General features: G+C 36.8%; 2 protein-coding genes across 2 annotated transcripts; one reads left to right on the top strand and one right to left on the bottom strand.

Annotated features, from left to right (window-relative positions):
- The first annotated feature begins 13062 nt into the window (after nt 1-13062).
- Nucleotides 13063-86504, top strand: SPATA1 (spermatogenesis associated 1). The gene is made up of 14 exons (XM_044673693.1): nt 13063-13104; nt 14669-14775; nt 26793-26910; nt 32780-32833; nt 32920-33157; nt 38493-38702; nt 46878-46980; nt 48054-48114; nt 63700-63808; nt 64162-64227; nt 64309-64434; nt 69999-70177; nt 82646-82744; nt 86421-86504. The coding sequence occupies exons 1-14, from the start codon at nt 13063-13065 to the stop codon at nt 86502-86504; spliced, it is 1596 nt and encodes a 531-aa protein (XP_044529628.1).
- Nucleotides 86505-88513: 2009 nt separating this feature from the next.
- Nucleotides 88514-102256, bottom strand: CTBS (chitobiase). The gene is made up of 7 exons (XM_044672351.1): nt 102050-102256; nt 97756-97894; nt 96986-97194; nt 92875-93046; nt 91197-91294; nt 90127-90288; nt 88514-88803 (listed from the first exon to the last, which is right to left on the bottom strand). Exons 1-7 carry the CDS (start codon nt 102254-102256, stop codon nt 88612-88614), a joined length of 1179 nt encoding a protein of 392 aa, XP_044528286.1. The 3' UTR covers nt 88514-88611.
- Between the last annotated feature and the right edge of the window lie 4410 nt (nt 102257-106666).

Below are 106666 nucleotides of genomic sequence, written 5' to 3'. Positions count from 1 at the left end.
GGGCGGGGGGGGCGTTGGGGGAGGGGGCGGCGCTGCTCGGAACTTTGTTTCTAAGTTTCCGGTGCTCCGCCAAGTACCGCCACCCTCTCAGTACGCATGCGCCGAATCCTCCACCCGCTCCCGTCCCTCCCAGAGTCTCTTTCATCGAGCCCCTCCCTCCTCTGCGGCAGGCCCCCCCCTTCCAACCTTGTCCCACCTCCTTCGCACTCCCCCGCCCACCGCCTCCGGGAGCTGCGGCGTGCGCGCGTGCGAAGGGCTGCGGACGGACGGTGGAGGACGGGCGCGCCTGGGGAGCGCGCTCATGTGCGCGCGCGGCTGGCTCGACGCCCCAACCCCCTCCTCTTCCTCCTCTACGCCTTCCTTGAGAGAGCGAGCGAGCGAGCGACCGGGAGGGAGGGGAGCGGTAAGAGCCTGGGCAGACCCTGACCCGACCCTGACCCCACGAACTAGTGCTCCTGTCGGCCCCCCGCAAGGGCCCGACCTGGGATGGGGGAGTGGCGTAGGGCGCTCGTCCTATGGACTTGGGGGGGATCCAGATCTGGACCGGCGGAGTTGGTGGGCACCTGGCGGGCCCCGAGGCCAGGGGGGGGAAACCAAGTGGGCCTTCCTCCAGGACCCCCTGACACCGAAGGAAACTAAGGCACGGGACAGAGGGGTCATTACTTCAGAACTCTATAACACCAGGGGAAATTGAGGCACGTGGACCAAGTCATCATTACTCAAATACTCCTTTTGAAACCAGTGGAAACTGAGGCACGGGGACTAAATGGTCATTACTCCAGGACCCTCTGACACCAGGGGAAACTGAGGCACGTGGACCAAGTGGTCATTACTCCTGTACTCTTGAGATGAGCAATTATAGCTTAGTAAATGGCATTGCTCCCATTCCTTATTTGACCCAAGAGGAATCTGAGGCTCAGAGACTTAATGGTCATTACTCTAATACTCCTTTTGACATAAATGGAAACTGAGGCTCAGGAAGCAGTCATCTAGTCCAATGTCTCCCTCCCTCCCCAAAAACAAAACAAAACAAAACAAAACAAAACTTACCTTCAGTCTTAGAATCAATACTAAGTATTGGTTTCGAAGCTGAAGGGTTGTAAGGGCTAGGCAATGGGTATTAAATGACTTGCCCAGTGTCACACAGCTAGGAAGTGTCTAATACCCTCTTTTACCACACAAAGAACCTGAGGCTGAGAAAGTATCTGGTTATTACTACAAAATCCTATTTTTCACAAAAGGAGACTGAGGCCCAGAATAAATAGCAGAGGACAGATTCAGACTCGGATCTGTTGCTTCCCCTTAACCTTCCCATCCCCAAATCTCAATAGAAAGAAGTGATTTAAGAAGTCATCTGGGTGAATGGCATCAATCATCAAAATAGAAATGGAATCCCTAAATCTTTAGTAAGGATCCCTGTAATTGCATAGTGATTTACAAAACCACATATTCACTTTATCTATGTTTATTGAATTTTATTTTGCTAAATATTTCCAATTTACATTTTAATATGGGAGTATTGTGGGCTGTAATTTTGAAACTTGTTTTAGACCTACCCCCTCTTTTCCATATGGAGAAGATAGGCCAGAAATTAAATGGTAGAGGCTAGATTCAAGTTGCTAACAACATTTATTAAGCTCTTACTATGTGCCAACTATGCTAAATGTTAGGGATACAGAGAATTGTGAAAACACAGTCTCCTCTCCAGCTCACATTTGAAACCACCAAACAGATACAAGATAATGTCCAGAATATATGAAAGACACTTTGAGGGTAAGACATTGGCAATTGGGGAGGCTTAATAAAGTCCTATTGGAGTAAGGTGGAATTTGAGTTTAGTCTTAAAGAAAGAAAAACTAAGAGTTGGAAGTGAAAGAGCAGAGCATTGTAGAAGTGGAAGACATTAAGTACAAAGGCCCAGAAACTTGAATCTCCTGAGACCCAGAAAATAAGTATTAGAGGTCACATTCAAATTCAGGCCCACTACTTTAGCCATGGTTCAGTGCTACCAAATGGACAGTCCAGACCTCCAGGGCTTTCAGAGAATGTAAGGGACCATATAGGTCATCCTTACTTTACACATTGGGAAAAAGATCCACAGAGGCCAAGTTCATTTGCCCAAGATCTTAGAGGTTGGTTGGTTGGTTAGTTGGTTTTTGAATTCAAAGATAATTTATTTTCTCAATTATATGAAATAATAATTTTCAACATATAATTCCAAAATTATAAGATCCAAACTGTTTCCTTTTCTCCCTTCTCTCCCTCAGCTTGGAGATGGTAAACAATTTGATCTGGGCCATACATGTATTATCATATAAAACACATTTCCATATGGGTCATTGTAAGAGAATACTCATACAAAACCAAAATCCCAAAATAAAACCATAAATACGCTGATGTGAAAGATAGTAAGTATGCTTTGATTCACATCAATTCAACTCAACAGTTCTTTCTCTGAAAGTGGATAGTATTAAGTCTTTCAGAAGTGTCCCTTGCTGAAGAGTACCGGAGTATTTTACAGTTGATCATCAGGCAATATTGCTGTTACTGTGTACAATGTTTTCCCAGTTCCGCTTATTTTGCTCTCCATTAGTTCATGCAGATCCTTCCAGGTTTTTTCTTATAACACAATAGTATTCCCTCACCAACTTATACCATAGTGTGTTCAGCCATTCCCCAGTTGATGGATGATTTCTAATTCTTTGCCACCACAAAAGATGCTGCTATAAATATTTTTGTACAAGTATGTCCTTTCCCCTTTTTATTATCTCTTTGAGGTACAGACCCAGTAGTGGTATTACAGGATCGAAGGGAAGGCACAGTTGTATAACCCTTTGGGCATAATTCCAAATTGCCCCAAAATGGTTGGATCAGTTCATAACTTAGCTAATGATGCATTAGTGTCCCAATTTTGCCACATCCCCTCTGTAAATTTTAAAATTAATAATATTTATCACTTTCCTTTATATTGGCCAGTCTGATAGAGGTACATAATACCTCAGAATTGATTTAATTTGCATTTCTCTATTCAAGAGTGATTTAGAACATTTTTTCATATGATTATTGATAGCTTTGATTTCTTCATATGAAAATTGCTTATTCATATCCTTTGAACATTTAATTGGGGAATATATACTTGTATTGATTTATTTTGCTATAAATTTGAGAAATTAGACCTTTAATGGAGAAATTTGTTAAAAAAATTTTCCCAGTTTGTTATTTCCCTTCCAATCTTGGTTTATTAGTTTTGTTTGTACAAAAGCCTTCAAATTTAATTTAATCAAAATTATCCATTTTATATTTTATAATGCTTTCTATCTCGTTTGGTCATAAATTCTTTCCTTCTCCATTGATCTGCCAGATAAACTATCCTATGTTCTCTTAATTTACTTATATCATTCTTTATATCTAAATCACATACCCATCTTGGCCTTATCTTGATATAGGGTATGAAATATTGGTCTATACCTACTTTCTGCCATCCTGTTTTCCACTTTTTCTAGCAGCTTTTGTTAAGTAGTAAATGCTTATTCCCAAAATTGGGGTCTTTGGGTTTATCAAATACTAGCGAAGATCATTTACATCCCTGTATATTGTGTATCTAATCTATTCCATTGTTCTACCATTCTATTTCTTAGCCAGTACCAGATTGTTTTAATGATTACTGCTTTGTAGTACCGTTTGAGATATGGTACTAGTAGACCCTCTTTCTTGACTTTTTTTTCATTAATTCCCTTGATATTCTTGACCTTCTGTTCTTCTAGATGAATTTTGTTATTATTTTTTTTAGTTCTATGAAATAATTATTTGGTAGTTTGATTGGTATGTCACTGAATGAGTAAATTAATTTAAGTAGAATTGTCATTTTTATTATATTAGCTTGCCCTACCCATGAGCAATTAATATTTTCCCAATTGTTTAGATCTGACTTTATGTGAAAAGTGTTTTGTAATTGTGTTCTTATAATTTCTGGGTTTGTCTTTTCAAGTAGATTCCCAATTATTTTATATTGTCTAGAGTTATTTTAAATGGCATTTCTCTTTCTATGTCTTGATGTTGAACTTTATTGGTAATATGTAGTAATGATGATCGATATGGATTTATTTTGTATACTGCAACTTTACAAGAGTTATTAATAATTTTAACTAGGTTTTTTTAGTTAAATCCAGGTTTTCTAAAGCATGTCTTAGTTGAGCCTTTCTACCCAACTGTCCAGTCTATTTTGTTCTCACCTCCCCACCCCAACCATTCCTACCACCTCTCAGATTGGTAGAGTTGGAGGAGACCCTGAGCCTAAGTCAAGCTGACCAAGAATTTTGTTAACAACATAATGGACAAGTGGATATTCAGCCCAAGCTTGGAGATTTGCAAGTATGAGAATCTCACTTTCTCCCCAAGGGCTGTCTTTCCACTTCTGGAAAACATTGAGTATTAGGATGTTCTGGATTTCCCAGTTCTTTTCTATTTGGTCAAACATAACACATCTAATGTCTTTCCCTCTTAACAACACTTCAAAAATTTGAAAACAGCTCTCATACTCAGCCAAAGTCTTCTCCTCCCCAAACTGAACACTCCCAGTTTCTTCAACTAACCCTCTGGATGGCATGACTTCTAGGATTCACCATCTGTGTTGCTATCCAACTTGTCAATGTCTTTTCTACAGTGTTATGCCCCGAGTCCCCTCTTCTTTCCCACTGTTAAAATTCTTACAGTGGCTGGAATAGTTAAGGACATTCATTTGTAACTCTTAAAATAATGAGGGAATAATTAACTGGATATTCTTCTCCCAGGTGTAGTGTCTGTCTCTTAGCTCTTTGAATTCTTTTTTATAAGGATTTCCAGAAAAGGAGATGTCTAACAATTGTTTTTGCATTCATTGTTCTATGGCTCTTTTGCAGTGATTTGTAGTGTATTTTTCACTAATTATATTTTTCATTGACTTTTTTCCTCCCTTTGAATATTTTTGATTATTTGTATTTAAGCTGCTACTCAAATGCCAATAGTAATGGAGACCATGTGGTAGTAGAGAAAGAACTCTGGACTTGGAAGGCTGGAAACCTGGGTTCTAATACTAACTATGCCATAAACGTATGATGTGTCTTAGAATAGATTATTTCACCTGTGTGGTCCTCAGTTTATTCATTTGTAAAATGAAAATAGTTGGTTTAACATGTGATCTGAAATATTTATGCTGGAAATTAGCTATCAAATTTGCCCTTCATCAGTAAAATTGTTTTTTAAATGGTCAGACTGTGGGCAATATTTAGACCCACTTGACCTTGTGAAAATACATTCTTTCATAAAACTCCTGAAATCTTAAGTTCAAAAAGTTCATACATGTGTAGTTCTGGTTTTGTGGCCCATTACTATAAAATGTGTATCCTCTTGGCTTATATTCAGTTTGCCATATTACAACTCAATATCTAAATCTAGCTTTTAACCTGTTTTTGTACCCCTTTGAGCTAAGAATATTTTTTACATTTTAAAACACAATTTTGTTTAAAAGTGTAAAAACTATTCTTATTTGGAAATATGCAAAAACTGACAGCTAGCTAGGTTTGGCCTGCAGATCATTGCTTTTCTAATCCATGGTCTCTATCTCATAAGTTCTTAACTAGAGGTTCATAATTTAAAATAGATAGATTTCAAGGAGTCTACAAGCTTAAATGGAGAAAAAAAGTACATCTTTTTGAAATTTTATTTTTATTTTATTTTTCCCCAATTACATATAAAAAGAGTTTTCAACATTTTTCAAAAATATTGAATCAAATTCTCTTTCTTCCCCCCTGCCCCCGAACCTTCCACCTCCCCCCACCTTGAGGTGGAAAGCAATCTCATATAGATTTTACATGTGCAATCAAGTAAAAACATTTTTCCATATTAATCCTTTTGTGGAAGGAAACTCAAATAGAAAATATTTTAAGTGAAAAAAGTTTGCTTTGGTCTGGATTCAGACTCAGTTCTTTTTTTCCGGAAATAGATGGCATTTTTTTTATCATGAGTCCTTTGGGATAGTAAAAAAATTACATCTTTAATTCAATATAATTTTTTTAATAATCTCATATATTTTATTTTATGCTAACATTATTCTGTGGAGTCCACAGGCTTCAAAAGATTGCCAGAAGATCAGAGGGATCCTTGACAAAAAAGGTCACAACCTCTGGATTAAGTTTTCCATAAGATAGACCTGGTTAACTCCACAAGCTGGGCTGTACCAAAGCTTCCATTTTTCTCCAAGGAAAAGTATAGATCACTATATAGAATATACCTGAATATCCTTTAGGATAATATAACCCTAAGTTTACTCTAGAAATTATAAATATGAGTAGTTAAATATTTTAAGTATAGTTAGTTGAAGAATTGATGTATGATTTGGTTCTTGGTGTATTTAACATGAATTTTAAAGTCCCTGAAATTTATTTCCTAATCACAATTTTACCAAAATGTAAATTTATTGTCTTATTTTAATCCATGTTTTGTATAAACTCATAGGAATAGTATTTTATATTTTATAGCCCTCTCTGATCATGATAACATACTTCTTATTAGACCTATATAGATTAAAGGGATAAAAGCACAATGAAGTAAAACATATTTGTGCAACACACGTTCCTTTTCATAATGAAAATATTTTCCTAGAAATTACTCACAAATCTAATATAAATAGCAACAGGGTTCACCACCTATAGATTGCCATACTGACATAATTTTACTTATAGTCACATATGTAAGGGATAAAAAGGGATTTTGATTAGGTGAATATTAAAAGGTTTGGTCACCAGGGAATTGAATAATTATCAATCCCCAATTAAGGAATAACCTCAAGTTAAATTGACTTGTATGGAAGTTTATTTGTAAATGAGAAGATGAAGAAGGAATAGGAGAGAGGATAAGATAGGATAAGTAATCTAATACACTAAGTTTGCTCGGATCCCCTAGTTTAACCCAGGAAGATCTAATTAGCCCTCAGTCAAGAGAGGTTTGGTCTTGAAGGCCGAGGGCCGAAAGGCCCTAGAATTCCAGGAAGATTTAGTATTTACACTCACCATGTATAATTCTAAGAGAAAAGATTTAAGAAAGGCCTCACCAAGATCTTAAGGTCCCAGGTCCAGTCCTCCTCCAGGTCCAAGACACGAACAAGAAGAGCCACACTGAGCTCACTAAACTCTCTTTTAAAGGGGCTTCTTATGCATCACTTCCTGTGCCTTCCTCTTAGTTTACATGTCCATTCACAACAGATGCTTTTCTTAGGACTGCCCAGGAGGTAGTCAGTAAATTCTGATTTGTCACTCTCTCTAGGTAGGTTACAGACTTCCCAACTTGTGAGTTAAGTGGAGATGTTTTCACCTTTGGTGATTAAATCTAAAGATGGGCAGGGTAGACTTAATCTATCACACATAGTGATAATGACATTGGGACCATATTAACTCAGTAGCATAGAAATTGGCGCAAAATTGGCCCACCTTGGACTGTGCTCAAGGAGATTGGTTATAGGACTTCATTATAATATATTTAATTTAACATAATATACCATGAAACTCCAGCATAACATCACAACATAACTTCATTGGCATTTTGAGTTTAATACATGAATATGAATGAATAAAAACTAATAAAACGTTTATTAAGTGCTTATTGATACTAAGCTCTGTGCTGCATTGAGCATACAATTATAAAGGTAAACCTCTTTTCAAAGAACTCACATTCTAATGAGGAATTCCCTTGTTTTTGGAGTGGCAATGAGGATGAAGTGGCAATGCAGATAGTAAGCTTCCTCCTTTATGTCATCTCCACTGTTAAGATCATATTTATTTCTGATACTGAACCATTCATCAGGGCCAAGGACTTTGGTGGGAAGAATATTCTTTGCTATGGCTTTAGTAGCTGTGACTATAAACTTTGTAGGAGTAGTTGCCGGGCTATATTTCCTTCACAGGAGTTGTTTCCCAGGATGATGACGATGAGGGCTGAGTTATAAGTAGAATCGTTAAGTGGTTAGAGCAGGGGTCGGCAACCTTTTTGGCCATGAGAGCCATAAACACCACATTTTTTAAAATGCAATTTTGTGAGAGCCGTACAGTGTTCACAGTGCCGCTCCTGTAACAGCGCCTGGAAAAAAATTGACTTTATGACGCCTGCAGAAAGAGCCATATCTGACCCTCAAAAGAGCCAGATATGGCTCCAGAGCCATACGTTGCTGACCCCTGGGTTAGAGGCTGCTATTACAAAGGGCCCCTGTACCTATATGTAGATTTGGCATTTCACTTTCAGTGAATGAAATATCACTTAGCAGCAGACAACTTTAGGCGAGACTATCCCTTTAATTAATATTGTCACTGATTTTTTAAACCCTCTATATCTTAGTGTTTATAGTATCTTCTGAAAATTATAGTGTGTCTTTTATCTCTTTCACAATGGGATCTTAGATATTATTCTATGCGTATCCACAGAGCAGTGAATCAGAAGAACTGTGGTTCTATCTCCGTGGATGGAGTTATCTCTTCATCCCCATCCCATTCCTGCTTATAAACTCATGTAGTGAAAATAGTTGATTATGCTATCATTGTTAGTTGCAAGTTCCAGAATGGGAATTAAAAAAGACAGAATGAGGTTTGTTGGTTATTCTGTCTGATATGGTTTATTCCAAAAACTGAATCAACTTTATTTCATAATCTCTTTGGTTCTTAACTTATTTTGTTTTTGTTGATGCCTAATACATTTTGCATTTGACATGAACTGTTTCTGAGTTCTTCTACCCCTATTAACAAATACCAAGTGCCATGCATGTAACTATTAGGCACTCAAACACTTGTTGATAGTTGATAAACTGATTAAAATAATGATAATATATAATTTTTATATAGATTTTTTTATATAGATTTATATGTAGATTTTTGTTAATGTGTTTTGTAGCTTCCCTGTGTTTTAGGGTTTTAAATTTGTCATAGTTTTGAATGCAAACATTCCTAGGAGTGTTATAGTCTTTTTTAGTTAAATTTTTAAAATTAATTCTTCCAGATATGTTGATATAATTTTTAATAATTGTTTTCTGACATTTTGTAATCCATGTTCTCTTCCATTCCTGTCCCTCTACTTCCACAAGATGACACATGATATGATATACATTGAACATGTATTAATACATAATACATATTTCCATGTTCATCATGTTGTGAAAGAAGACATTTCACTTACACTAGAGAAAAATTCATGGAGCAAATAAGGTGAAGAATGGCACACTTCAATCTGTATTTAGACTCTTATCAATCCCTTCTGTTGCCTTTTTGTCTTGAGTCTCTTGGAGTTGTCCTGGATCCTTGCATTGCTGATAATACTTAAATCATTCAAAATTGATCATCATACTTTATTGCTATTACTGTGAACAACATTCTCCTGGCTCTACTCATTTCACTTTGTATCACTTCATATGTCTTTCCAGGTTTTTTTTTTTAGTGATCATCATGCTTGTCATTTCTTATAGTGAAGTAGTATTCCATTATGATCAGATACTACAACTTGTTCACCCATTCCTCAGTTGACATCCCTTCACTTTCCAATTCTTTGCCACCACAAAAAGAGCAGCTGTATATGTTTTTGTACAAGTAGATCCTTTCCCCCAATCTTTGATCTCTTTGGGATATAAGGCTACTTAGTATTGTTGCTAGGTCAAAGGATATGCACAGTCTTATAGCCCTTTGGGCATGGTTCCAAACTGTTCTCCAAAATAACTGAATCAATTCATAGTTCCACCAGAAATGTATTAGTGTCCCTATTTTTCCACATTTCCAAAATTCATTATTTTCCCTTTTCATATTAGCCAGTGGGATAGATGCTAGGTGGTACCTTTGAGTTGTTTTAATTTGCCTTTATCTCTAATAGTGATTTGGAACATTTTTTCAAATGATTAATTTTAATTTCTTCATCTGAGAATTGCCTGTTCATATTCTTTGACCATTTGTCAATTGGAGAATGCTTTGCATTCTTATGAATTGATTCAGTTCTCTATATATTTGAATAATGAGGCCTTTGTCAGAGACACTTGCACTCAAGATTTTTTTCCCCAGTTTATTGTTTCCCTTCTAATCTTGGTTGTATTGGTTTAGTTTGTGCAAAACTTTTTAAATTTAATGCAGTCAGAGTTATCTATTCTTCATCTCATAATGTTCTGTGTTATTTGGACATAAATTCTTCCCTTATTCACAGGTCCGACAGGTAAACTACTCTATGCTCCTTTAATTTGTTTATGGTTTCACTCTTTATTTCTAAGTCATGTATCCATTTTGACTTTAATTTGGTATAGGGTGTGTAGTGTTAGTCTGTATCTAGTTTCTGCCATACTGTTTTCCAGTTTTTTTAGAATAGTGAGGGAATGTTATATTCATTTAAGGATTATGGTGGAAGGACAATATAGACAGTATAACTGTCCTCACATATTTGAAGAGTACAAAAAGCTGTGGACTTGGGCTTTAGGAGAGAACTCTGAATCCTGCTTCTGCCACTTGTTAACTGAATAGCCCTGGACAAACCATTTATAGTTTCTGTAGCTAAACTTACCTCAAAGGCTTGTTTTAAAAAATCAGTGACAGAATGTATGAAAAGTGTAATGCATACATTAAAGTGCCATCATAAATGTCAACTATTAGTAGAAGTAACTAGTAAAACAGTTGCATTAAAATATTTTTTGATTAACAAGTATTTCTTTTCCTCCTACTTCTCTCACCCTCAGGAGAAAAACAAAAACAAAAAGTCTTTCAAAATTTGTTAACTTTTACATTATTATAAATTGCTATTTTGGCTCACTGTATCAGTTCATACAATGTCCCTTTCTTGCCCCTGACCTACCTGAAAGCTAAGAAATCTATTTTCAGACTCTGGACAGTTCCCAAAGTTATTTTTCATGTGTTTATTTACCTCTCTTGTGTTTATTTGCATAATGTCTCCCCCATTAGATTGTGATCTCCTTATGAACATGGATTATTTTTTGCCTTTCTTTATCCTCAGAGCTTATCATAGTGTTTAGCATTTAATAAAGTGCTTATTATTGTTTGTCACTTGACAGAAGTCTTCCCAGGTTTCTCTGAAACTGTATATTTTATTTTTCCATTACATTTATATACCATACTTTGTTCATTCCCTAATTGATAGCTATTCATTTAATTTTCACCAAAAGTGCTGATACATATTAAAATATATAGTACACATTCTGTATTTACATTATCATCTACATTTACATATTGGTTCTTTTCCTCCTTTTCCCACTTTTTGAAATATAGGCTTAGTAGTGGTATTGCCTTTCAAAAGATCTACATAGCTGTAATACCGTACCTTTTTTCCTGAATTTTCTCCAACATTCGTTATTTTCAAATAATTGCATTTTGAGCTTTAACAAAGAAAGTTGATTTTATTCACACAATGATTTGTCATATCAAATTATTTTATTCACACAATAATTTGTTATATCAAACAAATCAAATCAAATTTGATTTGTATAATACCCCAAGAAGTTAATCATTACCATCCTTAGAATGGAATTTCTTTCTTTTTTTTTTTAAATTTAAACATTTATTAATAATCATTTTTAACATGGTTACATGATTCATGCTCCTACTTTCCCCTTCACCCCCCGCACTCCCCCCACCCATGGCCGACGCACATTTCCACTGGTTTTGTCATGTGTCCTTGTGATCAAGACCAATTTCCAAATTGTTGGTGGTTGCATTGGTGTGGTAGTTTCGAGTCCACATCCCCAATCATGTCCACCCCGACCCATGCGTTCAAGCAGTTGCTTTTCTTATATGTTTCCTCTCCTGCAGGTCTTCCTCTGAATGTAGTGTTCTTTACCATAAATCCCTCAGAGCTGTCCTGGGTCATTGCATTGTTGCTGGTACAGAAGCCCATAGAATGGAATTTCTTAAAGTCATGCCCTCCTCCAAAGTTGTAGCAATATTAAGTAGAACTTAAATAACTTTTCTAATGTAATATGAGCATTTCAAAGTATGTAATGTCACTTCTTAGAATTATCCATTAGGATATCTTTATCATCAGCAAGAAACTACCTGAGTAGAGTACTACTTTAACTCTTCCTGGATGATTTGAGTGTAAATTAATGAGGTTCTTATACCCTGATAAAAATCAGGATTGCTAGTTTCATCTAAAATATTTACTCTTCTATGGTGATGTAAATGAATCTGTGCCTGGAAAGAAATGCATGTGCTGAGATTCTGATAATATCGCTGCAGATAGTTCTCTGTACAAACTTAATTCTTCCACCAACAAAATCTGTTTAAGTAAAACATCACACATTTTCATTTGTTTGAAGAAAACCAGGGTAGATGAATTGCTCTGAATGTTAAATCAATTCTTTATCATGCCCTGATAAAGAAAGTTTGTATTTCTGCATTCTGTATTTCTAATTTTAAATGAACTATCAAATCTTTTTCTTAAGGTTTTGTTTTATATTAAGTTTACTAATACTTTTTGTTTTAAATTTCCCTCTATATCTTTCCCTTTTACCCATTCCACAGAGCCATCCTATTTAACCCATATAACAAATTTTTTAAGGAAAAAAAGAGGAAGAAAAGAAAAATTAGTAAAACTACTCAATATACTGAAAAAATATAATAATATATGCAATGTTCCCCAATTTGTAGGCCTCTCCTCCAACCTCTACAAAGAAATGGACAATAAGTGTCTTCTCATGTGTCTTCTTTAGGATCAAACTTATTCCTTCTAATTTAGCAACACTAATTTTTAGATGTTTTGTCATTGTCTTTCCATTTACATTGTTTAGTCACTGTGTATATAATTTTCTTGGCTCTGTTTACTTTGTATCAGTTCATTTAAGTTTTTTACATGCTTCTATGTATTTGACATATCTATCATTTCTTAAAGGTCTTTTTTTCTTTTTAGCTGGCGTTTACATGACTTGAAGACAAAAGATGAATGGAATGCTATCATTAAGTCATCTAGAGGATTTAGTGACTCTTATTATTAAGTAATGCTTAAATGAAAAAGAAGACCACCAAGAGCAATTAAAAGCAATTGTTACTTACTCAGGCATCAATGACTACGTCATTCAAAGGAAGTCGACCTTCTTCATCAGAGGTAAAAAAATTATTTTTATATGAAAAATCTTTTAAACTTGGTTTTCAGCACTTTTCTAAATTAGAATTTATGAAAGACAGGTGCAAATTATGTAAAAAGGTTTTGTAATAACTTATCACTAAAAATTTGGTATTATTCATTTCCATTATAAAATTGCTTCTGAGCCATAAAAATGTATGGATTAACTATAGTTTCTTTGAAGTAGTTACCCATTCATTTATAGAACATACTATAAATAATAAGACCCAAACACTTATTTTTAATTGGCCACCATATGTCATCAAAAATGTTAAGCAATTTACTTAATTTTGAAATAGTAATGGTGTCATATATCTATTTCACTTAGCATGATTTTATCTTATCAGTATATTAACATGACATTAGGAAAATGTTAAACCATGTACAAATAAAAATTTTAAGAGTTTTGAAAGTTTTAGTACTTAAGTAATGATTTTTTAATTTTCTGATTTTCATTGTGTGGCATATGGCAATCTTACTATTAGAGTTGTCTTTTTTAAAAGAATGATTATTTTGTTTTTATTGTAGTAATTTTAGTATTCTCTCTGTTCACAGGAAAAGCATACATATAATGTTGTAACAAAAAATCAATAGAAATCCAAATATAAGTAGCAGTATGAATAGGCACTGCCTAACTTATAAATGCCCTTTTTGATGTTTTAGGGATGAAAATGGGCCCTTCAAGTGAGGAGAGCAAAAATTATCCCTTAAGCTATTTTCGATACCCTTTTTCTATACAACCTTTTTCCTCTGTACCTTTTCCCACATATTCAAAACCAAGGGTGACAAAGGTTTATGAAACTATTCAATTAATTTGTTTCTTAGGTGACTGAAGGTAAAGAAGGAATATTTATCAGTAGTTTCAGGTCAGGAAACCCTTTGACCGTAGAAACAAAGTCATAAAGGTGGCTTATATTCCCAGCCCAACCTAGTCCTCTAGGACAAACTTTTTTTATGTCCTAGACCATGATGGGCAAACTATTCCCCTCAGGCCAGATCCAGGCCGTAGTTTGCCCATCACTGCCTTAAGCAATTCCCTAATCACTACATCTGGATGTGGGGAGACAGGCCTGGATCTGGCCTGTGGGGAATAGTTTGCCCATCACTGCTTTAGAGCTTTTTCAGCCCATTACAGAGACAAACTATTATTTAAGCTATTGTTTAGGTTAAATTAACTTTCGTGAATAGATGTGTAAGGCCAACTACTGTCTGTAACATTGTTTATTTGAATAAATGTATTTCAACTTGCATCAAGAAACATAATGAATCTTCCTAGCATAAACCATTTGAGAGTTGGAGATTGTTTTTACTGTTTGTAGTTAAAAATACCTTTACAATGTGAAGGACAGTTTTTAGAAGCTTTTCATTTTAAATTTCCGTTTAGCTCAAGAGACATACATATTTGGCAAATTACATATTTATGTCAAATTTTTTGATTAACCTCATTTTTTTAACATTGATACTTGTTTTATTTCAATGTAATTTCAAGTGTTATTTCAAGTACTCAAAATACCTTTATCTGACAAACTGTTCTCAATTTATTCAGTTGGTGGAACTTCATGTTTTTTATGTCCCTGAAGGATCATGGAACTATAAGCTAAATACTATTTCGGTAGAAGTTGTCAGTAAATTTATTTCAGCTGGATTTATAAGGCAAGTATTTTTAAAGTCACATAGAAATAAGTTCAATGAAGAATCCTTTTTTGTCCCTTTTGTTCCCTTCCCTTTCCTTCCCTTCCCTAAAATTTCCTTCAGGTAAGAATAGTAGGGGGCCACATCCTGCCATGAAGTGGATCTAGGCCCTGGCTTAACTACATATTAACTTACCATAGGGAAGTGGTGTTCCTCTTGACATAATGCTACAACCCAGAGAATAAGTTTCTCTTGGTGGACTGCTATGGTTAAACTCTTAGAAGATTAATTATCTAAGAATAAGAGCTATAAACAGTGATTAACCAATTTAATTTTTTTCAATTCTTTAAATATTAATTCATTATATTAGGTACAGGGTATTATGCTAGGTACTAAGAACACAAACAATATTCCTTTGCTTTCAGAAGCTTGCATTTACCAGTCAGTGTATCTCACTCACAGAAAGGTAGAAAACTAGTTAATTTGAGGAGGCGTAGAGCCAAGAAGTGGGAGAGTAAAATAAAGACTGCTGGTGCTGAGGCCAGAGTTCCTGGACTAGTCTCTGAAAAAAGATACAGATTCTAAAAGATGGAGATGAAGGAGTAAGACTTCCTGCCCAGGCCTGTTGGAATCAATCTGTGAAAAGTCACCAAGACGAGGAAAGATCATCCTTGGATCTGTAACATCCTTTTATTTTTCACTGGCTGATTTTCTGGTGCTGTTCTTATTATACATATTTAGTTTATTTTTTAAATTACCTGCAGGACCAGAAAATGAAGCAGTTATGCAATTTCCCAATATTGTAAAGGACCATTCTATTATTACATCATCAGTTTTTATTTTTAAAAGTTGTGATATTCTTTATTTCTTTTTATTTTAAAATATTTTCCCATGTTTACATGATTCATTTTCTTTCTCTTCCCTCTTCCAGAGCCAACAAGCAATTCTAGTGGGTTGTACAAATGTTATGTGATATTCTTTAGGCTGCAACTAACAAAGTAGTGACAAGTGAAGTTTACCTTTAGCACTTACATTAGGACCTATTGAGCCTTCTCTTGTCTCTTTATCCCAACTAGAGCTGAGTTCCTAACCTTTTAGTAAACTAAGGATGAGTCAACTATACCTGGTGTTAGACCTGGAATAGTGATAGGAATAATGCACTTTGGATCATGCTTCCTAAAGATAACAGAAATCAAGGAAAGGATAGGTTTATCCATGCTTCAAAATCCAGGCTAGTCCAGTAATCATTTATTAAGTGCCTACTACTATTAAGTGCCATATGTCAGGCACTATGCTAAGCTTTGGGGATACAATTAATAAAAGGAAAGACAGAATCCTCTCAAAGAACTTAAAACCTAGTTTAAAGACAACATACAAAAGGAGACAGGAAAGATGTGGATAGATACCAGAGAGTATCATATTCCATGAAGTTGAAACCAGGTAGAGCAGCAGATACGAAGCATATTGGGAAATCATAAGTGCATCTAAATGAATAAGGGTAGATGAATTATAGTGAGCTAGATGTGCTTTTTGTGTCCATATCCTCAGATGAGGTAAAAAAAAGAACTAATTAACAAAACTGGTATGCTATTCCTTCCTCTAGAGGGGCTACCTGGGCTATGAGGAAACGGATTATTAGCTGAATTCTTCAGTCACCGTTGGGTCTTGGAGATTGTAGATGTTCCCTAAACATACTATTCTAGTATATAGCTTTTTTCATTGACCAAGTGTTATTTCTGACATCACCTGGTGCTATACTAAAACCAGAGAAAGTTGGGGTTATTGTGAGTGAAACTCGAGTTCTTGGCAAACTTTTTTTATAGCAACCAATAGAATAAAGAATGAATTTTCAATGAATTGGGAAGCTATAGCTGAAAGAGCTTGGGGTTTAATTTCTGTGATGGTAACAGGATGGGGGCTGGGAGCCTTCATCTTTCAAGAAAGATGAAGCAGAGACTTGCAGTGGACAGCCCACTACATAAGGATGCCTATGATGTCTGGCAGGAGTTCTATATTTGTTGTCTGCTTTTGTTGCCTCCAGTATGGTCTATAAATCAATCTAGGCAGCTTCCAATTTCCCCAGGTAGTTTTTTGCCATATGGACATTGTGTATATACTGCTAACTTGGTAAAAAAATCGAGCTGGAAATGATAGTTTTTGAAAAAGGGCTCTTTGGGGAAAGGGATAGAATGTAACTACCAAGGATTTCTGATTCCTCATCCTGGCATGGATGTGACTTTGGGCCCTTGAAGCCTTATTTGTAAAGTGCAAGACTTGACAGATTCTACCTCACTGGAAAGACATTGACTGGGCAGGATGGGGGTGGGGAGCAGTGGGGAGAGGGGGTGTAGCAGTAACAACTAGAAAGATCAAAAAGGCCTTATGTAACTAGTTACACCTGGAAGGAGCTAGGTATTTCAACAGTCAGATGTGGGGAGGGAGAAGCAAGGGGGAGCCACTGGCGTGGAAGTGGGTGATTTAATACCCTTTACAAGGAATAACAAAATAGGCTAGTTTAGCTGAATACATGATGCTGCAATAATGTGAGACAAATCTGAAAAGATAAATTTTAAATGTCAAAAAGAGGAGTTTTGTACTTTATTCTAGAAGTAATAGGGAGCAATTGAAGCTTCTTAACCAGGAAAGTGATGAGGTTGTGCCTGTGCTTTAGGGAGATTATTTTAGCAATATGTTAGTATCTCTTTGGGAGAGGAGAAATGACAGGCTATTAGTAGACTATTGTAATGATCCATCTGAGAGGTTATGTGGCCCTTAAATAGGGTGATGGTCACATGAATGGAGAGAAGGGCATTAGTGGTCACAAGCAATTTTGTGAAGAGTCAACAAGACTTGGTAGCTAGTTACTTTGGGAAATTGAATGAGTAGTAAGAGAGTGAAAAGTCAAGGATGACTTAGAGTTTGTGAATGTGAATAACTTAATATTGCAGTGCCCCTGCACTGGAATAGAGAATTTAGGAGGAGAGTTATATTTAGTAGAAAGATAAGGAGTTCCATTTTCTGTGTTGAGTTTGAAATAGCCTAAGGGACAAGTATAGGGAAATAGTCCATAGGCAGTTGGTAATGCAAGTCTAGAGCTTAGGAGAGAGATAAGAGCTGCATTTGTATAAGATATGGGCATCACATACAAAGGGATAATAATTGAACTCCCAGGATCTGATGAAATGGATCATTGAGATAATGTAAAGAGAGAAGATGATAGAGCCCAAGACATTAATCCTAGGGTATACCTATATATAGGGAGCAGAACATAGATGATGATCTAGCAAAAGACATTGAGCAGGAACACTTAGCCAGGTAAGAGAACCCAGACTATAGTTTTGTGAAAACTCAGGGAGGAAAGAGTGTCTAGAAGCAGAGAGTGAGCATAATTAAAAAGCTACAGAAAGGTATGAAGATAGACTTACCTCAAAGTTGTGATAGATTTGGTTCAGTCCACCACAATCCACAATAAAGCAAGTCACATGAATTTTTGGCTTCCCAGTGCATATGAAAGTCATGTTTATACTATATTGTAGTCTATTAAGTACAGTTGTATTATGTTTTTTTAAAAATGTATGTACCTTAATTAAAAAAAATAACTTTATTCCCCCAAAAAGTTAACATCACTTGAACTTCCAATGAATCTTACTGGCAGAGGGTCTTGTCTCAATGTTGATGACTACTGACTAATCAGGGTGGTGGTCGCAAAAGGTTGAAGTAGCTGTGGCAGTTTTAAAAAAATAAGTCAATAATGAAGTTTGCCACATTGATTGACCCTTCCTTTCACTTGAACACTTATAGGCCATTGTAGGGGTATTAGTTGGCCTAATTTCAATATTTTTGTATCTCAGGGAATAGGGAAGCCTGAGGAGAGGGAAAGAGATGGGGAACTGCTGGTAGGTGGTGTTGTCAGAAACGCACACAACATTTATCAATTAAATTTGACATTTACTATAGGTGTGATTCATGGTACCCCAAAACAATTACAATAGTAACATCAAAGATCACTAATCACAGATCCCCATAAGAGATATAATAATAATGAAAAAAAGGTTGAAATGTTTCAAGAATTACCAGAAATTGACACAGACATGATGTGAGCACATGCTATTGGAAAAATGGCACTGATAGCTTTGCTTGATGCAGGGCTGCCACAAACCTTCAATTTGTAAAACAAACCAGCCAACCACATGAAGTGTAATAAAACAAAGTGCAATAAAATGAAGTATGCCTGTATTGAGAAAACTTACTATATTTAGTGATTAGTTGTGATGACTCAGAAAATTCTTGTTTCCAAAGTTCTTGGCATAGTCAAATGATTCAACATCAGAAATGGATATGGTTTTTATCACTGGAAATGGCACTAAGAAGATCACAACTCTCTTCCTTGCTCCTGGACCCTAGGTATCACTGGACCTTTCCATCTGACATTTAGCTGAAACCTGTATGTACTGTCTTCCCCTATTAGGATAAGAACTCCTTGAGAGAAGGAACTTCTCTGGTTTTATCACTAGTGCTTAGCATAATACTTTGCATATGCTCTTCATTCATTCATAATAAGGGACAATGGAACTCCCAGTGGAAGAGGTGGATGGGTGGATGAAACTCTTCTACACATCTTTGTCCAGGAACAACGTTGGAGGAAAAGTGAGAAGTTGAGCATGGTTTTCTGAGAACTCTAGGCAACATGGGGATTATACAAAGCCAATTCCTGGATCCTGAGGATTATTGTGAATAAGGGAAGCAGTTGATCATGGAATGTCATAGTTGGAACAGAACTCAGAGGCCATCTATCTCACGCCAACAATTCTCTTTGATATACTTTATTCTTGTTTATTTCTTTATTTGTTTGTTTGTTTATTTCTTTATTTTAAAACCCTTACCTTCCATCTTGGAGTCAATACTGTGTATTGCTCCAAGGCAAAAGAGTGGTAAGGGTAGGCAATGGGAGTTAAGTGACTTGCCCAGGGTCACACAGCTGGGAAGTATCTGAGGCCAGATTTGGACCCAGGAACTCCTATCTCTAGGTCTGGCTCTCAATCCACTGAGCCACCCAGCTGCCCCCCATAATATACTTTAAAAGTGGTCATCTAACTTTTCTTTGAAAAACAGATCCATTACTTCCTTTGTTCCATAGGTTTAATTATTGGGAAATTTTTCCTTCAATTGAGCTGATCTGCCACTCTGCAATAATCACTCCTAGTTTTTTCCTATGGAGCTAAACAGTACCAGTCTAATCCCAACTCCTTTGACAGCCCTTTAGTTAGAAGTCAGCAATCATATCATCCCCAAGTCTTCTATTCACTAAGCTTAATATTCCTAGTAACTTCAATCCATTTTCATATGACATGCTTTCCCTTGTCTCTCATAACTTCATAACTCATAACTTCATAACTCATAACTCTCATAACTCATAACACAATATTGTAGATGTAGTCTTACCTTCCATCTTGGAATCAATACTGTGTATTGGTTCCTAGGCAGAAGAATGGTAAGGGCTAGGCAATGGGGGTTAAGTGACTTGCCCAGGGTCACACAGCTAGGAAGTGTCTGAGGCTGTATTTGAACCCAGGACCTCCCATCTCTAGGCCTGGCTCTCAATCTACTGAGCCACCTAGTTGCCCCCTGAATATTCCTTCTTAATACATAATGCTATCAATCTCCACATGTTATTTTATTTCTTTTTAATAAGGTATTCCCATCCAGAGCGTACATCATGGCCATGGATCTCATTTTATTAATTAGATTTACCTAGTTCTTTATAGGCATATCCTGCTTCTCATATGGCCAGTGTCATTTTTTAAAAAATCCTTACCTTCTGTCTTGGAATCAATATAGTGCATTGGTTCCAAGGCAGAAGAGCAGTAAGAGCTAGGCAATGAGAGAGTTAAGTGACATGCCCAGGGTCACACAACTAGGAAGTGTCTGAGGCTGGATCTGAACCTAGGACCTCCCATCTCTAGGCCTGGCTCTCAATCCACCCAGCTGCCCCTAAGTCAATGTCATTTTGTAACATCATTAATACATAGTAAGGCCCATCCCAAAGTTGGGTTCTCCATTATAATGTCCTTAGGAACTTATCTCAACCTTAGTGCCATTTGAGTCTGTTCCTCTATTGATATTACTATAATAAAATACTAAGCACTGCGTGGAATGAACGAACTGATCAATGGTTTTCTGTTAGTAGCAGTAGCTCTAATCAGTGTAGAACTAGAGCTCCAAATAAACAGTTCATATTATATATTTTTTCATATATATATATATATATATATGCCCCCAAGGTCACCAAGTCTGACCTCAAGGCCACAAAATTTGGCTCCAAGGCCACTAAATCTGATGCCAAGGTCACTAAGGCTACCAAGACCGACACCAAGCTCACCAAGTCTGATCCCAAAGCAGCCACAGCCACCAAGTCTGATTCTAAGAGCCCAGTGATGCCAAGGCTGCTAAGCCTGCAGAATCCACTGACTAAGAGCGCCAAACTCAAAGATGCTGGGCCTAAAGCTTCTAGTCCCAAGCCTTCAAAATAGATGCTTCAGGACAGAAGGACTTATTTAAAACCCTAAACCACCACTTTTTCTCAGCCAGAGTATAATTATTTACTATTTTGTACAAATAAAGGAAATGGTGAGTCATATATATACACACACACACACACACACACACACACATACATTTTATATATAAATCAAAGATATAGATATCACTTTGCAAGTATTATCCACATTGAATAGAAACAGGCAAGAGATTGTCTCAGGTCTCACATTTGAACCCAAGTCTCCAGTCTCTAAATTTTGTGCTCTTTCCCATTATGCTGTACTCTTTCTGGGGCACATGAAAAACAAGAGACAAGAAACAGTTTCCTTCTTCTTCTACATATTGCCATTTGGCAGAGGCAGTGCCCTGGGGAGAAAGAGCACACCTCCTCTCCCAACCATCTCTACCCTCACAACATATGTACAGTTTTTATGAAATTTTTCTCCTCATGAAGACCTATATATCTGTAGTTAGATAATCCCACCTTCTGGAAAACTAAAGTCTTTGAACTAGTGAAAGGTGGGGATGAAGGAAGAGTGTGGGTATAAGACTTAAGGACACTGTAAGACTGGAACCTATGGCTTAATTTGATCCAGACCAAGCAGTCCCACCCACTTCACCTGGCATAAACACAGAAAGAATTACTAGGTTGATTGCTCCAAATTAGATATTGGGAGACTCCTTGGAGATAGAAAGTTATCTCTTCCCATACTCTCCATTCCCCTCTTCCAATTTTAATACTCTCAGAGATCCAGTTGATGATGGTGCATCAAGTCTCCATATGTCTTAAACTACAAGAAGCTCCTCTCATCCCTATGCTATTCTAGTCTTAGGCTCCCTACCTTGTTTAGCCTTATAAAAGTCTCAAATCTCTTTTTAAGAGACGCATTTCTTGACCTTTTACATTCTGAATTTTGGCTCAGGGAGATTTCTTTCATTTACAATATTGCTGTGGAACTGTCTCCTGAAACATTTCACCTAAAACCATATATTTTCCCAGAACCAATTATTGATGTCAAGTGGAATATGCATTTTCAGTTATCAATGTTTTCTCACACATAATTTCATTTGATCTTCACAACCAGGTCAGGCAGAGGCAGCAGATACCATTTTGATGTGGAAACCTTAGACTAATAAATGACAAAGACGAGGCTAAATCTTAGGCATTCTGATTCCTGACTAAGTGCTTTTTACCTCTACATGCTGCTTCAATATAATCAGAGAATTATAAAAATTCAAAATTAGAAGATATCATCAGCAGAAGTTTAGTTTAATCCATACTCCAAAACAATATCTACTACATTTTTGACAATTGGCCCTAGAGAATTTTGCCAAAAGTTCAATGATGAAGAACCTATTGGGGGCAGCTGGGTAGCTCAGTGGATTGAGAGCCAGGCCTAGAGACAGGAAGTCCTGGGTTCAAAATCTGGCCTCAGACACTTCCTAGTGGAGTGACCCTGGGCAAGTCACTTGGCCCCCATTGCCTAGCCCTTACCACTCTTCTGCCTTGGAGCCAAAACAAAGTATTGATTCCAAAACAGAAGGGAAGGGTTTAAAAAAAAGAACCCTACTATCATAAGAGATAACCTCTTGTACTTTTTGATAGCTATAATTTGGAGGAAGTTCTCTCTTATATCCATATTAAATTTATCTCTTTGCAACTTGTATCCATTGTACCAAGTTTGACTGGTTAAGGCCAAATGAGATCTAAGCTTCTTTCATGTGAAATTCTTTCAAGATCTTAAGGATGATGATTTATATTCTGAATTTTTTCTTCCCCAGGTTAAATGGTCCCAGTTTTTGTTTTTGTTTTTTTATAGAGATCTTTATTTTGCATTAACCCTAGGCCCTTTACTATTCTGGCTACCTTCTTCTACATGTCCTCCAGTTTATCAGAATCTTGCCTCAACTATAGTATCTTCAACTGAACTCACTTTTGCAAATGTGTTCTGACTAAGCCAGTCGAGAGAAACTATTGCTTCCTCTCTAAAGGTAGCCCAATAGTGCATTACCTTTTCTGGCTACCTTATCACACCATTCATTCATATTGTTAAAATGCCTCTTTTTTTTTCAGACAAGTTGCTCTATAACCACATCTTCTTGAGTTTTGAAACAAATTGTAAAATTTTATATTCATTCATATTAAATTTCCTCTCATTAGATTCAGCCTGAGAGTCGTCTCTCTAAGCAAGGTGTTTACATATCCTGACTCTGTCATGAAGCATGTTAAGTAGCCCTCCTCACCTACAAATTTGCTAAGCATGCCATCTATGTGATAAAAATGTTAAACAGTGAAAGGCTGATCCCTGGGTCACCTAATTCATACTGATATGAAACCATTAATAACATGAACTAGCCAGCCGACTAATTCCTTCTAATTGTGCTCTCTCTAGCTCACATCTGACTGTCTTTTCCATAAAACTAGTATGAGTATCACTCTGGTACAATCTGGGTACATTACATTTACAGCATTACTCTATTCTACCAACTTAACTGAAAAGAAAAAAATAATCTGAAATCATGTATTTTTGAGAAAACCATGCTATATTTGAAATCACTGTTTCTTTATGTTAACAATAGAACTTGAAGGTAGAGTTAGAGAAGGTTTTGAGCTACCTACTTAACCAGATAGGGAAATAAAAGGTCCAACCAGGAGAGAGATAGACAAAATCCAAGAGAAACATTTAAATAAAATCAAGGAACTTGGGATAAGACATGAATAATCAGATGAAGATAAGGAATATGAGATTACACTTGCACAAAGTAGTAAAAGGAAAGCACCAATTACAGAGGAAAGACATGTACTTTAAAAAAGTAGAAAATTCATACAAAAAATACAACTTAAAAAAAAAGAAATGATTGCTTCCTTTTTCAAATGTTTACTGTATCTTTAATAATATATGCTGGAATTTTTCCAGCAATTAAAGTCAAATTCTGGCTCATAGTTTAGAGATTCCGTACTCTCCTATTCTAAACATTGGAAGTGTTTGCCCCTTTCTGGTCCAATGGTACCTTCCCTGTTCTCCAAGAACTTTCAAATGTCTCTGACTGTGGCTCAGCAGTTATATCAATGGGAACCTGCAATAACCACAGATGGCATTCCCCCTGGCCAGCTGATTACTGTTCAGTAAAGGAAGTGAGGAGCTCTTCCGCCTTATTTTCACTATTTCCTTATTTTGATTATCAACACTCTGCTGGTCATTTTGGATTTGTCCTTCCCAGATCAAAGCTGTTCTTCCTGGCAGAGAAACAAAAGTAAAATAAAAAATGAATAGTTCCCTTTGTCTCTTATTATTGCTTTGTCCACCTCAAAGCCTTGTACCTTTCTTCGAGCTTCCATTTTTTTTCTGAAATAAAACTTATTTTTAAAGCTTTTTTTGGCCATAACTAAGCAAATTTAAAACATCAGTACTTCTGACACTGTTCTGTAACAGTACTACCTCATGTTTCTGTATTGACCTTCTATTATCGATCCTTGATTTATTCTGGACATACATTTTAAAAATCTGAGTTGATTTGGTGAGTTCCCACTGAATCAATGTACTCTTCAGAAAACTCTCCCTTTTCTTCAGAATTTAGTTTATCCTATCTAATTTTGTCCTTGGGATTTATTCTTTCTCTGAAATGTTTGAAATAGGATCTTTCAAGACCTAGAATCTTATTTTTTTCCTCTCCTTTTTTCTGTCACAAAATTTTGGAGAGAATGGTCACCTCCCTCAATGTTCCCTTCATTTCTACTCTTTGTTAAAGAGAATCATATTTAAAATAGAATTTCCTTTCATTGGTCCTCCTATTTTTAAGGTCAAGAAATTCTGAACTATTTTTTTTCCTTTTGGCAGAAAGGGCAACTCAGCTGATAAAAAAAGTAAATGTAGTTTCTCATCACTACTCTATCATTCCTCTTTTCCATATTTGTAATCCATTTCCCAAACTCTTTATAACTTTTTTTCTGTCCAGGGGATCTGCAATAGATGCCAATGAAAAAAATTTTCGTTTTTCCCTGTATTGACATTCACCCAAATGTTTTCAACCAGTGCTTTCTCCTGATTCCTGGACTAATGACTACCCTATGATGATTATTTTTGCACAGCTATCCCCAGGGCAGATTAAAAACATAATATTCTAGCTCATTTAGTCTAAGTTGCTTTGGCATAGATGAATATTGTGTTTTTTATTTTTTCTTTCCATAAGTGAATTTCCATTGGGTTCTAAGTAGGTATGGAATTTCATTAAGCTTGGGGAGCTTCTAAGACCAGGTCACCCTTTCTCAGACTGTTTCTTCATATGAAAAATGAAGAGATTGAACTCTGTGCTCTCAAAGACCTTTACGGATTTAAATTTATGTTCCTAATTATAATAATTATAAATTCACATTTATAAAGAATTTTAAAGTTTTCCAAGTGCTTTACATTGATTTTCTGATCTAACTTTTACATAATCCTTTAAAGTATAGGATATTAATATCCTTGTTTTATAAATGAGCAAAATGAAACGAGAAATTAAATGATTTATTCACAGCCTCATGGATAATAAGTGTCTGAGGCAAGACTTGAACCCAGATTTTCCCAACTTCCAGATCCAATGGGAGCATCCATTAGGCTCCATTGCCTCATTCAGTTACCTAAGTCTAGAGATACACTTACTTGAAGTTACTGGATTCTCTTTGCAGCCTGGGTTTAGATTGTTGTTGTGTTTTTATTTTTGATAAATACCATAAATTGGATAAAGGAAATTCTTTTCTGTTTCTAAAAGGCATTTCCTGAAGATCTATTCAGTAGAACACAGATAGAGTAAAATAGAAGTTTAAAAAAATTATCACAATAATCACATGAAGTTTTTGGCTGAATTTTGTGGATATACACCTCAGCCCTCTGTTTTCATGTTAGCTGGAAATAATTGTATTAAAGGTGATGAGTAAATTCTAATTATTATTAGAAAACTACTGTAAGTTTGAATATTATTCCAGAAGGCAAATTATCTTCATAGATAAATCCAAAGCATATTCTAAATTTGGGCCAGAGAAGAAAATTAAACTTCAAGGAAAAAAAGTTATGATGAGACAAGATTGTTATAATCCATAAATATGAACTTGAGAATGAGAACTTCACCTTAATGACAGATGGCACAAGCTGATGACATTTGCTTAATGACATTTTGAAGGTAATATCAAGATGCCAGGTCCCAAGAGCTTTCATTTTAGTACTCTTGGTTGTTAGTAGAATGCCAGCATCCTGAGGAAAGAACAGAGCTATTGCACCCACGCCAGAATTGTAAATTCTTGGAGTGTGCACTTCCTGATTATTGTATTAGAGCTACATTTATTTCACCAAGTCAATAGCACTCTTAAAAATAGATAACATAAAGGTTAGTATATTAAGCTGAACTTATTTGAATGAATCAGTAATTCTAGAGCCTCAATAATTTGACAAAAATTAATCCCTCGTTAGTTTATTAGTTACAATTTTTAAAAACAGATGAAGTAATGAGTCATGCTATTTCAGGGTGTCGCCTCATCTTACTTTGCAAGCCCTGAGGGAGCAGCTGGGTGAGTTCCTTGGTGAAGAGGCTGTTGCAGAAAAATTCTTGTTTTTGAAATGCATAGGGAACAATTTAGCTGTGGTAAGTTATTTCCCAGTGTTTTTATCCTTTCACTTTAAAAACTGCTATATTTTAGAAAACCACATGCTCTAATTTCTTCTCTACACAACTTCTTAATCTACAACTGAAATTGTCCTTGATATACAACTAAAACTATAGAGTTAATTTATGAACTTTGAAATATCACTAAGAAATTACACGAATAAGATTTTATTGTTGCCATTTTCCCTATTGGTAGGAAACAAGTATGGGGTGTTGTGTGTGTGTGTATTTCCTTAGGGAAAAAAAAGATGAATTTAAAATAGACTCTAACAATGATGATTTTTCTGAGTAGAGATTATGATTTTCAAGGTTTTTGAAGGTCGGGTATTTTAGCTGTAGAAAGAAATGTCGTTTCTGCCTGAGTCACACTTCGCTGAATGGGGTCTGAGTATAGAGTAGAATCAAGGAGTTTTGGGTTTTTTTCTTTGTCTAGAAATAGGAACATAATATATTTGGCTAGATATATGTAATCTGACTCTCTCAGTTTGCAGGTGAAGACACTCAGGCCCAGAGAGGTCAAATTTGCCCTTCTACTCTCAGATAGAGGTGAATAACTTAAACTGGGTATTCTGTTATCATCTTCATTGCTCCTCCTTTCTGTTGGAGTATTATAGTAAGGAGTTAAGGGACAAAAGTTAGAAAGGGAACATCATGGATTATTTGAATTAGATTTAGAGCTGGAAAGAACCTTAGATGTCATCTAATTCAGTGACTCATTTTATAGATGAGGAAATTAAAATCATTAAATTATTTACTATAGTTTACATGTAAGGTAAGTATATGGCAAAAGCAGGATTTGAACCAAGGTCTCTTTAGTCTCTTCATTTAATAGATTAATAAATTCAAGGCTAAAGAGTAAATTACTTGATCAAATTTCTATAGGTAGTGAATAGCAGATCCTGGATTTAAACCATTTTTCAACTCCAAATAATTTGCTCTTTCCTTTTCCCCTTAACTCCCATTGCCAGTAACACTGCCAGCAGAAAAAAGATTCAGATAGCCTAATGGGGAAACAGCATTTCATTTTATATTGTTTTGGATAGGACTAAAAGAAAAGAAAACCATTTAAGGAGAAACAGGACAAAGCAATTTAACAGATTGCCAGATTTCCTTAGGTTTCCATCCTTGGCTTTTTATAAGAACTGAGCCTTTCTTCTGTGTGGGGTCCATTTAACTTCTTGCTGGAAGTCTTTTTTTTTTTTAAATACCTACCTTCCATCTTAGAATCAATACTCTATATTGGTTCCAAGGCAGAAAAGCAGCAAGGGCTCAACATTGGGGGTTGTTACTTACCCAGGGTCACAGAGCTAGGAAAAGCTGAGATTTGAACCCAGGATTCTCTGTCTCTAGGCCTGGTTCTTAATCTATTGAGTCATCTAGCCACCCCCTTCTTCTTAGTAGTATTTGAGAAATTGGAAGGACTCTCTTACTTTTGAGTAGTTATAGTAGATGGGAAACTGGCATCCCTAGAATTTTGAATCAAATGTTTCTTTTATTCTTAATAATATTTTATCTTTTCCTATTTATATATAATCAAATTTTAACATAAAACTTTGAAATTCAAATTTTCTCTCCCTTTCCTTCCCCCTCCCTGAGATGGCAAGCAATTTGATCTCAGTTATATATGTATGATCATACAAAACCTATTTTCATCTTGGTCATGGTAAAAGAAGACTTATAGAAACAAAAGCTTAAAAAAAAACAAAAAATACAACCAAAATAATAATAATAATAAATAATGAAATGAAAACTAGAATGCTTCAGTTTGCATTTAGACTCCCTCAGGTCTTTTTCTTAAATTGGGTAGCATTTTTCATCATAAGTCCATTAAAATTGTCTTGGATCATTGTATTTCTGAGACTAGCTAAGTCCTTCACAGGTGCTCATTATATAATATTGTCACTGTGTACAGTGTTCTTTTGGTTCTGCTCACTTTACTCTATATTAGTTAATGTAGGTCTTTTCAGGTGTTTCTGAAATCACATCCTCCTTGTCATTTCTTATAGTTCAACAATATTCCATTGCAATCATATACCACAACTTGTACAGCCATACCCCAATTGATGGACATTCCCTCACTTCTCTTTCCTACCACAAAAAGAGATGCTATGAATACTTTGGTACAATTTGGTCCTTTCTTCTTTTTAAAAATCTTTTTGGAATATGAACTTCATAGCAGTATATACTACATCAAAAAATATGCCTACTTTTATAGCTTTTTGGGCATGATTCCAAATTGTTTTCCATAATAGTTAGATCAATTCACAGCTCTTATCCACAATATGTGAGTGTCCCAGTTTTCGAACTGGTAGGGAAAAAGGAGGGAAAGGTTGAGAAAGGAAGGGAAAGAAGGTGGGGGGTGGGGTAGGGGTGGAGGTCTCTTCTGAGGTAGGGAAAGTTTGTAGGTAGGCTAGGGAACAGATTAAATCAGGCGAGACAAAGGGAAAGTTTAGGAAAGCCAGTGAAAGTTAGATCTCCAACAGCTAGGCAGGGATCAAAGCCCTCCACCTAGGTCAGGGAAAAAAAGGCACCAAAACACCAAAACCTGCCTTTCTCTCCTCTTTTATTCTCCCTCTGACACCTCCCACAAAGGAAGTGGGATGTGTCAGAGGAAGTTGCAGTAGAGAGTCCTGGGAGATGGAGTCTCCCAGGGAGTAGGTCCACTTCAAAATGTACACCACATTTCCTCTAAAAGTTATCTTTTTCCTTAACTGTCATATTACCCAGTCTGATAGATCTGAGGTGGTACCTCAGAGTTCTTTTAATTTGCCTTTCTGTAATCAATATTTTTTAGAACACTTTTCATAAAACTATAGATAGCTTTGACTTTTTCATCTGAAAATTGCCTGTTCACATTCTTTTACCATTTATCAATTGGGGAATTAACTTATATTCTTTTTTTTCCTGTAACACTTTTTTTAAAAAGTCAAAGATATTTTATTTTCCTAATTACATGTAATAACAATTTTCAATATATGTCTCCCAAAATTATAAGAGCCCACTTCTCCTAATTTGGAGGTAGTAAGCAATTTTGATCTGGACCATACATGTATTATCATGCAAAACACACTTCCATATTGGTCATTGTTGTAAGAACATACTCTTGCAAAACCAAAACCCCAAAGTAAAACATAAATACACTGAAGTGAAAGATAATATGCTTTGATCTTCATTCATCTAATTCCAATAGTTTCTGGAAGTGAATAGTATTCTTTGTCATAAGTCCTTCAGAACTGTCCTGGATGATTGTATTGCTGAGACTAGCTAAGTCTATCACAGTTGATCATTGGACAATATTGCTGTTACTGTGTACAACATTCTTCTGGTTCTGCTTATTTCTCTCTGTATCAATTCATGTAGATCACAAACATATATATCATAATTCGTTCAGCCATTCCCAATTGATGGACATCCCCTCAATTTCAAATTATTTGCCACCACTAAAAGAACAGTGACTCATATTCTCATAAATTTAATATAGTTTTCTAGATACTTGAGAAATGAGGCTTTTATCAGAGAAACTTGCCATAAAAACTTTTTTCTCAGCAATTTGCCATTTCCTTCTCCAACTCATTTTTACAGATGAGGTAGCCAAGTCGTCAAACAGGGTTAAGGGACTTGCCTAGGGTTGAACAACTAATAAATGTCTGAGGTTGTATTTAAACTCAGGTCTTCCTGACTCCAGGCCCTATTCTCTATCCACGGTGCCACCTCACTGTCTATGAGAAACTGATTAGTCTGAGAAAAGTAGAAGACACATCCAACCCCTAGTGAGAGGCATATATGGAGATAAGAAGAATGATTTCTCCCCTCAGATATCACAGACATTTTCTGTTACTCTGAAATATTCGTTGACCATTGCAAAGATGATTTACAGGAGAGAGTATAGAAAAAGATTTCTTACCTCTAGTGAATAAAAATCTCCCAGAATAGAGAAGATAAGCCCTTAAGACAGATAAAGGCCAGGCTAAGGCAAAGGGCAAGAAGTGGTTGCCTTTTATAAATACCATGTAAATTCCTATTTGGATTCCTTTATTGGTAGTCACAATGTTGCTCCCTTACAGTAACTCAGTGTTTGGTGAAGGAATGCTCTATGCCCCCTTTTTTAAAAATCATCTCTGCTTCAACAATTCCTTAAATGTGTATCCCTATATTATATGCAAAGGCTGCCTCTCAGGCAGTTTGATTAGTCTCCCAAATTGAGTAAAACCTTAAACTTCTATACATGTAGGAAAGAGATGGGTTGCTTAAGCAAAATAGTGTAATGGAGGCAGTCTCTTGACTTTACTATCAGGCGGAGCCAGGTGTATCTGAGCACAGGCGCATAAATACTTTTTCCATCTAGATTCTCCCTCCTGTTGGAGGACAATCCTGAAGGGGAATTGATCAGTTGGTGTAGTTAGGATTACCCTCCAACTCAAGGGGTAGTTCTTCCATTGGACTGCTACCATGTGTTCAGGATACTCTGTAAGACTGTACAAATCCCCACTGAAATGTTTGGCTTTAAAAAAACAAACAAAAAAACCCTTCCTTTTTGTCTTAGAATCAATACCATGCATTGGTTCTAAGGCAAGCAGTAAGGGCTAGGCAATGTGGGTTAAATGACTTGTCCAGGATCACATAGCTAGGAACTGTCTTGAGGCCACATGTGAACCCAGGACCCCCCTCTCTAGGCCTGTCTCTCAATCTACTGAGCCATCCAGCTGCCCCCTATGTTTAGCTTTAATAATCAACTAGAGGACATAAGGAGTCCCTTCTCCACAATGAAAAGACCCTAGTACAAGTCCTCATTGCCTATTACCTGAAATATTGCAGGAGCTGCCTAATTGGTCACAGTAGCATCCTGCTTGGTCTTCCTACCTCAAGTTACTCTCTATTTCAATTCCTTTTCCGCACAACTGCCAAAGTGATTTTCCCAAAGCACACATCCTATTATGTCACTACCTTCTCATTCAAAAAACTCCATTTTTCAAAAACTTCCTCTTTCTGGATGAAAATCCTCTGCATATACAGTTTTTGCCTGGCCCCTCCATGGTCTAGTCCAACTGGACTACTTACTATTCCTGTACCACAGTGCTCCATCTCCTATCTCTGTGTCTTTGCACACATTGTCCCTCAGACCTGGAATATTTCACCTTTCCTCAGCCTCTTAGAGTCCCTGGCTTCCTTCAAGACTGCTCAAATGTCACCTTTTGCAGAAAGCCTATCACATGCTTCGATTTCTTTCTTTGAAACTATGCTTTTGTTAGAATGAATTAATCCATACAACAAATGCCTGACATATTGTAGGCACTTAAATGCCTGTTGAGAAGATGAATGAAGTTTCCAATGCATCGTCCTAGAGTTATTTTTATTTGAATGTATAAAGGAATGGTAATTATGTATGCCTATACTCAGCTATTTCATATATATTCACTCTAGATTTTGGTCCTGACATAAACAAAAAATAAAGAAAAACTATTAAAATAATCGTGGTTCAAATCTTTACCTGGGAATGATGAACAAGTTAATGAATTCTCTTCTTTACTATAACATTTGAGCAAGTAAAACTATTCCCTTAGCCTCTCCCTCTATTAGAACTCTTCTATTTTTAGTAGTTAAGCTCTACTTAAATATGTGAGAACTCACATATAAAGATATATGAATTCCATTGTATTTGATGCACTCAGATAATAGAAATAAATTTATATTCTATGATGTGTGAAGAGAGAATGCAAACTCCTTCCATCTAGTTTTGTTATCAGCTTTAAAATTCAGCTTAGTTCTTTATATATTCTACAAAGTTCAAATTAAATAAATGAGAAAGCTTATGAAAGCCTTGGTTGATTTTTCATGTTTATGTTTTTAGGTGAAGACAAAGCAAGAAAAAGAACTAAAGCTTAAGTCATTTGCTCCACCATATGTATGTAACATACTTTGACATTTTTTACTTATGTAAAAAATTTTTTTAAATGTATTCTCTGTTAAACTATTTCCTATATGTTTTAGGCTCTTCAACCAGAATTATATTTGCTTCCCATAGTGGACCACTTAGGAAATATTTATTCATCATCATCATCCTCTGCTATGGGAGATACGCAGCAGAACAATGCTGAAGTTTGTGAGAATGATAAAACTACTCAGAAACCAGATAGTTATGCACCATCTTCAAACAAGGAACATGAAAAAGATCCAATCCTTGTAGAAAATACTGATAAAGTTCCTCCCCTCAAGAATCAGGAAGAAGGTAATTTCAACTGCCATGGTGGGGGGGGGGGGGGAGTTTATTATAACTTGTTAGGGCTATAGACCCAAAGGCAAGCCCAAAGCAAACCTAAGGCTCAGAAAAAGCTTGTCATGTTGAAAGAAATATACATCTTAGATTGTTTTCATAAATGCTCCAGGTAGAAAGGGGAAAAAAGCAAATTTAAGGTACTATAGCCAAGAATTACTATAACTTAGGAATTACACATGGTATTTTTGGTTTTGAACACTAACATAACCTCAGGTTGTTTTTTTTGTTTTGTTTTTTGTTGTTTTTTTTTTTTTTTTTTTTTTTTTTTTTTTTAGGAAGACTGTTAAGGGAGATTGACTTTCAGAATTTTTCATAAATGAAAAGGGAAGATGTACCCATACTACTTACCTCTTGTTACATATCTGAATTTGGGAATTTTATGGGTTATTTTTCAATAAGAATTGTAGCATAAAATCTTAAATGTGGTTTAGGATCAGAGTTCACATCCAAAAACAGGTCCAGCCCTAATTAAAGGAGAAAAAACACAATGTTATATTGCTCCAGGAAAATTCATGTTTAAAAGTAGATGCTTCTGATCCTAATGGGCTGAATGATCAGTGTGCAACTTCAGATGTGACTACTTATTGAGGGAAATTTTTTTTGTGATGGGATATTTCCAAGTGATAATCTTTCCTAAGGCTGATTATGTAGGAAGATGTACCATTGTTGTTATTCTTGGAATTAGTTTGGCAAAGTCACAGTTTTAATCCATATCCATTTTAACTGAGAATTATTTCCTACTCTTTCCTATAATCATAGAATCTTAGAGTTAGATGGAAAAGTTTCTTCATTTGGTCTCCACCCAAATTATAAATCCTATCTCAAACAGCTCAATTTCCATTTAAATATTCCTGAATTAGGAATTCACTACCTTTTGAGGCAGCCCATGCTATTTTGTAGCAGCTATTTGTTAAAAGTTTTCCCTAACGTTAAACCAAATTGACCTTACTCTAATTTCCAGCCAATTAGGAAGCCTTTATTAAGCACTTAGTGTCTTCTAGGCATAATGCTAAATGTTGGGGATACCCCCCAAAAAAGACAAAATCACAGTCCTGCCTTTAATGGGGAGATAGCACTTGTTACATATCTGAATTTGGGAATTTTATGGGTTATTTTTCAATAAGAATTGTAGCATAAAATCTTAAATGTGGTTTAGGATCAGAGTTCACATCCAAAAACAGGTCCAGCCCTAATTAAAGGAGAAAAAACACAATGTTATATTGCTCCAGGAAAATTCATATTTAAAAGTAGATGCTTCTGATCCTAATGGGCTGAATGATCAGTGTGCAACTTCAGATGTGACTATATGTGGAAGAGAATTTCAGAAGGAAGATACTAGGAATGAGGTGGAGGTGAGGAGGAAGGGCATTCAGGCAGGGAAGACAGCTGGTGAAAAGGCAGACATCTCTTGTGCACCCTCTTCTCTCATCTGATACTGCCCCTCACCCTGGGTCAGGCCATCATCACCTCACTCCTGGGAATAGCTTGCTGGTTGGTCTGCCTGCTTAACTTCTCTGTCCTCTCCAGTCTTCTACTTAGCTGTCAGACTGATTTGCTGGAAGTGCCAGTCTGACCACGTTACTCTGCTTTTTCAATAAAAGTGGGGGGCTCTTTTATCTCCAAGATCAAATATGAAATCCAATGGCTTTTAAAGCTCTTCTAGGCCCCTTTTTATCTCTCCAGCTTCTTACCCTACAACCCTTCATGTGCTCTGTGATCCAGTGACACTCCTCACCTTGCAGTTTTTTGCACACAATACTCATTTTCATACTCTGGACATTTTTAGTGGCTTGTCTCCCATGCCTGGAACTCTGTCTCCTCATTGCTCACTCTTAGCTTCCTTCAGATCTCCTCTCATGTCCCACACTCTGCAAGAAGCCTCTCCTGGTTTGCTAGTACTTTCCCTCCAGGAGAATCCCAAATTATCCTGTCTATATCTTGTTTGTACATAGTTGTTTGCATATTATCTCCCCCATTCCATGGAATTCCTTGAAAACAGGGATTGTTTTTACCTTTTTGTTATTTAAAGCTTTTCACAACCTGGCTCCTTTTATACCTATCCATTGTTCTTAAAGTTTATTTTTCCTTCACAGACTCTTAAGATCTAGCTGTACTGGTCTACTTGATATTCTTATATGACATTCCACCTTCTGATAACTTGCTTTTTCATTGGCTGTTTTTCTGAAATGCCTGAAATGTTCCCCTAACTTTCCTTCATTTCCTGGTTTCTTTAGTTCCATCAAGTCAGCTCAGATCTCACCTTCTACAGACATTTCTCTTGTCCCCCACCCCCACCCCAGTCCTCCCCATTCCTCTGAGATGATCTTCCATTTACACTATTTATATCTTGTATATACATAGCTAGCTGTTTGCATGTTGTTTTTCTCATTAAACTGTGACCTCCTTAAAGGAACATGGAATCCCCAGTACTAAGCACCATACCTGACCTATAGAACATTCTTAATATATGTCTTTTGATTGACTATCTCTTTCAGTTTTGGATCTGTTTGATAAGTATCCCATCTATGCCTTCATCTAAGTCATTAATAAAAATATTACAAAAATAGGTCCAAGGATAGAAACCTTGCATTCTGATGGACTTTTCCCTCCAGGTTGACATTTCACTCTTTGGATCTTTCAACTAGTTCAAAGCAACTCAATTTCCTTTATCTATCTATCATCTTTTCATCTTGTTTATAATCTAATCTAATCTATATTATGCATAATATATAATATAATGAGTAATATGTTTATAGATATCATCTATCATCTTTTCATCTTGTTTATTAATTGAGTTATTGTCAACTGCTTTGCTGAAGTGTATGGATACCACTTCATTTACTGCTTTCCCAGTCATGAAGTTTAGTTATTCTTTAAAAAAAAAAGGAAATTAGGTGAGTCTGTTATGACTCATCTTTAATAACCTGATGATTCTTAGTCTATTTCTAGCAGTTACAAACTATTAATCCTTACCTTATATCTTATAATCAATACAGTGTATTGGTTCCAAGGCAGAAGAGTGGTAAGAGTTGGGCAATGGTGGGGGGGTTAAGTGACTTACCTAGAGTCACACACAAGAAAATGTCTGCAGCCATATTTGAACCCAGGACCTCCTATCTCTAGGCCTATCTCTCAAACCATTGAACCACCTACCTACCTCCCACATTATCCAATAATCTGTTCTAGAATTATGCCAGTAACTGAAATTAAACTCATCAGTCTATATGTATTAAAGTATTTATCTTTCCCTTTTTGAAAACTGATGCTTTTGTCTATATCCATTCCTGTGCCATCTCTCCCTTTCTCCATGTTATTTAAAAAATCATGTACATTTTTTTAAAGTATCTTAGAATGTAGTATATCTGTGCCAGGTAACTTGAACTCATTGAGGAAGGTATGTGTGACCTTTTATGAGCTACTTACTAATCTTGGGTTTTAGGTTTTAGTTCCCTTGTTAAACCATTTTTCCTATTCTCAATTTGCAGATCATTTTCCTTGGTAGAGAAAACAAACTTAAGAATTAAATAGTTTCTTTTCTTTCTATAGTTATATTCTTCCTTTCACATCAAGAAAATGTTTTATATCATCAAAATAGCTAGATGAACTATTTTTTGGATTTAATATTTATCATTAGCTTCAGCTCAGACTTGGCTTTATTTAGCCTTCCTGATACTATTCTTATAGGCTCTTGCTACCTTGAAAAATTAATTCTTGGTTATTTTCCCTCATTTCTGTCCCCTATGCATATTCTTTTAAATCTGCTCCTAATAGAATGATAATACAAATAAAATGAACTCCTAATACAATCAAATTAGGCTCAGTAACTACTTTCCCTTTTATTCGTGGAGGTTATTTACAACTTTGCCCCCAGAATTTTGTTCCTAAGTAGTTCCCTCTTGAGCTAAACTTCTCTGTTATAGTCTCAGGCTACAAAATATTACCTATTCCAACTCTGAACTCTGAATTCTGCTTTCCTGTAGTCCATGGAAGATTATAAGCTATGCCGGGTAGCTTCCTCCTTATCTATTAGGATGAAATGTAATAACTGCTTCCCAAGATTTCTATCAATTACACTTCTTTGAAATTCTTCCTTTGCAGTTAAAATCAAGTTCTTTGTTATTGTCATCATATTTCTACTGTGATGAGGTTCTAATCTTCCTATATTGGAGGACATATTCTAATGATGCTTAGGTCATGTGCCACCACCTATAAGAATCTTGATTTCTTTAGTTCCCATTCCATTGTTTTCAATTTATTTTATATATAGTTTGTACTTACTTAACTGTATAGAGAAATATCTCTGCCTTTCTATATCCATAGCATTCCCTCTCTCTATCTCATTTTTCTCCACATCCAAGTAGATGATAAGCTCTTTGATGTCAAGGACTATTTCTTTTTTTTCTTATTGCATGCTTAGAGATTGACAAGAGTTTCTGGAACATAGAAGATGCTAAATAAATTAATGATTGTTGAATTGAATCAAATTAAGTAAGTTCTCTATCTCCCTCAATGAATTGCATCTTTATTAAACATATGTTTGGAGTTTAATGCATGCTGAAATGAATAAATTATGACTGTTCACACATTTTCTAAATAAAATAAAGAAAAAAGTACTGGAGGCTGCTCATTTTTTCGATATCCTAGAATTCCTGCTATTCCTGCCATCTTTTTTATTAGTTTGCTATTGGGTTTGTTTTTCCTATTTGTTTTTTGCGACTCAGGAGGAATGATTCCTGTCATTAAGGGAATTACCAAATCCTTCAGAAAGGTCATGAGCTAAAAAAGTTAAAAACAAACAACCAAAAAAACAAACACTTTTCATTTTAAAAATCTGTGACTTATACAATCTTGTGAATGTGTGATGGAAAAATACATGAACTTCTGAATTATCCTCTAATTTATTTTATGTGATCTCAATCTATTATTTTTCCTTCCTTCTTTCCTTCCTTCCTTCCTATCTTCCTTCCTCCTTCTAATCTTCCATTCCTACTCATTTTCTTTTTAACAAAAGGCACTAAATGTTTTACTTTATTTTTGTTTTTCATTTAGCAGGTTAAAGAGGAGGATAGATCTACATTTTTTATGTGAACTTCTGCTTCCGTTACATTTTCTTGCTTAGTATTTTGACTTCCTACTCAGTAAGGTCAAGGCTTCATTAGATTCACTAAAGGAATAAATTATAAGATAAATAATATGCATTCATTACATATTTTAAACTATTCTAATATCCCTAAAATATATATTGAGTTAAACTTTGTCATTTTAATTAAATTATTTCTTCTGTTAGGTCAAAAGAATAATGAAGAAGAACCTGTTGGGTCCCGTGATGATTTAAGTCTTGCAAATATAGAAACTGGAAACAGTTCAGCTATTTCAAAAGTCTGTATAAAAATGAATCCCGATAAAATTTGGGAAGAATGTGATAGTGTTGTGACTTGGAATAAGGTCAAAGATCAGACTCAAAGACACAGTGCTCACATTTTGCTCAGAAGAAAAGGTATAATTTAATTCACTTTTTCAGTCTAACACAGTAAAAGTGAGGAAATAGAAAAGAATTGTAGAATTTCAGATTAAGAAGAGACCTCAGATACCATCTAGTCCAAACTCCACCTAAGCAGTTAAACTCAGTTAAGTTCTTAAACATGATTGTTAAGCAATTCTCTGACTTTGACTTAAAGATCTCCAGTAATGGCAAGCTCATTACCTTTCAAGGCCCCTAACTTTACTTTGGGACATCTAGTTAATAGGAAGGATTTCCTTATATTGTCCTGAAACTTGTCTTTTACTAGCTTTCCAGCATCATTCTAGTTCTACCATCTGTGGCCAAAGAAAACTAGTCTAATTTCTAAGTAATTGCTATTTATATAATTGAAGCTTCCTCTATTCCAAATCCTCTCTTTTCCACCCGAAATATCTCAGGTTTCTTCAATTCTCTTATGACAAGTGTTCTAACTCCCCTCAGTATCATCTTGGTTGTCTTTGAAAGCACTCTTGTTATTGTCTTAACTAAACTGTGCTATCCAGAATGCAATACAATATTTAAAATGTGTTCTAACAATGACAAAGTGCAATTGAACTATAATAATTGCTTATGAGGAATATTATGTATCTCTCAGTGAAACTTCAGACTACGTTATTTTTTATTTTTGCCAACTTCATTACATTGTTGATTCACTGACTTTCCATTACAACCCAGAAACTTTTAGGTTTTTGTTCATTGGTAGAGAACTTTACATTTTCTAATATTAAATGTTACTTTGTTTTATTTATTTAGCCCATCATTCTAGCCTGGTAAAGTCTTTCTGAATCTCAGTTCTGTCAAGCACCTTAGATTTTTGCCTAGCAAAAGTTTCAAAGTTTTGAGGGAAGGCATTAAGAGGACTCCATGGCTTACAGTTTTACAATGGAATTGGACCTTTCAAGAATGAAATTCTAAAGATGCAAATAAACAGTTATGATAAGGAACCAAAGAGGGCATTTTCTAAAGAGGCTGATGTTAATAAATAGGGAACTCATTGACCAATTTAGATTAAAAATAGACATGTAAGGAAATAGGAGGCCAGGAGACTCAAACACCCTAACCTTCCCAGTTTTCAACTTACTAATTTCCCATTATCTCCTCTTCTACCCTACCTCAGCTATCCCCTGACATGTTTGTATCCTCAGTCTTGCCATCACCCACAAATGTACCATTTCTGTGATCACAAATTTCAAAGTTCCTTTATCTCAACAATCTGCTATCTTTCTACCTCTTTCTCTGCCTTATAGTCCTCAAACTATTTTCATTTTCCCCATGACTCCTAATCTCCCTATCCCTAAATTCTTGGCTAGGCCATCATCCCTGCACTGGTTATTCTCTTCCCTCTCTTGATCCCATAGTGAGCCAGTTAAGCTTCAGAAGAAGCTGCTTCTTCTGTCCTCTTTTTTTAAGCCCCATGTCCATTTATGCTATCAGAAACCTAGCCCTACCAAGTATCACCCTTTGATTACTCCCACCATCTGCAGCTTTGGCTCCTATTCTTATGGTACTAAAGAAAGCTGGAGAAATTCCTGAAACTGCTGACTAGATTCAAATCCATTGCCAATTAGATCCAAATGCTGACAAATTAGATGACAAATGTGACAATATCAGCTGGGCCCTCACTGCAGCAAAATAATAATTTTACACTTCCTTAACTGCCTCACTGTCTCACCAAGGAAGATCTTCCAAACCTTTTTCATCCCTCCTCAGAGCTCCCATACTTCCCTAAAAAAATTGGAGCTATATGCTATAAGCTCCCTTTTCTCCCCTCTTTACCTCACATCTCTAGGAGGCCTTTTGCCCCCTTCCTCTTCCTTTACTCTTGTTTTTCATGAAGAGATGACCTTTCTTTCCATTTCTAATTGCTCTACACATCCTAGGGATCCTATTCTATATTCTTCTGCAGAAGAATGTCTCATCTCTATTCTCTCACTTAGTTTCCATCTTTCCCTATCTACTGGTTGTTTCTCTACTGCCTACAAACATGCCCATACCGCCATCATCCTCAAAAAACCCTCACTTGATCCATTCTTCCCTACTAGCTTTTATCTTATCTCTTCTGCCTTTTCTGACCAAAGTCCTAGAGAAGTTTTGGTGCCTCCCTTCTTAACTCTTCGTAGTTTGGCTTCTGACCTCATTATTCACCTGAAATGCTGTCTAATTTTTTTTAACTCTTTCCATATTATAATCAATACTCTGTATTGATTCCAAGGTAGAAGAGTGGTGAGGGCTAGGCAATGGAGGCTAAGTGTCTTGCCCAGGGTCACAAAACTAAGAAGTATCTGAGGCCAGATTTGAACCTAGGATCTCCCATTTCTAGGCTTGGCTCTCTCAATCTACTGAACTACCCAGCTGTCCCTCACTGTCCAATTCTTAATCACCAAATTTCATGGTCTTTTCTCAATCCTCATCTTTCTTGACCTCTTGTTGATACTGTAGATCATTCTCTTCTCCTTGATAATATCTTCTTTATAAGTTTTTGACATATTGTTTTCCTCTGGTTCTTCTACCTAACTGACCATTCTGCCTCAGTTTCTTGCTAAATCTTCATTCATATTCTATCCATTAAGCCATAGGTGTTCCTCAAAACTACCCTGGGCCCTTTTATCTTTTCCTTCAATACAATTTCACTTGATGGTCTTATCAGGTCTCATTGTTGTAAGTATCATCTCTTTATACAAATAATTCTCATACTAATTTTTCAGCCCTAACCTCTCTCTTGTCCTTTAGCCTCACATCTCTTAATTGTTCAGTATTTTAAACTGGATATTTCATAGACATATTAAATTCAACATGTCCAAAACTGAATGCATTATCTTCCCCTCAGATCTCCACCCCAACCTGTTACCTAACTTTTCTATTACTGTACAGGGTACCAATCAATCAGTAAATATGTATTAAGCTCCTAATATGTGCCAGGCACTATACTAGGCACTGCAGATGCAAAAAGAGGTGAAAGACAGGCCCTTACCTTCAAGGAGCTTACAATCTAATGAGGGAGACAACATACAAATTTATATATACACACACACAAAGCAAACTATATACAGGATAAATAAGATACAACAGTGTGAAATTACTAGAATCGAGAGGGGAACAATTTCATTAATGAAGGGATTTTAGTTGGCACTTAAAAGAAACCTGGGAGGTCAAGAGGTGGAACAGAGGAGGGAGAATGTTCCAGCCATGAGGGACAGCCAGAGAACATGCCAAGAGATGGAATGTCTCTTTCATGAAACAACCATGAGCCCAGTGTTACTACTTCAAATAGAACATTTTGGAGAGGAAGATGTCAAGAAGATTGGAAAAGTAAAAAGGGGACTAGATTACAAAGAGCTTTGAATGGCAAACAAAGCATTTTTAATTTGATCTGAAACAGAGCAGAGAAGCTTATTGCATGGTGGGGGAGGTTGACATGATTGGACCTGTGCTTTAGGAAAAATACTTTAAGGGCTGCATGGATAATGGATTGGAGTGGGGAGAGGCTTAAGGCAGGCAAACCAACCAGCAGACTATTGCAGTAATCAAAACATGAGATAAAGAGGACCTGTACTAGAGTAGTGGCAGCATCAGAGGAAAGAAGGGGCAACATTAGAGAGATGTTGCAAAAGTGAAATTGGAAAGCCTTATGACAATAGATTGGATGGATATAGGGGTAACTGTAATATATATTGTATATTTTAATGTTTCTAACATAGTTCTAAATAATTTTTAATCTCTGGAGACTGACCTACACCTATTCATTTTGAATGGCAAGGGATTTTTGTTGGTCCTATTGCTGAGAGTAAATCTTGAGTTTCCCAAATTTTTGCTATAAATATTTAATGTCTGTGGAATCTCTCTATTTTCTCACTGCCTTCTTAGGTGTCTCTGATTCAGTGTTTATGGACATTTAAGTTACTTTCTTTGCATAAATACAAATAGCTTTTTAAATTGGTTGGGCCAATTTGGAGCTCCACCAATAAGTAACATACACCAAATAACTTTCTAGTGCTGACTGTTCCCATCTTTTGTCATCTTTGACAATTTCCTGGGTATAAGGTAAACTCTCAGAGTCATTTTTATTTGGATTCCTCTTATTATTAATGATCTGGAGTATTTTTACATATTGTAATTAATAGTTTGCCAATCTTCTTCAAGAACTTTGTTTATATTCTTGAACCACTGGTTTGTTGGGTCTCTTTTGGTTTCAGATATTTCTGTTAGTTGTCTAATTATCTTAGATATCAGATACTTATAAGATATATTGAGAACTAAAGGGTTTTTTCCCTAGTCAACTGCTTCCTTCTTGATCTAAGTTGTATTTGTTTGGTTTATGCAATAGCATTTAAATTTCATGGAATCAAAATTATATAATTTAATCCTTTGCAGTTGCCTCTTTTTCCTTGTTTGCTTAAGAATTCACTTTGGAATCTTGTGAAAAAATATGTGATTTACTTCTCTTCTAATTTTTATATGACCTTTAATGTTAATATCATGTTAATTTTGAGTTTACTATGGAATATGGTGAAGTATTGATCTCAACAAAATTTCTGCTAGTTTTCCAAATTTCCTAGAAATTCTTGTAGGCATTTTTTTTCAAGGTAACTTACAGTTTCAGATTTATTGAACACTTGATTATTATGATCCTTTATTTCTGATTATTCTTAGTCAATTCCATTGATCTTTTTGCCTATTTTTAACAAGTACCAAATGTTTTTGATGATTACTGCTTGAGAATGCTGTTCTCCCTTCATTTTTTCCTTTTCATTGTTTCCCTTCATATTTTTTATCTTTTTTACTCCAAGTAAGTTTTGCTATTGTTATTATTAGCTTTGTAAAGTATCTCTATGGTAGTTTGATTAGTGTAGCACTAAATCTGTAAAGTAATTATTATAGATTGTCATTTTTATTATATTGGCAAGGCTTAGCCATGATACTTAAGGTATTCTTTTTTAATAACATTTTCCCCAATTATATATAAAAATAATTTTAGCTCTTTTTTTAAAAGTTTGAGTTCCAAATTCTCTCCCTCCCTTTCTCCTCTGTCTACTTTCTGAGATACTCTGATATAGATTTTACATATGCAGTCATGTAAAAATTTTTCTGTATTATTTTGTGAAAGAGAACTTGCATTTTAAAAAGTGAAGAAAGTGAAATATAGTTTATTTTTGGTCTGCGTTCAGACTCCATCAGTTCTTTCTCTAAGGGTAGATGGCATTTTTCAGCATGAGTCTTTTGAGATTGTTTTAGATCTCTATATTGCTGAGAACAATTGTCATTCATAATTGTTCATCATACAATAATATTGTTACTGTGTACAATGTTCTCCTGGTTCTGCTTACTTTATTTTGTATCAGTTCACATAAGTCTTTCCAAGTATTTCTGAGATCCTCCTATTCATCATTTCTCATAGCAGAATAATATTCCCTTACAATCATATACTGCAGCTTGTTCAACTGTTCCCCAGTTTTACATCCCCTCAATTTCCAATTCTTTAGTATCATAAAAAGAGCTTCTTAAAATTTTTTGTACAAATAAGCCCCTCCCCTTTTAAAATATATCTTTGGATATAGATCTTGCTGGATCAAAGGGTATGTACAACTTTATAGCCCTCTGGGCATAGTTCTAAATTGTTCTCCAGAATGATTGGATTGGTTCACAATTCTGCCAACAGTGCATAAGTGTCCTAATTTTTCCACATCTCCTCCAACATTTATCATTTTCCTTTTCTGTCTTATTAGCCTATCTGAGAGGTGTGAGGTGGTATTTAGAATTATTTTAATTTACATTTCTTTAATCAAGAGTCAATGAATTTTTTCATATGACTATAAGGTACCTTTGATTCATTGTCTGAAAACTGTTTATATCCCTTGACCATTTATCAATTATATTTTTATAAATTTTACTCAGTTCTCTATATATTTGAGAAATAAGACCATTATCAGAGATACTTATTGTAAAAAAAAATTTCCTCAGCTTTCCTTCTATCTTGGGTGCATTGGTTTTGTGAAAAACTTTTAAATTTAATATAACCCAAATCATCTATTTTATATCTCATATTCTCGTTTGGTCATAAATTCTTTCTTTTTCCTTTGTAGGCAGGGCTTGCTGTTGATGGCTTTCATATTTTGGGGGGGAAAGCTAGCATTTCACTTTTGTATATAATGTTACCTTGTGGTTCCATATAGATATTTTTTTCATATTAAAAATAACCCTCTATGCTTATAATTTATAGGTTTTGGTTTTTTAAGCAAAAGTGAATGTTGTACTTAATATAATCATGAGAATTTGTTTTTAGTTTAATTATGTTTATTGTTTCCCTAATGTTGAAAATCCTTGGTATAAATCCAGCTTGATTAGAGTGAATGATTTGTGGTTAAATTTCTGTAATCTTTTTGGTGGCATTTTATTTAAAATTTTTGAATTGATATTAATTATACTAACCCATAATTCTCCTTCTTTGATTTATACTTATTATAGGGATTAGAGTTATATTTGTCTGATAAAAAGAGTTTGTCAAAGTATTTTCTTTCTCAGTTTTGAGAATAATTTATATGGTTATTAGTATTAATTATTCTGTAATAGTTTGATAGAATTTCTCCTCTAAATCCAACTAGACCAGAGGTTTTTCCTTTGGTGGTTTCTTATATCTAGTTCAATTTCTTTTTCTGCAGTTATATTATTTATTTTATCTTGGGTATTCCTTTAATCAGGATATTTTATATTTTTTAAAAGAATGCTCTTAAATTAAAATGTTAATTTTTTGTTAGTATATAACTATAGTTGGTTCTGATAGGTCTCTTTATTTTATTTTGGGTTCATTTTGGTTTTCTCTTGATCATATTTTGTTGTTTTGATTTCACTTCTGTTTTATACCTTGTAGTATTTTGTAAAGGAGTTTTAAACCAGTGTTACCTATGGCTACCATGACTTTCAAGTATTTGCTGACTGCAGTGGTTTCTAAACTTTTTCATCACTTTCTTTGTAGTAATTTTTATATGGGTTAAATTTATTTAGGAAGTCACTGTCTTTACTTTTGCCTACCTGTCAACTTTTTTTAAACAGCTGAGATGGAATTTATATAATTATACAGTGTCTTTTCATGTTTATTCCGTCTTTTACTTTGGTGTTACTTTGACTTTTTCCTAACAAGGTATTGATCTGAGTGCACTGATAAAAGCAGGTGATTCTGAAATACTTGCTATTTTATATGAATCACTTTTATAATGAATCACTTTCTATCTGTTCGAATATGATCAGCTCTTTAAATGTTGTTAGGTATTCATTATATCCAATACATTCTAACTATTCTTGAAAGAGTAGACATGATATTTAGGTGGGATTCTTATAAGCAATATTCTTTTACTTCTTTTATAATGAATTATATTGTTCCACATGGTTTTGACTACCCTCCCCATGCTGAATTTCATATCCATTTTACTCTATTAAACAATAAGTTGACTTATTTGGAGGATAGTATGAATATTTTAACAAATTGCATCATTTTCTACAACTAATGTTTATGTACAAACTGATATTATCATGATAGCCTTATCCATTTGCTCATGAGCTCTACAAGGCAAGAAAACAAGTATTCCATGAAAAGTTGTTTCTATTTGTCTATTCTATTATGCACAATAATAACAATTCAAAATTATATAGAACTTTAAGTTTTATCAAGTCCTTTCTTTATAAGCCCCTACTGTGAGAAAACTAATATAAGCATTACTGCACTCATTTTATAATTTTGTAGTTGAAGAAACCTATTATTCTGACTTCAAATCAGAATTTTTACTTCACTGTCATGGCCCAGAGTTACTTCCCCTCCATTATGAAACCTCAGAGTAGGCCTTAATGGAACCTTTAAAAATATTAAGGCCTTGATATTTTTAAAGTTTTATATTATAACTTTCCAATATGTAAGAATTCTCTTCAAGTGAAAAGGGATTTTAAAAGCGAAAGTATAGTGAGAATACATCTGATCTGATGTACTCTAAAAGCATACCTTGTACATACTAGTTAAATTCAGCTGAGGTTGGACAGGGTTATGTTAGATATGTAACTTGAGATACAGGCAAAGTTGTATTTAATCAATTCTAAATATTCTTCATTTTATTTCATGTGACTGAAAATCAACATTGGTTGGTATGAATTTTGGGGGAAAAAAAGTCAGCCTAAAAGACAACAAGATTAAAAAATATCCAGCAAGAAAGTATGGATTTCTAGAAGCAATAGATGATAAGCGTCTTTTTCTTGCACAAAACAAAAAAAGGTAATTGTCATCCATTTTACTTGTAAATTTTCTAGAGGTAACTATTTTGGGAGAAGTAAAAAATACTCTTTTAAGAAAATTTTACTTTCTGTCTTAGAATTAATACTAAGTATTAGTTCTAGGGCAGAAGAGTACCAATAGCTAGGCAGTTGGGATTAAGTGACTTGCCCAGGGTCACACAGCTAGGAAGGGTCTGAAATCAGATTTGAATCCAGGACCTCCTCCCTTTAGACCTGGCTTTCTATCCACTGAATCACCTAGCTATCCCAGCAAAACTGTTTTAAGAGATTCTAACTAGTACAAATATGTGAGAGAGAGGGAAAAAAAACCTTTTAGATACATTTTTGTCAAACTTACATTGTTAGCCTTCTTAGCCTTATAATAAGAGAATATAGTTCTGCTCTAGTTTTCTATGTCACAATGATTAGCCTGATCACAGAAAAGTTTCTGTAGCTAGGAGCAATAATAAACAAATTCATTGAGGATCTGTTTATACTTTTTAATTCTTCTCATCTGTTTGAAATAAATTCCTTATCGTACAATAAAACATTTAGCATCTATCATTTTAAAAAGAACCAAAAAACAAACCCCAAGACTCAAATTTCATAGCCAAGGTCCAAGGTTCAGGCAGCACTTTCATACATTGTCATTTATATTCAAGGCAAAGGTGCTTTAGTGATTAGCATTAATAGTAGAACTATGAATAAAGAAGCCTGATTCATAAAAGTATTCATTGTTCTTTTCATGTTGTGGTTATTAATGCATAATTAAGTTTAGATATAACACCTATATCAAATCTGACTTTACTATGGACTATTAATACTGAATATAATATGAAATATATATTTAACCCCTTTGTGGGCTTTAAAAATGCTTTGTAAGTAAGTGTCAGATGCTATTACTTTGTTGATCATGAGTAAGGAATACATCAGTTTCTGACCAAAATCCCTTTATTTGTATTATACAGAAATGTTTCCCGAACATTGTAAAGAACAGATTTTTTAAAATGAAAAAATAGATATTCATGAACCATTTTTTGACAAGTCTTTCCAAATGTATATTATTTCCTTCAGCCAATTCCAGTGGGAAAACGGAGACAAGATAACTGATACCAGTAGAAGAAAAGAAGATGCGGTACGATTTAATCCTTTTTTAAAATGTTAGCCTAGTGCAATGCTTATGTTTAAAATTCATAAAGCATTGTAGATTAAAATTTCTGTTTCTACTAATAAAACACTTCTAATTTCATTATCATTAATATGAACTGAATTCTGTATCCTGCATTTGGGAGTAAACAAACATCATGTACTAATGAAAAGAGAAAAACCATTCTCACCAAATCCCTTTTGGATTCTCTGCTTAAACCATTCTTATCCTTACTTAGTTCAAGAGGAAAATCATATCCTTCGGGCTGTCAGTTTTTGTGGCTACCAAGAATTTAATATAATAATATCATCATTAATAAATTTAAAAAAATATATTTCCTTTCAACAAAGTCAACCAGGTTCTGATGAGATTAGAAAAAAGTTCTGATTTTCCCTAGCCCTGGGTCCAGAGTGGTAGCAATGAAAAAAAGGGAGGCAAGGCTATGTGTCCTTGAAGGTAAGCTTTGATCTGACTGGACTGAGGACTACAGACTCTGGGTAGAATAATGATAGTGATCTCATTAGCTGACATTTGTAAAGTTCTTTAAAGTTTACTAGAAAATCGATTTACATTATCTTAAGCTTGTACAACCTGGTCATTTAGTAAGGGAGAAACATGTTTCCCAAGGCCTGGCTCTCTATAACAGGGAGCAAGGAAAAAGGCAGAAATACTCTTTGTCTGCCTTGTGGTTGGGTTGGTAGAATGGCTTATTTCATTTAGAAGTGGAAACCAGGAGGAGAATGTCCCAATCCCAATACTGCTTGACAAGGAAGGTATCCACCTTATGAAACAAATGCCTGTGTCTTTTTTACATTCCATCTGCCTACATAATATAGCATTATAATATATCCTTTTCACTTATAGGAGTATTACTGTATTTTACTTTAAAAGCAACATAAGAAACTGACATTGAGAAGGCTACTAAGTAAGTCCCTCTCTCTGCTCAGTCAGTTTTGACTACACCCACACAAAGGCTTATGTAATCATTGTGTTATAGTATAGTCTATGTCTAGAAGCAAAAAGGGAGAATAGTTCCAAAAATGATCATGAGGACGTGGCTTGATTTATGATGTCAATCAATAAGACTTTTATTAAATGCTTATTTTGTGCCAGACACTCTTCTAGGTGCTGCAGGTGATCTGTGTCCTCAAAGACCTTACATTCTGGCAGAGAGAGAACATGTACATATATAGTTATATTACAAAATATAAGTGAAATACAAAGTAACCTGGTGGGTGGGATCAGGAAAGTCCTCCTCTAAAAGATGGTCCTTGAACTAATTCTGGAAGGAAGGATAGTATTCCAAGATTCAGTTGTGAGGAGGGACAGCATTCTAGGTGTGGGGACAATAAGTGTAAAGCTAAACCTATCTGACCATGGTCAGAAACTGAGAAAGTAGAACGAGGGGGAGATTCGAGGGGGAAAGAAAATTGGTTTTGTTTGAGATGTTGAATTTGAGACATCTTTGGGATATTCAGTTCAAAATATTTGTTCAGTGGTCTGTTGATGATGTGGAACTAGGGTTCATGAGAGAGACAAGTACTGGATATATAATTCTAGGAATATCTACGTTGAAATTGACTATTGAAGCCATGGGAACTGATGAGTGATTTGAGAGAGTAAAGAGTGAAAATGAAAGAGAACCCATAAAGCCTTCAGGTATACCCATGTTTGGGGGGGGGGGGGGACATGACTGATGATCTAGCAAAAGAGACTAAGAAAGAAGAGAAAAAAACCAAGAAAGATCAGTGTGGTGAAAACTGAGAAATGAGAAAGTATCAAGGAGGAGAAGATAGTCAATGTCAAATTTTACCAAAATGTCAAGAAGGCCAGTGACTGAGAAAAGACCCTTATCAAGGGCAATTAAGAAGAGATCCTTGGTAACTTTGGAGAGAACAATTTCAGTTGAGTAATGAGATTGGAAGTTATTTTGAAGAAAGCTAAGAAGAGAATTAGAGGAGAAAATGGCAAAGAGTTCAAACATCTTTTTCAAGAAGTTTGGCTGAAATAGGAAAGAAAGAGATAGTGCATAGGATTATTGCTAATGATAATGGCAGAACCTAGTAAGTTTTTTTCTTTTTTTTTTTTTTTAAGGATGGAGATTTAGGTGTGTTTGTAGACAATGGGGAAGGAACTATTAGCCAGAGATCAAAGATTGTCCGGGGCAATGATATGGCATCTGTTGGAGATTAGATTGGAAAAGACTGAGAGGTAAGGGTACATGTAGAGGGGCTGGCTTTAATGAGAAGAGCCACCTCTTTTTTTTTTTCAGAGACTAGAATAAAAGTGGAGATAGTGAGGGATGCTATCAAGGAGTTATGGAATAAGAGCTAAACAGGGAGCTCCCAGATAATACTTTCACTTTCTTGGTATATGAAATAAGGTTCTCAACTGAGAGAATAGAAGGAGGGGGTAATTTGGGGTTCCTGAGAGGAGAGGAAGTATGGAATAGCCATTGTGAGTGGGAGGTGTAAAAGGATTACCTTGCTGAAGTGAGGGTCCAGTTGAGATTAGTTTCCATAGATTTTTAATGGCCAGTACTCTTTTGTGATTTCCTTCTGCTTCATCCAACAGTACGTATGTAAGAAGTGGAAAAAACAATAAGGTACTATAGTAAGATAACTAGGATTTCAAGAGTAGAAAATAGTATAGAATTCAACTGCATGACTAGAGAATCCAGAATCTAGCCAGAACTAATGTAATGACATGGTAAGTACTGAGGACTAGGGGGGTCAAAAGTCAAAGAGAGGATGAAGAGTAGGTTTATGAGGATTCAGACTTTAGGAGACATAGAATGATAGGCTATGATAAAGGAATTTCAGAGTTCTGGATCAAGGAATTGTAAAACCTTCCCTGTATATATCTGAGGTAAACTAGATAATGTTATGAAAGTTGAGAACTGATGTTTGAGGAAATTATTTATCTGTCTAGTTATCTTAATATTAGAGTAGGAGTTGAATTAGAGGAGATTGAGTCAGTCAGTGAATTCCACGAGAAAGGAGGGAGAATGTCATGGGAACTGATAGAGAATAACTACCAAGTTCTGGACTGGGTGAAAAATTTGTATAAAGTGAACTTCAGAGGAAGTAAAGTTGCTGAATAATGCTAATTGAGGGAGCGTCTAGAAGGGAAAACAGTGAGTATTTCAACTTTTCTATCAGGTCTAGTGAGTTGGAAATATGAGAGAAAGTACATCTCATACAAAAATAGCCTGAGATGCATTGTCACTTGGGGGAAGTAAGATTTTCTGAGTGCTAGAAAATGGAAAAAGCATGAAAAAAGGGGGCCTAAATTGAATAGAAGTTTGTTAATTACCGAATAGGAATTCCCAAGGGCACAGAGGATAGAGAAAGGTAAATTTTGAATGGAGCATAACTGGGTAGAGCTGAGAATGAGAAAAGGAAATAAGGTTTGGAGATAGGGATGGTTTACTCTGATCAATCAGAGGTTTATTATCATAAATAAAATTAGGGGAATGTCTCTTTTTGGAAATAAGCTACTTGAGGGCAAAGACTATTTTTGCTTTTTAAAATTTAGTTAAATATCTACTAGCACTTAATAAATGCTTATTGATTGATACCAATTACTTAATAAAGAGACTATTCTATTAACTCTTAATTCTAACTTTATTCCATACCCTTACTTTATGGTTTCCATAGATGTAATGTCTTAACAGATTCAACATTTACAAACTGAATTTTCTATTTCCATTCCTCTATTCAAAAATTTGCATTTTTGAAATTTTTCTCTTTGTTGCTTTATAACTTTTGGGGAAGTTGACTGTTTTGGGTCAGATTTAATATGTTGCCAAAAACTTGCAATCTATAACATAAGCTTGGATCAGTTAGTCAGTAAAATTTTGTTAATCACTACTGTGTGCCAAGCTCTGGATCAGTCTGTCAACTTTAAATTAAGTGGTACTCAGGAAAAGTTTTCAAATGGGCATATATTTTATGACAACTTGTAGTGAGGTCTACCTGCCGCCCAGAATTGTTATGAAGTATGTGCAAGATGTTCTAGATAAAGTACTAAATAAAAGTGAACTCTTTATTACTGCTAGTAGAACCTTTTTACCTTTTATAACTACCATTCCTAAGTCTAATAACCCATTCATTCTATTTGTAACCATTTACATAATGCTAAACAGATTTTTCACAGACATATGAAAGTAAATAAAGGGAAAATCTTTCACAAAATCTCAGAGGCTATTTATATTTAGTTCAATTTATACCAGAAGCACAAGAGCAAGAGGTTCAGGAGTGATTCTGAAATGCTCATCACACCTTTTATTGAAGGCCTCCAGTAAGAGAGAACCAAATATTTCCCATTATTTCTATTTGTTGATAACACTAATTATTAAGGAATTTTTATTATCTACTGTCAAATCTAAATTTGCCTCTTTTCATCTTCCACCCATTGTAATTATTCTCTAAGAGCAAGCAGGACAAGTTTAATTCCCTTCTCACATTACAGCCTTTTAGATATCTAAAGCAGATATGAATGTGCTCTATAAGTCTTTTTTTCTTTAGTCCAAACTTTCCTTTAATGATTCCTTCAATTGATTCAGATATGGCCTGATCTTGTAGCTCTCTGTCACCATTTTCCCTTCTCTGGATGCTCTTCAGCTTATTAACACCTTTCTAAAATATCATGCCTAGAATGAAAAAAAAAATATTCCACATGCCCAGAGTATAGTAAAACTATCTCCTCCCTTGTAGGCCAGGACATTGTTTTTCTTGTAACCTGAGATTGTATATATATATTTTTTTTGACTATTATATATACATCCCCTAATGATACTATCATCAAGCCTCTATGAGCCTCAGTTTACTCATTTATAAAATAGGGTTAATAATTGCACCTACTTCACAGGTTTGTTGTGACGATCTCTGTGAGGTGACTCATGTCAAGTGTTCAGCACACCTTAGAGCTCAACATCACCATTAGGATTAGCCCACATCTCTGTACCTCTTTCATAAGAATGGGTGAGAGACTTGGTCAGATCCTTCTTTAAAATCTTGGTTAATTATTTCTGTGGCATTCCCCTAATCTATCCTTTTAGTAACTGCCTTGTCAGAAAAGGAAATGAGGTCAATCTGGCATTCCCTTTTCTGGAGAAAACTGTGTTGGCTCTTTAGGATTATAACTTCCTTTTCTCAACATCCTCTAAGGAGACCTTTCATAATACAGTCTATATTTTTTCCAGGTATCCAAGTTAAGTGCACTAGTCAATAATTTACAGGTTCTGTTATCTTCTCTCTTTGGAATATTGAAATCTAATCTAACGGTACTTCTCCATGATTTGAAAAAAATAAAAATAAATTTTTATTGATAGCTTTGTTTTTTACATTATAATCATTTTCATTTTTATCCCTCCCAGTGTCTACTTTCAATGAGTCCTTTCTTGTAGCCAAGGAATACAACTCAGTGTAAAAACAACAACAACAAAAACCCTTATGGTGATTTTATCTTAAAACTGGTACCATTTTCACCCCTAATCTCTTAATACATAAACATAAGGGAGGTGCATTTCCTCTTCTCTGAGGGCCAAAACTGTTGCTTGTAATAACAAAGTTTTTGCCATTGTATAAAGTCCTTTCCATTTTATATTAGTCTAGTTATGTAAATCCCATCATTTCACTTATCCTAAACTGATTTTTCATTCTCACTTTGACTTCAGACCCTAGCTCCACCCCTCAGTTTTTTCCTAGGTTGCCACCCCTGCTTTGTACTTCCCTGCCTTCCTAAGTTATTCTGTTGTTAAGGAGTTTAATGTCACACTGTTCTCTCCTCTTACCCCCTTGCTTCTTTGTCCTTTCAATATTCAGGCCTTACCAAACCCCAAACCTGGATTATTGCCACCATCTGCCTCCTCCCCAACTCATAGGACTGCCAAACAGTCTGGGAGGTAACTCACACATTATTACTGACTGAGCTCACTATGAACATTTGTTACTTAATCCCAATAGTACTTCGTATCGGAAGGCAATCTTTTCACTCTTTTCTAAACCACTTCACTTTGGAATTTTTGCACAGGCTATTTTGCAAACCTTCTCTCTTCTCCTAAAATCAGAGGAACTAAATTTCAAACCTGCCTCCATCATTTTTGCCCGTGGGATATTGTACAAATCATATAACCTCTCTAGGCCTCAATTTCCTCATCTATGTTGAGGGAGAAAAGACATTTATTGTGTGTTCCCCATTCTCTGTTACTTGTCATCTCAAAATTCCTTAATGTCATCCACCATTCTCTGTTCATCATCTACCATTTTCTGTTCTTTAACTCCAGTCTCTGAAGAAGTAGCTTTTCTCTTTACTGAAGCCAATCCTTTTCATAATGGTTTTTTATCTCTGGCTCTCTTTCTCTCCCTCAACCTTCAGGGGGTGGGGGAGGGGAGAACTACTCAACAAATTATTTACATTCTTTGCCCCTACTTCTTCTCCAGTCACTTCTCAATCCCTTGTAATTTGGCTTTTGAAATTATCATTCAATTTAAATTACTTTCTCCAAAGTTTTCCAGTGATTTCTTACTGTCAAATCCTAGGTCATTTTCTCAGTCTTTGTTTAAATTGTTCTTTATACCATTTGTATTGCCTTGCCCTTTTGACTTTTGCTTTCATTCTAGTTAGAGGAATCTAGAATTTCTGATATACTTTGTTTTCTGTCTTCTGTCCCACATTTTTTTATTGCCATAAATTGGGCAATATGGCTTTCATTTTTTCTGTTGTGCTTTGGTTAGATATTGATTGATTCAGTATTCCAGTATCTTTCTACAGGCCTCTCAAGCCTCTTTTACCATGGTAGTGTTTGGTACCTGTCCTTAGGAGTATTCCTTAATAGCCTTATCTTTCTTATGTTTTTTATTATGGCAACAACTGCTGCATATAAGCTGTGTGTCATAAAATATTTTTATACCTTTTGTCAAACATTGTAGGAGAATGAGTTCATTCATGATGGTTATAGTAAATGCTAGCTTTTCAAATTACTCTGTTCTGGTATAGTTAGTTGGTCCATTAGTTGGATTCATTCTATAGAACCCAAAGGTAACTGAGAAATTTCAGTCTCAGTGTGCCCATCTCCTTTTGAAAAATCATGAGTATTATTTTTGTCATCTTCTTCACTATTAGAATTTCTAAAATTTGTATTAAAGGAAGTTTTCAATGACTTTAGTTTCCTCAGCTTTTCCCTCTTCAAATTTTAATAACTGCTCTATTTCAGCTCTTCTTTAATCTAACCTGGGTTTAAGTTAATTCTTAGGATTGCTCTACATTCGTCTACAGTATATTATTGATTAATTTGAAGGTGAAAGTAGCATTTACAAGAAATAGTATGAAGCCCTTGCCCATATAATTGGTTAGAGCCAGTTCCAGTCTTATGATGATAGAAAACTGGCATCTAATAAAAGGATTCAAAGCTTCAGCCCCCTTTATGATCACTTGTCCTGTCCAGCAGGTGGAGTGTTGTTATTTCTGTTGTGTTCCAGAGTGTCTTTCCTTGTGGTCTGAGAATGTGAAGGAGCACACTCCACTATTCTCTGTGTCGAGCTGATTATCCTAATAGTTCTGATCAGGACTAGTCTGCATCCCTGACCTGCCCAGACTATTTCTGGGACCCTTCCCAGTAGCTGCTTCCCACTGCCTGAGGTACTGTTCCCAACAACCACATTCACCAGCATTTCACAATTCCTGGCAGACTTTCACAACTACTGTAGCAGCCTTTGGGCCCACAGAGTCCCTGATGTATGTCTGTCATTTGCTTTGTTGCCCCCCTAAAACACATCATGGGTGATGGGGCCAGGCTTTGAGGGGGTGGTGTTCATTTAGTTCATCTAGACCAGGTGATTACAACTCAAGTCAGTTAAGTTAAATTTCACTAACCCTTTATGTTGTTCCCTCTCTTCTGGTCTCTCCCTCTTTCCAGTCCATCCTTGACAGTCTGCTTAAGTGACTTTCCTTAAGTATACATCTGAACTTGACCTTCAACCACTCCATAAACTACAGCAACTCTTGGGATCAAGTACTAACTCCTCTGCTTGGCGGTTAAAGTCTCTTTTGGAGGCTACCAGGAATCTACCTTTAAAACCTTATCCTGTATCATGCAATTTGGAACTTAAAGGAAGCCAGGGAGGTCAGTAGGCAGAGTTGAGGAAGGAAACCAATCCAGGCATGAGGAACAGCCAGAGGAAAAAAAAATGCTCAGAGCCAAGAGATGGAGTGTCTCATTTCTCACTGGCATCACTGTGTTGAAAAGTATGTAGCAGGGAGGAAGGTGTAAGAACAATGGAGAAGTAGAAGGGGCTAGGATATAGGGTTTTGAATGCCAAACAGACCAGTTTTAATTTGATCCTGAAGGCAAAAGAAAGCTATTAAAATTCATTAATTCACTTACTGGGGCTGAGGGGATATGCTGGTCAGACCTGCACTTTAGGAAATCACTTCAGTGGCCAAATGGAACATGGATTACAAGAGAGAGATTTAGGCAGGTCAATTCACTTGTAGGCTATTGTAATAATCCAGTATTAGGATTAAAAATAATAAAGGCTGATATAATAATAGAAATTAGTAGTTTAATTAAAGCCATGCTGATAAATAGTCATTAGACCACGCGCTTGTAAGAATTCAAAACTGCCGCCTGTGTTAGTTAAAATCACCTGGGGTTCTATTTGGAAGGATTGAACCTCAATATAATGTTTGACAAACTTCTGTGGACCTGTGGGGGTCCTTAAAACTACATTTCCCGTGATCCAACGGGTTTCATGGGTTTCTGGTTTTGGATGACGTATTCAAGGTGAGGGACTGTTTGAAATTAGGGGGAAGTGACTTGGAACTTCCTCTTTAGTTACCTGAGCTCGAGGAGAGAGGAAGGTAAATGGCTGAGGTGAGGTTGGAATAGTTTTTTTCTTACAGGCGCGTGGTCAGTTTATCTCTATTGGCATGGCTTTTATTAAAATACTATTCTCCCTTTTGATTTTGGCCCTCATCATTTTTAATCATAACACGCCCAGCCATTATTGTTACCTCCCGTCTCTTCCTGAGTCTGCTAGCCAAGAGGGCTTCCTTTCGGATTCCCTCCCATTTAAACTGTTCTCTGCGTGGTGACGCAGGCATCCCCACGCCCAAAGAACCAAACCGGAAACCCGTTGGACCACAGGGAATGTAGTTAAGGTCCCCACGTGTCCATAGTAAATATATATATATATATATAAATTCACTTTTACAATTCCCCCTGAGGTCCGGCAAAAAAAAAGGTTAGCCCTTTTTCTTCGCTGGACCTGTAAAAATAGACAACTTCTAGATTTTCAGGAATTTGGGGATAAAAGAAATAGATGAACGAATGGATAAAACTAGTTTGGGGGCAGTCCCCTATTGGTATAACAGTGTACAATTAGAACAAATTGCATTCAACTCAATTTCCATTCCCCATAGTTTAATCAACTGCACCCCAAAGTTCAAATTTGGTCTTCATGGTACAGTGAAGGTTTTTCAGACATCTTCATGGTGTCTTCACCAAACAGGTTCGTTGTCTGGATTCTAGGGAGATGGCAAGATCCTTATCCTGAAATTATTCTCAAAAGAATTTAAACTTTACATTATAGATTACAAAACATACATTTTCTTCTAAGATTTATACAATTCCCCCTGAAATTACTCCTAAAAGAGTTAAATATACATATATTTTTACATTATCGAGTTTTAAAAAACTTAACACACATCCCATCCCCCTGAGGGAAATTCTAAACACCCCTTTTTTCTTAAAAAGGGTACCTCAGGTCAGCTAAGGATGAGTGGCTGAGTCCGGGGGGTTATACGAAATCAATTGGCAAAATACAAAGAATAAAATTCAAGAAAAAAGAAGAAAAAATTAACTTGTGAATGAAATGTAAAATGTGCAAAAAATGTAGGGAAAATAAACTTAGACCTTTGAATGAAGGTCTAATTAAAGTGAATTCAGCAGTGTGCAATTACTCATTCAGGGCCAGGACTTAAGGAAAATGTCTCTCTCTGATCTGATTTACTATCAGCTTTTCAGGGAAGTGAGCCAAATAAGTAACCAATCTTAGGTGCTTTCTAGGAATCTAAGTCGAGGGGACCCACATCCTCTAAAGTTTTAGAAAAGACTGGGACTCCAGGACTCAAACCCCAATTTCCAAGCCCTAAAGTATTGGCATAGAACTCTGCATTCCTGCAGATTTTTAGTCAGTCAAGTCTCTGACCATATGCTTTCTTTAGCACGAATTAACGGCTTTAGGTTCTCTTCTGGAATCAGAGAGGCATTTAAATCACAGTCCTATAGGCTCAGATATTTGCATTAAGCTTATAAAAAAAAGATAAATAATGATTACATATGTACTTCCAGTACAAGATGAGAAAAAGGAAAAATCAATTGCTCTAATTAAAAAATGTTTTAAAAATCAAAAATATATATAGCTTAGAACTAGAAGGGTTATGTTACCCAAAAATGAGATTTTCATTCTGTGAGTGTAAATGGATCTTACAAATAGCAGATTCACAATGCACATTCAAATAGAGTACCATTATTTCCAATAGCACATTTTAAAACAATAAACAATGATGTTTAAAAATCATATACTTGTTACAACTTTTAAATCTTGGCTAAGAGTTTCTCAACAAATTCTGTTATTGCTTCCATAGCAAAATCTGATATTTAAAAAATCTTCTAGTCTAAATTATCCTCAGATAAGAATATACAGGAGCTCCTTGGCTTCCTGGTTTAAAAAAATCCTGGGTAGGAAATGCTTCTACCCATTTAAGGCAATAATTTCTCTTATAATAAAATATATAAAAGCTTATCCTTTAAGACAACAATTCTTAAGGATTTAAAGTAAGACCTCTTGTAAAATTACAAGGTAATACTCAAAGCATGGAAACTTCCAAGTTTCTTTACAATTACCAAGACAGAATAAATTTTTAAAAGACATGTGCTCTATAAATCCAGTAGTATCAGATCAACAAGCTGGTCAAAACCTCTTACCAGTTCTAATAGATTTTTCTCATTATTTGGGAGTTACAATGAAATCTATACAGAATTAATCTAGCAGCCACAAACTACATTAACTTAAAATGATTCAGTGTAACAGGAAAATCAACGAAATAAGCAAGATTAATTTACAAAAATAATTAGAAAAATACAGTAAGATGCAAATCTCTTTAAAACAGAAATAAAACTCATTCAGTTCCAAGGTTTAAAAGTTTACCCCTGGTTCAATTTAAGGTTCTTTTGATTGAGTTCTGCTGAGTTTAAGGAGTTTTTTTTTAATTTCAAAGTTCAAAGTTCTGAGCAGGTATGGGGATGAATAGGCCACCCCTAAGTTCAGTTTTTTAATAATCTCAAAAGTTTGAATAGGCCATGTAGAAAATACCACGTGTAGAGCCTAAATTAAGTCTTTAGAGAAACACGTGGAAGGCTAGAAATAGGGAGAAAGGGGAATATACTTCCCAAGTTCTTTATCAGCAGAGCTGAAGCAGTCTCTGAAGATCTCGGCAAAGGCAGCAGCCGGGGGTCATCGATGTTGGGGCTTGGGGTTCTGGGACTAGCAGGACTAGCAGCACCAGTGGCAGGATCGGAGAAGAGGTCTGTTCTAGCGAGTCAGGAAAAGCAGTGGAGATCAGAGTAGGCAGGAACGCTTGCAGGCTTGTAGTCAGGAATGGAGATCTGGTCTGGAGTCAGGAGATCAGTGGCAGAGGCACACTGGCTGGGCTCCGGCATTTTAGTTTTAAAGCCAAAAGCCAGAATTGGCTGGCCTGACCTCCCAAGGTGGTTTGGGCTGGACTGGCTGGCTGAGTCCCGCCTGAGGCAAAAACGTGCTGTTGCTTTTAGCAAAAGCATGGCAAGGAAAGCCACTTTACTTTTTTAAAAAAAAAGTGCTCAAAAGAGCTGAGCCAGGCCAAAAAGAAAGCATGGCTATTGTTAGGCTATCTGGAAGATTGAAAGTTCGAATTTCGACCGTGTGGTTGCCATAATTATTAGGATTAAAAATAATAAAGGTTGATATAATAATAGAAATTAGTAGTTTAATTAAAGCCATGCTGATAGATAAAGTCATTAGACCACGCGCTTGTAAGAATTCAAAACTGCCGCCCAGCCATTATTGTTACCTCCCGTCTCTTCCTGAGTCTGCTAGCCAAGAGGGCTTCCTTTCGGATTCCCTCCCATTTAAACTGTTCTCTGCGTGGTGACGCAGGCATCCCCACGCCCAAAGAACCAAACCGGAAACCCGTTGGACCACGGGAAATGTAGTTTTAAGGTCCCCACATGTCCATAGTAAATATATATATATATACTTTTATATGGCATTTCCCAAATTTCACTTTTACACCAGGAATGAGATGATGAGGTAGAACCTGTACTAGGGTAGTGGCAGTGTTGGAGGAGAAAAGAGGGCCTAAAGGAGAGATATCACAAAAATACAATCAGCAGCCCTTGGCCATAGATTGGATTTGAGAGAGAGTAAGGAGCCATGGATGATATTACCATTGACAGTAAGAGGCAAGGCTGGAGAGAAAGAGTTCTGTTGTGCAAATAAGAGTTTAAGATGTCTACAGGACTTTCAGTTCTAGATGTCTGAAAGGCAGAGATGTGAGATTGGAGGTTAGCAGAGAGGTAAAGAAATGGTAAATCAATCCATGGGAGATAATGAGATCACCAGGTGAAGCAGTATAGGACCCAGGAGAGAGTTATGGGACAACTATGGTTAGTAGGAATGAGTAGGTTCCAACAAAGAAGACTCCCTACATTTACCTTTCCTTTGTTTTTTTTTTTTTTAAATAAATATCCCTTCTAAAGCCCTTTCTAATCAAGAGTCTCATCCCATCAAGTCTGCGTGATCCCTAGGAGCTTAGATTTGTTTCTTCGTACTAGGATCACTAGTTCTCTTGTTCACAAAAATACTTTGTGTCTTTGTACAAAAACATTTGATGGTAGGGGTTTTATTATTGTTCCTTATTATGTCTCCTGGGAACCTCTAGGTATTTCTGTTGCTATTGTTCCTACATCATAGCTATTCCCTTGTGGCATTGAGTTTGGAAAATCTGCAAGGGAAATTTTCTCTTTATTTCCTTTTCTGTTTAAAGCCCTTTGTGGTAGATACACAACGTTCTAAGGCTTGTCCTATATTAGTAACAACTCTTGTTAGGTCCATTCAATTTCTTTCTAGGATCCTATTATTTCTACATTTGGACTTGGATTCAAGAAATCAAGTTCCATTTTCAGATATCAACCATACATTTCCCAAATCTCCCCCTTTCTTCCAAGGGCTTTAAAAACAATAACAAATACACTAAATAAGAATTTATGATTTAGAATCTAATATTAATAGCTATGTGTGTCTTTACAGTCTTGAATTTCTTGTTCAAGGCTTCATTAGCAATGCTTTCTAAGCTCTATCTGGTAATATCATCTACATCCATGTGAATTATCAGAAGTAGGCAGTAGTCATTTTGTTTAAACAGGTTCTTTGTATTAGCTATATATGTGCCCCCGAAAAACAGCAGACTTTTCTTCACTGACAAATACAATATTGTCCCACTTACCTAGCTCTCAGATTTTTGGGCAACCTCTACCCTCTAGAACAAACCTATAAATTCAGAGTTAAGAAAAAAAAGTTGAAAGAGGACAAGATTTGACATAAAATTAAGACACTTGACTTAAAATGCTTGTTTGCATGGTTTCTCCTGGAAGACTTTAGTTCTTTTCTAATAATAATACATAAGAAATTAGAATTAGCAAGGGGTAGGATCTGAGTGAATGCTGATAGCTAACAATAATAGAAGTGATTCAATCTAAAACTAGTGAAAAGGGAGTTTGAGAAAATTCTGTGGAAGGACAACTTAAGCTATATACACAATAATAGCCTCTACTGATACTCTATGATATAGAGGATCATACTCTATGATATAACACAGTATTATAATTTTCCCTCAAGATGACTGTCATCAAGAAAAGGTTAAATTGTGTTCAATATTCTTTATGCCAAAGGCTTAGGAATATGTAATATATGTGAGGAAGATTCCATCAAAACCTATATAAGAATGAATTTTTTAAAAGAGTAAATCTTACTTATCTAGAAAATTAAGTGATCTGAAACATCTTGTTTTTAAACAATTTTAGTTAAATTAGGTATGTGTTTAGGGATCATAATGGAATAGCCAGATTACTCTATATTCTAGATTGGGAATTAGTAGCCCTGAGTTCTATCTTAACCTTTGCTACAAAGCCTATATGATTTTGAAAAGATAATTTAACTTCTCTGTTCCAAATTTTCCTTCTAGTTTCTCTTTCTACTTCATTACTACATAGTAATTGTAAAGAAGTATTCAGTTCAGTTTCATCTTTTTTGAAAGCAAAGGAATATAAATTCTCTTCCAGTCCATCCTACTCCTAAATTTTTTCCTTCCTTTAGGCAAAGAAATTACACAACTACCTTTCATGTAGAATCCTGTGTTAAATGAGGTAGGATTCAGGGCAGTTGTCTCGCTCATTTTGATGTCTATGTAGAGTAAAGTATGTCATGGTATAAGGCAATCACTCTTTATGAATGTGGATGACCAGGAGAATGAATTCAAATCATATTCTCCTGCCATAGAAATTATTTCAAGAAGGAAAGTCAATTAATAAATTTGAATTAGCAGAAGGAAGTTGAGAGGGGAAAAAAAGCAGGACAATTTTTGAAATGCCAAGTTGATTTCTTATGTGCTTACAAGTTATAAACTATGAAATAAAATTCATGGTTTCATCATATGTTCCTTTTTAATGTATGCAAATTATCATGTAATATTAATATATGTCAATCTCTTAAGAAAAAAAATCAATGCATACTGTTAATTGGTACAGTTATGAGTTCATATACATTGTCCAGTGAGACAACTTATTTGGGAAATGTTTGCAAAAACAGGAGCAATTTTTTGAAATATTTGCAAAGTATTTTGCTGTGATTTTTCTTGAATCCCTTATATTATTATTAGCAAGTGTCAGCTCTTCCAAAGATTCTTTGTTTCTATAATTTTTCGGTAATGCAGTTGCATCAATTTGCTTTGTGTAAGAGGGCAATGCCCTTTTAAGTGTTTATGACCAGTGTTCCTAGCCCTGGCTGAACTTGTGGATCTGGTCAACTAGGACAAAGATTTAGAAAGAAGGAGGCTTTGAGAAGGCACGCCTGTGCAACTCCGGCTGTAGTGCTGAGTTATCCCACCACCTCTTTGATGTTTTACATGTATCAGCCCTCGGTAAGGTTATCCTACTACCCCAGAACCTACTATTTTAATTCTGTCATAAAAAGGCTAATCAATCTCACCTAAATAAACTGAAATCTGTGTACTTGAAACACATTTTCCTTCAAGTACTTGTTCTGAAAGCAAAATGGATCACACAAGTCCTGGGATGCTCTCCACACTTGATGCTATACTATACCATAGCTACTCACGTGACCTAAGTTGTAAATGTCCACATAGGCAAGACACTGCATCTATGTAGCAATTGTGGTAATTTTTAATATCATTTTTTCTGTTGAAAAATATTTCAAAAAGGATCCCTGCTGTTCATTTGTTTGGTTACAGTTAGGTGATGAAGATTTTGACAAGCCACCAGGTCCTTCTGCTCCTCCTTCATTACCACTCCTTGCTTTTGCTCCAGGAATGATTGAAAATTCTGCATTACAAAATGAGAGTAAGTACTTACCAGGGTGACTGAGAAATGAAACTCAAATAAATGAACCTATTTATTATTAGTTCACAGTATTGCTACATTAAAAATAAATGCTAAAATCTGATTTTCCTTATTTAAAGTCTGATATTTTCTATATAAAGATTTATTAAAGTAACTCACTTTAAAAATGTAACCTTGAGTTAACATAGTGTCTCAATAGTGTAATTGTATTTGTTGTTGTGTGCATAAATTTTGGAGAAGAGAATTAGAATGTCCTTTCAGTAATATGTTCTTTATAAATACTTTTAATGCCAATGTATTCATTTGCATGATTCTTACCTTCCCTTTATGTATTTTCTGTACATCGTATTCAGAACCTGAGATGGAACCTTTGCCATGGAGGCAAATAATGTACAGCCACAAAGAAAGTAACAGTCAAGGTGTGGTTTGTTTTTCTAATTGTGGAAGATTTTGCCCAGCTTTAGCTTCTATATATTGATGAATGAATTATATTTTCTTAGGCCTCAAGATTATGCAACAAATGAAGCAAGTAAAGGAAGAAAGATGTCAGTTGGAAGAGACTAGAGAAGAACTGTTAAAAAGAGTTAAAAGTTTATTTGAACAAAGCAAAATGAAAAGATATCGTGGTATAGTTTAATAGATATCTTATAGCCATATAAACAAAATATTTAAGACTTGCACTACTAAAATAAATATAAAATTATAATTAGTGTTTCATTGTTTTTAGTCTTATAGCTTTTGGTACCAGATTAACAGTCAAATCTAGTGAAGTTTAGAAGTAATCCCAATCCCTGTTCTACAGAAGTCTAATATAAAATATGATCTTCATTTCTTTCCTCATCATATCATTCTATGTCCCCTTCCAACAGATAATAGGGAATCAGATGCAAAATAAAAACATAGTAATATAATTCAAACCACAAGCTAGTGATAAATGTTCTTATCTTTTAAAGTATATAAAACTTGCTGTGAGGATTTATTTTTTTTTGCATACAGTGTATTTAGCCTATATATGAGAGAATATTCCTGTGCCATCCCCAGGCACCATCCACACTACAGGTTTTTACTTTTCTTTATCCTTAGGAATCCTCAGGCATGTGTTCTTTTTAACAGAATTTGGTCAATAAATGAAGAGAACAAGGGTTCTTTTCCTGTGTATGTGTTTCCTTTGCCATGGGGATGAAGAGGAGTAGATAATTTGATGAACCACCACTTAATTAGCTTTTTTACAATTAGAGAACTCTTAAGCTGTTCAAAGGAGGGTCTGAATAGTGACCTTCTAAAACTATTGAGTTGCCTGATCAAACATTCTGGTCACTAAGAGAGGGCCATTGACCTATTTCACATTATTGGTTATGATGCTGGCCTAACCAATGAATTGATTATCAGTAAACTTATACTTTTTTTATCCAAAATCAATCTCTCAAAATAATTTTGATTGTAACGATATCATATATGGATATTGTAGATAACATTAGGAAGTTATATTTATTGTGAATGACTTGCAAAAATCTAATGCCCTCAAAGTAATTTTCCCTAAGAAGTCAGGGTACTGCTTTAGGAGTCAGTGAATGGCCTTGTAATCTCTACCAGATGAAGTAGTGGGCAAAGTCATTTTCGAAGTGACCTTAGGCAAGGAAGTCTTTAATCTTATACCCCAGGGCTCTGTGCTTAGCCTTTGTCATGTGACATTTTTATCAATGATTTAGACCTAGAGATGCATAGATAGCATTAATGTCAAAGATGGAGATAATACCTACCAGATCACAAACACTTTGTAAGACAGAATCCAAACAAAGGTTGACAGGCTAGATTATTGGGTATAATCTCAGATTCTGAAGTGTAATGAGGATAAATGTAAAATTTCACATTTGGGTTCAAAAAATTAATTTCACAAGTAGAAAACAGGGAAAACATGATAAGATAGTTATTGGGTTGTTTTTTGTTTTTGTTTTTTTAAAGAGAGATGTGGGGGTTTTAGTGAGCTATAAACTCAATATGACCAACAGTGTGATATTGAACCACCAAAAATAATCCCATTGTTGACCAAATTAAAAGGGTCTCACTTTCAAGAATAGGGAGATGAAACACTATGTTCTGACATAGCCAGACCATACCTGAGCTTTGGTTGAGTTCTGGACACAATACAGAAAGGATGTAGGTTAGTTGGAGAATATTCAGAGGACAATTAGAATGGCCTCAAATTCATCCTTTGGAAGGGTTTGATGAAAGAACTGGGAGAAGTCTAAGAACAGGGAGGACAGCTGTCTTCAAGAATTTGAGGGGGTGTCAGGTCTATGGAAGAGGGATTAGACTTGCCCTGCCTGACCCCTTGGGGTGGATAGAGGAGCATGGGCAGGATTTCAAAGAGCTGAAGTAAGGTTAGAGTGCCTAACACCTAGAACAGGCCCAAAGGGAAATGACCTGCTTGGGAAGTAGAAGGTTCCCCCACTCCATCTGCCTGCCATTACTAGAGTCTCCAAGGAACCGTTAGGTGACCTTTTATCAAGTATTTCTTAGTGAGGACTCTTTCAGGTCTGGATTGGACCAATCAGTTGCTGAGATCCTTTCCAAATCTGAAATTCTTTGAAAATTCCTCTGGGAAATAGAAGTAGTACACACACACACACACACACACACACACACACACACACACACACACGCATATACATACACATGTGTATACATACACATGTGTATACATATACACATAACTGACATTGATCTAGCATTCCTATACTGTATGTCAGACACTACACCAAGTGCTTTGCAATTGTTCTGGTATGTCATTTGATCCAACAACCTGGGAGATAGTTGTATTATTTTCTGCCTTTTATAGTTAAGGAAACTGAGGCAAATGGAGGTTGTCACATAGCTATAAGTTTCTGAGGCTGAATTTGAACTTGGGTCTTCCTGCCTCTAAGCCCAGCATCCTATCCACTTACCACCACCTGCAGATGACTTAGCATAAGCCTAGATTGGAATCTAGACACCAGTAGAATGTAAGGTCCCTGAAAACAGGGACTGTCTGACATAATACCCTTGCACATAGTATCCACTGTAAAACATTTATTGAATTGTATTCATAGCCATTCATAGCCTCACTTTACCACTTTTGTCAATTTTACAACATTTGACAAGTCATTTTACCTTTAGGAGTATTATTTACCTCTCCTATAAAGCGATGAGTATAATAGATAATATCTAAGGTCTCTTTAAGGTCTATAATTCTGTAAATCTATTTCATTCTACTACATTAAGAGGAAAATAATATTCAATAAATATCAGTGTTAAACTAAGGTTTCCACTCAAGTTAGGAAGGTGAAATATATGTATATTTTGGTTAAGATTTATATTTTCCTGTAGGAATTTAATGGTTTTGTTTATGTCACTAAAGGTCTAGTAGAAAGAACATAGAACTCCTTTTTGACTTTTTTATTATGAACTTAATCATTTACAAACAGAAATATTCAAATACACAAACAAGAGAGGTGAGAGAAGAATTGTACATGAAACGATAAACATCTGCTCTCTACAATTTGTTTTTAAAAGTGTATATTAAATTTAACAAGGTAGTAAAATATGGCCTTGTTTATTTCATCCCTTCTATATATTTTTCCTTTATTAACTCTTAGTTTTTTTTTCTTATTTCTTCTCTCTGCCTCACTCTCCTACCCCAATAGAGTCCACCCTCCCTTGAAGCAAATGCAGCATAGTCAGACAAAATGTATCACATTCCCCATGTCTGAAAATATAGGACTCATTTCGTACTTCTAGTACCTTATTCTAGTTCTTGCTGCTAAATTAGAGACCTGCTTTGCCTTAGTTTTCTGAAGCCGTGACTGGCCACTGCATTGATCAGAGAGCTAAAGTCTTTCAAGGTTGTTTTTTTCTTGCACATTATTTTGGTCTTGTAAATTGTTCTCTTAGTGGTGATAACCTAAATCTGCATCAGTTCATGTAAGTCTTCCCAAATTTCTCTGGATTTTGCATATTCATCATTTCTTACGGCATAATAATGTTGCCTCATTTTCACTTACCATTATTTTGTTCAGGCAGTCACCCAACTGATAAGCTTCCACTTTGTTTCTAGTGCTTCACTATCACAAAAAGTACTGCTTTAAATGTGTTTGTATGTATGAACTCTTTGCCTCTGTCTTTGGCCTCTTGAGAGAATAAATCTTTGGTGGGTAATATTGGATTAAAGTATATGAAGCAGTCAATGAGTCTTTGGAGAGAATTCCAAACTGTTTTTCATAACTGTTCAAATTAGTCACAGTTATACCCACAATGCATTATTATGCCTGTTACCCCAAAGCCCCTCCAAAATTTGACATTTTCATCTTTTGTAATTTTTGTCAATCTGACGGTGTGAAAAACCTGAGAGTTTTCATTGTTCTTATTCTTAATTTGGAGCTGTTTTTCCAATTTTGGTGTGTGGATAGTTCGCATTTCTTCTTTTGTAATCTGACCACTTGTTGTTTGGAGAATGGCTTTTTTTATGAATCTTATCAATGATACATATATGTGGTATCAGAACTTTATCAGAGATACCAACTGTTTGATTTTTTTCAAATAACTGCCCTTCTAATTCTAGTTGTATTACATTCCCACAGGTTTTTCAATGTTATATAATCAAAGTTGTCTATTTTATTTTTTTTAACTATGTCTCATATTTAATTAAGAATGCTTCATTTAACCATAGTTTTGAAACTTACCTTTCTTCTTTCTCCCCAGTATTTTTTATATGACCTTTCATATTTCTGTCAAGTATTCATTTGGAACTTATTGTGGTAGACGGCATAAGATGTTAGTCTAACCTATTTTCTGGTAGATTGCTTCATGTAATTCAATTCACAGAACATTTGAGATCTGGTGCTAAATCCCCAACCAACTATGTGACTTTAAGCAAGTTATGTTTTATAACATTTTTCCTTCCTGTAAAATGTGAATAATACAGCTCCCTCTAAGTACCTTTCAAGGTTCTTTTAAAAAGATGAAATCATATTTTTAAAGATTTGGGGGGAGGTTGAAGGCTCGAACTGTGATTTCTTTGGAATAGGGAACTCTAGATGTGGAAATTCTCTCCACAGGGGCAGACTGGCAACACTTCTGTACCTTCTAGTCTTTAAAAGTTGCCTGGGTCCCTGAGAGAGATAAAGTGACTTGCTTATGATCACAGGGGAAGCAATTGAGTCCATGCCTTATTGACTCCAAGGTCAACTCTATTCACTATATATCCACCTCTTTCTCAGAAGTTTAAAAAGTTTTTTGTCAAGTGCTTACTTTTAGTAGATCAAGAGATAATTGTTCCTGTGTATCTAAAAGCTGATCATCCATAAATAATTTAGCATCAAACTCCCAGGAGCACAGATCATATATGTAAGAATCAGCAACAATATTTGCTTCTTATTATATATCAGAAAAGCAACCATCCAAATGGTAATTTTTTAACAGTCATTTGAGTACAATACCACATAAAGCACTATTGCTGGGATCCAAATGATTAAATCTAAATAAGAAAGTAAATATAAGACAAACAGGAGAAAAGGAGAATGTAACAGCATTTTAAAAATATGAATATTCACTTCAATAGTGTTTATACCATGATAAAACTAAACCCCCAAATACTTATAGTGGTTTGGGCTTTTAATTGTCCCTTTTGATAAATTGTGGCACTGAATCAGTTAACTTCACAAAAATAGGCCCTATCAAGGCAGAAGAAAAAAGATCCAGATCATTCAGTGATTAAGATAATTCAGATAAGACAGATATAGCCAGTCTGTCTTGATCATTTCTAATGGAAAACCCCCGGGAAGAGGATAATCCATCTTTTACTTCATGGACTGAGATAAATAATGACCCCAAGCTAGCTTATGAAAAAGAATCAACATAAAAGAATTGCTAATATAATTATCATTTTAAATATTTGTCATTAGTTATTTCCAGAAAGAATTGTATAAGATAGGTAATTGAGTAGAGGATTCATACAGAAGCCTTTGGTTCTGGTCCTTACTTTGCTACTGTTTGACTATAGCAAGTCACTTAAACTTCCTGGACCTCAGTTTCCTCCTCTGTGACATGAAAGGGATCAGTTATTCTAATCAATAAACTCTGTTATTGAACTGTTAATTTCTAAAAGCACATGATTCTAGGATGAGTCAAATAATAATTTTACTTTTATCCATAGTCCAGGAAGCTTGGAAGAAAAAGTATTTTGAAACCAAGAAAATCACAGCTTCTTTGGAGGAAGTTTTAACCAAACTTCAAGAAGATTTAGAACTTTATTATAAAAAATTGCTCATGCAGCTAGAAGCTAGGGAGATCAAGATGCGGCCCAAAAATTTGGCAAATATGGAAGATTCAAAGGTACATTATGCCCCTTTGGTTATTTTTCTATTTCAGATGTATTTGTTTAGAGTATGTAACTTGGAATTGCTTATATTCCTGTTTGGGTATATATTTATAATCTAGTAACACCACGTATAAAATTATTTTTGAATGTCCTTTTAATATAGCTCAATTCATACTTCTATTCAGTGGAATCTTTGACTCTTAGTAGATCAGAGGTTATAGCCTGATGCCTTTGTCCCCTCTCATAATAATTACTGACAATAGCAAGAGCAAACATTCTTAGCAAAACTATACTCGTGGATGTGTTTCTTTTACACATATTCCTAGGATTAAATGAATTGTTTAATCAATGTTTGTTGAATTGAAATGAATTCATTCCTTGAAAGTTATAGATAGATCTTAGTTTATGCCCCTTATCAGTCATTTCTTATTTTACTCCCCGCCAAGATGTTGTCAGTCAGTCAGAAGACTGTAGTAAGCATAGGAGGGAAACTTTGAAAATGTTAAACTGCCTACAATGTGAATTTTTCATTTATTCTCCTGAATATAACATTGCCTCATGAGAAAGAAACTCATTCTTCTTGACCCAAGAGGGTTGAACCTGGAACAATGGATAAGAGGAACAAAGAGCAAAGTATTGTCTTGATGTCAGTAAAATCTTCCTAATACTTTCAGCTATCCCAGAGTGGAATGGACAGTCGTAGAAGATAGTAGGAATGAACTGGGAATCTTTTTACTTGTGTCACTATAGTTTGTCTTGGCAGATTACAGCTAACAATTAATATAAAATTTGGCTCCAGAGTTGGTACTAACTCCATTATATTTTAATGCTATCTGAGGAGTAGAATTAGGGCTAAGGTCAACCAGATGGGATCCTTTAAAAAGAAGTGCCTCTATATTATTTGTGATCTGATCATTTAGTCTTTCCCATCATGCCTACTATTATATCATTGCCAGATTTGCCATTCAGAACCAGTAAGGATTCAGAGTTTCATAACAGTCACCGAATCTCTGACTTGGGAGGGACTTAAGTTGCTGGCTATTCCAGTTTCTTTCTGAGCAAAGATATCTTCTGTCAGATATCTAAAAACTGATCATTGAACCTTCACTCAAAGATCAAGAGAAGGGAACCCGCTAACTTCCCAAACTTCCCTTCAGCTCCTGACATCAAAGTTCGGATTTCCTCTTTGTACCTGTTATTTATTGCTCCTGCATTCTCCCATTTGGGTCAAGGAAAACAAGTCTCTCTCTCTCTCGTGAGGCACTGTTATGTTCAGTGGAATAAATGACTAGAAATGAATAACTTACATTGTAGACCAGTTTAACATTTGAAAAGTATTTCTCCCCTATCTGGCACACAATAGGCACTTCATACATTCTTCTGGATGACTGACAACAACCCAGTGAAATAAAGGAAGAAATCACTTATGAGGGACACAAGCTAAAATCTATCTTTGACTTACAAAGAAAGAATTCATTTCAATTCAGGAAACCTTGATTATGTACCCACTATATGCAGAGAACTGAGCTGAACACCGGAGGGAGGATATACAACTGGTGCTTATCCTCATGGAGTTTATAATCTAGTATGAGGATATAAGATGCAGCTAACTTTAATATAGGTATTAATAACATAATATGTGAGACATTTATTAGAGGTATAAAATAAACAGTGGGTGCTAAGTGGTGTAATGGTGGATAGAGTACTGGTCCTAGAGTCAGGAAGAGTCATCTTCTTGAATTCAAATCTAGCCTCAGACACTTCCTAGCTGTGTGACCCTGGGGTTCACATCTGTAAATGATATAATGATTTGTATATATATGTAATGATAAAATGATTTTTAGAAATCCTAATCTATAAAATGAACTGGAAAAGGAAATGGCAAACCATTCCATTATCTTTGCCTGGAAAACTCTTAATACGGTCACAAAGAGTTTGGAAAGTACTGAAAATCTTAAAAAGTTGTATTGAAACCTAGGGAGAGAAAGATTTTTATGTAACAGAGAGGATCAGGAATGGTCATGGCAAAGGTTGCATGTGAGTTAGGTTTTAAAAGATATGTATAAATTCAACAGGCCAAAGGAAGGAACAGGTTGGTCATTTGGGGCACAGGGAATGGCGTGGCCAAAGGCTGAAGGGTAGGAAAGTCGAAGGAATGACTGGCAGACAGAAAGCAGCCTGGTTTGGTTGCAGTGTATAATACTGTAAAGAACAGTGTTGTGAGGTAAAATGGAAAGATTGGGAAATGTCTAACTATGCAGGACCTTGAATACCAGTCAAAGGAGTTTGAATTTTACATGATAGGCATCAGAGAACCAGTGAGGATTTTTCAGTACAAAAGTATCATTATCAGAATTATACTTAAGAATGCACAGATACATAGTTACCTGATACAGAATAAATGACAAATTAGAGGAGGAAAGGGTAAAAATAGAAGCTTTATCAAAATATTCCAAGTATAGGGGCAGCTGGGTTAGCTCAGCAGATTGAGAGCCTGGCCTAGAGACGGGAGGTCCTAGGTTCAAATATGGCCTCAGATACTTCCCAGCTGTGTGACCCTGGGCAAGTCACTTGACGCTCATTGCCTAGTCCTTACCACTCTTCTGCCTTGGAACCAATACACAGTATTAATTCCAAGATGGAAATATTCCAAGAATATTTAAAAATATATATATTCCAAATATTTGGTAATGAGAGCCTGTACTGGAGAACTGGCAGTGAAAAGAGCAAAGAGGAAAATAGTTATAAAAGATAATTTGGCGATGTAGTCCATTAGACTTAACAGTTGAAGAAGTAAGGGAGAGGGAAAAGTCAAAGAAACCCAGTATTAAAAACTTTGGTGTTATCAGGTGTTTTGAAGAATGATGGAGGGGAATTGATGTCAGTTGGTCAATAAACATTCATTGAGAACCCACTCTGTGTAAGAACTGTGCTAAGTACTGGAAATATTAAGAAAGGCAAAAATGGGGCAGCTGGGTGGCTCAGTGGATTGAGAGCCAGGACTAGAGATGGGGGGTTCTGGGTTCAAATCTGGTCTCAGACACTTCCCAGCTGTGTGACCCTGGGCAAGTCACTTGACCCCCATTGCCTAGCCCTTACCACTCTTCTGTTCTTGGAGCCAATACACAGTATTGACTCCAAGATGGAAGGTAAGGGGTTTTAAAAAAAAAAAGAAAGGCAAAAGATGTTCCCTACTCTCAAAGTGCTCACAGTCCAGTGCAGGAGATACCATGGAAATTCACAACTATATACAAATAAGTTAGATACGGGATAAATTAGAGATAAAGAACAGAAGAAAGAGAGAGACTAGTATGAAGGGGGATCAAGAAAGGCTTCTTGTGGAAAGTGGGATTTTAGTTAGGACTTAAAAAATGACAAGGGGAGGAAGATGAGAAGTGAGATAAATATAGCCATTATAAATTCCAAGCCAGTGAAAATGCATGGAGTTCATATTGAATGGCTTTAGTCTTCTCACGGATGAAAACTGAGATAATCAATTTGATTCTAAAATAGAACTGCTTTCATATGAAGTTACTGATTTCATTCTGAATGTTTTTTATAATGATGTGTTTCTTAACACTCTTCTGTCCCTCTTTTCTGTCATTCTGTCATTACGGTGGCAGAGGAAAGAGGATACACAGGACAAGGGACCATTTTTGGTTTTTGTTTAATGGACTGCCATTCCTAAAGAATTCATCTCCAGGTGCCCAGCATATTGGTGATAATGAGGTACATCTCTATCATAGCCATCAAGAATCCAGGGTCCCTTCAATGCCACAACAAAACATAATAGTATACTTTGGTGGGGAGAATCTATAAGTATTGTTTTCTACTATATATTACATTTTATTTTCCTTTCAAAGATATCGCATTTTAGGGAACATCCTATACTTGGACTGACATGATCAATGGAAATTAGTCCATATGTGGAATTGTTTTATTGAAATAGAATCACGGGCTGCTAGATAGCATAGTATATAGAGGGCCAGGCTTGGAGTCTGGAGTACCTGAGTTCAAATCTGGCCTCAGACACTTCTTAGCTGTGTGACCCTGGGCAAGTAACTTAATTCTGTTTGCCTAGCCCTTGCCTTCTGATTTAGAATTGTTTGTAAGCCAGAAAGGATAAAAAAAAAAAAAAAAAAAAAAAAAGAACTAGAATTACAGACTTGTAGGACACTTAATTCAGTCCATATTGGGTTTTCTTTAGAAGCTTCCCATTTGTGAACATGGCCATTCATATATTGTTGCTCCATGATATAATGGAATTTGGATATCATAATAGAACTAGAATATATCACATCAGATCTGCCTCTGACTTGGAGTGTTGACTCTGGCGGTCATACCTAATAACGATTACAAATTATTCTCTTTTAAGACAATAGTTCCAGGGCTCAAAGATGGCTCCTTCTCTTTGATTATGAACTCATGTTCTGACACAGGTTCCACTCTGATGCGTGACCTCATCACCTCATTCCTAGATTATTGTAATAGCCTTCTAATTGGTCTCCCTGCTTCAGGGATAGAAGTTGGGCAGCTCCCTTGGGGAGGTGTCAAAGTGATTTAAAATAGCCAGTCTGACTTCTACTTCCAGTAGCCAAGATGGCAGAGTAAGGAATGTTCTGGGTTCACCCAAACCTGCCTCCAAATAACCACACACACAAAGGCCTCAAAACATGTTTAGGAGAGACAGAACCAACAAAAGACAGTATCAAACAGGGTTTTCCCCAAAGAAAATGTAGAGAGACTGCAGAAAGGACCCATCTTGCTGGAGTAAGAGGGAGAACAGTGGAAGAGAAGAGCAAACCAGCACATGCCAAGGAGCTTAAGGAGTAGTGTGGTACTAGTACATGCTGAGGAGCTTAAGAGATGGCCTTCGGGCAGCTGGGTAGCTCAGTGGAGTGAGAGCCAGGCCTAGAGACGGGAGGTCCTAGGTTCAAATCTGGCCTCAGACACTTCCCAGCTGTGTGACCCTGGGCAAGTCACTTGACCCCCATTGCCTACCCTTACCACTCTTCCACCTATAAATCAATACACAGAAGTTAAGGGTTTGAAATTTAAAAAAAAAAAAAAAGAGATGGCCGGGTTGCAAGCATATCCAGGGGAGTCTTCAGCAGAAAGAGCAACCTGGTCCTCAGGCTGCCCAGGGGAGTGGCATCTGAGGAGCGGAATGAAGCTTAATCTAAAATACTTGGCATTTGGGGGACAGTACTCTACCCCAGAAATGGAGCTAAGCTTCAACATACAGGCAAGGTCATAAAAAAGACTCCTCAACTGAGCAAAAGACAAACAGCCTGATCCTGAACACTACTTCAGAAACAGGGAAGACCAAAAATGCAAGCTCAGAAGAGGGCAGCAGTGCCAAAATGGAAATGTATGAAACTTTAAAGGTAAATGTGAAAGTATATCAGGTCCAAAATGAACTTTTAGAAGAGCTCCAAAAGAGATTCACAAAACAAATAAGAGAGATAGAGGAAATGAGAGACCTTAAAAAAGGAAATATAAAACCTCAAGCAAGAAAATGGCTCTGGGGCAGCTGGGTAGCTCAGTGAATTGAGAGCCAGGCCTAGAGACAGGAGGTCCTAGGTTCAAATCCGGCCTCAGACACTTCCCAGCTGTGTGACCCTGAGCAAGTCACTTGACCCCCATTGCCTACCCTTACCACTCTTCCACCTATAAGTCAATACACAGAAGTTAAGGGTTTAAAATTTAAAAAAAAAAAAAAGAAAAGAAAAAAGAAAATGGCTCCCTAAAATAAGGAAATGAGAGACCCTAAAAAAGGAAATATAAAACCTCAAGCAAGAAAATGGCTCCCTAACAACCAGTATTGGACAAATGAAAGCAAATGACTCCATAAGACATAAATAGGAAACAATAAAACCAATTCAGTAAGAATGAAAAAATAGAAGAAAATCTGAAATATCTCACTGGAAAAACAACTAACAGAAAATAGATCCAGCAGAGATAACCTAAGAACCAATGGACTGCCTGAAAGCTATGATCAATAAAAGAGCCTGGACACCATATTGCAAGAAATAACCAGTGAATATAGTCCTAATGTTCTTGAACAAAAGGGGAAAATAGAAATCTCTGACCACTGAACTCCTCCATGCTGATGGTACCCTTCCTTCTCTCAAACTGAATGTGCTACCAACTTTTCTTAAAGAGACTTATTGGTGCATTTAAGCTTCTTTATGGTACAAAGAAAAACCAAACAAGGCCCAAGATCAGGGAAAATTTTGAAATTGAAAGAAATTGAATTTACCAATCATTTCCTGAAAGAGATCCCAAATTTTTAAAAATCCTAGACTTATAGCCAATTTCTCAAACTCCTAGGGCAAGGAGAAAATACTACAAGTAGACAGAAGAGAACAATTCAAATATTGTGGATTTGTCAGTATTACATAGGCCCTAGGGCTGAAAGGCATGGAATATAATATTTTGCAAGGCAAAAGATCTAGAACAAAAACCAAGAATCACCTACTCAGTGAAATTGAGCATAATATTCCAGAGGAAGAAATGCACATTAATGAAGTAGAGGACTTCCAGGCTTTCCTGATGAAATGATCAGAGATGAGAAGAAAATTCAATGATCAAATTCAACACTCAAGAGAAGCGCATAAAAAGAAAAGAAAAAATTCAAGGGATTCAGTGGGGTTAAACTGATCACACTCCTACATGGGAAAGTATTAACTATGATACTCAAGATATCTATGAAATGAGATTCTTAAAGTACTTAAGATACTTAAAGTAATCAAGAAAAACAATGGAGTTAAACTGATTGCATTACTATATAAGGTGATAACTAAGATACTTAAGATATTCACAATACTTGAAGTACCTAAAGTACTTAGGATACTTAAGGTATAGAAGATACTTAAGAACACTATTAAAGTAGTGAATAGGAGCATATACAAACAGCAGGGATTAAATTGAATATGATGGGATGATATAAAATAAGAGCAAAACAAAATTAAGGGATAAAAAGAAGCAAAAGAAAAGGAGAGAAAATTGGGGATAACTTTCACGTGAGGAAATACAAAAGAATCAATACAGTGAAAGGAAAGATGGGGGGGGGGAGTGGTGGGCAGTTCTTGAACCTTACTCTCATCAGAATTTACACAAAGTGAGAATAACATCCACACTTGCTTAGCTATAGAAACCCATCTTACCCTCTAGAGAAGTAAAAAAGGGTAGAGGAATAAGAAAAAAAGGGGAATTGACAAAATGGGGGATGAACTCACAGAGGCAAAAACAAAAATATTTTTGAATAGGGAAAGGCTTAAAGGAAAGGAAGAGAAGGATAAATGGGGGGAAAATAAGATGAAGGGAAACACAATAATCATAATTATGAATATGAATGAGATGAACTCAACCACAAAAGGAAGAGTAGAGCAGAGTGGATTAAATGCTAGGAACCCACAATATCCTGTCTATAAGAAACACATTTAAAGCAGGGAGACGTCTCACACAGAGTCAAGGTAAAGGACTTCAGCAGAATCTATTTTACTTCAGCTAAAAAAGCAAGGGTAGAAATTATGATTTCAGAGAAAGCAAAAGTGAAAATTGATCTAATTAAAAGAGATAAACAAGGAAATTACAACTTGATAAAAGGTACTATAATGAAGTAATATCAGTATTAAACATATATGCAGCAAGTGGCATAGCATCCAGGTTCCTAAAGAAGTTACATTGGTTATAAGAGGAAATGCACAATAAAACCATATTAGTAGGGCATATTAATCTTGCCCTTTCATAATTAGATAAATCAAATTAAAAAAAGAGAGATATTAAAGAGGTAATTAGAATTTTAGAAAAGTAGAGTTCATAGACCTCTGGAGAAAACTGAATGGGAACAAAAAAATACCTTTTTCTCAACAGCACATGGCACCTTTACAAAAACTGATCATATAGTAGGACATAACCTCACAACCAAATGCAGAAAAATTAAATGCAACCTTTTCAGACCATAATGCTATAAAAATTACATACATCGAAGGTCTGCAGGAAAAATAAAGACTAAAAAGTGTTTGGAAACTAACTAACCTTAACCTAAAGAATAAGTGGGTCAAAGAACAACTTATGGAAACAAAAACAATTTCGTTGAAGAGAATGATAACAAAGAAACAACATACTGAAGTTTTAGGGATGCAGCCAAAGCAGTACTTAGGAGAAATTTTATATCTCTAAATGCTTACATCAATAAAAGAGAGAAAGAGTAGATCAATGAATTGGGAGTGCAAATAAAGAAAAAACTGAGAAAAAGAAATGTAAAATCTCCAATTAAATGCCAGATTTAAAATCCTGAAAATCAAAAAGAAGTTAATGAAATTGAAAGTAAGGGAACTATGGAGCTAACAAGACAAGGAGCTGATCTTATGTGAAAAAAAAAACACAACAGATAAATTATTGGTTTATTTGATTAAAAGTAAATAGAAAGAAAACCAAATTTCCAGCGTCAATAACAAAACCAACAGAAGCCATATGATTTCTCACCATAAAAATAGCAGGTCTGACCACCACGTTCCCTACTCAGTAAACTCCAATGTCTCCCCTTCTTGTCTCTATCTCCTGACCTCCCTGGATTTCTTCAAGCCTCAGCTTAAATCCTACCTTTCTGCAAGAGTCTTCTCCTTGTCTTCTTTAATGGTAGTGCCTTCCCTTTGGGATTACTAGCAATTTACTCCATATATATCTTGTAATTACATAAGTTGTTTATTTTATATGTGTCTTTTTTCATTAGAATGAGAGCTCCTCAACTGTGTTTTTGCCTTTCTTAGTAATCCCTAGTGCTTAGAGTGCCTATGAGTCTATGGCATCCAACATAGTAGCAGGCACATTGTAGGCACTTAAAATCTTGTTGAATTGTTGGGAAATTTCAGAGAGAGATTTAGGTTTGGTGTAAAACTTTCTGACAATTGAAATTATATAAAATCAGAATGACTTGCCTTGGAAGTTAATGAGCAGTTTCCCTGGCCTGAAAGCTCAATTGATCACTTATCAGTTATGTTGTAGAGAGAATTTTTGTTCAGGGAGAAGTTGTTTTAGAAGACCTTTGAAGTACCTTGCAACTCTGATTCTGTGATTCATTGGTCAGTGTTCCCGATTTAGGGTTATGGTTTCTGTAGTTCCTTCTCTTAGCACAATATGCCCTAAGAACTCCTAATTTATTCTATTGGATTTGACATTTTTCTAGTTTGGTTTTAAAATTGGCTTGGCCAATTGCATGTGCTTGCCAGGCTTCAACGTGTATATCAAGGAATCTTCTGGATAAATCATGACATTCTGGATTAGCATGTCTGATATTTATAAATTACTGAAAGGTAGTGAGAAGACCAAACAATCTGAAGTAGATAACTCAATGTCCAGACTACCTGTATTTAGTCTGTAAGACCACCTTTCATTCATTCCTCCTAGGCAGTTGTCTACCTGATTATACCCCCCCATTAAATAAAGCTTAGTGAGTACTGTGGACTTCTATAACTTATCCAGGTGGTCCAAGATTAATAGCCAGAAGCACCAGTCTCCAATGGTGATTGCATCTGGATTGGATGGTGTAAGTCCCTTTGGGAATGAAAAGGCATCGTGACCTGGGTACAGTCACCATCTTAGCACTCTCAAGTCTAGAACAGTAATAAGGAATCAGGTTTCAGACAGGCAAAGGGCAAGATCAGGTAGACGTAATAACAAACAAACCCAAGCAGAAAGTTGACATTAGAAGCCAACAACCCTTCTAAAGTCATTCGTGTAGAGGCATGAAATGGAGCTGGCCAGTCGGGCTCGACACACTGCCTCATCAGGGAGCTAACACTGTTGGTGCAACACGTTTTCCTTCCTCGGATGACTCAGATTTTGTGCCGATCTCTAACAGCCCCTGCCCATGCCTTCGCTCCATGAGCTTTGGCACCTGCTTTGGCTCGGGGTCTGCACACCAAGGAGGAATCCCAAGAAAGGATGAAAAAGCAAAACAGAGTAAAAAATGGCCCCTAAAACGTATTGTCATTCCTCTTAAAAAGAGGTGCTCAGGGCTCCAGCGAAAGGGGCAGCTTGATCACTCTGTCCCTCTGGTGCTGGTTTGCCAGAGCTGCTGACCATTTGCTGGGGCCCCCACCCAACTCTGTGACTCTCGGCTGAGAACTTCCCAAGATGCCCTGGTGTCACTGGAATCAAATACAAAGGCCTTCTAAAACTTCTCCCTGAACAAAAACCATCTCTACAACATAATGGATAAGTGAGGTCCCTCCGTGCGGTGGACACACTGTCTCCTTCGTCCGGCCTTCCGGGCTCTCTCTGGCGTGGCCCCAGTCTGCCGTCATAGCCTTACTTAGGTCATCTGCAGGCTTCCAGCCTGACAGGAGCCTTTTGCCACCTCTGCATTCACACAGGCCCTATCTTATTCCTGGGCTTTTATTCCCTCCTATCTGTCTGTTGAAACCCTTTTCTTCAAGGCCCAACTCCAGTAACACTTCCTGTGTGAAGCCTTCTTGGATCACTCCAGCATACAGTGCCTTCTGCCTCCACATATCGCTTTGGGATGGGCGCTTCATGCATTCTGTCTCGGATTATCCTCCTCGGGAGGATGAAGGCTATCCTTTTCCCTCTGGTGTCTCCAGAATTTTCACAGTGCCCTGAATGGAATAGGTGCTTAATTAATATCTGTCGACTTTGATTAGCTTGAACCAGAACAATTACATTTTCTCTTATGAAATAATGAATTTCACAATTAGTTTTTTGGATGCTATAATTGCTCTAATACTTTTTGTTTTGGTTTCATCTAAGCCTGTGATTTTATTGGTGTGGGGAACTAATCCCTTGATGAGGAATCCTCCTCTCCTAAAACTAGTGGAAAACTTTTCTGCAGGATGGAATCTTTTACTGAGAGGTTAAATGGCTTGCCTGGATTAACACAAATAGCATGTGTCAGAGGCCGTACTTAGGTCTTCCCGACTCCATGACCAGCTGTATGTCCACTACTGCTGCCCTCCTCTCATCATCTCTTTATAATTTGGGTTTGCAAGGTTAGAATGAAGAGTCTGTTTCCTTCTAGATCTGTGACCTGAGATCAGGTCATTTGTGATGCGGTGATTACATTCCCATAGTCTGAATAGCAAGGCTTCCCGCCTGAGAGATTTACTTTAATAACCTTTTCCACCCGTTTCCTTACAGTTCTCTTTAGTCTCTTTAAAATGACAAATGACTTCCCTCTGCCATGTCAGTGAAGTCTACTTACTTTGACTTGCCTTCCAGTTTGCCCTAATCAAAAGAATTCTTATCCCTTTGTCTTCAATTGCTTGGTTCAAGTGTTGAACATCCCAATTATACAGAGAGATAAAGGCAGAGTTCATGGCTGCCTGTGTCTTATAGTTTGGGGTTTTGGGGGTTTTTTTGGGGGGGGTTGGACTTTGTGATTTCATCTCCATAGGAAACACCTTGGTGTGGAAACATGCACTACAGATGTAGTTGACAATTTATCTGTAACTTATAGTCCAGAGAATTGTTGAGGGCATTACATGATATTTCAGATCCTAGATTTACCACTGTGAAAATCTGTGACAGCCAGCGACAGATTTTTCTAGTCAAAAGATTGCTTGATTAGCCTTTTTTACCTCAGGCTTTTGCCTGCTGATGCAACAGAATTCATAATTAGTCATTTATATTGAACATGGCTTATGTCCCTGCAACTGAAATCTCCTTTGGAAAGGTCAGTGACACTCGACTTGTTAAATAAAATGGCTTTTCCCCAGGCTTTATTCTTTTGGATCTTTCTGATGCATTTGATACCTTAATCACCGACTTCCTCTTCAAACTTTTTTCACAATCTATTTCCAGTGGTGGGCTTCCAATTTCCTTGAGGAAATGGCTCCTCCTTCTCCTACCTAAATATTAGTGTTCCAAAGACCTCCATCCTTGACCCTATTCCCTCTTCACATATTCTCCCAGAATTCGTCAACTCTCTTTACATCAGCTCTCATCTGTGTAAACAATCCCCAAATCTAGATATCTGAACTTACAATGAATTCCAGTTACATATTTCCAAGGACTTATTGGACATTTCTGTTTGTATATCATAGCATATCAAGTGTTATATGTCTAAAATGGAAATCATCCAGAAAAGTGACCTCAAATATTAATTTAAATGTAATTTATTTTGAGGACATAGTCTAACTTTGGCAAAAAAAAAAAAAAGTAAAACAGAAGAGGCAAGTGAATGATTCTCTGTGACATTTGGAGGAATTCCAAAATCAGAGACAATTAGAACATTATTAAGAGATTGTCAACAATTGTAGCAACTAATTAAAAAGAAAAAATCTTATAGACATATAGATTCTATATTATTATATAAATGAGCAAGTCATTTGATATCTCTAAGCCTTTTTTTTTCACCTATAAATGAGGAAGGTTGGACTATCTGATTCTTAGGGTCCCAGTCTAGCTCTGAATTCTGATTTTGGGATAAGTTAAAGATGTGTTTGCTTATTTCACAGAATAATCTTATAATCCAAATCACTGAGGTACAGCACGCAATTGACCAACTAAAGAGAAAACTGGACACTGACAAAATGAAACTCATGATAGAAATTAAGGTAATTTTGCTTTCTATTCAGAATGTAAATTCTTCCTTAACACAAAACACTTTCTCTTGTATCTTAAGAGTATTTGGTATCTGGGCTTGTCATCCAAAAAGATGGACTCTCCCCAATAAACAAGCAAGGGGTGAATTTAGGGCCTTTGATCATTGGAATAGCCCTACTTGGCCAAGAAGATCAAAGTCCACCAGCAAAGGCTCATTGTTCAGCACAGACTGAGGCAGAAAACTCATCTTAATTAGTGAAAATTCAGTGCTATAGAACATTTTTTCTTAAGAGAAATGCAGTTTTATTACTTTAAGTTTGTAACATGCTCTAGGCTAGAAAAAGGTTAATGGGAAATTTTTGCCAAGCAGAGATTTTGGACCTATTTTAATGAGTATCCAAGATTGATGTGTAACTAAAACATCTTCATACATTCCATTTTCTGGGATAAATGTGGAATGTGGCATTCTAACTCAAGCAAATATTCCTGCTAATAGAGAATTATCATATATGCTGCACTTGGTTCACCACTTTACAAGGAGTTAAAACAAATGGCATTAAAAGAAGAGAGACTAGAATGCAAGGACTGAGCATGTGTATACTTGTCTGTTTTTGATGCTACCAAAAGCCAATATACATCTGAACTTATGAATGGACCAGAATGTAGAAGAATAGGACTTTTAAAAAAAGATCTTCTCTATATAAGCACATTGTACCTGATCACAGGCCTTGGCTTACAATCAGTAATAACTGACATGGTCAAATCAAATATAATTATAGCAATAATTACAGTGACTGGTGAGGTTGCCCAGTGAAGATAACGGTTTTAACCCTAAATATCTGGCCTCAATTTGACTGTGATAATGTGAAACACAGTGTGGTTTGGGAGAGAAGAACGGCCTGGGGTCCAAAAGCCTGGGTTCAGATCTAGAAGGGTCTTTACTCATAGGATGAACAAGTACAACAATAATCATGATAACCATTGACACATAAAGCGCTTTATAGTTTGCAAAATTATACTTTCGTTTGAGTTTCACAACCCCCCTGGGAACTAGGCAATTCTTGTATAATCCACACTTTACAGATGAAGAAACCAAGGCTAAGAAAGTTTAAACCATTTGCACATGGTCACACAGGGAGTCAAGACATTTTTAGCCAACTGTACAACCCTGCCTCACTTAAGGACACATCATAGCCACCGTGAGCATCCGTTTCCTCATCTTTAAAATGGGGATAATACTTCTACTGGTTACTTCATGGGGAGACCTTGAGCAAAAGTACTGTGGAAACCTCAAAGTTTAAATAAATGTGAGCTACTATCCAAATTGATTTATCTAGAAGTTTCTTTATAAAGATCCTTTCATCAGACATACAAGTTTTTAAAAATTATTTTGTTTGTTGGTTACATTAAAATTCTCGGGTATCTCATCCCCTCTCTATCTCCTCTGCACCAGAGAAGGCATCACCTGACCAAAAAAAATGTGTATGTGTATGTGTATGTGTATATATACACACACATATATATATAATCTCGCATGTTTCTGGAAGTGGACATTCACAAATTATTCTTTAAATATTAATTCAGTAGCCATATGTAATGTTTTCTTGGTTCTATGTATTTTGCTCTTCCTAATTTCATGTAGGTCTTTCTAAGTTTTTAGAAAATTAACCTACTTATCATTTCTTATCATGCTGTAGAATTAACATCACAATCATATACCAAAATTTGTTCAGCCATTCCCCAATTGATGGACATCCCCTAGATTTCTAGTTCCTTGCCACCACAAAGAAAGCTGCTGTAAATATTTTGGAACATATAGATTTTTTTTCCTTTTTTCCTGATCTCCTTGGGAAATAGACCCTAAAGTGGTGTTGCGGGGTCTAAGGATATACAGTTTTATAACTCCCTGGGCATAATTCCAAAATGCTCTCCCAAATGGCTGGATCAGTTGACAGTTCCACCAGCATTCTATTAACATCTCCATTTTTCCACATCCCCTTCCAACATTTGTCATTTTATTCAATCTGAAAGGTATGAGATATCTCAGAATTGTTTGATTTGCATTTTTCTAATTAGTAATAATTTGAAGCATTTTTTAATATGACTATCTATGGCTTTGATTTCTTCATCTTTCAAAAAAACCCTATTTATATCTTTTGACTACTATCAATAGGGAAAAGGCTGTTATTTTTATAAATTTGACAAAGTTCTAATAATATTTTAAATATGAGATCTTTGAGAAATTCTATAATTTTTTTCTAGTTTTCTGCTAACTTTCTAATCTTGGCCACATTGATTTCACTTGTACAAAATCTTTTGAATTTAATCAAAATGACCCATTCTAAATCTCAAAATACTCTCTAACTCTTGTTTATTCATAAATCCCTCTCCTATCCATAAATCTGAAAGGTGATGCTCTCCTTTCTCCCAGTTTGCTTACATCTCCCTTTATATCTCGGTTACATATCCATTTTTATTTTAGTGACTGAGATATTGGGCTGTATCTAGTTTCTACCAAACTACTTTCCAGTTGTCTCACTAAGTTTTACCAAACAGTGAGTTCTTATCCCCAAAATTTGGATCTATACTTTTGTCAAAAGAGGTTACTATAATGTTTTTTTAGTTTGTTGTAAGTCTGTTCTGTTCCACTGATCTACCTTTCTATTTCTTAACCAGTACCAATTTTGATGATTACTGCTTTATAATACAGTTTAAAATATAAATAGTATTGATAAACCTCCTTCCTTTACTTTTAAAAAATTAATTCCTTTGACATTCTTGATCTTTTGTTCTTTCAAATTAATTTTATTTTTTCTAGTTCAATAATTTTTTTAGCCACATAATTTTAAGTAACATTGTATTGCGTTATTATTTAAGGAAATGTGGTTTCATTGGTGTGGGTATTCCCTCCACAGTGCAGATCAAAGCTCCTCTATGGTTTTCAGGAGTTACTGAGGGCAAAAAATTGATCATCTTGTGGTCTGTCTCTAAATTTATCAAGGATGTTCCTTAGACAGTTATTCACCACCAGGCCCAGTACGGTGGTACTGGTCCAAGCTTCTGATTGCTGACATAGTCTTGGACAATGCCATCTCTGTGGCAAGATAAGACATTCAAGTAGGCCTTAGAAGGCATTTATTCCAGTGGGTGTTCCAATAACAAATCCTCACCTTCTGGTTTGTTAAATGGGCAAGAGATGATATACATAAATTTCACTGCCAACTTTAAAGCCCTCTCCAAATGTTGGCTGTTCATCATTATTAAAAGACTGTAATTTGGTGATTTGGAATTTGAGCAGAAAATGTTTAAAAATTGGTATCTGGTCTTTCATTTATTTATTTATTTACTTGCTTACTTATTTATTTAAATATTTGTGGCAAAATGTAATCCTACTTCTGTATACCATGTTAAACCTAAAAACTAGTTGTGAACATCATAGTAAAATTTTATTGTTCAACCACCTAGTTCTTGTACCCTGGAAGTTAAAGAAGACAGAAGTAAATGTTGTTAGTTAGGGGAAGGAATTGCTGCTTAATTATGGCAGCTGCTGTACTGTATAACTATTGTGATTGCTTTCAGAATGGAATTTGTGAGATTTAATTAATCTTTGAAAGGTTCTTAAAATCATTTCAGCCCAGGATCTCATCTGGGAGCCTTCCTTTATAGTCTCCAATTCTTTTTTTGCAGATGAGAAAACAAGCAATTTCAGACATACGAACATTAAAAATGGAACTGGAACAGAAGAAAATGAAGGCACCTTTAAGCTCCTAGTCAAATGTATTTACTTAGAAGTGTCTTATTTTTCAAAATGTTTAGACTTATTGGAAGACTGTCCATCCATTGTTCTTGCTGATGTTTCTTTATAAGCCTTGTGTTTCTATTCCTTCATTTTTCATGCTGAGTTTATGAAGTGACTCACAAAATGTTAAGCACAGTATACTTCTCCAGTACTTCGAGGATCTGTGATTTTATCAAAGTGGGTGTTCCCTCCACTAAAACAGATCATACCTCCTCCACAAGTTGGAAGATGAATTTTGAGAGTAGCTTTAGTTTTTAAAAAAAGGTAGGAAGAAAGGAAAAAAGAAAGAGAAAGAAAGAGCAAAGTGGAAAGCTAAGTAATTTGTTCGGGGCATTATTTAGTTATTTTTGAGTACTTCAAGAAAACTGGATTTCATTTTACAGTAAAGTATTTCATTATTAAATTGCTGGGTTTAAAGATAATTCATCTAGGAGTTAAGAATAAAGGCCTATTATTAGTCTTAGCAAACCACCATATCTTGGTACAAAAGGCTACATTGATTTCTTTTAATGTAACCTTGATAATTAAAAGAATAAGCCTTTATTTCATTTTAACTAAACAGACTAAGAATCTAAGACTCAGGAAATTGAGTTTACCATTTGGAGCACGCAGAGGAAACTCCTGGGATTAGTATCCAAGAACTGCCTTATTAACATATTTTAGAAGCATAGAATCCATCAGTAATTCAAAATAGGTTATGAAACATCATCCTTCTGATTGGATGTTCCACGGCCTCTGCCATAAGCAACCTTGTAAATTGGGAGCAGAGATCTTATGTATGAACTAGACCCAGCAAGGATGGTCAAATTTTTACTTGCTTTTATTCTGATTTATGGGAAAAACCACTAAGGAAGACTAGATTTCCATTAGCCCAGGGTTCACAGGAATAGGTTTGTGATGCCCCTAGACAGTTATACAGCCAGTGCTAACAAAATGGAAATAATAAATTTGACATTTTCCCGATGCCTATAATGTACCATATGAAAAAGCAGATAGTTTTGAAGTGAAACCTGGCTAAAGGTTTAGAAAAGTTATAAACATTAAACTACTGTGTTTTAGAAATAGAAACATCAGTTCATAAACTAATGTCATGAGGTTAAAATCAGATCCCAATGTGGGAAAATATTGTAAAAAAATTTTTTTAAAAACTAAGCAATAAGGTTGCCAATGAATAAATTATAGATGCACAGAAAAGGATCTTAGGAGAATTGTTTCATCAAGAATAGCATAAGAATAATATCAGATTATCCACTAAGTTATCCCTATAGTAAATTTAATAATAATAAAATTCTTCTTGAAAATATCTGTCTCAAAAGCATAATTTAGCTGAAAATGTAGGCAACACCACCATACTAGTTTAAAAGATTATCTTTTTAAGTTCTCTAGGCCAACTCTGTATCTTTTATCTTAGTGTCTAAAGGTTGTCTAAGGTTGGGATGAAGTAAAAAGCAAGTGTCACAGGGCACTGAGGTGCTACTTGGAAATAAGAATCACTGTCCCAACAGTCCATCCTTCTTTTAACAATGCATAGGTCCTAAGGAGAAAGACACTATATATTAACAAACTTTAATATTAGGCTTATTGGACAAATAAAACTACAGAGTGAATTGCTTCTCAGAGAATATGTATTTAAAAAAAAAAATCTGTCCTAAGGAAACTAGGCTTTCCTTTACAAGTTTTAGAGCTTTTTGCATAGTTTATAAATATGTAAGCATACATGTTAATATCATGTACAAAAGACATGAACATAATAAAATTATGAAAATACCGGTTTATTAAGTGACAGATAAAACATCTTATAAAATAAAGAAGATTATTTCATACTGAAAGATAGACTCATCTCTCAACTTTTGTGTTTCTTAAATGATCAAAATATGTTTGAAAGTCAACTTAAAAGCATTAACCTGACAATCCAATTAGTTCTATTAGTACACCCAATATCAAAATGCTACAGAACAGAACAGAAATGTTGGGAAGAGAATGTAGTGCACATATTTATCTTTTCAAAAAATAAGATGTACAAATGCAAACAGGATGACTTCTTGATGCATATTTTAGGCAGCCTTTTTTATTAGTCTTTCACAGGTTCACTTCCAAGGCCCTCCACATGTCTTCAGTTTGCTGTTTGGCTACTGTGTCCCCAGAATAGTCCAGACAGTTGCCATTCCACATCCCAATGCCTCTTAAGCCACGATCCCTCACAAATGCTGCCTTTAAAGAAATGCTCTTCGGGTTATCATACCACACTTGGTGAAACTGGCCAGCAGCGTCCTACACAAAGAGACAAATATGGAGCACCAAAGCAGAGTCACAGATAACCAAAACACTTCTTAAATCCAAAAGGAGAAGGTGCCACTGTTAAAGGTTCTGGTTTTTGTGTTTTCTATCATTTTCCATACGTTATTAGTAAGCAATCATTCAAACTTTTGGCCCAGCCAACTGCCCCTGAGTTAACACACACGGTCCACAAAGGAGCTCACTGATCAGTGTGTCCCCTCTGTTCTTCCCTTCTCTTCCCTGTTTCCCTCAGTTTACATAGTTCCTTCCAGCACCAGGAGGATCTCGGAGCTTCTCAAACTGCTGGTTCGAGTATGTATGGTGGAGAAAGGTTATTGTTAAGAGGAAAATGAATGAGACAGAGAAGGTAGCAGACCAAGAAACAATAATTTTGATTAGAAAGTAATGAGATCACTAGCTGTTTGTTTTTTGGATCTAGCAAATTATCTTTGAAAGCGATTTAAGAAAAAGATGTTCCTCAAACATTTTGGATATCTGCTATAACACAAGAATAAAATGCACATCCTTCCATGGATGTAGGACAATATGCACTCAGATGTTCTGGCATGTTTAAAAGAAAAAAAATAGCATCATTTTATCATGCTTTGATTGTATTTATCTCTAAATGTTAGCTATTTTATGAGAGAAACTGCCAAATCATATATGTATATTATTTACATATATTTATATAGCCATATTATAGAAATTATATTCATTTAAATATATTTATAAATATTTACATATAAATATATTATTGAATATATACATTCGATCATAAATTAATATGCAGAATTTATGGCTAAAGGGAAAGGCTTACTTTTATAGATTAAGAATCAAAACTTTGCTTTGGCTTCCTTTGGATCTGACCAGGATTTATGATAAAACTTTGAGGTTATTTGACATTGTGAAACAATAGTAAGGGATCAAAGTGTTAAAAAAAAAACAACCAACTTACAAATAAAGAACTTGATAGAACCAGTTCTTTTGAAAAACAGCCACCCTTATGCCTAACAAAAAGAGCTAACATCTTCTGCCAAGATCTAGGAATGGTTGATCACCATTTAAAATGACAAATGTCATAAAATTTATTAACTTTTTACTATTTCAAATAGCTTGAATTATTAAACAGGAACCTGAAAGTCCTATTTTGCACTGAGTTTGGTTTTAGGGTCTTTAAAGAAGATGGACATCTTGTATTTCCTGTTTCTTATACACACACATTCTCTCTCTCTCTCTCTCTCTCTCTCTCTCTCTCTCTCTCTCTCTCATACACACACACACACACAAATAAATGTTTATCGGCTTCCAGTATCTTACCTGGTAGTCATAATACGGGGCCTGCTGCTGGGTGTCCCATAGGATTTCAGAAATGGACCTATTCACTTGCTCCATGATGGCTTTATAGCTCACTTGGCGGCCAGCAGCATCACTACATGGCGCCCCTCGGAAAGGCACTTTGGGAAGGGTGCACACATGATCCTGAGGAGGAACACAAGCTTCATATTACCTGTCCTGAAGCCTTCCCAAAGACAAGCCTAGAAATGGGATTGGCACTGAGGCCGGAGGGATGTCATTATGAATTTTAACTTTTTTCTCCTAAAATGAAAACAAATAGTATCCAAAAGCCCATGCCACTTACAGAGAGTTCATCTGCCTTTTTGCAGCTTTCACCCATTTTTGCTAGTTCCCAAACCTTGGGTAGAATCAGTCTAATCGCTTCCACACAACAGCTTTTCACAGAACTGAAAACAACTTGCATGTCCCCTCGGGCTTCTCCGGGTCAAACAATTCCAGGTCCTTCAACCACCTGACACGAAGGGAACTTAAAGCTCTTTGGCTTTTTTTTTTTTTTTTTTGGGGGGGGGGGGGGTAGGTCTCCTCAGTAACAGATCCTGGCACACATTGTTGGTGCTTCATGTTTACAGATTTTTTGACTAATTGGTCTTACTAGCCCTCCACGTTGGATTCCCTCTAGCTTAGCCATATCTTTCCTATTTTTCCAGAACTGAACAGAACATCTCAGATGTGTTTTGAGCAGGGCAGGGTAAGAGGGGACCATCATCTCTTTATTCCTGTGATCTCTGTCTCAATGTAATCCAAAATCAATTAGTTTTACTTGGCTGCTATATCATACCACTGGCTCCTGTTGACCCTCTGCCCACCCAAACCCCTAAATCTTTGTCAGAGCAGCTGTCTGAACGTGCCTCTTTCTACCTTCTACGAGCCTGTGCTGTGTCCTCTAGAAAGTCAAACTAGTCAGTCTAAAACTGTATGTGCAAAAGAGTCGTTGAAAGTTATTTACTTTTGGGGCAAGAAAGCACACACAAAGAGAAGACAGTCTGAGCAGAAAGCATGGCCGGGAATTACAGGGAATGAAGTGCTCTTACCTCAGACAGATTCAAACAAGGATAATCGTAGCCATACCAGGGAACACCCATGACAAGTTTCTCAGGGTCGATGCCCATCTTGAGATAGCTTTCATATCCTAATTAAAAAGAAAAGACACAATAAAAGCCCTATCTTGACGTTATAACCACGAGTTCTCCAACAGCTAAAAGTCCAGGGATGTCAAAAGGGATACTGTATATGCAAATTAATAATATCGTATTTGTCTAATATGACCTTTTAGCTGTAGTTCCACAATAATGATCAATTCCATCTTGTCTCTTTTTTAAAAACTTCTCTTTGAATATAAAAACAATTAACAAAAATGAGATTACATTTCATTAGACTACTGAAAAAGCTAGAGAATATGAACTTAAACTAAACTAGCCATGTTCTAGAAGGAATAAAACATTACAAGAATGCACAGAGAGGCTGTCTCCTGACTTGTAAGACATCATCCTTCGGGCATCTGTTCTCAAGAATCACAGGAGGCGAGTAAGCTGAATAGAAAACGTTGAGGCCAATGTGACTCTGGGCACCAACCAATGTATAAACTGTATGTGTATGAGTGTGTCTGTTGTCTCTGGGCCAGCCGCAGGAAGGCCAGCAGAAGGACCGCCACAAGGCCTGGGTGTGGATGTCATCCTCTCCTCTTTCTTTGCCTCAGTTTCCTCCTCTCAATGAAAGCACTGGATCAGATAATGACAAGTCACTTTGGGCTGTCATTTCCATAATGTCATGAGAAAGGACAGATTAAGCAGCTGAATTCCAATCCATAAATACCTTTGTGAAGCTTATTCAGATTTCAGAAATAACTGAGAGATGTACAACTGTCCCTACTTTACAATTTCTTTAAACTCCAATAAAAGTATGTGATAAAACAATTTATACAGATGACTGAAATGGATTGTATACTTAGAAAATCAAACTAATAAAAGATTTCGCCACTGATTGCCCAGCCAACGCATTCACAGATCTCTCTTCCACAATCCACCTCCCTCCAAATATCTATTCTAAATGTAATCTTGTTCATATGTATAGGTGATACTCCTTTAAAAAAAAAACAAAAAACATTGTTAAGCCCTTGCCTCCTGCCTTAGAATTGATATAAGTATCCGTTCCAAAGCAGAAGAGTGATAAGAACTTGGCAATTGGGATTAAGTGACTTGCCAAGAAGTGCCCGAGGTCACATTTGAATCAATCCACTGAGCCACCTGGCCACCCTACTACTATTTTGAAATTAAACCATTAGTGAGTTATTTGCCAGGTTGAATACTATATGTACTACCAATATACTATGACTTCTCCAGCTATATTTTAAGCCAATTCTGTTTCTATTCCACAAATATTTTCTCAGTTACTAGAATGTACAGAGTGCTCTACTGTAACAGATATGAAGATTAAGAAACAGTCCCTACCCTTATATGGGTGTCCCAAAAGTCTTATTGTAGTCCAAAACTCTAATAAGCTGAAGTGATCTCATTTTAAGGGCAAGGGCGGCAGACTCTATTTACATGAGCTAACAGAAATAACTCACATTTTCTGGCTCCCTGTTAAGAGAAAGCGTTAAGGGGCAGGTGAGAAAGGGCATGCAGGTGACTTAGAAAACTAACAGCTCCCTCAGCCCTCGAAGGCCTGGGAATACACGATGTTGCTATTGAGAGTTTCTTAGTTCCTCACCCGTTAAGGTCTGGTTATAGGGAGCATTGGCGGCTGCCACACATTCTGTCCACATCTGACTCTGTTCATCATAAGACATCACAAAGAGGAAGTCACAGGCATCTGCGATTCCCTTGTAATTGTAGCATCTCTTGTCTATACAGTTTGGGGACCAGGCGACATCAAAAGTGACCTGTGGGGAAGAAACATGACTTGAGCATATTAAAAGGGGAGTCTGCATATTCTCTGGTGTGGCAAGGCAAGAGACGCCGATGCGTGGTTTGGTTTTCAGGCTAGACTGTGACCCAAAAAGCTGGAATTTATTTTACTTCATTTTTTCCTTATTTCAGATCAATAATAAATTTATACATAACTTTTCCAAGTTTACATGATTCTTGTTGTCTCCCTCCCCTCCTCTTCCCTCTCCCAGAGTTTACAAGCAATTCCACTGGATTTTTACATGTATTATCTCTCAAAACCTATTTCCATATTATTCATTTTTGTAAGAGAGTAATCTTATAAAACCAAAATCCAAATCATACACCCAAATAAACAAGTGATAAATCACATGTTTTCTTCTGGATTTCTACTCTCACAATTCTTTCTCTAGATGTGGATAGCATTCTTTCTCATAAGTCCTTTGGGATTTTCCTGGATCACTGCATTGCTGTTAGTAGAAAAGTCAATCACATTTGGCCATCCCACAATGTTTCAGTTACTGTATATAATGTTCTAGTTCTGCTCATTCCACTCCACATCAGTTCATGTAGGTCTTTCCAGTTCTTTCTGAAATCATCCTGTTCATCATTCCTCATAGGACAATAGTATTCCACCACCACAATTTGTTCAGCTATTCCACAATCTGGCGACACCCTGTCCTTTTCCAATTTTTTGACACCACAAAAAGCACAGCTATAAATATTTTTGTACAAACAGGTCTTTCCCGTTTTTTTCATCTCTTGGGATACAGGCCCAGTGGTGGTATGGCTGAATCAAAGGGCATGCATGCCAAAACAAACACAGGAATTATATGAACACAACTACAAAATACTTTCCACACAATTAAAACTAGATTTAAACAATTGGAAAAACATTAATTGCTCATGGATAGGATGAGCTAACAATAAAAACGACAATCCTACCCAAATTAATTTACTTATTTAGTGCCATACCTACCAAACTACCAAGAAACATTTTAACTGAATTAGAAAAAACTATAACAAATTTCATTTGGAAGAACAAAAGATCAAGAATATCAAATATCAATGAAAAAAAATGTGAAGGAGGGGGGCCTAGCAGTACCAGATCTTAAACTGTACTATAAAGCAGCAGTCATCAAAACGGCATGGTACTGGCTAAGAGACAGAAGGGAGGATCAATGGAATAGACTTGGGGTAAGTGACCTCAGTAAGACAGTGTATGATAAACCCAAAGAACCCAGCTTTGGGGACAAAAATCCACTATTTGACAAAAACTTATGGGAAAATTGGAAAACAGTATAGGAGAGATTAGTATAGGTTTAGTATAGGTTTAGATCAACATCTCATACCCTACACCAAGATAAATTTAGAATGGGTGAATGACTTGAATATAAAGAAACTATAAGGAAATTAGGTGAACACGGAATAGTATACCTGTCAGATCTTTGGGAAAGGAAAGATTTCAAAACCAAGCAAGAGTTAGAAAAAATTACAAAATGTAAAATAAATAGTTTTGATTACATTAAATTAAAAAGGTTTTGTACAAACAAAACCAATGCAACCAAAATTAAGCAACAAATTGGGAAAAAATATAACAAAAAACTCTGACAAAGGTCTAATTACTCAAATGTATAAGAAGCTAAATCAATTGTTCAAAAAAATTAAGCCATTCCCCAATTGATAAATGGGCAAGGGACATGAATAGGCAATTTTCAAATAAAGAAATCAAAACTATCAATAAGCACATGAAAGTGTTTTAAATCTCTTATAATTAAAGAAATGCAAATCAAAACAACTCTGAAGTACCAGACTGGCTAACATGACAGAAAGGAAAGTCATAAATGTTGGAGGGGATGTGGCAAAATTGGGACATTAATGTATTACTGGTGGAGTTGTGAACTGATCCAACCATTCTGGAGGGCAATTTGGAACTATGCCAAAGGGTGCTAAAAGACTGCCTGCCCTTTGATCCAGCCATACCACTGCTAGGTTTATACCCTAAAGAGATAATAGGAAAAAAGACTTGTACAAAAATATTTATAGCCACACTCTTTGTGTTGGCCAGAAACTGGAAAATGAGGGGATGCCCTTCGATTCAGGAATGGCTGAACAAATTGTGGTATATGCTGGTGATGGAATACTATTGGCTTAAAGGAATAATGAACTGGAGGAATTCCATGTGAACTGGAAAGACCTTCAGGAATTGATGCAGAGTGAAAGGAGCAGATCCAGGAGAACATTGTACACAGAGATTGATACATTGTGGTACAATTGAATGTAATAGACTTCTCTACTGGCAGCAATGCAATGACCAAGGACAATTCTGAGGGACTTATGAGAAAGAATTCTATCCACATCCAGAGAAAGAACTGTGGGAGCAGAAACACAGAAGAAAAACAACTGCTTGATCACACGGGTTGATGGGGATGTGATTGGGGATGTAGACTCTAAGCAATCACTCAAGTGCAAAAATCAACAAAGTCCTGATCAATGACACATGTAAAACCCAGTGGAATTGCACATTGGCTATGGGAGGGGGGGGTAAAAGGGGGAGAGGGAAAGAACATGAATCATGTAACCATGGAAAATTTTTCTTAATCTATAAAATAAAATATAAATTGTAAAAAAAATAAAAACAAAACCCTTTGGGCACAATTCCAAATTGTCTTCCAGAACAGTTGGATCAATTCACAAACAACAAGTCCTGCCTCCATCCCTGCAATCTGTTACATCCCATCCAACACTGATGAGCTCCCCACTGTGTGCCTCAACCCACCCTTCGGTTCAATTCACTTTTCCTTTGAGATTCCACTTGAACCTGAGATTGGAGCGCCCCAGACACAGAAAGTACCGCCTGGTTTGGCCCAATCAGACCCTGCCCCCAAGTGCCATGCTAGAGGTGCCACCTCTAGCCATCCTCGTTCACCCCTGGCTTTCTCTGCTCCACCACATTCCACACAGCGGCTCAACAGCATTCCTAAAACACCTTCTCACAAGTCTCCTTCCCCAGAATCTCCATCCTTGTACTCAGGTCCTCCCATGACGTGACCTAATGCCCTCCTCTCATCAGCCCTCAGCCCAGGCCCAGAGCCAGTGCTCCACATGGGGGGGGGGGAATCTCCCTCTAGGCCTTTGCTCCTGGGAGAGCCATTCTTTCATCTGTAAAATGGGGAGAACAGTACCCCCCCCCCCGCCCCATGGTGCCTGTGGCCTACATGGGAAGCCTCAGAAGCTGCAGGATGTTAGCTGCTGTCCTGGCAGAGCATCCAACCTTCAGGACTCGCTGCCCCAATGGGTCGTCAGACGCACATCCCCGGCCTCCTGAGCCGCATCTTAGTGAGTCCTTCTCATAGGCTCCTGAGGAGAGCACGCTCTGCATGTGTCATGCCTAGAGGACATGCTTCACTGCATGCTCACAATGATATTCCAGGGGAGGTGGGCAGGGAGAGAGCCGGGTAACACAGAGCAGGCCAGTCCCCCAGCATCCTCCCCCTGGGCCGAGGGAAAGCCTTCACCCGCAGGCAGGCCTCTGGCAGGGGCATTCATAACGACGACAATTATTAAAATAAACATGGAGAGAGGTTTTCAGGCCTGCAGAAAAGATCTGATCTTTCATGATGTCTTGCTAAGGAGGCGGCCCGAGTCTGTGCCTATGAGACACAGGCAGGTCCTGCAGGTCCCGTAGCTCTGAGGTCTACGAGGCAGGATTCAAATCTTGGTCTCCAGAACTTCCCCTTGAGCTCTCCATCGGCCATGCTCACCCCTGGACCCAGTGCCCCCTTGTTTTTCCTGACTACTCTCACTGCCCCCTCCGCCTTTGTCAGACTTTAAGTGAGAGATTCTAAAGATCACCCTGAAAAAAGGGAATGACTGTCTGGGCTTGACCTAAAGAATTGTTGCGTTTCAACTATGAAAGTAGGATTTGTGTTCACCTGGGATCCCTTGATTTCCCGATGGAAGGCTTCTGTAGTTTCTTTAACAAGAGCTGTCAAGGCATCATATTCAGGGGACCCCTCTTCAACAGCTTGTTCAATGTCAATATTAATTCCATCCATGTATTGTTTTTGGGCCAATTGGAGCTGTTCGGCTATCCAGGCTTCTCTGAAAGCAGGTTCAAGGATATTCTTCAAAGGGATATCTCCTATGGAAGAAATACATATTTATTCACAAAAGTTTCTCTCCTTAATGGCATCTGTTTTACAATCGTTAGAATCTTATGAAATCAAAGTCCTTTAAGGACACTCACAACATTCTGGAATAGCTATCCCCCTCTGAGAGTTCTCCACATGGAGAAATGATGTACCGAGAGAATAGAGCCTATATCTCATTAATTTACAAAATAACTCATCCAGACACTAAGCACAATTTAAAAACAGAGAAACTGTGGGCTAAGAGACTAGACAAAGGTTGTTATATTAATTAGGTACAGTCACAGTGCTCAGGATCATATAATGAGTTACACAATCCTTTAAAAGGATTCACATTTGTGAAATGAATCAGACAGTATCCTAGGAGAATTTTTATAATTATTGGAAACATTGGATAGTGAGAATAAAGAAAGAAAACTTAGAAAAGAGACAGGACTATAAAGACATAAGGAGAGGAAAAAAATTAGTTATACGAAGGTCAAAACAGTCTGTGATGCTTCAGTCTGTCTATGGATTCTATCCCGAGTCCCCTGTAAGACTGGTAACTAACTAACCTTTTAGGACGACCCTGGCCCCTTTTGAATGGGCAAAACACATAAGTTCTGGGTCGTATTTTCCAAAAGCTGCCACCGTTGTGATCTGAGACCAGTCATAAGATTTCCAGGATTTTCCTCCAATATCAAACACAAAAACCTGTCGAGACCAACAGAAAATCATAGAATTTAGCATGGAGAAATCTTGGAAATTCTCCTTCAACTCATCCCTAAGAACATCCCACAGAATGACATACTTAACAGTTTGTTGGTCTAGCCTTAGCTCAAAGACCTCCAAGGATGGGAAGCTATCCCCTCCCACCATAGTCCATTCCTCCTTTAGATAACTTGAATTGTTGGGAATCATCAAGCTTGATGAAGCCTAACCTGGTCTCTTCACTTTTTTTTTTTTTTTTTTTTTTTGCTTTATTCTCTCAGGTCAAATAGAGCAAATCTCATCTCTTTCCTACATGACTACCCTTCACATACTATCATCATGCCACCTTCCAACCCCCAAGTCTTCTCTTTTTCTGGGCTAAACATTCCCAATCCCTTCCACCAAACTTCAAAGATTCAAGGCCTTTCATTATCCTGGTTGCTCTTCTCTCGGTGGCCTCCAGCTTATCAATGTCCTTTAAAAACTATGGTATACAAAACTAGCAATCAATAAAGATATCATTCTTTAGACTATTAACTTATTATTTAAAATTAAACAATCCTCCAAATGTTATCTCATCAAGGTAGAATTCAGAAGACTTATTCCCTCATTTATTCCAGGTCACCAGGCCCATAATTGGCTGCCATATTCTATGCATGATTAACATTGAGCTTTCTTCTTACTCAAACCCTGAATATTTTTCAGGCAGCTTATTATGAACCATCTAACAATACTTGTGCCATCCATTATTACAAGTTCAAAGAATCAAATTCACAAACTCAAGAATTCACTTCTATCCTTGTTGGATCTAATCTAATTAATTATGGTCCAGGGTTCTAGCTTATTCTTTTTGGATCCTGTCATCTGGGAATCTGGTTTTCTCTCCCATGTTTGTTTCTCCTACCAATTTGAGGAGCGTGCCATTTTATCCAAGCCATTGATAACCTTTATAGTAGTTCTGAGGGACACTACCCTGAAGTCCCATTATGTTCATATTGACCCTTTAATGACTATTCCTTGAGTCTGAATTATCATCTAATTCATATCCTTCCTCTGTTCTATAAGAATAGTGTGAGATACTTTAATATCAAATTCTTGGTTACAATTTAGGCTAACTATGCCTATAGCACCCCACCTCCGCATAGCTAATTCTATTATTTTATTTAATAATTCTATTTAAAATGGAAAGAAAGGTTAGTCTGGCAGAATCTGCTCCTGGCAAAGCCATGTGGACTCAGTAAGCATTGCTTCCTTTTCTAGGTATTCAGTAACCATCTCTTTAATGAGAATTTTCCTAGGAACTGAAGTCAAGCTTACCATAGAAAGTTACAGTGTGTTCTCTTTCTTTTTTTGAAAATTGGGAGAATAGTCACAGATTCTTTATAATTCAAACTTAAATAAAACTATTATGGTGAACCATTTTTTTTTAAGGTCCATTGTAGGGAATGAATTTAAGAGGTTAAATTTCTACCCCAAGGATCCATGATTTCCCTGGTGTGAGTACTCCCTCCACTGGCCACAATCTCTCACTGATTTAGTGGATGGTCTAGGCTATAAAGATTTATCACTCTATGGCCAACCAGGTGACCAGACTCTCCATTTTCAGCTAGGCTGGTCCTTAGATGACAGAGGTCCCTACTCCAAAAGTATAAACTTTAATTAAAAGAATATTGCTGTCCTTCTCAGTGGGTGGAGGGAAGGGATGGGAGAGCATTTAGAATTCAAAATTTAAAAAAATATATCTTACAAATAAATAATTGGGGAAAAAATAGCAGTACACTTTGATGACCAAGCTTCCAAAACCCAGGATTATCTAAGCTTGAGGTCATGACAGGAACTGAAGGTAGTACCTTAACAGAGGTAAAACTGCCCCCCCCCCCATCATGATAATAGAAGGTTGATAATTTTTAATCCAAAACTTAAAAAAAATTTTTTTAAACCTTTACCTTCTGTTTTAGAATCAATACTATGTATTAAGTGGTATTAAGTGGTAAGGGCTAGGCAATAAGGGTTAAGTGCCTTGCCCAGGGTCACAGAGGTGAGATTTGAACCCAAGACTTCTCATCTCTAGGCCTGGCTCTCAATCCACTTGGCCACTAGCTGCCCCCATTCCAAAACTTTTTTTTTTTTAATTTTAAACCCTTAACTTCTGTGTATTGACTTATAGGTGGAAGATTGGTAAGGGTAGGCAATGGGGGTCAAGTGACTTGCCCAGGGTCACACAGCTGGGAAGTGTCTGAGGCCGGATTTGAACCTAGGACCTCCTGTCTCTAGGCCTGACTCTCAATCCACTGAGCCACCCTGCTGCCCCCCCAAAACTTTTTTAAAAAATGTCTTGAGGTTGATTTTAACCTGGAAGGAGAAAGGATAGCACAAATGGGGTAAACATTGAATCTAATTCTGATACTAAAGGCTTCAAATTAAGAACCTAATAAGAACAAGTAATTTACCATAAACATAAATTTCATTTATTTTAATTATTCTTTTTCAGGAAGCCTGCAAATGCTGCTTAAATGAATGAAATGTGTTTTTGGGTCAGTGGCCTTTTAGCATCCTGGAAAAGTTACCCAGAAGGAGTTGATATCTGGGAAATTGACTTTATAGATCAACATCACTTAGCATTTAATAAAGCTGTGCTTCCCAGACTACAGCATTTCCAGTAATAGTTAAACATTCACCAACTCTTGTCTCTTAAGCAAGTTATAAAAATTTTGTTTACAGGTGATTTTAATGCCCATTGACAGAATCAATGTTCGGTAATGTCATATTAGATTACTTAGAAATAAGAATGGTACATCTCTACCCCAGGCTGTCCTTCAGACTTGGCCTTTCAACCTCAAGGAGAAAAATAACAAGTTACTGGTACCGGCTTCAAGGGTTTTAGAGAAAGTCCCATATTAGGCCCAGAGCTGGAAGGTATCTGAGAGATCCCTTCATCCAATGGCCTCGTCTTATGATGAGGAGACTTAGCCGGTTTAAAGGAGTAAAGTTTTCTGGCCTCGAGTCCCATATTCTATCACAAAAACCAGGGACCTGAACTTTGATCCCTTCTCTACATTGTCCTGTGGCGTCAACATCATAATCGATAAGGCTCGCTGCTTTAGTCCAAAGCTGAGCATACAGGGGAAGTGAGCTGGAGGGTAAAAGGGTGGGATTCCCAAAGACTCAGATAATGAGGCTGCTTCTCCTGGAATGAGTGCAGGGACATCCGAAAGCATAGGTCAGGATCAATGGGGAGGGGAAGCAGGGGGCAGAGAGAGCACTGGAGTTTGCTCCATGAACTAGGCCCTTGTTCTCTGAGTAACCCAGGTGGCAGAGGGAAGACACAAGCCCCTTCTCATTAGACAGGCAAAAGACCTGAATCTTTCTTCTTTGCAGGAACCCAAATGATTAAAGGTCTGCCAGGACACCCCCCTCCCCAAATCCCCAGGCTGAGAAAGATAAAGGAGGATTTCTGAAGACAACCGTTGTCCCTCCCCTCCCCCTATTGATTCTCTGTAGAGGAGGGTGTACTTTGGAGTCAGAAGACTGAGTTCAAGTTCAGCTGGGGTGGGGGGACCCCAAAGAAGTAACTTCTTTTTCACTCCGAGGCACAGATTTTTCCTCTTAATGAAACCACGGTGGCCAGCCTAGATGACCCAAGTTGTCTTTTCCAGGGCTGATCTGCCCAGGCTCTGGCTTTATCTGTATAATGACCCCTACAAAGGTCAGGCCCCTCCCTGGCACTCAGCTTCCTCATCTCCAAAGTAAAAAGTTCCATTTCAATAGTGGTTTCCGAGGGGTAGCTAGGTGGCTCAATGGATAGAGAATTTGGGCCTGAAGGTCCTGGTTTCGAATCCGATCTCAGGCACTTCCTAGCTGTGACCCTGAGCAAGTCACTTAAGCCCCGTTGTTTAGTCCCTTACCACTTTTCAGGCTCAGAACTAGTATACAGTACAGATTCTAAGACGGAAAGGAAGGGTTTACAGTAATAACAAGGGCATCCTGGGGTTGGATGGGGCGGGCGGGGTGGCCTCCGGTCTGTGCTCCTACGTTCTCTCCACCCTGCTCCGCGCCTCAGTCTCCTCCTCTGCAAAATGGGGGAGGAGTGGCTGGTTCCCAGCCCCAACTCTCTCACTGTCCCCCTCCTCCCCCGCGGCAGGTGTCCTCGCGGCTGACCTCGAAGTCTCTGCGGCCACGTACGGGGCTGCAGAGCGCGGGCTCCGCGCACGGGCAGGGCTCGGCGGTGGCGTTGGCCTCGACCTTGACGGCGGGGGCGGAGCAGCGGCCGGCGCGGGGTTGGCTCAGCAGCAGCACCGAGGCCAAGGCCAAGGCCAGGGCCAGGCCCCTCAAAGGCCGCGGTAACTTCCTGTAGTTCAGCAACATCCTCGTCCTCCTCTTCTAGACGCCCCCGACGACGCAGGGCAGTGCAAGAGCGAGAGAGCCGCCCAGCGTCCCGGGATAGTCACGTGAGGCCGAGGCCACGCCCTGGCCGCCCTTCCCCGCCGCCACCGCCCTTTGACCACCCCGCCCAGCTGCTCTCGGGCTCCGCCCTCACAACTTGTCCCGTCCCCAGCCAGGGCTTACCCATCCCATCAGGCCTCTCTTCCCGGCACGTGGCACCCCTTTTCGAGAGCAAAAGTTGCCTCAGAGCAGGCTCTGGCTGTTACTTCTTTCTGTGCTGGACCCATAAGAGGCGACTAATCAATGCCGATTGATCGATTGATTGGTTAATTGGACAAAGGGATCCTGTGGCCTCTCAGGGCCTCGTAATAGCCAACGGGGCTTTAAGGTTTGCAAAGTGCCTTAGGTGTAATAATAATAATAGGGGGCGGCGCTCTGTGGACTAGAGAGCCCGGACTGGAGACCGGAGGTCCTGGGTTCCGATAAGACCTCGGACGCCCGGTAGCTTGTGGGACCTTGTCAAGTCACTTAACCCCCATTGGCCCACCCTTACCGCCCATCTTCTTTGGAACTTGTATACAGCCGTAATTCTAAGACGGAAGTAAAAGTTTAAAAAAGAATAATAGTCAATAACTCTTGAGTGCTCACAGTGTGCCAAGCATTTGACCCTCTCAACCTGGGACATAAGTGCTGTTGTTATCTCCATCTGTTCTCCATTCTTGTCTGATGTTATGACCCCATTCGGGGTTTTCTTGGCGAAGATACAGAGTAGTTTGCCATTTCCTTCTCTGGCTTGTTGTACTGATGGGGAAACCGAGGCAGAAAGGAGGAATCGCCTTGTCTGGGGTCACACATTTCCTAATCCAGTTCCTTGTTCAAATGGAGAAACTGAGGCAGATGGGGGAAGTGACATGTCCAGGATAACACATTTCCTTCTCTAGCTTGTATAGATGAAGAAACTGAGGCAAACAGGATTAAGGGACTTGTCCAAGGTCCCACAGCTAGTAAGTATCTGAAGCCAGATTTGAATCCAGGAAGATGAGTCATCCTGACTCCAGAGCTAGTGCCCTGTACTCTATACCACCTAACTGCTCTATCCCCATTTTAAAATGAGGAAACTGAGGCAAACAGCAGTCAAGTATTTTGTCTAGGGTCACAGAGCTAGTAAGTGTCTGAGGCTGATTTTGAGCTTAGTCTTCCAGAGTTCAGGCTGGGCACTACAGCCACTGCCCCCATTAACTGTCCCTGGGGCCACAACCCTGTGAGGTGGGTGCATGTGTTATGCTCATTCTACTTATGAGGAAACTGAGGCAGATAGAAGTTATGTGACTTATCTGGATTTAGCAGCTAGTAAGTGTCTGAGTCAGATTTTAAACTTAGATCTTCCTTACTCCAAATCCAACTGTTTCTCAGCTTGGAGCTAGATGGAACTAAGGTAAGGCTATAGCCAAAATGGAACAGGTATTGGTCACTGACAACCCCCCCCCCCAACTCCCACCCCCCACTCCTCTGCAGAAACAATTGAGCCCTATCCCTAATTAGCAAGAATAATTAGTTAAAATAGGAAGAATACTTAAGATAGGAAGAAAAATTAATTAAAATAGGAATAATATTAAAATAGAAGAATAATTAATTAAAATAAGAAGAATAATTAATTAAAATAGGAAGAATAATAATATAGGAAGATTAGTTAAAATAGGAAGAATAATAAGAAAGGAAGCTACTGGTAAATGGTTTCCTTCTAAGTGGGTGACTCCATCTGAGTTTCTTCTCCTTAGCAGCCGGTATATGTTTGGGGAATAGGGGAGAAAGTGAGAAAAATCTATGGCCCTGTGCCCTTTACCTTGCTTCTCAAGAGGGGAGTAAGAGATGCATAGCCACCAACTCTCTGTACTTGGGGCCATCCTCTAAATCCATCGTTCAGAGGAAAATTAGACCCATATCGAGCATCTCACAGAACATCTTCTTACAGAAAGCTCACTTTACTGGCCCATTGTTGGTGCCAGCTCTAACCATTTCAAATCCATATCAACCCAGGGATCAGGCAACCTGGTCAGGTGAGGTGAAGACACACCTGGAAGAAATAGCAGACAGATATTGGAGCTGCTCCAGACTAGAAGGAACTAGCAGAAAGATGGCCCTAGGTCCTACCCCAAGGCTCTTCTTCTATTCCCTTAACTCCCTACCTATCCTGCTCCCATCAAAATTCCTTAGCTACAGTAAAGTGTGTTTTTCTTTCCATTCTATAAGAGGATCTGGAGCTTATTTTAAAATGAAACTGTCCATATATGGGTGTATTGCAACATGCTCCCACTTGGTCTTTCTGTCTAAAGAACATTCCCAGCCTTCGTTATTTCTTCCTATCTGGAATGTTCTTCTTCAAATCCTACTTATTCTGAAAATGGTTCCCCCTTTCCCCACCCAATTCCAAACCTCACTTCTCCAGTACACTCTGAAACCTCCTTTCTCTGAACTCATTTTTAAGCCTGGACTTCACAATTTAGCCCTTGTTTGCTAATGCAATGTATTTTAAGCTTTATTATTTTTAAATTTCATGGAGACTAATTGCTTTAAGAGATTAAAGCTTAAAATGGCACTAAGAGTTTTGGGACAAATATATTTACTTATGAGTGTGTGATATCTCCTGAATAGAACATAAGCTTGTTGAATGCGGACACTCATTTTTGTACTTGTATCCCTCAAGGCCTAGCACAGTGTCTGGTCTGTGAGTCAATAACAAATGCTTGTTGATGGTTTGAGGGGACAGTGATGACAGATTAGAGACAGAAGGCAAAAGTACTCAAGAAGAAACATTAAAATGAATAATGGAAAGAAAGCTGCTCATGGTAAGTAAGTTCAAGTCATCAGGCTCTGATGAGCATAATCTTTTGAAAGAACTGTTGTTATTCAGTCGTGTCTGATTCTGTGTGATCCCCAAATTAGAGTTTTCTTGGCGAAGATCCTGGAATGGTTTGCCATTTCCTTCTCCAGCTCACTTTACAGGTAAGGAAACTGAGGCAAAAAAGATGACGTGACTTGCCCAAGGTCACACAGCTAATGAGTGTCTGAGGTCAGATTTGAACTCAGGTCCTGACTCCTGGCTGAGCTCTCCATTCACTGTACCACCTTGTTGCCCTGAAAGAACAGGAAGGTATAATTTCTGAGCCCTCATCACTGTGTGTGAAAGGGCTAGATTTGAGTGTGGGTCACACCTGTTCCTGAGGACTGATGGATCACTTGAGCTCTGGTATTCTGAACAATAGTAGGGCCAGAGTGGATCAGGTGTGTCCACAGTAAGTCCAGCACCAAAATGGTGAGCTCTTTGGGAGTGGAGAGTCAATAGATTGTCTAAGGAAGGATGAACCTGCCCAGATCAGCAAATAGCATGATGTCAAAGCTTCTCTGTGAATCAGCTATAGAATAGGGCCTGTGAATGGCACCTGCACTTCTATTCTGGGTGAGGTGGGGAGATGAGGAAGGAAGGAAAGAAAGGAGGGAGAGAGGAAAGGAGGGAGGGAGGGAAAAGAGGGAGAGAGGGGAAAAGGGAGAAAGGAAGGAGGGAGAGAGGGAAGAGGGGAGTAAGGAAGGCAGGCAGACTGAAGAAAAGGACACAGAATTGGAGAAGAACATTATGTTCTGATATTCAGAAAAGGGAAGAGGGTGACTGCTGTAAATGATAAGCCAGTAAGCCTGATTTAAATCCCTGGCAAAATTTTGGAATGTGTTATTAAAGAGATGGTTAGTGACCATCTAGAAAAGGAAGCAGTTATCATCAAGAAACAGCATGGCTTCATCAAAAACAGGTTGTGCCAGATTAACCTTGTTTCCTTTTTCAAAAGGGCTATTAAACCTACTGATCCAGAAATTCTGTAGACACAATGTTCTAAATTTTAGCAAAACATTTGTCAAAGTTTCTCGTTGCTTTGGAAAAGATGGGAAGATCTGGGCTAGATAATAGGAGAATTAAATGGATTCATTATTGGATGAATGAACAAACCAAGCTTAATATCAGCTAGGCAGAATCTACAATAAAGAACTCTAGGAATCTGTGTGTAGCCTGATACTGTTTTTAACATTTTTTATTAATGACTTAGATAATGGCATACTTATTAATCATAATAATTCACATTAATATAGTTCTGGCATAAAAGCTAAAGACAGCTGCTTCTGAGATTCCCAGAGGCTCATGGTACCCACTCTTTCCAATTCTGTACCCAAACATTGGGATGTCTTCTGAGTTCAATGCTTGGCTTCTCAGTAAGCAAATTAGGTCCCCTTTGCTTCATTCTACTGTCACTTCAGATTTCCCAAGTTTAATATCTCTCTCTCTCTCTCTCTCTCTCTCTCTCTCTCTCTCTCTCTCTCTCTCTCTCTCTCTCTCTCTCTCTCTCT

This window comes from Gracilinanus agilis, chromosome 4, assembly GCF_016433145.1.
Source record: "Gracilinanus agilis isolate LMUSP501 chromosome 4, AgileGrace, whole genome shotgun sequence".
In the NCBI taxonomy this organism is placed as follows: domain Eukaryota; kingdom Metazoa; phylum Chordata; class Mammalia; order Didelphimorphia; family Didelphidae; genus Gracilinanus; species Gracilinanus agilis.
This window is presented reverse-complemented; position numbering and strand designations above follow the sequence as displayed.

Coding starts and splice junctions, on each gene's coding strand:
- SPATA1 (XM_044673693.1), top strand. CDS start 13,063: ATGACTACGTCATTCAAAGGAAGTCGACCTTCTTCATCAGAG. Junction 32,834..32,919: donor AGTCATTTGCTCCACCATAT/GTATGTAACATA, acceptor TATATGTTTTAG/GCTCTTCAACCAGAATTATA. Junction 82,745..86,420: donor AACTCATGATAGAAATTAAG/GTAATTTTGCTT, acceptor CTTTTTTTGCAG/ATGAGAAAACAAGCAATTTC.
- CTBS (XM_044672351.1), bottom strand. CDS start 102,256: ATGTTGCTGAACTACAGGAAGTTACCGCGGCCTTTGAGGGGCCTGGCC. Junction 91,295..92,874: donor CTATAACCAGACCTTAACGG/GTGAGGAACTAA, acceptor CTTTTTAATTAG/GATATGAAAGCTATCTCAAG. Junction 90,289..91,196: donor CTTGTTTGAATCTGTCTGAG/GTAAGAGCACTT, acceptor GTTCCTCCTCAG/GATCATGTGTGCACCCTTCC.